The sequence below is a fragment of the Salvia hispanica genome, chromosome 5 (genome assembly GCF_029641045.1).
Source record: "Salvia hispanica isolate PSC_SH4W2 chromosome 5, Shi_PSC_v1, whole genome shotgun sequence".
Classification (NCBI taxonomy): domain Eukaryota; kingdom Viridiplantae; phylum Streptophyta; class Magnoliopsida; order Lamiales; family Lamiaceae; genus Salvia; species Salvia hispanica.
The window spans coordinates 17,488,748-17,590,379 of NC_142696.1; the positions used below are offsets into that span (position 1 = coordinate 17,488,748).

The 101,632-nt window shown below is 36.4% G+C and overlaps 9 protein-coding genes, 3 long non-coding RNA genes and 1 pseudogene across 17 annotated transcripts; 6 read left to right on the forward strand and 7 right to left on the reverse strand.

Moving 5' to 3' along the window:
• Positions 1–10,953: 10,953 nt before the first annotated feature.
• LOC125187732 (pentatricopeptide repeat-containing protein At5g04780, mitochondrial-like) lies at positions 10,954–13,363 on the reverse strand. The gene is made up of 2 exons (XM_048084361.2): positions 11,930–13,363; positions 10,954–11,848 (listed from the first exon to the last, which is right to left on the reverse strand). The coding sequence occupies exons 1-2, from the start codon at positions 13,205–13,207 to the stop codon at positions 11,117–11,119; spliced, it is 2,010 nt and encodes a 669-aa protein (XP_047940318.1). The 5' UTR covers positions 13,208–13,363; the 3' UTR covers positions 10,954–11,116.
• Positions 13,364–21,387: 8,024 nt separating this feature from the next.
• On the reverse strand, positions 21,388–26,437 carry LOC125188768 (RNA-binding (RRM/RBD/RNP motifs) family protein). 2 transcript variants are annotated; one of them, XM_048085817.2, is made up of 12 exons: positions 26,202–26,437; positions 25,073–25,134; positions 24,511–24,613; positions 24,346–24,422; positions 24,209–24,270; positions 24,018–24,105; positions 23,830–23,905; positions 23,664–23,694; positions 23,455–23,574; positions 23,079–23,164; positions 22,629–22,805; positions 21,388–21,916 (listed from the first exon to the last, which is right to left on the reverse strand). In XM_048085817.2, the coding sequence occupies exons 1-12, from the start codon at positions 26,304–26,306 to the stop codon at positions 21,635–21,637; spliced, it is 1,269 nt and encodes a 422-aa protein (XP_047941774.1). In that variant the 5' UTR covers positions 26,307–26,437; the 3' UTR covers positions 21,388–21,634. The 2 variants fall into 2 exon arrangements, with proteins under 2 accessions (XP_047941774.1, XP_047941775.1); XM_048085818.2 differs by having other exon boundaries at positions 24,511–24,639; positions 26,202–26,425.
• A 2,472-nt stretch (positions 26,438–28,909) lies between these two features.
• Positions 28,910–31,092, forward strand: LOC125189764 (pollen receptor-like kinase 3). Its single transcript, XM_048087001.2, has 2 exons — positions 28,910–30,197; positions 30,273–31,092. Exons 1-2 carry the CDS (start codon positions 28,910–28,912, stop codon positions 30,899–30,901), a joined length of 1,917 nt encoding a protein of 638 aa, XP_047942958.1. The 3' UTR covers positions 30,902–31,092.
• Positions 31,093–31,277: 185 nt separating this feature from the next.
• Positions 31,278–35,146, reverse strand: LOC125188664 (uncharacterized). Its single transcript, XM_048085656.2, has 5 exons — positions 34,837–35,146; positions 32,942–33,860; positions 32,361–32,456; positions 32,081–32,217; positions 31,278–31,743 (listed from the first exon to the last, which is right to left on the reverse strand). The coding sequence occupies exons 1-5, from the start codon at positions 35,055–35,057 to the stop codon at positions 31,572–31,574; spliced, it is 1,545 nt and encodes a 514-aa protein (XP_047941613.1). The 5' UTR covers positions 35,058–35,146; the 3' UTR covers positions 31,278–31,571.
• Positions 35,147–37,370: 2,224 nt separating this feature from the next.
• On the reverse strand, positions 37,371–40,063 carry LSM1B (Small nuclear ribonucleoprotein family protein). Its single transcript, XM_048083382.2, has 5 exons — positions 39,643–40,063; positions 38,916–38,984; positions 38,710–38,825; positions 38,560–38,622; positions 37,371–37,821 (listed from the first exon to the last, which is right to left on the reverse strand). Exons 1-5 carry the CDS (start codon positions 39,713–39,715, stop codon positions 37,744–37,746), a joined length of 399 nt encoding a protein of 132 aa, XP_047939339.1. The 5' UTR covers positions 39,716–40,063; the 3' UTR covers positions 37,371–37,743.
• A 16,420-nt stretch (positions 40,064–56,483) lies between these two features.
• Positions 56,484–58,366, forward strand: LOC125186523 (uncharacterized). Its single transcript, XR_007170460.1, has 3 exons — positions 56,484–56,725; positions 56,804–56,867; positions 58,137–58,366. It is a non-coding gene; the product is annotated as an uncharacterized LOC125186523 (long non-coding RNA).
• A 1,734-nt stretch (positions 58,367–60,100) lies between these two features.
• Positions 60,101–65,075, forward strand: LOC125190622 (Alpha/Beta hydrolase fold-containing protein). Of its 2 annotated transcripts, XM_048087969.2 has the most exons (9): positions 60,101–60,418; positions 60,850–60,950; positions 61,215–61,530; positions 62,405–62,602; positions 62,705–62,977; positions 63,341–63,443; positions 63,534–63,652; positions 63,732–63,908; positions 64,075–65,075. In XM_048087969.2, coding segments are annotated over exons 2-9 (1,989 nt in total). In that variant the 5' UTR covers positions 60,101–60,418; positions 60,850–60,948; the 3' UTR covers positions 64,876–65,075. The 2 variants fall into 2 exon arrangements, with proteins under 2 accessions (XP_047943926.1, XP_047943927.1); XM_048087970.2 differs by lacking the exon at positions 60,850–60,950.
• Positions 65,076–66,419: 1,344 nt separating this feature from the next.
• Positions 66,420–67,006, forward strand: LOC148926378 (uncharacterized; annotated as a pseudogene).
• Positions 67,007–67,896: 890 nt separating this feature from the next.
• LOC125187086 (transcription initiation factor TFIID subunit 9-like) lies at positions 67,897–69,985 on the reverse strand. Of its 2 annotated transcripts, none has more exons than XM_048083599.2 (3): positions 69,811–69,985; positions 68,980–69,249; positions 67,897–68,402 (listed from the first exon to the last, which is right to left on the reverse strand). In XM_048083599.2, the coding sequence occupies exons 2-3, from the start codon at positions 69,238–69,240 to the stop codon at positions 68,118–68,120; spliced, it is 546 nt and encodes a 181-aa protein (XP_047939556.1). In that variant the 5' UTR covers positions 69,241–69,249; positions 69,811–69,985; the 3' UTR covers positions 67,897–68,117. The 2 variants fall into 2 exon arrangements, with proteins under 2 accessions (XP_047939556.1, XP_047939555.1); XM_048083598.2 differs by having other exon boundaries at positions 68,980–69,260; positions 69,811–69,984.
• A 2,827-nt stretch (positions 69,986–72,812) lies between these two features.
• LOC125189762 (two-component response regulator ARR2-like) lies at positions 72,813–75,019 on the reverse strand. Its single transcript, XM_048087000.2, has 6 exons — positions 74,911–75,019; positions 74,091–74,240; positions 73,579–74,004; positions 73,422–73,498; positions 73,115–73,351; positions 72,813–73,035 (listed from the first exon to the last, which is right to left on the reverse strand). The coding sequence occupies exons 1-6, from the start codon at positions 75,017–75,019 to the stop codon at positions 72,940–72,942; spliced, it is 1,095 nt and encodes a 364-aa protein (XP_047942957.1). The 3' UTR covers positions 72,813–72,939.
• A 3,074-nt stretch (positions 75,020–78,093) lies between these two features.
• Positions 78,094–82,248, forward strand: LOC125190934 (uncharacterized). 3 transcript variants are annotated; one of them, XR_016130243.1, is made up of 7 exons: positions 78,094–78,519; positions 79,759–79,941; positions 80,041–80,086; positions 80,517–80,604; positions 80,716–80,808; positions 81,262–81,345; positions 82,072–82,248. It is a non-coding gene; the product is annotated as an uncharacterized LOC125190934 (long non-coding RNA). The 3 variants fall into 3 exon arrangements; XR_007171001.2 differs by having other exon boundaries at positions 78,095–78,519; positions 79,885–79,941; positions 82,072–82,148; XR_016130244.1 differs by lacking the exon at positions 81,262–81,345.
• A 5,643-nt stretch (positions 82,249–87,891) lies between these two features.
• LOC148926379 (uncharacterized) lies at positions 87,892–89,672 on the forward strand. Its single transcript, XR_016130550.1, has 3 exons — positions 87,892–89,133; positions 89,246–89,317; positions 89,425–89,672. It is a non-coding gene; the product is annotated as an uncharacterized LOC148926379 (long non-coding RNA).
• Positions 89,673–98,319: 8,647 nt separating this feature from the next.
• On the reverse strand, positions 98,320–99,382 carry LOC148926380 (uncharacterized). Its single transcript, XM_089059109.1, has 2 exons — positions 98,743–99,382; positions 98,320–98,372 (listed from the first exon to the last, which is right to left on the reverse strand). Exons 1-2 carry the CDS (start codon positions 99,380–99,382, stop codon positions 98,320–98,322), a joined length of 693 nt encoding a protein of 230 aa, XP_088915235.1.
• Between the last annotated feature and the right edge of the window lie 2,250 nt (positions 99,383–101,632).

Sequence of the window (101,632 nt, forward strand, 5' to 3'; positions counted from 1 at the left end):
TCGGTCAAATAAGAGGAAGTAGATGCTTTATTATTATTAGCCAATGGTTTCGCGACACTTCGGGTTGCCACACTAAGCTTGAAGAGTCCATCGGTTACATAACCTTTTCCGAGTGACTTTCCAAACTTATACAAAGCAAACCTATCAGACTTAAATACAAGTTTAAACCCCTTATTAACTAGTATTGATCCTGACACTAGGTTCTTGCGGATGTCCGGGACATGCAACACATCCTTCAAAGTGATTGTGACGCCAGGCGTCATCATGAGAATCACGTTGCCAATGCCGAGGACTTCGGACGATGTTTAATTCCCCATGTTGATCTTCCTCCCTTCAACAGTAGTGTAGGAGGCAAACTTGCTCCTATCTGACCAGACATGAGTAGTAGCGCCGATGTCAATGTACCAGCCCCCCTTGTTGTCAACAAGGTTCACTTCTTCGGTGACCGCGGTGACGAGGTCATCTTTATCCCAGTCCTTGAACTCCTTCTCAACAACGTGGGCTGCCGACTTCTTCTTCTTGCTTCGACAGTCTTTGGCAAAGTGGCCAATTTTGCCACACTTGTAGCATTCACCTTCAAATTTCTTTGTAGGCTGCTTCCATTTCCCCTTGTTCATCTGATTTGGGCGAGGGCGTTTGTTGGAGGGATCGTCCCGCTCCAACAAGTTAGCTTTGGCATCAAGGGGGTTGTAGCCCTTAGCCTTCTTGTTGATTTTTCGCACGTCGGCCTCGATGCGCAGTTTCACGATCAAGTCTTCGAGTGACATCCTCTTTCGCTTGTGCTTGAGGTAGTAATTGAAGTCCTTCCAATTAGGAGGAAGCTTCTCGATGAGTATGCACCGCACAAAGTTGTCGGCAAGTTCATCCCTTCAGTCGCGAATTCATGGATGATCATTTGGAACTCTTGCACTTGTTACTGGTCGAGAGTCGACCATCTTGTAGTCCATAAATTTGGATACTACAACATGTTCGGTACCTGCAGCATTGTCGATACCGTACTTTTTCTCTAGGTTTTCCCACATCTCTTTGGATGTGGTTACAAGGGAGTATATTGTTAGGTTTGGTATACTGAAAAGCATGTTTTGAGCAAGTTTCTCTTGAATAGAATCTTGCTTGTATACGTAAAACTCTATAATCAACTTTTATCCCGATTCAGTATTATTCGAGCAGTCTCGCACGAATAGAATCACTATTATTATTACATTGTGTTTGCTTGTGCATTTATAAGATGTCTTACAAACATTTAAATGCATAAGAAGTAAACAAAGTCTAAGTCTTTTGCTTAGTAGACCGGTTGTGGGCGGCGTCCACTTTAAGGTAACACGGTCAGATCTATGCAATGCTTTGCAAAAGAAAAAGAAGAATTTCACAACCTAGATAGGCTTAGACTACCTATCGTGAAAGGTTGTAATGTCAGTCCGCATATTTCTAAGCCTTACTGAAATAAGATGACATTGGTGTGGTATAGCACTGAACAGATCTAACAGCAAGACGTGTCTTTATACTATCTACTGAAAGACTAGGTTTTGATAAAATATTACTCCCTCCGTCCCAATAAATATGAAACATTTGGTTTCCGACACGAGATTTTATGCAGTGTTGTTTTGTGAGTTAATGAAGAGAGAGTAAAGTAAGAGAGAGAGAAAAGTAGAGAGAATGATGTTTCCATTTTAGGAAATGTTTCATTTTTAATGGGACAACCCAAAAAGGAAAACTTTGCATTTCTAATGGGACAGAGGGAGTATTTCTTAATCTACATATGTTAGTATTGAGTATACGGTATTGATTATGCACTACTTTGACTTATCAAATGGTGCGGGTTTTTTGCAACCCAATAATCCTGATATATTGGGTAGTGGTGATTAATATCTAGCGGTGCTAGGATTGCTATTATGTTGAAACGTGCGCGAGGTGAGTCTCGTTTGATAATGTCCTCAAGAGGAGTTCGAACAAGGTTTTATTATTCGGAAAACTGGCCGCTGGAGTTTTATTACTCTATAAATAATAAATAAATGTTTCTTGCTAAGTCCACTCTTGGAATTAATAAGATATTAATTAATCAAGTCCATAGCAGACATTAATTAATTAATGGATATTTATATCTTAAGCGCGGGAAATAAATAATAAACAAAGTGGAAACCCGGATTACTTGTAATTTCGGATTTGGATGAGGAGAGTTCAATATTACTTCTGTAGTGGCTGCTCGTAATATTCCAATTAAAGCTTGTATTAAATTGTGGGTTCAATTTAATTAGTAAAAAGCTAATTGGGGGAGCCAATATCCAAAACCTTCCATAGATCACTGTCTGGGCCTAAAAGGAACTTAATATAAATAGGAGAATAAAGGAGACATAATGATTCATTAATTTCTCTACACAATTTCGTTCCTTTCTCTCTACAGAAGGAAGCGAATTTTTTAATTTTCTCCTTCGTGAGAATATCAGCTCCTCCTCCGTGAGGAATTTTTCTGTCTTCTTTATTCGAGTCCTAGTATTTTGATAAGATTAACCCACCCTGATATCGAGATACAGTTCGGGAACCAGAGAGATCATCACGTGGAGAAGGTGCGAGCAATCAACGATTCTTTGGAGAATCAAATCGGTAACCCTAAACCGTAGAAATCATGTTTAGGATTTATATTTTCTAAGCATGAATTATTTGCGTTCTAGCATGCAGTTATCTGTTTAACATGTGAATTGATTAACCGCATAATCGGTCAAATAGATCTGTATCTGATTTATTTGTTTTGTACAAGTCTTCCGTTGTGCAAGGGGCACCAAACCCCAACATATACATTGTACAAGCTATCATCTAAAGCACTTAGAATGAAATTTTTACAAAGATAATCTCATTTGCGTCATGCTTTATAGTCCGCCAAGATCTCGAGCCTCGTCTCTTGATCACTTGGCGCGGGCAGCTCGTTCTCCGTGAGGAAGTTAGCGATGCCCAATGTTGTCAAGTAGAACAACATCTTTTGGTACCACCTCTTGAAGTCAGACCCTCTAAATTTAGGTGGCTTCTCGGCGGGTGGCACCATTCTAGGTGCCAAAGGTGCCGCACTTGGTCCTTGGAAGGAACCATTCATGTTGCCCCTGAAGGAGCCAACAACATGGTTGGGCATAAAGCCCCCACCATTCATGTTGGGCGTTGAGCCCGTCATGTTCATGTTGGGCATAGAGCCCGTCATGGTCATATTGGTCCCGGAGGAGCCAATACCTGTGTTGAACCCGAAGGTTCCAACACTCGCATGAGACCCGAAGGCCCCAGCAATCGCGTGAGACTCGAAGGTCCCAACAGTCGTGTGAGACCCGAAGGCCCCAGCACTCGATCCGGTAAAGGATCCGAAGGAACCACTAAAAGTAGAACCAACCGATCCACTCGAGGTGGATCCACCAGTGGGCCCATGGGTGTTAACATACACCCAAGGGGTTGTTGAAGAAGATGGGTAGAGCCATGGGGTTGGCATCATTGATGGAATTGACGATGTGTTGACCGTAGAACCGGTGTTCGCCATGGTCGAGAAAATGATGGCGGCGGTGGTTGCCGGAGTGGTGGCAGCGGCAGTGTTGGATTCGGTCGACATCTCCAGCAGAGGTGATTAAGTTTTGAAAGTAACTAGGTTCAGTTTAGAGGTCCAAATTCCTTCAAAAGCAAGTCGTATCTCGTCTTGCGATTATTGGTTTATGGATTACAAGAGATAACCGGGTGTAATACAACCCAAAGAAGGAATACAAAAAAGAACAAACTGAAACGAATTACAATATAGAAATCGAAACAGTAAACTGTGAACAAAATTAGCCGAGTCGAGGAGGCCTCTTTCCGCAAGACGAGATACGCCCCGGTAGTGCTCTTTGGATTGACGTTTCGTCCCCAAAGATAAAACGGCTACGTCTCTGATGAAGCAGCACCGCTATCAGCAGAGCTCTGACGAACTGGATGGAGGAGAGGGCAAAGCTTTCGACGGAAAAACAATGCAGAGAGGGAGAGAGAGTATGCAATGTATGCTTTGTGTATTCTAGCTTCTGGTGCGAAAATGCATGGAATGCCTAGCCTATTTATAGGCTTAGTCCACTGCAGGGGGTCAACATCCATGATGGTTGTCATCATTCCTAAACTCGTAATGCTCGTCGGTTACATGACGTTACAGAGCTGAAGCTGAGAGGATGAATCTAGACGCGTTTAGGTTCATTCAAACGACGTGGACTATCACGTGTCAGCCACGTTGGCTTTACCGCGTCATACTGACGAGGTGTCATCCCGCTTGGCTCGCTAACGTGGAAACGGTGGTGGTCTAAAAAGAACTAGACCCACTAGCCTTGGGTCGAGCCCAGGCACCAAGCCCACGACCAGACCCAAAGAACAGCCCAAAGACCACCCAAGGACAAGGACAAGGACACGAGCACGCGGCTAGCGGCGGGGCGCGCCTGTGCGCGCATATGTGCTTTTACAACCCATCTTAGTCCACTATAATTATTACATGTAATAATCCTTTTTATTAAATACTAGATTAATAAGGTTGTCACTTCTAATGTTGGATAACTAACTCTCTTAATTAATCACATAGCTTCTCTTATAGCTCATATAATTAGTTTGTCATTTTGTACAACTTTAATCCATTATTTCTCACTCACCGGGAATCGGATTTGAGAAAATGAATATACCCCGGTCATCTACTCCGAACGTAGATCGACGCTATATCATTTAATTTCACAAAATTAAATGTGTCGTTGAAATTATAATTGGTCAAAGTCCATTGACCGGTCATAGATTCCAACATTTTTTATGATAATTTATAAAATCTTCCAAGCACAAATGTAAAAATTTCTTTTTGATAATATCTTATTGTTAACGCTCACTGTGTAGAAAGGTTATTTAACTTAACCTTTTATTTTCCCTTCATTTACTTCTAAAATAGTACTCTATCTTATGGAAATTTCTTTATGTGGAAAGATTAAATTACAAATAATCATTAAATGCATATTGTTAAAAACATTCTTTCTTCATTTTTAAAGTGAAGAAAAACATTATAAAAAAATTTAAGCTTTTAATTGTAACCTTTATAGTGTAGAGAATATTAAAATAAAATAGTTTCATCACACAATGAAAATGTAATCCAGTAAACAAGTTTTAAATTTTTAACGAATCTTTCTTAAATATAGATAGTAGTGTTACAAATAAAGTAGTACTAGTGGTATAAATAAAATCTTCTGTATATGCGTGTGGAAGCTAGCTATTTTAAAGTATTTAGACCAAATTATTATGAAAAGATGGCCTTCCTATTTAAACAATAACTAAATTTAGAAGAAATTTTGTGAAAGTCACTCGGAAAATGAAAGAAAACGGAAAAATAAAGGCAAAAGAGTTAAGTTAGGAAATGATGTGAACCGTTTTGCTGCACACCACCATATGTTGTGATTACTCCTAAGGTTTTTAGTATTGTAACATAATAAACTCTTGACAAAAAAAATATAACACTTTTTTTTAGTATTATAACATAATAAACTCTTGACAAAAAAAATTTAGTCATACACCCCTACCATTCATATAATCACGAAAGACACTTTGTTAGTCTAAAATACCACTAGCCCCTTAAAGCATTTTTGGCTATCCCTAAATTTGTTGCCACATTTTGTAGACTTTCAAAGTTACATGAGTATCTTGTAGTAGTATGTGATTTCGTAATAAGTTCTCAACCTCCGGTATAATAAATTCTCCGGCGACGTCCCCGACGACCTATTCGATTTGAAACTCGACGCACTTTTGATAAACAACAACTGCTTCAAGCTCAATTTGCCTAAAAACCTCGGCAACTCGGCTGTTTCCGTCTTGGATATCGCGAATAATGACCTCCGGGGGTGCCTGCCTCAGGGGATCGGGAAGATGGCAGCCACGCTCAACGAGATAATCCTCGCGAACACAGGCCTCGGCGGCTGCTTGTTGGAGGAGATCGAGAAGCTGACGATTTTCGACGTCAGCAAAAACGACTTCGGTGGGAGCTTGCCGGAGTTGGTGGGGAATATGAAGAGCCTCGAGCAGCTCAACGTCGTCGGGAACAAGCTCTCCGTCCAGATTCCGGCGAGTATCTGCTCGCTGCCGCACTTACTCTGATAACTACTTCTACGCCGAGGATCACTCTTGCTTGAAGCTCAAGGATAAAGATGATACCAAAAATTGCATAGCTTATGGACCTATGCAATGTTTAAGAGCAATGTTAGATGGCGGACGTGTCAAATGCACAAATTTGACCTCCAAGACCTGGGGCGTTCTGGTCCTAAAAATGTCCAAAAAGGTGAAAAATTATCTCATTCGTGATTATGATAAATCCTATGGGTATATGAAACTTTTTTTTTTGTCAGTGGTATGTGGTGTTACAACCCCAAAAGCCTATGACTAAATATGTAGTTCACTCTGGCCTAATTTACAATATAGGCTCAAGAAACTTTTTTTTTCGGCTTCGGCAAAAACGTGTAGGCATTACATATGATTAAAAAAACGAAACCATTACACCCGACTGAAAACGCAAAATTAAATTGCGTCTTTAAACACGCGTAACTGTGAAGCGTGACTAAAAATGCAAAATCACGACAAGTTTTCACCTTTACTTACCTAATCAGATTACCCTCCTCCTCATTCCTTGCAGCAGGTGCAAGCAATCGACGATCATCGTGGAGAAGGCGCAAGCAATTGACTATTCTTTGGATAATCAAATCGGTAACACTAAACAGTAGAAATCATGTTTTAGGATTTACATTCTTTAAGCATGAATTATTTGCGTTCTAGCATGCAATTCTATGTTAAAATGTGAATTGATTGATCCTATAATCCGTTAAATAGATCATACGTCTAATTTATTTGTTTTGTACAAGTCTTCTGTTGTGCAAGGGGATTCAAACCCCAGCATATGTTTCAAGATTTGATGTATGACAAATAACGTTAACAAAATATATCAACATAATGTCACCATTGTCAACCGATCGACATTGTGTTGATATTTTCTGTTGACGTTATTTGTTATCTGTTGATATCAAATCTTGAAATCTAATGATCCAGATCATAGTTTGGAGTTTGTATAATATATAAAGCTTGCATTTGATTACATCTCATGGTGGCATTGTGTATAAATATTATTTTGTAGTGTGAGTAACATTTTCGGTACCTAAACTTTTCCACAATATCAAATGCGGTCCACATTTTTAAAAGAGGTACTCCCTCCGTCCCATAAAAGTTGAGACATAGGAGAGATGAAAAAAGTAGGAAAAATAAGAGAGAGTAAAGTAAATGATGGAATAAAAAAAAGAGTGATTAGATGTTTTGTCTTTTGTTAAAAAAGGAAATGACTCAACTTTGTTGGGACGGATTAAAAAGGAATACGACTCAACTTTTTTGAGACAGGGGGAGTAACATCTTTTTAGTACATCAATCATCACAAATGAGCAAATTTAGTACGTAACATTTCATAATATCTTTTGAGGTCCATCAACTAAGTTAATAACTTTTTGGGTATTTCCAATATTTTCATGACCAAAGTACCCTTAAGGCCATAAAGGGCAATTCAATCTATTTACCCTCTCATTTTCATTAAAGTATGTAATTTAATTTTCTTTCTTTATTCATCCACTTTCTTCTTTCTTCTAATTTATTTGGGATTAAGTTTAATAGTTTCTTATACTATTATTATTAATATATACCATACCTTATTTGAATATTATGATATTACTTTCTAGTGCTAGTTAATACTTTTATATGGTTACATTCTCATTTATTTAGATAAAATTAAGATAAATATTTTATTTTAATGAATGCTAGTGAATATTTGAGACAACAAGGTCTTACCATAATATGCAGCAACAACTCCAATTGGTTTGCTAATGCTCAAGATGAATTTTTTCTTGACTTGGAGTTAGAATAAATCTTAGTTGTTTTTTTTTTTCCTTCTTAGTTTGATGCTTCTTTACGAGATGGTAGCATTTGTTTGTGCTTCCATTTTGAGGGAGGGTGTTGAAGTTAAAAATAAATTGTAATTAGTTGATATTGTTTTTCTTTTATTAGATAGTGTTTAGTATTATATTAGTTGGTAGTTTATATTTTTCATTAGCCTTCTTATTGTAATTTGTTGATTAACAGTTCCAAAAATGTAGTTAATTAGTGAAATTTTTTCTTTTCCACTCTTCGCTCCTGCACTACAGTTTTTCCCTAATTTTATCAGTTTCTTCATCCTTCATTGATGGAGGTTTCAATTCAAATCAATTCTACATTTTCAACACATTCCACCACGTATAATTTCAAACTAATATATACAAATGATACTTATATTCCACAAACTTTTTTCCGCCTATACTTTTTTGAATATTTCTTTAAACTCATGCCAATGCCGGAAAAAATGAGACTCCTAATTGCGGATAGAGGAGTAGATGTTAGAGGTGAAAGATAAGCTTATTTGCAATCTAAAATGGGATTTTGAGCAAGGGCTGAGAAATTTTCGTGAATCACAGTTTATTTTAGAATTGTAATGACGATGATTATGCGTTGCTTATTGTCAATAATTGTATGAAGATATTCATGTGGAAAATAAATAAATCAAGTTTGCATATCTTATTCTCTCTCAATACCATTAAAAGAATTATTTTGTCATTTTAGGTTGTCAAATGTAAATAATTTAAAGAACCATCTATTTTTTTTCAATTTTCGTATACAAATCATATATTTCATTAACTTTTTGCACTAATAATTCATTATAAAATTAATATAAAATGAATCCTCATCCAACTTACTTTCTCCCTTTATTTTTCTCTACAAAGGAAGCAATTTCTTAAAACCTGTGCCGAACCAAAATGACTCTTTAAATGGTGACGGGAGGGAGTACTACGTAGTGTCGAGGAATGATATGTTACATACCTTATGTGAGCACCACTCTCGTTTGACGCATGTTTAACTTTGTTCATTTCGATTTATATATTTAGTTTGATTCTAATATATTAAAAAATATTATTAAAGTTTTTAATTTCACAAAATTTCATAAAAATCAAAGCTCGATTTGGTCATTTATTAACTTATTTAAAATTATAGAGAAAATGAGTAAATCAGCTTTGATTTTTATGAATTTTGTAAAATTAAAAAGCTTAATAACATTTTTAAATATATTAGAATCAAAGTAATTAAATAAATCAAAACGAACAAAGGTAAATGTCAGTCAAACGAGAGTGATGCTCACATAAGGTATGTAGCATATCATTGCTCATGTCTCTGTAGCTATAAAACTATTCTCAAATTTTAGTTTTTAAATGATTCTATATTTCTATTTTCCTAGTTAAAAAGTGCACACATACGAGAATAAACTTTTGGCAAAAAGAGATAAAGATAGCTTCTTGAAACAACTTTTAGAGCATCCGCAATGGTGCTTAGGCCAGTCATAGGCCAGCCATTCTCTCCTCTGCCACGTCAGCAATACTAAAAAAACCACCTGCCACATCAGATTTAGGCCAGCCATAGGCCAGCCATTCTATAAAAATAATTCAAAATATACTACATTTACGGAATTAAAATTACGATTAAATTACGGAATTAAATTTACGACACATATACGGGAAAATTCATTAATTTTATTTAAATAAAAAAAAGTACATTAACTAAAAATCATAAAAATAACATAATAAAAAAAATCCGGGCTTCCACAAACGAGCCACCTTGAATCTGTTATAGTTTGCCGCTAGCCGAACGGGGGTCTCGCTGTCTTAATTTTGTATTGGGCTAGTTGTTGTTGTCCATCGCTAGATGTTGCTCTTGTACAGAAATTTAGAGATAGAGAAAATCGCGTTTATATAGTTTTTCAAAAATTTAAAAAAAAAATTGATTTTTTTTTTAAAAAAAGAATTAAAAAAAAATTAAAAAAAAGAATTAGAAAAAAAAAACAAAATTCGGCGCTGGCCGATCGCTGGCCGATCGGGCCGCCACAATGGCGGCCAGCGCCGAGCAATCGGCCAGCCCACGCCGATCGGCTCGCCGATTTCGCTCTCGCCGACTGCAATGGTTCGGCTAGCCGATCGACCAACGCGACGAATCGGCTAGCCGATCGCTAGCCGACCATTGCGGATGCTCTTAGGTCATATCATTTCTTATCGCTCTTGGTGAGTACTATGATTTGAGTTATATTGGCCAACGGAAAATTTAATAATTTTGGATCAACCCAAAATTTGACAATTATCTGTTGGTCTTGTTGAATCAAGATCAACCCCGGAAAATCACAGATTCCATTTGTTCTTCACCACAAAAGAATCACACCTCCTTTACTAACATATTCCTACACTCAATAACTCTAGTGGCGGATCCAGGATTTTTCATATGGGGTGCGATATTAAATAATTACTCGCTTCGTCGCACTCTATGTTAGACATTTTTTTTATGTGTTACTCTAATTGACAAATTTTCAAAACATAATTCTCTTTATTTTGTGCTCTCTTCAACTTTATTTTCTCTCTACTCCACTCACAAATAAAATAACATAAAATCATGTGCCGAATGATAAATGTTTCACTTTAGAGTGAGACGAGGGAATATAACATAGCTTCAAAATCCGAACAATCATATATTCGTTTCTTTAATTTATTTTTCTCAATCAAAATCTATAACTTTATTTTTATTACTAAAAACAACACGAGGATGTGGAATATAAGATAATGGAAAAGATAAAAAGTATTATATACATTAGAATAGAATTAAAAATGAAGTACTAAAAAGAAAGTTTTATAATGTACTAGTATGCATTAAAATATTTGAAAAAATAGAATAAAAGAAATATACTCAACATGTTAATTTTTTAGCAGTATAAGTTTCAAATGCATTAGAATATTTAAAAAAGTTAACAAATACTTATAAAATGAAAAAGATTTGAAAAAAACTAAAATATAAGACCCATGCATTAGTTGGGTTTCGATTTTTTAATTCATTTTAGAATAATTAAAAAAAAGACAAAGATATAAAATTATAATGCATAAGAATATCTGTTAAACACAAAAAATAAGAATATGGCGAAAGATCAGTGAAATTGGGTGTGAATACCGCTGGAACAATCCTCTGAATCGTTGCAGAATACATCTACATATCATCTCAGTACACAGACTCACCAAAATTCTCCACACGAACACACACCCTCTCTGAAATGGTGAAACCGATTATTGTCCCTCACCACGATCTCGCGCCCCGTTACAGCCGAAGCAACCTTCATAAACTGATGGCAGTCCCCACAAATCCTCAGATTCTTCATGATCCTTATCGGAACAAACCAAGGCAAACACATCAACCCGAAAGTAAAAGCCAGCTTCTCACTATGATGCTTCAGCAGCTCCCTCTTGCATTCATCCTCCACATCGTGCAGATCGTGCTCAACTAGCCCTCTGAACCCCGACTTCTCCATCTCCTCGAGCAAATCATCCAGCCTCGCGTATATCTCCCCCATCCGCGGATGGCTCCTCTCCCCGACCATGAACGAGTGAACACTGTCTTTGATCTCAATCCAGCTCTTTCCCCTCTCCTTCTTAACTTCACTACTCTTGAGCAGTTTCCTTGCTGATGCAACGTCGTCCCATCTCCCGCTTGCAGCATATACGTTTGACAGCAAAACATGATTCCCAGCGTTGTTAGGCTCGATCTTGAACAATTTTCTTGCAGCAACCTCTGCCACCTCTACGTTTTTATGAACTCTGCATGAGGCCAAGAGCGATCCCCACATGGACGCAGTGGCCTCAAACGGCATTTTCTCAATCATATCCTTGGCCTCGTCAATCCTCCGCGTTCTACCTAGGATATCAACCATACACAAGTAATGCACAGCGCCCGGATTCAAGCCTTGCTCCTTCATCATGTCAAAATACCTCCGCCCCTTGTCAGCCAATCCCATGTGAGCGCAAGCAGATAAGATAGAGACATAAGTTACCTCATTCGGATACAGAAACGCCTGTTGCATCTTCTCGAACAGCATCATAGCCTCCAAGGGCCTAGCGTGCCTTGCAAAGCCCGAGATCATCGTGTTCCAAAGGATCACATTTCTCTTCTCTGCTTCGGAGAAAACAGAGTGAGACTGATTAATGCTACCACATCTTGCATAAACATCGACGAGAGAAGAAACAACGTACTCGTTTGCACCAAAACCGGCTTTACACACAACTGCGTGCACTTGCTTCCCTTGTACCAACGCCGCCAAGGCAGCCGAGGCACAGAGAACAGAGGAGATCATGAAAACATTCATCTTGACTCCATTTCTCTGCGCTGTGAGAAACAATCTGAATGCCTCCTCGTACAGATCGTTCTGCACGAATCCAGCCATCATCGAGCTCCATGTCACGTCACTCTTCTCCGGCATGGCCTCAAACACGTGCAAAGCGTCGTTGATGAATCGGCATTTTGCATAAACATCGAGCAAAGCTGTGCCAACGAAGACATTCGACTCCATCGACGACTTAACAACTAAGGCATGTAACTGTTTGCTCTCAAAGGGTAAAAAATTGGAGGCGCAAGCGCATAGCACGCTAGACAAGGCGAATTCACTGAACTCCGATCCTTGTCTGAGCATCCGGGCGAATAGAGACAGAGCTGCTTCGCCGTTGCCGTTTTGAGTGTAGGCGCCGATCATGGTGTTCCATGAAACCACGCTTCGCAGGCGCATTTCGTCGAACACCTTGCGGGCATGATCCACAGCGCCGCATTTGGAGTAGAAATTGATGAGCATGTTGGAAGTGGAAGTGTCTGATTGTAAGCCGAAAAGAATGATCTGTGCGTGGGAGGATTTTCTCGGCTGGATTGCTCTCTGTTTGGCGCATTTTTGAACGATGGTTTGCTGAATTTGAAGAAAAGTTTGTCTTGTGCATACCCAAATATGGGAATGGGATTCTTCTTCTTCTTCTTGATTTTGTTGGTCAGTTTTAGTTGAAATGCGTTTTTTATGAAAGGTGAATGTTATGCACCGACGGAACCAGCATCCAGCGGGAGCTTGCCTGGTGCCGGCCGCCCATTTATACATAGGAGAGTTGAAGAGGTGGGAGCGGAAGGGAGAGAGAGGGGACGCAGCGCAGAAAGAAAGGGGAGGCGGAATTGGGTGCGTAGAGGAGAGAGCTAGATTTCTTCCTGAAACATTATTTGCTTTTTCAAGGTAACGCTTAGCTAGTACACGGAAGTGCATACCGTGATTCTTCTGTGTATCAATAACTGCATGCATTGCACGGTAAATGTGAAGAAGTAAGCTATTATCTCGGCAATAATGAGCCAAAATGGTATTTGCAGTGAATCCTCATGTTAAGTAGAGGGATCTCCAATAAGGGACCCCCGGGAGAGTAGCCGACTCCAACTACCGTTCATGTATGTTCTTGACGGTCCATTTTTGTCTCAGTTTCTTAAGAAAAGTAATTCGTGAGATCATGCTTCGGCATCGCTAGTGACTGGAGTGAAGTCGTAACAAGATAGTCGTACTGGAAGGTGCGGCTGGATCACCTCCTTTTCAGGGAGAGCTAATGCTTGTTGGGTTATTAGTTTGCCACTGCTTCACACCCAAAACAAAAAGAAAGGTATCTCCATTTTCAGAGTAGGGTCTGCGGCTCAAATTAAAGCCACAAACATAAAATATGATGGTGGATCCCTCACTTATGTTTGTGAGGGATGGAGTAGGTGATGAAGTAGAGAGATATTAGGTGATCCAAACTAGAAGGCATAGGTAGAGAAGAGGCGGAGTGGATCTCCTAATTCATTTTTCCTACTCCATTCCTAATCCACACTCACAACTTAATAAAATAATTCCACTGTCACTTAATCATCTCTTACATGTATAAGATTATTTTATTAAGTTGTGAGAGGTGTATTAGGAATGGTGTAGGAAAAATGGATTAGGAGATCCACTGCGGAGAAGACGGGTGTGCATAGGAGAGAGAAAATTAGTTTTCTATTAGTATTTTTCAGTTTTTTAAAGTTTTGGAGTAAATCTCATATCACGATAGACTAGGGGAATTTTTACTTTTAAAATATTGTTCATTCTTAAAAACTTTTGAAATTTTTATAAAACTATATCAAATTTTTTCATTTTATGTGATAAAATATTAGTATATTATTTTCTATATATATAATTCATTTAATTATTTTATTTTTAAATTATTTTATAATATCATAATCTCTAATTTCTATATTTCTATGAATAATAAAAAAATTTACTCTCTTTGTCCACCTTATAAAGATGTATTTTTACTCGCCATGGGTTTTACAAAATTATTCCATTCGTTCCACAATAATTGTCACTCTTCGTGTTGGCACGAGTTTTAAGGAATATAAATTAAGAAAATATGGTTGGAAAAGTTAGTGGAACGTGAGAACCATTTTTTTATATTGGTTTTATAATAAAATGTGAGTGAAGTGAATTAGTGAAATGTGAGACCTATTTACCATTTAAAGGTAAAAATGAAGTGTGACAATTTGTTGACCAGCTTTGGCCTTTAATCTGTATAGATTTAAGAGTAAAGGTTAAAATTGGTCCTAAACATATAACCAGAATACGGATTTGGTCCAAAACATTCACTTTTTGAAAATCAGGTCCAAAACATTTGAAATCGTTATTGAAGTGGTCCTAAACATTTGAAATCGTTATCGAGGTGGTCCTTTTCCATAAAAAACTAACGGCCAATGCCTATTAATGATTTGTTAGCTTAATTAATATACTAATGCATAATTTCTGATGGTCAGCACCCAATTAACAATTTTTTAACTTAATTTGTATAATGATGCATAATAACTTAATAACATAAAATAAAATTAAAAAAAAATAAATCAAAATAGAGTCCTCTGCTGCAGAAATCTACACCGCCGCCAGCGCCTATCTCGGCCCCCAAATCAGCCCCAGCACCCGCCGCCTCAAGATCAGTAAACCCCGAAAAGGAGAAACACATGAATTTGATTATGAGAAAGATATGAATTTGAGTAAGATTGATTAAGAATGAGGGAGAGAAGAGATGACATTGATGGTTGAGCTGGAAGACGGAGAGAGGATAACAATGGGTTGGACCGAGACAAGAACAACGACGATGAGGTCAGGGAGCAGCAATACTGCTCGACTGACAACAGCAAGCAGAGGCGACGGAAGCGAAACCATCTTCCAGCAATAGCTACCGCGTCGACGGAGATAACAACGTCAGACCGTCGAGAAAGAAAATTGAGAGAACAATGGTGGACCGTGACGATTTTGATCTCGGATAGTAGCAATGCGGAGAAACACACGATAACGATGATTTGTGGAGGAGCGAGCAGAGAGAGAAAGACGCGACGACGCTGAGCGCCGGAGAGAAGAAGAGAGAGATTCCGATTTAATTTTGTTTAATTAATTATGCATTAGTATATTAATTAAGTTAAAAAAATCATTAATTAGGCATTGACCGTTAGTTTTTTACGGAAAAAAGGACCACTTCGACAACGGTTTCAAATAGGGTTGTCAATCTAGCCCGAAGCCCGCGGGTTGACCCGAATAATCCGGTAAAATCATAGGGTTAGGGCTGGAAAAGCGTAACCCAAATACATAATAGGGCTACACGGGCTGACCCGTTCGGGTCAGCGGGTTATGCGAGCAGGCCTGGGTGGGTTGCGGGTTAGCCCATGGATTGAGCATTTAAAATAAAAAAATATTTAAAATTTTGGGTTATATACTTATATGAAGTATATATAGTATTACAATATTAAATGCCGCGTTGATATGAAGTATATATGGTAATTACAATATAAAAAACAACATTGATATTAAGTATATATGGTAATTATGTATTCTCTCTCAAATTGAAATTTAAGGTTATATGGAATATAGATGTAATTAATATTTTCTCATATTAAATGTTGCATTACGTCTGACCTCTCGAAGACAATGATCCGGTTGAAGCTTCAAAAGTTATTGATGTAGAAGAATGTCATTCAACTCTATGGAATTTATTTTTGATATACTACTATCTATACTATCTTTTGTTAACTACTTAAAATTTATTTTTTGGGTATACAATTAAGAATGTCATTCAACTCCTTTTAAATGAATGATTTCCATTTATTTGTAGTCAAATTCATGTGTGCTACTAATTAGCGATATGTTTATGTATCTTGTTCTTTTGATCACTTTGATTATACTTTATTATTTGCGACAATCTGTTTTTTTTTATAAGTTAGAATATTGAATCTATCTATCAATATCAAAAGTGGCAGTTGTGATGATATTTACAGAAATGCCACTCTTGGCTGTTTTGGCGGGAAACATTAACATTTAATGTGGAATCTTATGTTTCATTTTTTGGAAGCTTAGGTTAATGTCTCTTTTTGCAGGTGTTTGGAATTACAAGTATTGTAGGGGGCCTGAGTATGGTTTAACTTCATTTGGGGTTTAAAAAATCATTTTTGGTTGCAGGCCTATTTTTGAGTTGCAGGACTACTTTTGAGTTGCAGGCCTATTTTAGTCTAATATCTGATCTATTTACATATCAGACATCACATTCGTATATATCTACTTACCTACATTTGCAAGAATCAACAAATTACAAATCTAAATCATAAATCATGTAGTAAATTCTTGAAATTTTTCCACTGCTATTTGCCTCTTTAATAGAACCAAAACCTGAAATTGAATTTGATTTGCACAATGGTTAAATTCAGAATTTGTAAACAACTTATATTTAAATTGACATATAAAACTGCACAAACAAAGAAAAATTTAAATCGAGATAAAATCTGCCAGAAAAAATGAAATAGGCTCGAACAAAATTTCTCATAAATATTAGAACTTTTTCATCAAAGATAAATAGCAACGATTTCTATTTTAAAAGAAATTTGAAATTCAGAACTCTCTATACCCTATTCATGCTTGGAAATAGGATTATTACCTGTTAAACACTTGCAGCAACCAAGGAATCTTCCATGTTTCCAAAGCTGGCATTTAAACTTTTTATTAATGCTTTTGTACCTGAAAATGAATATCCCATTGTAAATATACAATAAATCCATTAATTCAGCTGAGCATGTTTATGCATAATACATTTCTAATAGAAAGCTGGAAGGTCCCTTCATTATTATGTTCGTTTTGGGAACCTGCTGTTTTTTTTATTAAATAGCATGCTCGCCATTTATTATCCTATAAATACTCTTTCCTATCTCTTTCACAATCACTCAGCAATATCAATCCACAAGTTCATCAACAAGTTTAGCAAGTAGTAATTGGAACTCAGTTAGTCGAATTAGGTATTTCAGTTTCTTTTCAAATTTGTGCACAACATTTGTGGATGAATGTTCAGTTTTTCATTCCTCTTCTTTTTCTCATGTCATTTTCTCTATATTTAGTTCAGTTTAATTACTGAGTTAGTCTTCACCTCATTAGTATTTATATGTAGATGCTTCCTATTGCTTCCATGTGTATCTTTTTTTTGTACATCAGTGCTTGCACAAAAACAACATATTATCTCATAATATGTTTATTTTACTTTGAGTAATATCTCCTTCCACTCATATTAGTAGATCAGTTTATGCACTAAATAATCATATTATGTCCTTATTTGTGGATGATTGTTCAGTATGGTGGTTAGTATCTATCTATCATCACATTTTCCCTATTTTCAATTTAGTTTGATCAGATTAGTTTTTACCTCATTAGAGTTTATATGTATCTTCTTCCTTTTGCTTCCAACAGTATCCTTTTTTTTGTACATCAGAATCTGCACAAATGAAACATATTATCTATTATATGTTTATTGCACCATCAGTAATATCTATTGTTCAGTATGATGGTTACTATCTATCTATCATCTCATTTTCCCTACTTTCAATTTACTTTGATCAGATTAATTTTTACCTCATTAGAGTTTATATGTATCTTCTTCCTTTTGCTTACAAGAGTATCTTTTTTTTTTGTACATCAGAATCTGCACAAATAGAACATAATCTAATTATATGTTTATTTCACCATCAATAATATCTACTGCCTCTAATATTTCCCATTTTTACATTAGTTTTGAGACTATTTCTATCATCCTACTTTTTGGTCAACTATATTACCAGAAGACATTTTTGTCTAATTTAAAAATTTTCAATTCAGTTTAATGAGTTGGTCAATTACCTATTGAATATTTGTTATTAATCTGCTTTGTCTTTGCTGCCATTGTTATCTTCTTCCATGTAGATGAGTCCCTGCATAAAATAATGACATTATGTCCTTATTTCTTTACTGAAGGTGATTAGATGTTGTTTAGGCTTCTGACTTTTGGGTTTTTTAATTTCTTTGAATGTTGTCTTTTGTCTTGATCTGCGCTAATCTATGATGCTAGAATTCCTATTATATTCTGATTCATGCAGTTCAGTTCTTGGAGGGATATTCATATAGCTGATTTGGAGAAATGTAATGTTTTGTACTATCTTAAATCTCAATAATCGCAATGAAGTTTCATATGCATATTATCTTTAATATTCTAAATTATAAACAAGAAATAGCTTTTTTGTTGATTATTAATCCTTCAAAGACATTACTTAGATAATTTATTATGAGTCACAGTTCAACACATAAGAAGCAAACAACTCTTTGAAGTTATTTATCTACCATGTATAGCAAACATCTTATGCAGTCCTAAAGGATGTAAAGTAGACATTTGTAATCAACATTATATTATGTTATTTGTTATCAAACTTCATATGGTATAGCTTTAAAGTAGTTTATAATCATTTATAAATTTCTGGAAACACACATGCAGGTATATCTGACAAACTATTCCATACATTCTCAAAGCATGTCACAGAGTTAAATTATATTACTTACATACTAATTTAATACTTGGTAAATTACCTTCACTGAATTTGCTTCAAGTTGGTGGCAGGAGACTCAAAATCCACCATACTTATTCCTGCCATAAAAGAAGAACTATTTAAATAAAAGAAATTTATACCATATACAAATCAGTGTTAGTTATATAAATAATGATTAAGTCAAATTATTCTCAGCTTTTAAAACTGGAGCATGGAAATTAAAATATGTGGTTGCTGTCATCACAATTTATGTTTTATAGAATGCATTATTATATAAATTAAGGCACAACTTTTTTATGGCAGTAATATCTTTATATATAGTTAAGAATAGCTATTTTTAAACAGCATGCTTAGTACGGAGTATTTTTTTCCCCTAAAAATACCTTACCCACTTCACAAAGATTTTACCATCACTCACACTCATTCAGATTACACAAGTGAAAATTCAGTTATCACCCGTTTCTCTTAAAAATTACCTCTTTTTATTCTTTGTTTATGTTCTTTGCTATGTTCCAAGTTACATTTACATTTTTTGTTGCTGCGAATAGTCGTTTATTATGCCTTCACTTCTTAGCTGACTAGAGAACAGTTATTTTTACCACATTCTGTTTGCATTCTTTGATTCCTTAATCCTGCTGCCAGTTGTTGTGCCTCCGTTCTTGATCTTGATCTTGATCTGCATTTTCCTGTGTTGAAGTTATTTTGGTAGTTTTGTCAGCTCTTTTGATGAGTATGAATAGAATACATATTTTTGAGCAGTAATCGTGAATAATCAGTCATTGTTTACCTGATGTCACATAGAAGGTAAAGGAATTAGGGTTTTTGTCGCCGACTCGCGTGGAGGCTGAGGCTGAGGCGATTTGTGTAGACGTGGTCGCCTTTCCGCCGTCCACCGCCTGAGAACGGCCGATTTGGAGTCATCGTGACTTGGAGAAGGAAAGAACCAGGGTTTGTGTTGGCGGCGCAAATTGTGTGATAAAAGCTTTATATATTTTTGAGTCAATAATGTTTTAGAACTAAGTTTGATTAACTATTATGCTTAATAATTTAAATCAGTGTAATGTTAAGTGGAGCTTTTGTTTAAAAATTGTTTGGGCTTTTATTCTGGGCTGATTGTAATGTATCTAAGATTGGGCTTGACATTTTATTTTCTGTTGAATTTTCTTTATAATTGAATTGGGTTGTGAGTTAAAGTTAATAAAAAAAATCAGCCTATTTGTCAATTTATGTCTTAAATTTGAAAATTTCGGGTTTTGTAAATTGGGGTTCTCTAAATTGGACTTTTGTGCTTTTATACCTAATTGTTTTGTAAATGTGTTAATTTCTCTCTAATTTTAAAAAATTTGCAATTTTATTATAGTTAATTTACTTTTATTCTTCTTCTAATAATTTTTTTTGCAGTAGTTAATTTACACTTTCGTTTGTCTTTTCCATTTTAGTTTCCAACTTATTTAGTTTTATATTTTTAGATGTTTAATAAGATGTTACTACTGTTATATCTTTTTACTTTTAGCGTCCATATAATTGTATTACATTTCTAATTTTTAAAGTTGAAGAAGTTAGTGATAATTGGTTCATCAAATGATTTTACCTTTATCACGGTTGATTTGCCCTCATAGTATAATATGAAAGTCGAAATTCATGATTTAAATATTTATTCATTAGATTACCATTTTTTTGTTTTTTTTATATCTTATTCTAATTAATAAATATTTGTTTCTATATATTATTCTAAATAACAAATATATTTTTCTCCATTCATTTCACAAATTAACAATGTATTAAATTGTGTGTTGAATAGGTAATTTGATTAGTACTATATTTTTTTCATGTGTAGTACATAATTATATTAATTTATTTTTTTTCAATTATTTAAAATTTGCTTTTATTATTTGAAAATCGTATGACCCGTGCATAGCACGGGTGTTAATACTAGTTGGATATAAAGTAACACATAAGATCACTTTTGACCCGAATAGCCCGTTGGTTAGCTCGAAATCCGAAGATCTAGGGTTAGGGCCGAAAATTTATAACCCGAAAAATTCACAACCCGAATAACCCGCACCCAAATAGCCCGACAACCCGAGTGGGTTGGCCCGAACCCGAGCGGGTTAGCCCAATTGACATCCCTAGTTTCAAATGTTTAGGACCACTTCGATAACGATTTCAAATGTTTTGGACCCGATTTTCAAAAGTGAATCTTTTGGACCAAATTCGTCAACTAACTATATGTTTAGGACCAATTTTGACCTCTACTCTAAATTTAACTATGAAAATCGTACTATAAATTTTATTTTATCTTAGTAGTATGATGTTAAAAATATACAACAATTTTGTAATTTAACAATAATTTGTTTTATAAGAATGTTACTATGTAGGTTTAATTTATCATTTCCATATATTAAATAATATTTCTAATAAAAAAATACTGTACGAAATTACCAGCTAAAAAAATAAAGTGGACCAAGTAGCCATTCCCTAAAACCTCACTTGCGTTGAGTCGCTTAGCTTTAGCAAAATCAAAGCTGCATCAAGTTCTAACTATGACAAATCATCTTAAACAAACGCATAATAAAACTCATGATTGCGCAATGTTAAAAATAAGAAAAAGATTCTGAGTGTGATTCTATAGGAAGAGAAATGGTGACAAAATTTTCAAACATGCAACACAGTTCATTCGTAGAAGAATCCAAACATACATAGCACAAGATAGACAAGGCCACAGCACAAATGAAGTTGGGAAGACACCCAACCAGATTTTACAAAAATCCTAGACAATGTTAATAACTCGAATAAAGGGTGCCATAGGCTGGAACATCCTACATTAGGCGTATCAAAGCTCAATAGATTACTGGTAGTACATAAGCTGCTGGGCGCCAGCTACATTCTGATAACCACCATCATAGATGGCTTGACTAGCGCCTGCACCCATTCCCATAGTTGCTGGCTTCAGAGCGTGTTGACCCTGGTGAGGCATGAGGGCAGGGATGCCGCCCATCTTGCTGATTGCAATTTGCCGCTCATACGCTAAAAGGTCAGCAGCAGATAGGCCGTGCAGTGGTGCAGGTCCAGGTGGAAGGAGTGGGTTTGAGCTAGTTCCAGGTGGAGTTGGTTTGTTACCCCACGAACACTGGAAAATCAGAAAAAGCAAAAGGAGAAAAAATTAATAAAATTCTAAAATATGGCTTCCAACAACCATGACATTTTGGACATAGGTGTAACAGGAGGGAGAATGACTAGTATCCATACCCACATTTCACAGCTTATTGAATACTCCGCCCGTCCAATTAAAACTGACCACTTTTGCTATTTCGGAATGTCCCATAAATATAGCAAATTCTATTTTAGGATACTCTTTTTTTCTCTCTAATGAGGCGAGCCCCATTCTCCACTAACAATGCTCAAATCACTTTTTCTTTCTATATCTCTCATACTTTACTAATTGCGCATTAAACTCATGCCGTTACAAAAGCGGTTTATTTTTGTGGGACAGAGGGAGTATTAAACTTGTGATTATGCTGGATAAACAGCGTACCCATTGTTTTTCCATTTTAGAAGTGGACAAAACATGGTGATGAAGCACAACAGGAAAGATGGAAGGCAGTATGGCAAGTGGCAACAACATCTAAGGTAGTGGATAGATCCACTGAAATTAACAATTTTGCTTTCTTGAATCCACAATTGGCAGCATTATGTAGAACTCAGAATTGAATGCAATGATGTGGACAGTCAAAAACTACAAACTCAGACAGCAAGAGACAACAGGTGTTCATTCAAGTTTACTTGTTATTAATATTTAATAGGCTACCATCTCCATATAAACAAGCGGGAGTGAAACAAACCTTAATTTGTTTGCCATAGAGATATGACTGAGCATTTCCCAATTGAATGGCCATAGCAGCCTCTGCATGGGTGCTGTACCTCACAAAGCCAAATCCTTTATCACGCTGCACCCTAACTTCTTCAATTGATCCCGCACCAAGTGCATGGAAGTGGCGGTGGAGGTCAACCTGGCTTACCTGGCATAATAAAATCAAGGAAGTAAATTTTGTGAAAGCAAGATGCTTTAAATTGAAGAGTTATAGTCAAACTAGCCAACACATAAGATTTATTGAAAATTTTAACCTTCAATTCAATCAACTATCTGAATCAAAGTTTTCGTCACAGTCACACATCCATAAAGAAGCACATACTTCCAAATTTATTGTATACTCTTTTATATCAATCTATCCTGAACACCCAGGAGACATTATGTATCGGGGGAGTGGGGAAGCAAGCAAAAGAAGGCTTACTTCTGGAGCAAGATTACCAACATATACAGTGGTGTATTGAGGGTTATTCTCAGGAGCATCAGTGCTTGCTGCCTCCTTAACTTCTTCTGTAAAAGCACATCTGTTTTGGTCAAACAACTCAAACTAACACGTCTTCATCACCTAGTGAGCACAGCAAGTAGGTATGAAAGGAATGCAATTTAGATAGTGATTTCTATTTTTTCTCTAACAAAAAACAAACACAGAACTCTCAGAGATGTTACACTAAAAGGTGGTAATTAGATCAAAATATAAAATGCGATGCTTAAGAGCTTGTAACTAACAACTAAACAATTACAAGTAAAATCTTCTTAGTTTCAGGCAACAACCAAATGTTATGTCTCCCGAACATACTCACCAGACGAATCGTTTGTTAGTTCCACGACACTTTTAGCATCTGAGTTCTGCTTTTCATCAGTGGTACCAGCACCCTTTGTGGCCCAGTTACAACGTATCTGCCTGCTACCAAGCCATTTTCCTGGAATGTTTTCAAATAAAAGAAACCTTAAGGTTTCTGTTAATTGAAACACAAAATGTGTTTTAGGAATTAACCCAAACCATTCTCACCAGTTAAATCATTTATTGCACTTTGAGCTTCCTGAGAGAATATATAAATGTACAAATAAATAAATATAAAAAATAACAAAATAAAGGGCAAACTCAAGGATTCTGTTACTCTGTATCATGCAAACACTAGCTTGAACGAAAATTCAGATATCACAAGAGCAAGTACATGTTGGTTGCGGAAAGAGACGAATCCAAATCCCCTAGAACGGCCAGTCTTTTGGTCCCACATAACCCTTGCATCACTAGGACAAAAAGAGATTGTAAACATTTATTAGATCTGACAATCACATAACAACAAAAGCATTACTCTGACACACAAGCAAAAGAAATTAAGTTGAGTGGAGAGATGCTTACGAACAGCTAGGATAAACAGAAAAGCATGCATACAACATGGCGTCAGTAACCTCAGGGCTGAGATCACCAACAAAAATGTTATAATGACCTGCAAATGGATATAAACTTCAAGAGGCACTCAACAGACGCACAAAGTAAAAAGCTAATTTAGCTTGTGCCACATGTTTAAAAATATTAAAGACGATGCCCACTTGATGTGTCTTCCCTCTGACCACTAGCATATGCCCAGTTAACTTTTATAGGCTGCCCAAACCTGAAATTCACAATAGATAATATTAATGTGAAGCACACAGCACTTTCAGACTGAATCTTCAGTAGTACTTCTTACAAGTGCCTTCCGTTGAGAGTCAATATTGCAAGAGAAGCACATCTACGATCAAAGTAATGAATGAATCCGTAGGATGACTGCACCATCGAATCACAGAATGTCAACAAAATCCAAAATTTAGATGTATGGGAACAACCAGAAGGCTGTGTTTGAGAGCAGTTGTACCTTTTCCTTTCTAACAAGCTTACAGCTCTCAACCGGACCAGTACTTGCAAAAACTTCTTGAAGAAGTGGTTCTGTCACCTGCGTGTGAATGTTACCAACATACCTGCATTTTCTCAAAAAATAAAAAACCTACAAGTTTAAAAAGAAAAGAAAACAAAGAAAAACAAAGGAACTTATAAGAATCTTCAACAGAAAGACGAATGATATCACATGAGTAAGATAGAATAGATATTCCAGAATATTCCTCAAAAGGACTAGATGGTCTGCTAAAGGAGGTCATATATGGTTACCAGCATCAAATAGATCTATTATTATAAAATATATATACATACACATATGTGATTTTAATTTTGGATCAATAACTCATGCATGATTAGCTTGCAGCCTTGCACATACGTTGATGTTCTAGCCCAATATTTCAGTTACATTTAACGTAAAGTATACATTACCTGTAGCTGAAAATATTAGGTTAGAACATCAGAGTATGTGCAAGCTAATCACATAGCACAACCTAAAAAAGGCTAAACATAACCTAAAAAGAAATCCTTATACAAACACTTACACACTGCGGCATGTGCTTGGGTCAAACCCAGGAGGCAGATTTCCACTAGGAATTGGCTCAATCTGCAAATGGCAAGGTGCGAATTAATTAAGCTGAAAAATAAAAAATAATTTCCAAACCGTTGGCAAAATGCCAATTACCCAAAGGAAGAAAAAGATAAAAAAGACTAAAATACAGGATTAGGAAGAAAATTATATAGGCAGAAAAAAGATGCAAATCCATTCAATGTTCATCAGCTTTACACACCTAAAATGCACAGAAACTACTTAAATGCCACCATTTCTGCTTCACATACCAAATATCACCTACTTTCTGAAATAATGGGAGGCACAAAAAAACAGGCATCAATACTACATCTGTTTTGGCTTGAAGCCCAAAATTCACTCTCAACCCTTCTGCTGAAAAAGAATTCTTGTAAAGGTCGATGAACATTAAACAAACTAGTACTACATTTTATCTTTTGTAAGGGAACTCAACCGATTGTTGTGTAGCAAAATATGCCTACCCAGCAATACAGTCTGCTTCTCCTTTTTTTCTCTTTGCATACAGTGATGATATTGTTTCCTTAACTAAATCCATTTCAAAATTTGTAGAACTTTGACAAAAACATTCTCTTTATTGGCCAGTAACTTGGCCTGGTCTGTTAGATCAACTAGACACCTAGTAAAAAAGCATATTCTCCAATGGACGTAAACCTGTGCTCTATCTTTCTCTCGCTACAGTCACAACTCACTTAAGATTCTGTATTAACCATAATGCAGTTTCCTAAACGAGTCCAACTTAGTTTATCTTACGGAAGACAAAACAAGTCATTAGATGAACTACAGTTTCCTCCACGTCAATTTAATCGCATTTACGCACAATCCGCACTTCAATAAACAAGCAACGACAAAATGGGGAAAAAAAAAAAAAACCACCCATCCAAGTTTCAAAAACTGAAGCCTGCAACCGACAAAAGCTTAAAAACCTACCCAATTGAGCTACGTAAAATCTCAGTAAACCAACAAACAAAAATAACACCTAGATCAACACCCGAAGCATCCCGAAATTCACAAATAATCTACAAAATATCAATTAACTCCAAAACCAGAAGGAGCTAAACGACTAGAAAATATATAAAATTTGGAACCTGAGGAGCAGCTAAGAGGCCTGGATGATAGAGCGACTGCTGCTGAAGAAGCGCTTGTTGCATCAACGCCTGATGCTGTTGCTGCTTCAATCTCTGATTCTGCATTTTTTGCTTGAATTTTCAAGTGAAAAATCGATCAATCAAATGATCGACACGCGAATTTTATCGGTTTAGGGCTCGTCAAGCGAGGGAAATGAGGAAAAAGAAAAAAAAGAAAAGAAAAAAAAAAGAAAAGAAAAACAAAGAAAAAAAGAAAATGTCGATGAAATTGTGCTTCTCGGGAAATTTATACCTCAAGTTTTTTCGACTGGGCCCCACTCCACGCGGTGCTGAATACTGATACTCTCGGATATTGTTAAGTGAGATGAGTTTTTTATTTTCCTTCTATAAGCCCATTTTTGTCGAAATAATGTCCAAATGTAGATTTAAATATTTCTTGATAGAGGTTTCATTTTAAATATGCATATGATTTTGTTCTTATTTGTAAAAACATTATATTTTTAGTCATTTAAGGATAGAAATATTTAAACTATCAAGTTAAACAAAGTATTTTGTACAAATTTTCAAGGGTTTGTAGATATTTTTGTACGTATTGATTGCATATATAGGGGGGCTTGCAACTACGTGCACTCCACAAATGGATCTTAACCTAAGATCTTCCAACCAACTTCCTTATTCGAAGATTGAATATCTAAGAATGAGAAAATATGACATACTAGTTACTACTACAAATACAATGGAGAGATATGAGAAATCAAAATTACGTCACCCTCGAATTCCTAATTCTTTCTAATACTGAATTCAACTAAGTCTCCTTCTTCTTGCCGATGATTTAGCCACCTATTGTCACCCCTTCCAAATTTCGATTCCACACGACTCAATTTCGCTTCGGCTTTGTGCCTCGTCATCTCCTGTTGCGGGGAAAGCATATATTGAGCGCCGCCGCTCATTAAGTGTTGTCTCCAGTGATATCTCCAATTTTAATGAGACTTGATTTATGTTTATATAGTAATTTTTTATTGTCCTCCATGGTTGGATTTGTTTGATTTTTTTTCGCTGATTTTTGGGGTTAGTGTGGAGGCAACGATCAATCAATCCCTATGATTGAGCATGCTCTACTACCATGTCAAATTTGAATATGGACATAAATTGGAAGAGTGTAATAGAATTCTATATTCGTTAATATGTTGAAATCATAATAATATACGCAAAGTTTTCTAGTTTAAACTCTTTTTTTCCTTTTCATAATTTTCCATAAAACTCCTATTATTAATTACTCACAAAAATAATATTAGAGGGAATATCTTTTTTAGTCCACGAACTTTGCCAAAGTATCATTTTAGGTCCGTGAACTTTGAAAATATCATTTAAGGGTCCATTAACTATAGGTTAATATCATTTGAAATACTTTATTATTTTTTCAATTTTTTCTGGATGAAAATACCCTGCATGCCTTAAAGAGTATATATTTTTAATAAACTTATCATATACTCATATTTTTTATAAATATCTTTACAATATATTTTTGACAAATTTTCTAAATATAATTTGACCTTCAATATTATCACTTAATTTTGTGACATGCAAGAATAGATCCTTATTTAATTTTTTATTATTAAAGAAAAGTTCTTTATTCAATTTTAAAATTCTTTAATATAAAAAATTGAAGAAAAACAATTTTACTTGCATGTCACATAATTAAGTGATAATATTGAAGGTCAAATTATATTTAGAAAATTTGTCAAAAATATATTGTAAAGATATTTATAAAAAATATGAGTATATGCTTAGTTTATTAAAAATATATACCCTTTAAGTTATCGAGGGTATTTTCGTCCTATAAAACTTGGAAGTAGTAAAAAAGTACTTCAAATGATATTAACCCATAGTTGATGGACCTGAAATGATATTTTCAAAGTTCACGGACCTAAAATGAGAAACTTGGAAATAGTAAAAAAGTACTTCAATTGATATTAACCCATAGTTGACAGACCTCAAATGATATTTTCAAAGTTCACGGACCGGACCTATAATAATATTTTGGCAAAGTTCGTGTACCAAAAAAGATATTCCCTCGTAATATTATCATATTAAAACTTTATGATAATTATTTTTTAGTAGAGTGAAAATGAGAAATACTAAGAAAGAATGAAAAAAAAAGTAAACGAGAAATTAAAGGTGGAGAATCTTGTTCTCACATTTTTGGACGATAATAATTATAAAAGAAAAGAAAATATAATAACAGAAATCAATTAATTGGAGACTTGAGGTAGATAAATGAAATTATGAAAGTGTAGATAGATGGTAAACATAATTAAGACCATATGGCGGCCGGTCTTTGATTTATAATTATTTATATAATTACATAAATTTTTATAGTATCGGTTTATACTTTGTAGTGTACATATTTTTAGAATTAGAATTGCCGCACTCGTATTCTTTTCCGGACTATGTCAGTTACAAAAATGTAACAGTTTTATGTTTGTTCATTTCTCTCCATTTCGTAAAATCTTTCAAGATTTAAGATTAAAGATGGGGGTAGTTATTACAGTTGGAGGTGAATGCCTAAACATAGAGAATAACTGTTTTGTCGCGGTAAAACAAACGAAAATCCATGTCCCTCTGTGAAACAAATTCGCCGCGAAAATTACTGCTGAAAATCATGAACATATTTTGACAAATGAATTCTTGATCCCGTGACCACCCCGATGGCCATAGCCAGTTCATCCATATTCTTGTGCATTTTTCTGCTAATTTCTCCCCCAACACTATCCATTTCTGAACCCGAAGCTCTCCTCAAATTCAAAAAATCCTTCGTGGATTCATCCTCTCTGCATTCATGGAAGCCCGGGACGGAGCCGTGCGCAGCCAACGCGCATTGGATCGGCATAATCTGCGTGAACGGATTGGTTTCGAGCCTCCGGCTGAAGAACTTGGGGCTGTCCGGGAAGATTGATATTGAGTCGCTGTCCTCGCTCTCGACCCTGAGAAGCGTTGGCTTCGTCTCGAATTCTTTCTCTGGCCCTATCCCGAATTTCAATCGCATGGTGCTGTTAAAGGGATTGTACCTCTCGAAGAACAAGTTTTCAGGGGAGATTGCAGCTGACTATTTCAAACCCATGGCCGGCCTCAAGAAGGTTTGGTTGTCGGGAAACAGCTTCTCGGGCCGGATTCCAGCCTCGTTGTTCCAGCTTGCTCGTTTGGCAGAGCTACGCCTGGATAACAACCAGTTTTCAGGGACCATTCCCCCGCCCGAGCTGCCAGCTCTCGTGTTCTTGGACGTCTCCAATAATAAATTGGAAGGTGAGATCCCCGAGGGCCTGATGAAATTCGGGACGAATGCATTCAAGGGTAACGCGGGGCTTGTCGATCCTAAGGTGGGGCCTTTTGATACTAATGTGGGGCTTTATGGGCCATCCTCGCAGCCCAGGATGAGTCGCATGCACATGTCCTTTTTCATGTGGTTCTTGGTGGCGGCAGCACTGTTGTTCTTGGTGATGGTGGTTGGTATCTTCGCGATGAAGAGGAGGCAGGAGAGGGGTGGTGGTGTAGACGAATGCTCTAGTTTCCACATATCGAGTGCTAGGAGGACTGGTGGGGTGGCCCATACGGAGGGGTCAGCCTCGGGCTCCGCCACGCGCCACAAGGAGCCGAGGAATTATGGAAAGGGGATGGAGATAGTGATGATGAATGAGGAGAAGGGTGGGTTCTCGATGCAGGATCTCATGAAATCCTCGGCCCAAGTGCTGTCGACCGGGGCCACCAGCTCGTCCTACAAGGCCATGATGCCCACCGGGATGACCGTCGTGGTCAAGAGGATCAAAGAGAACGCCAAGATTGGGAAGGAACAATTTGATGACGAGATGAGAAGGCTTGCCTGTTTAAGCCATCCAAATGTGTGCACACTCTTGGCCTATCACTTTCGCACTAATGAGAAGCTTTTGGTGTGTGAGTATAGACCTAAAGCCAGTCTCCTCTATCAATTGCAATTACACGGTAACTTACTAACTAACGAACTAACACGTGCATATCTTAGCCCGTTCGTTCCAACCATCTTACCTTCATCTCCAGGTACAGACACCCACTCCGAGCTGGACTGGACAACAAGACTCAGGATACTTCAAGGCATTGCTAGGGGTCTGGCTTACCTTCATACCGAGCTCTCCTCCCTCGACCTCCCACACGGTAATCTCAAATCCAGCAATGTGCTTCTAACCGAACAATACGAGCCTCATCTCTCAGACTACGGGCTATGCCTAGTGATTAGCAGCAGCCTTGCTTCACAAACACTAGCAGCATACAAGGCTCCAGAAGCAATTCTGGATCACCACATTTCACCAAAATGCGACGTCTATTGCTTAGGAATCATCATTCTTGAACTTCTTACTGGGAAAGTCACTTCTCAGTTTGTCAACAACGGAGAGGGTGGGGTCGATGTAGTCCAACTGGCGGGATCAGCTGTTGCTGATGCGAATGAGGACGAACTATATGATCCGCACCTGGAACAGACCGAAAAGTCCAAACATGAGATGAAGCAGCTTCTCCATGTCGGTGTAGCATGCACCGAGAACAGACCCGAGCAGCGTTTGGACATGGCAGAGGCCCTTGGGCGGATAGAAGGGATAACAGGGGAGGGTCAATCCCATGAGCAGACGACCATCCACGTCGAAGATCGATCCTTGAAGGAGCTGGTGTTATGAACATGGCATCCGAATGAGGGGATGTGAGTCTTAGTTTTTGAGGTATCATGACCAAGTTTCTCGGGCATGGATGTGGACTGAAGAGAATGAAATCCACTCCACTTTCTTGCAAGAATTTTGTTTATGGTTGACAGGACTCAATATGGCAACATGCTCATATACTATAAATTCTTGATGTGGGGAAAGTATCATTACACACACACACACATTCTCTATCTCTCTATGTTATTTTCTGCATCTTCACTCATTAAACATCGGCGACACAAGCTTAAAATCATCCTTAGTCCTTACCATCCGACGAGCCCTAGATATGCAAAAATAATGGCATTTATACTTGCAAAGATAAAATTAAACTTATACCAAATATCAGAATAGCTTAAAAGGAATCCTAGAGCTGATACTTTCTAGTAAGGTCACAAAAATCAATCAACAAATATATGGAAGAGAAGATATAGATGGATGAAATACAATTGAGTAGAAAATAGAAAGAAAACAAGAAACAATCCAGCCTTGCAAATAGCTATTTCCAAACTTCTTTCTCATATTCCATCCTCGCAGTTTCCACAAGGCACTCACTGGCAACAACTTTTTAAGTATTCTACTGATCTGATTATTAGCCACGCCATATGTATATTGGTGAAGTGAGGTTACAGACTATATGTGGACTATTTCAGGCAGTCTTTTCTTGTTCAAGATCACTATGGGGAGAACCATTGCCGCTTGTGGGAGATTCAAACTCTGGGCTCCTTACATCCTTTGGGACCAGTTGTGATGGTTTAATGAGTTTCAGAGTGTCGTCTTTGTCAAACTCTTCCTCAGCATCCTCGGATGAATAAGCATATCTGGTTGGGGCCATAAATACCCAATCACATACAAAGCAGATGCAAAAGAGGAGGGAGAAATTTTTTGCATAGCATTTCATAGTTCTTGGCATAAAGTTCTACAGGCAGTTCTGCTAATGAATTCGCTTAGATTTAAATACAGGAAAATAACCAAAGATCTTAGTGTTTCTTTCTACTGTATGTACGCAGTATCAGGATGCCAATGGCGAGATGATGAAAACAGAAACACAGAAAGTGGCAGGGTAAAGGAATGAGAAAACAAAATCCTTATATTTTTAACGGTCAGAACCACCAAAACCAGAAATATATAAATAAGAGTTTTGAACAAGATGGTTACCGCATTGAGTTCTGTGACGGCGCCCAAAGAGCACATATGACGCATAATAGGGAGAAAGACAGTACTTGCCAGAACGCAGGGATGATCCAAGCATTCTGCCATAGCTCATTGTATACGTCATTTGATTTGAAATAAAGCTGAAAAAAGCAGGGGGTCATTAGTCAATACAACAAAATGCTATTTGCGGGCAAGTTTTATTTCGAACTCAATTGTTGTCTATGGACACTGTCATGAGACAAGATATTGGGTTTGGCTCGTTAGAATAAGCTGCCAACATTACCTCATAGCAAATCCAGCCAACAGACACAATAACTGCAACCGCTAATGCGTTGGTGAACTTCCTGTAAATATCTAACTTGGCAGTCAACCTCCTAGCCTGTTAGGTCGAGTAATCAAAGAATGGGAGCAAATAGATATGTCAGTAAACAGAAAGGAGTCAAAGGAAAAATGTTAGTACAACCAGACACCAATCACTTCCAAGTTCGTGATAGACTATGAGAGAAACATCAACTGCATACCCGATTACCAAGTCACTGGCTTGTTAAGAGCATGAAAGAATTAATTTAACTTGAAATCAGGACTATATATACGTGTCTGTTTGTGTGTGAGAGAGAGTGTGCATCTTCCTCTGGATTTTACTGGATAAACAGTGAAATGCAACCCAGGACATAATTATCCCAATCACAACCAACCCTCACTTATAGTAGCAGGCTACATGCAGAATCCAATGGCGATTGGCACAGCATTCACATGAGACCTTACTTTGAGAAAATACACTTGCAACCACATGATTTTACTTGATAGTCTATTTTACTGCCTAGCTAGGACACAAAGATAAGCTTAAGAATGAGAATCTTGTACCTGAAGCTTATTCAAGGTGGAAGAGAGGGAGGTAAATATCCAAAGAATGAAGAAAGCATCCAAAATTGCCACCGGCAGGACGAAAAATAGTCTAGCCTTCCCTGAGCGGTCACTCACAGTACCGACATTTTCAATAATTTCAAGTATTTCAGATGCAAGGAAGAAAGTTCCTCCAAGTAACATAACTTTTGATGTAAGCCCGCCTAAGGTAGGTCTGACAACACCATAACCCATGGAAACAATGAGAAGGACTAGTCGTGCCACCGTACGTTTCACCGTCCCAAAAGTGACTGCCCAGAGAGTGATCCCAGTAGGTCTGGTTCCAGTTTCATTAAACTCAGCATAATCAAAGTACCACAAGGCCATTTCAAACATTCCCAGTGTTATCACGAGTGTAATACAGTTTTGCAATGGAAGGACTTCTTTCCAAAATCTTGCATACTGTGAAAACCAGAATACCCCAAGCAGCACAAATGCAAGAGACATGAACCCATAGAATCTCATGAGTGGAGCCATTCTGCCAGGTAGGTAACCAGTAGGATTTTTCCATACCGATTTCCCCTCAACATAAACCTCTTTAAGCCGTGGATCACAATGAATAAAATACAGGTTGTACATCCCAGTTTTTGTAATTTGCAGGGATCTTGGCTGCAGAGTAGCGTCTGTTGTATCTATATCAAATGATACACCAAATACTTGTGGCCATCCTGGATTATTGGTAGAAGGGCGGTAAATGATTTGACCTTGCTTGCAGACTCCAAGCTTTGCTAGGTCTGCTGAGCAGCATAGAGCTCTCTGACCTCCATATGCAGAACCTCCAATTGTGTCCCTGTCGTCGACCTCAAATACAACGGCATGAATAGATTCTGAGCTGAAATTGGAGAGGCCCAACGGCCTATGGAATACTATCCTTTCAAATCTGTTTTTTAGATATTTAAAGAAAAGGATCAGCTATCTCTTAGTATATGGAGTATAATGATTTCAAATGCTCAGATCTAAAATCACAGCTTAAGAACCAAACATATCCATCAAAGACGTACTCAGTCCATCCAGAAGTGGGAGTCCTACTTTTTTCAGCACAGGTAATGTGAAGAATTGTGAGTTGACAAAGTTTGTAGAATGCGAGTCTCAGTTTTACATATTAACTAATAGCTAATGTGAGTCTCACTTATTATTTAGTATTAGCTTTATAATTAAATGTGAGTGGAATGTGGATCCTACTTATAAGTTATAGTAAAAGTGAAATCAGACTACTGTTGGCGGACGACCCAAGATGACAAAAAGAGACTCATATTACCGGAAGCAGGGAGTATCAGGAAAAGCAGAAAACTTAAAATTGAGGAAATGGTTAAAAAACATTCTTTAGTCCCAAAAACCGGGAGGTTCTGATTAGCTTTTTCAACCTTTAGCATAACAAACCATCATATTCTGTTTTGGTTCCGTTTTTCTATTGGATTATCATTCTAGATGCACATTCCAAGAATCTGAGATTAAAAATTAGCTCAGGTACTGCAAGTCAACAACGACAGTTGCATTAGCTTTCGCCTCAATGCTCAAATCTCATGTGTTAGAAATAAATAAATTAAGAAAGTAGGCAGAAGCTTTTTCTGAAGTAACCGCACTCATCACCGCATGCAGGATCTTTCCGGATCAATCAATTTCACTAGAGAGTAAAAATCCAGAGCATTTCACCGAACACTCTACACACTTACCAACCACCGACAACTACAAACATCAATTCCAAGTCAAATTTAGAGCGGATCTCTCAAATGATTAGAATTCAACACCTTCAAAACTATAACAACTCAATCAAACAATCATGTAACAACAATCCAACACAAAAAAGCACACCGAAATTCGCGAAAGAGAAAAAGGAAGTAAAATAGCAAATTCACCGGATAAAAGAGTTTCCGGGGGAGGACTCGTTGAGACTGGGGGCAGAAGAGTAAATCCCCTCGCTGCCTCCGTGAACAACGAACGCATTTCCTTTTGCGGCGAATCTCTCTCCGGCGTACTCGTGCACCGACGCCTCGATGCGAAGAGTGCATAGCAGCAGCAGCAGCAACGCCACCGCAGCGAGGCGCAGGGTGGGGATTCCGGAGCTCAAGCGCAGCATTGTGAAATCAACTTGAGCTCAGGCGTGTGGATCTGCTGAAAGAGAGTGAGATCTAGCGCTGAAATTGGTGAACTAGAGAGGAGTCAATCAGCTCACACACCGTTGTCAATTGTTTAAGGACATTGACTAAGGGGGTTATCTTCTACGGCGAGCTCAATTTAGGCTTAATTTCTAAGCCATTAATGGTGCTACACGTAGTGCTTCAATATTTGAAAATTTATATTCAATTTATTCAAACTTTACAGGTTAGTCTTTAGTAAGAAAGAGATGAAAAAAAATAAAATAAAGAGGGAAAAAGTAATAGAACGAATGTTAATGGACTATGGGATTACCTTATAAATGATATATAGGACTATTATTCTTTGAAAAAATTTTATATTTAGATTTTGTCTAATTTTTTTGGATGGTTCAAAATGATAAGTCTATTTTTTGAGACAAGACAGGAGTATATTTTTTAAAAATCTAATAAGTTAATCAATTCATTTACTTGTTAATAAAATTTAAACTTTTTTATTTTATTTTCATTTACTTTATTTGCATAATCATTTTCTTATTTTTTTCCCTAAACAATCATCTCAACTGTACTACTTACTTCCCCACAATTTAATAAACAAATCATTTTCTTAATTTTTTCCCTATAGAATCATCTCTATTTATATGAGACGTTCTTTATCGACACGTTTTAATTTATTTCTTGGAACACGTGTATGTACATACTATATAAATTATTTAGCAGTCACATAATATAATAGAGAACTCTACTATAATACTCCTATTAACATAGTTGTCAAGAAAGCACAAGATCGAAAACTCGAGAAGAAGAACAAGAACACAATGTTTAACGTGGTTCAGCTCACGCTTATATCCACGGACGAAATTATGTGACTCCTTACTGATCTGATCTTAAACGAAGAAGATTACAAGCACTCACACTCACTCTCGATTACAAGATGATTCACTCAACTCTCCAAGAACAATGACTATGAAAAACTTGATTCAAACCGGTCTTCATCTCTAATCACTACGTGTTTGCGTTTCCTCGAGCGCCTTATATGCATGTTGAACATAGCTAACTGATCCGTAACAAGATAACTCCCTTCTCCGAGTTAGTTACAAACCGCCAACGGCTACTTCACTCAATCTTGAAATATCTTCAGCTACTCCAACGGTCATATACTCAAGGCTTGGCTTTGAGCTGCGTTTGCTTAGCCAAAAAACCTAACAATAGTATTTGTTTAAGCTAGGCAAATATCTTTCGCTCTACAAGAATCCCACCAAATACAATCATGATGAAATAATGCAATTCTTACATATGATTGTATTCTAAAATCGTTAATTTCTTGTATTTTTTTTCATCAAGTGAATCCTCAAATTTTATATTAGCATGATTCATAATGAATTTGAGCATCCGATTAGAATTAAAAAAAATGTGAATTTGAACATTAAAAGAGTTGAAATTATGCACTTGAGGGCATTCACGATGTAGCCCCATCCAGGAGGGCTACTCGGCGGAGTTGCATTGCAGCTCCTCTCACCCATATGGCCGCCTAGCAAACAACCCCAATCCCTGCTGAAACATTGGTGACCGTGCAATTCAAAACTTTTTAATCATTGTTAATTTAATATTCCAGCCATCCACAAAAAATAGTTTTATTTATGGGCAACATAAGTTTTAATGAGAAATTATTTAAGTAATAAAGAAGAAAAAATAGGTTAAAAAAAAACTATTTTTATGTAATAGGAATGAAGTAAATTTCCTTTCTTTCAAAACATACATCCTAGTGAAATAGTGTTGAAGTTGAAAATGGAGCTGGATACATTGAAAATATTGGAATTTAAATGAAAAAAGTTATTGTAAAAGTTGAAAAATGGGACTGAAGCTTGTATTTTTTGGACGCATTGTGAATACACTGATAGGATGAAACAACGGTGCAACCTGTCGCAGTGGATTTAAGACAAGTTAATTATGAAGTCCTAATATGTGGAGCATATTATAAAATACACGTCTCTATCTGTCGGTTGGGGTACGAGGGGCATTTCACTAATTATCATTCTCTGATTTCATTAATCACCCATTAACAATATTTAAATACAAATTTAAGATTCCAATACAAATTTGCACGATTTTTAAATGCTCCAAGTTTCCATCAACACACGCAATCATGTGTAGATGTGTGAAGAATTAAAGTTCATTTAAGCTAAACCTATGCTCTTGTATTAGCATAAATTTGCCACAATTTATTTTCAATCTTTAAAGTTATTCAATAAAAAAAAAAACAAAGCCACCAAAATTGAAAGATTGCATACATGGAATAAACTTCAAACGCTACTTATAAAACAATAGATTGAACACCTTGATCATTACCAGTTTATACCAAAAAATACCAACAAGAACAAGACTCTGGAGCCCTTCCAGAACAAAATATACGGAAGGACCCCCGTCTACTTCAAATTTCGATTCTTTCCCGAATAACACAATGTGATCCCGGAGGGAGACACATCATGTATAGTTTGACAGGAAAGACGAAGGTGTGCGGAAATAATTCAAAAAGTCAATGAGAAATCTACTTATCTGTTTGCAGTACTAAATGTTGTCAGTGCAAAAGAGGAGTAAGATAATTTTGTGGGAGGCGGAGAAAGTACTGTTTCCAGCAAAGCTGCGCAAAGCCGAGAAAAATCTGTAACATCAATCCATATCAAGGAAATCCATCCTCTTTTTCATGGTACCCATGAGCTCCGACGCCTCCCTCTCCACTTTTTGTGCCTGACCAAATGGCAAAATGCACTACTCAGAATGCTAGAAATGTAACAACTACTAAAAGTAGCAAGCAGGCAGAGCAAACATCTCCGACTATAATGAAAAGAATGTGAAAGAGTAGTCAAACTAAAATCAGATAAATGTCGATCAACTTCCGTGGAATTAGAGAAGGCACTTAATATCCTATAATCATTACAAAAGAAAGTAGTGATTCAAGAAACGCGGGGAAACAACCACAACCCGGGAAAGTAAGAAAACAGAAATATTGAAAATCTTGTTTCACACAAGGGGAAAAAATTCAATGTTTGTTTGTAACTAATTCTAAAAGTTATATGCAGAGTAGCTTCAAATATTTCAACTCAGATAGCATATCATTATGGAGGCTGAGAGAACAAGTAAAGGATGCAGAGAACTCATAAATCAACTTTTTGTAAGGTCTGACCACAAAGACGTCAAAAGGTAGGACTCGTCCCCACCCGATTAGGAATACAGATTAGGCAGCATGACATCACTAGGGGACACTCATATATGCAGAATTCAAGGACTTTAAAAGTTTCATATTTTGGTTAGCTAGTAATGGTCTAAAATGATATTCACCAAGTTCAATACTAAACCATTGTTCAGATGTCTGCAAATTATGGTAATAAATTAACAATACATGTTTGCACCTAAGAAAAACACATAAAATTGACAATCAGTTCCATTAGTTTGGGTATTATCATTATGACAGGAAGTAGAGCTTACACTTCTTATCTCTGGTTCTGAAACACGGACCATATTTGGGGGTAGTTCCATCTTCAGCGGGTCCTGACCAATCATATTATGTTATATACAAGTGGAAAAACTAAAAAGGTAACAAATGTAAAAGGTTTCAAAAAGCTTAACATCACATACCAGCTCCCCGATCAAAACAACATTTTCTCCACGGATTACATATAGACCTAATGGAATGTCGCAATATAGATCACCAACGATAAGACGCTCACATGCACCTTCTAGGACAACATTAGCTACATACAACAGCAAAACTTTGTCAATCGAACATTACATTTACGATGCACGTGGCCTCTAATAAATGATGAGTAGTTCAAGATCAATACCAAACTGATCAAACGAACGAAGAATCCCTAAAAGTTTCCGTCCATCTCGAAGTAACACAAGAAGTTTCTCTGGGAGAATGACAAAAGTTTCAATTCAAATGTAAGATATTCACAACAAACAGAAGACAATTGGTTCCCCTTACAGGACTGGACATATAAGAAAATAATGAGAATACTAAGTGGAAAACTCAGATTGATGTTTTTTTTCTACAGCACTCTGAATCATGGGATCAGAACAAACAAAAATATATAGAAATCAATTTGCAAGAGTACAAAAATGAAAGGGCTGCACAAATCCAAAAATATACCCTCAAAACTTATATGAAAATGAACCGACTGTGCTTAAGAAAGAGGTTGCAACACAAAGAAACTACTTGTGACAATTTCTTCTTAAGTGTCAAATTGTTATTACAGGTTTCCAAAGAAGATAATGTGCCGGCAAAATTATGATAGAAAGGGTGTGAATTTGCTCTACAATCTTTCCAAATAACAAATCGAAGTTCCTACGATAAATGCAATAACTCCAGTCCTCAACGCACAAGATCTCTTTAAGATAAGCATTGAGACTCCTAGTTCCAATATAGAACGCAATATTATATAGTCCCACATAATGAATTACACCCAAATCTTCAATAACCAATGGAAATAACTCAAGAACTGTCAGACGATTCGAATAAATATCATATACAAAACTGAGGAGTAAGGACATAGAATTACAAAAACTTACTGTCAAGATAACTAGCAAGAGAAGTAGAGAGATAAACATCCGCTGGTTCCGCCCAAGACATTGATGAACTCATAACTAGACTTCAAATTCTTGGAAATTCTCCAGAAACGCAGTGAAAATCAAACCAATTCAATGAACGATATTGCATTGGCCGCTCAAGATTGCACCTTTTTAACAACCCCAATTCCGTCCTTCAACCCAAATTAGTACTACAAGATTGAAATTGGCTGGCTATATAGGAAACCCGCAAAGACTATGAGTTAATAGCTGTCGATTCAATGACAGTTGCAGTTGACTTATGGATGAAGCTTAGATCTGATAAGTAAAAAACCCTAGAATTCGGTGGCCGGAGAGAAATTGTGCCTGTAGCGATTAATGTCCTGGAATTTCTATCATGAATTTTTCTTTTTCTTTTTTTCAATTATGCTTTTTTAAAACAAATTCCTTTTTCCTCCTTTTTGTATTGATTGACAGTTTTCGTACGTGTATTAACTTACTTATTTTTTTATAGTAATTCTCTATTTTTAAATGTATGTTTAAATATTTTTATTGTGACATTTTTCTATTATTTTATAGTAGTACTCTATATGTAAAGGGGACATGTATATAGACCGGCTCCTCTTATATTATTTATAGCATTATAATTCAAAATTAAAATTAAATCTACATTCTTAGATTTTAAAACACACCTCATTTATAGGTGCACGCCTATTACAATGGGAGAATCAAAAATAAAATCAAAATTATAGACAGTACATATCACAGAGTACATATCACAATAAAATTGACATATGCTCTCTGTTTTCTTCTCCAGATTTATTCAAAATCCGATCTTTAGCTGCTCAAGAAAAAGGAAAGGAAAGGAAAGAGAAAGAGAAAGAGAGAAGTTGACGCCGGTGATGCTCGACAGGTGAGATGGCGAGGCGGCGAGAGAGGACAAGTGAGGGAAAAGAGAAAAGCGCTGGCGTCGGGAAATGAGGGAGCTAGCGGGAAGCTAGTGTTCAGCACGATGGTAAGGGGGAGAGAAGATGATTTGGTGAGCGCAGCAGCGCGGCGTCGCCGTGATGTGAATCAAATTGTAGTCATTATTGTATTGTTATAACACACATTTTTAGGTGAAAAATGGACTCATTTTGATATATTGTAGGACAAAAGACCAATCCATAAGAGAGAGGAGGAAGAAAACAAAGGTCCAAATCTGATCAGTAATCAGCCCTGCAATATTAACTTAAAATGCTTCTACAAGTCCACCATTCCATTCACCTTCGAAAGAGCTTCGCGTGGATACCTCGCACGCCTCAATCGGAGTCCGGATGAAGAAGATACGGCTGTTTTACGAAGACTGCGCAATGCAGTGCAAAACGTGCGACCGGGCGTCAAAACGCGCGACCTGATCGAGAGTATGACAAAACGCCCAATCGGGCGTTTTTTCAAGATGCAAATCGCCCGACCGGGCAAATGCTACTGGGCTTGTTTTTCGGGCCCTAACTATTTAAATAGCTAGGGCACGACTTCCAATGCATCTTTTGGCGGCTGGAGGCGATTCTTAGAGAGAGAAAGAGGCTTGGAGTCCATTTTTTGGAGGAAGAAGAAGAAGCTTGAGGCTAACTCTTCCCTAATCTTGCCCATATGGTAGCATTTACTTGTTTTCTTGTATTGTTGCCCACCATGAGTGGCTAGATTTTAGGGATTACTCCTAGTTTGTTAGGGAAGCTTGTAAATATGAATCTATGATTGTGTTTTGATAGATTTCCTTGTTTTGGTTCTTGTCTATGTGTTTATTTCAATCCGTGTTGGGTTTTGCTAGCAAACTTAATCCGGTAAAGGCCTTAACTTCAATGTCTCTTTAACTTGGAGTAGGGAGCTAACATAGATAAGGAACCCTAGGCTAAAACTGATCAAGGGATAGTCCGGGGTGGATCTTATGTGTTGAACGTTTGTAGAAGCCAATCTCGAGCTTACTATGCGACTGTAGGAGTGAGGGGTTGGTGAGTAGAGCCTAGGAGACGTGATCAGCTTATCCTAGGTGTAAAATTCCACGATCAGTGATCAGCTGCGTGAGAGCGTAAAATCAACACGATCCCGATAAATATTGGAAAGTAATTAGACTTTAGGATTCATGTGAACAAGCAACCCGAAACAAGCTAGGAGTAGTCTTCCCTCTTTATCGTGATTCCCTTATTCTTTTTCCTTCTCGTTTCGTTCTTCACTCGCCTCTAGATCAAAAAAACCCAAAATTAAATTATTTTACTGCTTTTTAGTTAGATTTACTAGTTTTAGCAATTAATCTCCTCCCTGTGGGTTCGACACCTTTTATACTGCATTGCACGTCTGTATACTTGCAGAGGTAGTATTTTTAGGGATTTATTACTTGTTTTGTGTACTTAAATTGCACCCTAAAAATCACAACAAGTTTTTGGCGCCGTTGCCGGGGAGGCGTTAGTTGTTAGAACTTTGTGTGTTTTCTTTTTTTTAATTTTCTTAGTTTTATAGGTAGTTTAGTTTAGTTAAATTTTTAGTTTTTTTTTACTTTGTTTTCCACAGGGTGCCCGTAATCCGTGTGTTTCTTGTGCAGAAATCTTATTTAGCAACGAGAACGGGGCTTGTGTGGAAAGCACGTGACGAGTGGTCACCAAGTTCGGATGAGGTAGACCGTTTCTCAACGGTTTGGTAATGGATGGCTTGACTCCCACTCTTAGTATTTTATGCTAGAACACTTTCCTTACCACACACACGATTATTAGGACTAATCCCGGAGTTGTCGAGGTTCTCGCTTCCGGTAGAAGGGTGACATCGTGCTAACTTAACCCCTTACTTGCTTTGATTTATATTGTTGTGTTGTGCTTGGTATTTTCTGTTTGGAATGTGTTCTAGGTTGCAGAGATGTTCTATTTTTGTAGGCATCTAGAGATATGAAAGTGTGAGATGTGGGAGACATCTGAGTGTGATGTCTGTGGAGTGCAACAAGGCCATTCGAGCTCACACTTCGGTTTCGGCCATGAAGAAGAAGAGGAGTTCTCATTTGATCCAATTGATCTGCTCAAGAGGAGGATATCTGATCTCGAGAAAAGGCGAAATGATCCTGATTTCACATTTGGAGAAGAACTTGCCTTAGAAAAAGCCTTGAGCGATCTTCAAAATGCAAGAAGTGAGAGATTTAAGATTCTTAAAGATAAGGCATTTGAAGATGATCAGGATCTCACTTGGGCCGAATTATGTGTTAAAATGGAGGAGTTGATAGAACTAGCAACCTCTCTCGCGACTGAAGATGAAGTCTGCCCTCCTATGTGCATCGAAACGCTAGATGATCCACATATTCAACATGTTTGTGAAGAAAAAGAAGAGGAGTGGGTCACATCGACTGTGGAAGCAGTAAAGGAGGATGAGAAGAGAGCTGCAGAGAGTACAAAGCCTCCATTTGTTGAGCATGAGTCTTGCCAAGCACTTGGCTTGTTGCTATTCCATAGCATCCATGATCACCGGCCATCCACACCACCCCCAACTCGCAAGAAGAAGAAAGCAAAGAAAAAATCTCAACATTGGGGGTTGGTGGTCTCGAATCCCTTCTTTGAGTCTGTGATGGGGATTCAACTGTTAAGAAGGAGGGATCCGGGAAGTTTGGTAATCCCACGGGTGAAAACTCATAAAGTTGGGAAGAATGTCTAGCCAAAGACGTTAAAGAAAGGCGCTTGTTGGGAGGCAACCCAACGGTTTGTAGTAAGATTGTTTTATGTTTTTTTTGTTTAGTTTTTATTTTGATCGCGAGGGTTTTTTTAACTCGGTTCTTTCCCTCGTTTTTGATCTTGAACCGGGTATTGTAAATAGTTTGTTGTCTAGTTTTGTTTTGTAGGAATAAGGACAAGCTACTTATGAGGAGCCCAGCCGAAGGAAAGAAATACCCGACCCGCCCACCCCAACTTAACATGATTTGAGGGAGTCTTCGTACCCCTTTCTTTATTATTTTTGTCCTTTGCTTTTCATGAGTATGCACATTGAGGACAATGCATGATTTATGTTTGGGGGGGTGTTTGCATGCTTGCTTGATTAGTGTTGATTTTGGCTTAAATTCTTCCTATATTTGTGTATAAGCATGCTTGATTTTCTTCCTTCGAATGTCACTAGGCACATCGTTTCCTTTAGGATTTGTTGGTGTGGACTTAGTTTTACTTAAGAGTTGGGCCGCAGAACCTTTCTTTCACTTATTAACTGCTTGAGAGCTATAACTTCCATATTTCAATCAAGTGAATGTAGTGTCCTTAGGAGTCCGATTTCTTGAGCTAAGGAGAGAGGATAATTCCGGTTTTGAAAAATTGATGAAAAAAGGGCTTAAGGTTGATCTTCTAAACTTAAGCTTGATGAATTGTGAACTTGTTATTGTTGATGCATGAAAATGATTAGGCAATAGGACGTTAAGCCTCAAATCCATATTATCACATGCCTTACCCTTCATAAACCCCTAGTGAGCCAATTTTGAGCTTTGAAGTCTTATTTTTTGTTGAAATTTTTGAGTCACTAAATGAGCCTATGTTATTTTATCATTTGCTAAGCCTTAATTGATGGTCCCTTTCACCAAGGTTAAAGAGCTAGCACATCTTGGGAGGGTTTGTTGTGTGACAAGAAAGGGCTTGTGTTTGAGCCATTAGGTGGTAAATGATGTTGATAAACCTAAAAAAAGAAAAAAAAAAAAGAAGAAAAAAAAAATGAATAGTATAAAAGGCAGCCTTTTATGTTTGAAAAAGCCAAGGCTAAAAAAAAAAAAAAAGCCTTTTATGTTTGAAAAAGCCAAGGCTAAAAAAAACAAAAAAGAAAAAATAGAAGAAAGAAAAGTGAAGTGAAAAATAAAAATAGAATAAAAGTGTTGTTTGTTAGTTTTGAGAAAATGAAAAATATCAAGTTTGGGGGCGTGTATTGTATTGTATTTGAGATGTGAGATGTGTAATGGATGTGCTAGAACTTTAAACTTGGTGGTGAGTAACTTAGCCAAATATGATCCCACCTTGACCAAAAGCCCCATTACAACCAAATGATCAAAGTCCTTTGATTTGTGCATCACAATGACTTGTTAGTGGTAAGTTTTGTTTAAGTTTGGGGGAAACACCTTAAGTACCTTAAGAAAATAGAATAGCCGGAAGAACTCCTTTTGATGATCTAGTTATGACGGTTTGAGACTCTCTAGGCACTACCCGAGCATAAATTGGTGTAGTGGAGTGACAAGCTCTTAGGTGGTTGGTCGGTTGATTGGTGCACATTGCATGTTCTAAAGTCCTACTTGCGAGTGAATGCGGGGTCCATCCAATAATTTTCGAGGACTTGTGTGGGTTGGTGTGATATGAGAAGAAAGATTTCTAGGTCTACAAAGTGCTAAATTGTTAACTTGCTCGGGACGAGCAAGATTTAAGTTTGGGGGTATTTGATGTAAATCAAATTGTAGTCCTTATTGTATTGTTTTAACACACATTTTTAGGTGAAAAATGGACTCATTTTGATATATTGTAGGACAAAAGACCAATCCATAAGAGAGAGGAGGAAGAAAACAAAGGTCCAAATCTGATCAGTAATCAGCCCTGCAATATTAACTTAAAATGCTTCTACAAGTCCACTATTCCATTCACCTTCGAAAGAGCTTCGCGTGGATACCTCGCACGCCTCAATCGGAGTCCGGATGAAGAAGATACGGCTGTTTTACGAAGACTGCGCAATGCAGTGCAAAACGTGCGACCGGGCGTCAAAACGCGCGACCTGATCGAGAGTATGACAAAACGCCCGATCGGGCGTTTTTTCAAGATGCAAATCGCCCGACCGGGCAAATGCTACTGGGCCTGTTTTTCGGGCCCTAACTATTTAAATAGCTAGGGCACGACTTCCAATGCATCTTTTGGCGGCTGGAGGCGATTCTTAGAGAGAGAAAGAGGCTTGGAGTCCATTTTTCGGAGGAAGAAGAAGAAGCTTGAGGCTAACTCTTCCCTAATCTTGCCCATATGGTAGCATTTACTTGTTTTCTTGTATTGTTGCCCACCATGAGTGGCTAGATTTTAGGGATTACTCCTAGTTTGTTAGGGAAGCTTGTAAATATGAATCTATGATTGTGTTTTGATAGATTTCCTTGTTTTGGTTCTTGTCTATGTGTTTATTTCAATCCGTGTTGGGTTTTGCTAGCAAACTTAATCCGGTAAAGGCCTTAACTTCAATGTCTCTTTAACTTGGAGTAGGGAGCTAACATAGATAAGGAACCCTAGGCTAAAACTGATCAGGGGATAGTCCGGGGTGGATCTTATGTGTTGAACGTTTGTAGAAGCCAATCTCGAGCTTACTATGCGACTGTAGGAGTGAGGGGTTGGTGAGTAGAGCCTAGGAGACGTGATCAGCTTATCCTAGGTGTAAAATTCCACGATCAGTGATCAGCTGCGTGAGAGCGTAAAATCAACACGATCCCGATAAATATTGGAAAGTAATTAGACTTTAGGATTCATGTGAACAAGCAACCCGAAACAAGCTAGGAGTAGTCTTCCCTCTTTATCGTGATTCCCTTATTCTTTTTCCTTCTCGTTTCGTTCTTCACTCGCCTCTAGATCAAAAAAACCCAAAATTAAATTATTTTACTGCTTTTTAGTTAGATTTACTAGTTTTAGCAATTAATCTCCTCCCTGTGGGTTCGACACCTTTTATACTGCATTGCACGTCTGTATACTTGCAGAGGTAGTATTTTTAGGGATTTATTACTTGTTTTGTGTACTTAAATTGCACCCTAAAAATCACAACACGCCGGCAAGGTGGTGGGTGTAGTGGCGGTGAGCGCGGCGACGGCAAGTGGGAGAGGAGATGTGGAGGCGTGGTTTAGTGTATTAGGTTAATTTGTTTTATATGAGCTTTTATTTTGATACATAATTTTAATTTTGTACTTTTATTTTGGGCTTTTAGTTATACTAATATATGGTTTTAATAAACAAAGTTTTCCATATTGATGGTCTTAAATTTATGCCTAAGTTACGTGAGTAATTTTTGTTTCTTCTCACAAATTACAAATGTATTAAATTTTGTTTTGAATATGATATTTTTTTGGATTAGGACTAGAGGATCATTCTTCCCTTTTTTAAAAAAGTATATATAATGATAAAAAAAATTTCGGGCTTATGTACAATTTGTATTCATTAGCCAAAAATTCTTTAGTCTGTGCGTAACGCGGGTGCTAACACTAGTTTAATTAAATCCTTTCCTTGAAGAATACTTATTGGACTGAAATCCGAGTTGGATCTGATAAATTAAATAAATAGAACAAATCAAATATTGCGAAGAATAAATTGTGGGCTAAACAATTTAAATAAAATACAAAGGATTATGAACCAAATTTATCTAATTAATCCTTGATCCATTTTCTTGAGCCCAAAGCCTTCTCTTAAAAAGATCCCAGCGCGGATCTTCTTTCCAGTCTACCGTGTTCTTTTTCCAAATCTGCAAATAATTTTCCCAATTTAAAATTTACTCAAGGCAACTCTTATTCTCAATTTAATTGTGAAATCAATTACCAAAAATACTCTCCTCCCATGATTTCACGCCCCTCACCCTAATTTGCAAATAATACCCAAATTTAGACTTCCATTAGCCATTAAGATGATTTATTTGGTAAAATCAAATTTCATATTCTACTCCCTCAAATCACACGCTATATTTTTTCAAATCTCCCAACCCTAATCTGCTTTTTTTCTACCGCCACTCCTCCATAGTATTTCATTCACGAATCAAGTTCCACTCCTGCAAGAATTTACAAGAACAAGGCTGTCCTTCTTCCTATCCCTTCGAAACAGATTCAAGGTAATTACATATGCAGATTTTCCCTCTCACGTTATTCTACAATGTCTTAGAAATCAACTCTTTCATTATGGCTGTCAAAAACTGAGAACTAAAGAGGGGGAGTTCCTGTTTGTTCGTTCAGTTGCAAATCTGCCAATCTAAGGTATACACCCCACACCTATACTCCAACATCCAATTCTATTTCTTTTCATTCATACATCCTACACCACCGTAACTGTAAATTTGGAATCAATATACTAATTAAAGAAATCAAAGCAACCTGAATTAAAAATCGAAAATAATCAAGTCAAAATATTAACTTTAATGGGGAAAACGGGGTTGCTTCGGATGAGGTCAAGGCCGCTGGAGTGGCGACGCAGCGGCTGCTACGGCGCCGAGCGATGGCGGCGGGAGCGGGCAACGAAACGGAGTCCGCAGCGGCGTCGACTCTGGTGCAGCAGCGAATCGGAGAATCGGCGGGTTCTGCTTTAGGGATCTCATTTGATTAGATCTGTTCTTTTGTTTTTTTTTTTGAGAAAAATTGAGAAAGAGAGAATGCGTGTGATTAAAATGGAAGAACTTATTTCTCTTGGTTTTAATTCTTTTAATGATTTAGTTTCTGTTCTTTTAAAAAAAAAGGGGGAATGGTTTTTGCAGTACATGTAAACAAATGGGAGTATTATTTCTTTCTTTGGGCCACTTAATTTATTTGGTTTGGGCATGTTTTATTATAATTTGTTGGGGCGTGAGCGGCCAGAATTAATTGAAAATACCTAAGATTTTAATTGGAAAAAATTGTAATCATGATTGAGAAAATAATTGGAGACATAGGATGCATGCATCTTATTTATTGATTGATTCCTTGTGTTGATCTATGGGTGATTTTAATTTCTAAAGGTGATATCTTGCAAGTGAATCGTGATCGCAAGGGAAAGAATATATTTTGGAATAAGCACTCAAGGTGAGCTCTCTTTTAAATAAGGACAATGTCTTAACTATTTTTATCAATGGGAATGAAATGCAAATACATTTATCATGCCGTATTTTGTTTTAACGTGCCTATCTGAAATGGTTTTGCCATTTATTATATAAATCGAATTCGGATCCTTGTAGGGCCGCAAACCCTACTTGGATTAGTGTACACCTATGGTAGACCGTGTGTCAGCGTACGGGTTGGCCGGTCTAGTGACTTGGTTTGTGGCCACATTCCAAGTCATGTATGAGCAGATATGGTAAACGTCTATGGGAAAATGACTGCGCAGTCGTGATTTTGAACAATGGAATATTTTGGTGCCTCAGGCCTTTCAAAAGCTAAAACCTCGATTGCTACCTAACAATGGCATGATAAATATAAATATTTTTGATAAATTGTTTTCGGCACGAGCCTACTGAGTATTTATTAGTACTCAGCCCTTCATATGTTTTCCTTATGTGCAGGTTGAGCGGCAACGAGCTTTGGGTGGTGTTGAGTTGAACCTTAAACATTGTTGGATTCATTTTGAACTTCGAGGGGCGTCGTGTCTTCATACGCCGCATCACTCTTACTCTTGGTTGCTTCCGCTTAATTATGACACCTTTTCAACTCTTCTACCCTCTTGGATTACAAATTATGATTATTGTTGACTTTGGATTCAAAACCTAAGCATTTACTCTGATTTTCCCTCGTTATTTGAACATTAATTATCTTTGTCAAACTCTTTATTGAAACCCTAGAAAATTATCCTTTCTTAAAGTCCCATTAGTCGCGACCACCCGCATTTATCAACCCTAAAAAGGGCGGTCGTGACAGTTTGGTATCAGAGCCTCCGTTCTTTCCGCTCTGGACCCAAGTATCTTTTTGAGTTATAGTCTACCCTTGTATCGATAGACTAAAATATTAAACGTCGAAGGCTCAACACCACAACTCGTCACGCCCAACCACGAAAGAAGAGGTAAAAATATTTTTGGTGACTTTTGGAATGAATTAGTGAATTTTTGGGATTTCGATGGAAAATGATCTCCTTGTGAAAAAGGTGATTTTGATTTTGGAAAATGTGAAGTAAATGTTATGGCTTTTGGAAAATGTTGTGAAGATATGAAACGAGAGATACTATGTGATTATGAAATTGCTTTTGCTTAACATGATGGTGCTGAATGTGATGGATATTGAAGTGTGAATGTGATCGTATTGCTTGAGGCGGGGATTTGTTATTACATCTTTGGACTTCGAATTTAACTTGAAGAAACATACATGTTGATTACTTGAACAACGAAAATTCTTATGCATACATTGTTGAAATTACATGATTTTGGAATTTGTGAAACGCAAACTATGACGAATGTTGATTGTGATTATTTGGTTATGATGGATAGTAAATGCATATATATATATATATATATATATATATATATATATATATATATTTAAATAAAACTCGTATGGGCGATGGACTTTTGCTTAGACTATACATATTTACAAAATGCGCGATAAATAATTGCGCGACTATAATAAACGTGGAGGCGTGAAAAGCCTAATACGAGGCAAGGAGGCTACCGGGACCAAGAAGTATCTATATCGCGACAACTATGAGCAAGAAGCTTACGTATTGCGATTCGACGAAATGCAAAACAAAATCCGCAAACTATAGTTATCGCTAATTGTGATCTCACCACGACCTACATCAATCAAAGCTTTGCAAGTGGCAATAAAATCTCTCCCTAAGATTAGAGGGACGTTCTTGTCTACTTTCATGTCAAGCACAATAAAGTCGGCGGGGAAAATAAAATCATCGACTTTAACTAAGACATCCTCAATCATACCTACAGTTTTGATGGACGAGTTATCGGCCAACCTTAGTATCACGTCTGAAGTTTTGAGCAGCCCAATGTTGAGCTTTTCCTAATACTTCAGTGGCATGAGATTGATGGAAGATCCTAAATCGCATAGGGCCTTGTCAACCTTTTCCTCTCCAATCCGGCATCTGATAATGAATTGGCCCGGATCTCTCTGCTTCACTGCCCTTTCCTTTTGGATGATCTCGCTGCAATGATACGGTAGCTTAAGGTCGTCTTTTGTTGGCTTTTTCTTCCTCATCACCGCTTCCCTCAGTAGCTTTGCATACTTAGGTATCTCCTGCAACGATTCAACTAGAGGAATGTTAGTATGAACTTTACAAAACATGTTCAGAAAATGTTTGAACTGCTCTTCGAGCTTAAACTTCCTCTTTGGTTGGAAAGGTAGCACAATCCCATTGTGCCGCACGAGTCCCTGTTGAGTAGGTAGTTCTGCCGTCTCAGTGGCTGCCCGCCGCGGGGTGTGCGGCGGTCCGCCGCCGGCTGGGCAGACTCCATTCAGTGCTTCAGCGGCGGCCCGCTGCGGTGGTGGCGGCAGTCCGCCGGAGACTGGGCAGTCCCCAGATTTCTGCTTTGCCACCCACTTCTTGTTGATGTCATCCACTCGTGCGGCTGCCTTTGCCCTGTCCTCATCTAACTTATTCTGGATTTGCTCCATTTGAGTGTTGATGTTTGCTATGGCAGTTGAGATCGTGTTCATTCCTTGCTCAAGGTTGTTTATCCTAGCTTCAACCACTCCGATCTTGGTATCATTAACTTTTCTATCTTGTGTAATTACTTCCAAGATCCTTGTGATTCCTTGGTCATACTTCTCCTCTTTTTTGGTTCTTTCAACTACTCATCCTTTGCCAACACTAAATCCTGCAGGGGGTTGCAAGAAATTATTGTTAGAATATGAGAGATAAGGACGAGGTCGGTTTCCATTATAATTATTGAAATTACCGCCCCCCTGATTAGGGCGATAATTATTGTTGTAGTTTCTGTTGGAACCGCCTCCTTGCATGTAGTTGATTTCCTCCACTATTGGGGCAAGAGTTTCGGGTTTAGAGACCGCTATAATGGAGGTTGGTGGAATCAGATCCTCCTTTCTCGATGTGTCTATTTAGTCCACCCTAACTCTGAGTTCGGCCAATTCCTTCGCAAAAGAACTTTTCTCAACCTCTTTATTTGCAACTATCCTCTTCATGTTGTGGCTTTCTTTCGACCACCCCCTGCTATTGGTGGCTAATTCCTCGATCACTGCCATGGCATCTTCACCCGACCTTCTCAAAAAGCCTCCGTTTGCCTCTGAATCCAACATAACACAAATGTTTTCATTAAATCCATTATAGAGGATTCCTAACTGATGATCCATGGTGAAACCGTGGTTAGGGCACTTTCGAAGGAGAGCTTTGAAACGAGCAAACGCCTCATAGAGGGGCTCGTCATGGCCTTGGATGAACTGAAAGATTTCGCTTTTCAGCTTCAATATTGTGCCTAGCGGATAGTACTTGTCGAAGAAGGCAGCTACGATGTCCTTCCATGTGGAAACCTTCTCTAGGGGCATACACTCAAACCACTCTTTAGCAGAACCAGTTAATGAAAATGGAAAGAGTCTTACCCTTATGGCATCGTCGTCGACACCATTTAACTTAAGCGTGTTTGCGATTTCCACAAATTTGGAGAGATGGCGGTTGGCGTCCTCGGTGGCCCTACCTGCAAAAAGAGTTTGCTCGACCCTTTGTATAAGGGTCATGCGTAACTCAAAGTTATTAGCATCAATACGAGGGCCTTCGGGAAAAGTAACAGTATTCCCATGATTGAACTGTTGGGGTTTGTATACTAAAAGATGCTTCGAGCGTATATGCCTTTGTACAGTCAGCTTTTGCATGTATACGAGAAACGTCACGTCCACTTGTTTACCTAATTATGAGAATAAATAATATAATATAATGGTTTATTATTGAAATATGATAAACAAGTCTAAGGCTTTTTACTAAGAAGGTCAAGTAGGGAAATTCGATGAATCTCCTCATGAGTTTTCCAGTAGGGGACTTGGTCAGATCTAGTAAGAAGAAAAACGTATTCACAACCTAGATAGGCTTTGGCTACCTATTGGTATGGTTGCGGTGTTTGTCATAATTCTCTCTTACCTAAGACGAGATTAGTAACACCGGTGTGGTAAAGCACTGAAAGGATCTAATATGAAATGTATTCTTTATTGCTATCTACTATAAGAATATAATTAAGAAATTTTAGTATTTTCTAGTCTATGGAATTAATATCAATATTGTTTATCCAGTCATACGCCACTTTGACTTATCAATATGTGAGAGTTTGTATTTAACTCAAGTTCATGATATCTTGGGTGGTAGTAATTGAATAACATGAAGGTATTGGAATATTATTTCATAGAATTCGCGTGCCCTGTGTGGTATGATTAAATCCATAAGGGGTGATCCCCAAGAGGTGTTTGAAAAATGAATTTATTATTCAGAAAACTGCGCAGTTGAAATTTATTCCACGAATAATAAATAAAGTTTCAAACTAGAAAAACTCTTTGGAGAATTAATTTAATTCTACTCACATATCAGACAAAAGAATTAAATTGACAGATCAAGATAATCTTAAACGCGGAAAATATTGTAAAATAAAATGGACCCAAGTTATTTGTAATTTGGTGATTTAAGTGGGAGTGCAATATTATTCTTTAGTGGAACAAAATAATATTCCATTGATAATATATTAAATCATGGGTCATTTAATTTAATTAGTAATTTATCTAATTGGTGAGCCCAACACTTAAATCATTCCATGGATCCCCTTACTAGCCCATTAAGTCTATTATAAATAGTGAGGAGTATGGAAAACCCTATCACACCACACAATACACAACACACACTAAACCCTAACCCTAGCCGCCATTCTTGGCGTCTCTCTCTCTCTCTCTCCCTCTTGGCTCAATTTCGTGCCTAGCACGTGGGAGATTTAGGGTTCTTGTTTTGTTCTTGATCTATCCTAATTCATAGGATTAGATCGAGGCAATCTCGTGTTTTGTGTTTGGTTTTCCTAAATCTCTTCAAAGCTATTTGTTGAGATCCGCCCACACGGATGGATGATCAAGGACAAGGGAATAGTACGGAAAATTCGTGGTCGATAAACCAAGGATCTCCGGGTGGTGCAGCTAGCAACGTCAATCCAATGATGGATCAAGAGGTAACAATCGAATCTACATCAAATATGCATGATTATGTGTTTATTTGATGTTATATCTATAGATCTATGTTTATTGCATGAAATTGGAATCGAATGCATAATCACCTAAATAGATCCGTTAAGGACCTGTTTGTTTTCCGTGTCTTCCGCTGCGGTAGTCCCAACATGAACATGTTCATCACGGGTAGTATTTCCTTGTTCTTTTTCTCCAGCGCCTCTCGGGCTGCCCTTTCCGCATCTCTCTCGTCCATCAACATCTTGACCATCTCCTGCAATTTTTCGAGTTCCGTTTTGTCACCCATCGATCCTGATCATTTTTCACTCCTTATTTTCCTACGAGTTCTTTCAAGTTCTAAATCGAGCGGTTCTAGGTTGTCCTTTCCAGAGTGCGTTCGCATACAAAACCTGCAAGAATAAAAAACAAAAACAAATTAAAAAGTAAAAATAAAAACTGAAAGCAATTAAATTCCAAAGTAGTAAAATTATCCGTTTGAAGATATCACTCCAAAGTGAATTGTCTTCTCCGGCAACGGCGCCAAAAACTTGATGCACTTTTTATTAGCACTAAATAAACCTGCAAGTATACAGAGTATATATAGTATAGCTAAAGGTCAGTATTGGGATATCGAACACGGGGAAGGCAAACACAAAGTGTCTATCCTCTACTAGCTCAATTACTATCTAAAAGAACAAGAGAATTTGAAAACTTTTGAAAACTGAAAATAATAAAAAGCAATTAACAACTAGATGTAAATAAATCATGAGATAAAATATAGAGATAAGGGAATTCCAGGGATGTGCGTTCACAGTTATGGTTATACAAATTCCAAACTACAATACCCTAGCACAACTATTACTTTGATAGGATGAGTCACCTAGCTTATGCTCATGCGATACAAACGTTGATTACAAAATTAGGGTTGTCAATCCTAACACGTAACTCCATAAAGCTCCTAAGACCCTTGAAAAGTCCTCACTCTCAATTAACAGTGTCGTTTTAAGGGAAGCTAACTGTAGCGTCTACTAAGTGAATCTAACTCGCTAGAACTCTCTCACAGTAATGAAACAAGTTATATTAAATCATACAAGATTGTGTCACTCAATCATGCAACACCAAAACTACTTAGGGAAGAAACAAAGTAAAAACAAAACGGATATTAAATAGAAAATTGGAATTGTATAACCAAAGTTGTTACTAACACATCCCTAGAATCCTATGAGTTTAGTTACTCATATTGAAATAAGCTAAACACATAGATTGAAGGGAAGACAATTGGAACATAAAACTAAAGCAAATAAAACCCGTAGGTTGAATCCTTGTCGTTCTTGATGTTCTTGAAATCCTTCTCCAACTCCTTGCACAAGTGAAGTACTCTACCTTTTGATCTCTATGAATTATTTTGCAAGTAGAAGCTCTCTCTTTTGATGAAGCTTGAGGTCTTATTTATAGGGGAAAGCCATTCCTTGTTGTAGAAGGAAAAGATCTTCAAAATATGGTAAATCTTGGAGCAAATCTAGGGCATCTCGGATTCGCCGCCTTTCTCCGGCGGGTCGCCGCGTTGGAGTCCTGAGAGTCTGTTTCTCCGGCGGCGGACCGCCGCATGACTTCCGGCGGTCGCCGGGCTAGACTTCTCTTCCAAGTGTATTTTTCCGAAGCGGAACGCTGCACTGCACTGCCTGCCGGGCGCCGGCGGTCGTCGTACAACTCCACGGCGGTCGCCGGTCGCCGTCTAACTCCAGATTTCCAGACTTTGCGTTTTGGCTCCCTTTTTCGGCTCAATTATGCACATTTCTCACAAAACACGTCAAAATACCAAAATAGACCAAATATGCAAATAATGAACGTGTAGAGTGGCTTTGACATCGAAAACGAACCAAATAATGGCCTTAAAATAGTGCAAAATCTGAGCGTATCAATATGCACCTGAACAAGATGATACCGACGAGAAGCTGGCCGATAAGTTCCGTTAGGGTCTAAGACATGAGATAAAGATGGCTTTGGATGTTCGTGGGAGACTTACATATGCAGAAGCGTTGACCCTCGCACTAGATGTTGAGGCAGCTATGCCCAAGGAGAGGGTGACGTGAAACACTATATTGGCTTTACCACTGCCACAGCATTCCCGAGAGAAGAGGAAGTGGGATGAGAATAGAACCCACTATGAAAACAAGAGATACCACCCCACCCAAAACCGACTACTGTATGGGGGAAGACAAAATTCATCGAGCCAGAGGGGTGATCTCCGATCCAAACCACCACAATACAATGTGTGCGACAAGTACCATTTCGGAGAGTGTAGAATCAGAACACTAACAAATACTTTAACCGTGGCGGATAAGATGAAGGAATCGCAAATTTCGGGACGAAATTTTTATTAAGGTGGGTAGGATGTAATGCCCCACTTTTTAAACCCTAATTTTTGAACCCTAAAATTTTTGCATTTAATGCTTTCGATGTCGTGAAGTCGGTGGATTTATTAGCGAGTGAATTTTGGTTTTGAAATGCTCGAGACCTATTTTGATTTGGTGTTTTGACTATGCGTTGTTTGAGTCAATTTCATTTATTACATGACGAGGCTTTGGAATAATGGGTGCTTGATGAATCTATTTGTTTTATAAGCTCGAAATTTGTGATGGTAAAATCAAAATGTGAATTTAATTAAATCCTTTCCTTGAGGAATACTTATCGGACTCAATTCCGAGTTGGATCTGATAAATTAAATAAATAGAACAAATCAAATATTGCGAAGAATAAGTTGTGGGCTACACAATTTAAATAAAATACAAAGGATTATGAACCAAATTTATCTAATTAATCCTTGATCCCTTTTCTTGAGCCCAAAGACTTCTCTTAAAAAGATCCCAGCGCGGATCATCTTTCCAGTCTACCGTTTTCTTTTTCCAAATCTGGAAATAATTTTGCCAATTTAAAATTTAGTCAGGGCAACTCTTATTCTCAATTTAATTGTGAAATCAATTACCAAAAATACTCTCCTCCCATGATTTCACTCCCCCTCACCCTAATTTGCAAATAATACCCAAATTTAGACTTGCATTAGCCATTAAGATGATTTATTTGGTAAAATCAAATTCCATATTCTACTCCCTCAAATCACACGCTATATTTTTTCAAATCTCCCAACCCTAATCTGCTCTTTTTCTACCGCCACTCCTCCATAGTATTTCATTCACGAATCAAGTTCTACTCCTGCAAGAATTTATAAGAACAAGGCTGTCCTTCTTCCTATCTCATCGAAACAGATTCAAGGTAATTCCATATGCTGATTTTCCCTCTCCCGTTATTCTACAATGTCTTAGAAATCAACTCTTTCATTATTCCTGTCAGAAACTGAGAACTAAAGAGGGGAAGTTCCTGTTTGTTCCTTCAGTTGCAAATCTGCTAATCTAAGGTATACACCCCACACCTATACGCCAACATCCAATTCTATTTCTTTTCATTCATACATCCTACACCACCGTATATTATAAATTTGGAATCAATATACTAATTAAAGAAATCAAAGCAACCTGAATTAAAAATCTAAAATAATCAAGTCAAAATATTAACTTTATTGGGGAAAACGGGGTTGCTTCGGATGAGGTCAAGGCCGCCGGAGTGGCGACGCAGCGGCTGCTGCGGCGCCGAGCGATGGCGGCGGGAGCGGGCGACGAAACGAAGTCAGCAGCGGCGTCGACTCTGGTGCAGCAGCGAATCGGAGAATCGGCGGGTTCTGCTTTAGGGATCTGATTTGATTAGATCTGTTCTTTTATTTTTTTTTTGAGAAAAATTGAGAGAGAGAATGCGTGTGATTAAAATGGAAGAACTTATTTCTCTTGGTTTTAATTCTTTTAATGATTTAGTTTCTGTTCTTTTAAAAAAAAAGGGGAATGGTTTTTGCAGTACATGTAAACAAATGGGAGTATTATTTCTTTCTTTAGGCCACTTAATTTATTTGGTTTGGGCATGTTTTATTATAATTTGTTGGGGCGTGAGTGGCCAGAATTAATTGAAAATACCTAAACTTTTAATTGGAAAAAATTGTAATCATGATCGAGAAAATAATTGGAGACATAGGATGCATGCATCTTATTTATTGATTGATTCCTTGTGTTGATCTATGGGTGATTTTAATTTCTAAAGGTGATATCTTGCAAGTGAATCGTGATCGCAAGGGAAAGAATATATTTTGGAATAAGCACTCAGATGAGCTCTCTTTTAAATAAGGACAATGTCCTAACTATTTTTATCAATGGGAATGAAATGCAAATACATTTATCATGCCGTATTTTGTTTTAACGTGCCTATCTGAAATGGCTTTGCCATTTATTATATAAATCGAATTCGGATCCTTGTAGGGCCGCAAACCCTACTTGGATTAGTGTACACCTATGGTAGACCGTGTGTCAGCGTACGGGTTGGCCGGTCTAGTGACTTGGTTTGTGGCCACATTCCAAGTCATGTATGAGCAGATATGGTAAACGTCTATGGGAAAATGACTGCGCAGTCGTGATTTTGAACAATGTAATATTTTGGTGCCTCGGGCCTTTCAAAAGCTAAAACCTCGATGGCTACCTAACAATGGCATGATAAATATAAATATTTTTGATAAATTGTTTTCGGCACGAGCCTACTGAGTATTTATTAGTACTCAGCCCGCATATGTTTTCCTTATGTGCAGGTTGAGCGGCAACGAGCTTTTGGTGGTGTTGAGTTGAACCTTAAACATTGTTGGATTCATTTTGAACTTCGAGGGGCGTCGTGTCTTCATACATGGCGTCACTCTTACTCTTTGTTGCTTGCGCTTAATTATGACACTTTTTCAACCCATTTTCCCTCTTGGATTACAAATTATGATAATTGTTGACTTTGGATTCAAAACCTAAGCATTTACTCTGATTTCCCTCGTTATTTGAATATTAATTATCTTTGTCAAACTCTTTATTGAAACCCTAGAAAATTATCCTTTCTTAAAGTCCCATTAGTCGCGACCACCCGCATTTATCAACCCTAAAAAGGGCGGTCGTGACAAACATAGTGTATTACAAACATCAACACAATGATATGAGTATTTCAACACAAGTACACGAAAATATCAATACAGTGTCATGCATTATATTGAAAAAATTTTATGCATTTTTATCAACATGTACGAAAACTGAAAGTAAAAATGATCAAATTTCATTATCTAAATATCGTCGGAACATATGCAGTTGAGATCTCGTTAGAATTCTTATAAAATTATCTTTAATTTGATATTTTTTACAAAAAAAAAATTAAATTAAGAGAGTTATGTAAATTTAAAGTTTTGAGATGATTTTGATGATATGGAAAGAAGTTAGTTTTAACTACTACTACTATATATGAATGACATTAATACCCTTCAAATTTATTTAATTATTATTTGAATTTATAATAGAATTTACTTGATATTATTTCAACTACTAGATTTACTTATCTAATGGTTAGGATTTTTAATTTTGGATTACTAATTAGTTAGCAAATCATCATCACCCTACTCTAGATGTATCTATTTACATTTTCAAAAACCAACAAACTTTAAGATAATATAGAAAGATAATTTATTTTCTAAAATAAAACAATAGTATAATATACATTCCAAAACATAAATGCATAATAATTTTCAAATACTTTTTCCTATGAGAATGATTTTTCATGAAAAAAGGTAAATATGATAATTATAAGATTTTACGATTTTACCTCTACATCAATATAGAGATAAAAATATCTCTTTAAAATGGGAAAATGTATAATACATTCTTAATACCATTCTTCTTAGAGAATGGAGTACTATGTTAGTTATAACACTTTATCTCTCCCCTCTAAGATGCTTTTAAGTCTTTGACAATAAATATTAGTACTATTATGTGAAATCTAATACTACTCCTTATGTATTACTCCATATTAATTTGAATATATCTTTTGAACTTGAAATTTTAAAAAATAATACTAAAAATTAAATATAGAGAAAATAAAAATGCTAAGAAACAGATAGTCCTAGAAAGTAAAATAAGAAAGATAAAGTATTTATTATAAAAATAAATGACATGTAACCTTTTTTTTAGAACACAGAGAATAATAAATTTTTGTTTGAAAGGACTGAAGATAGAGTGCTCCACTTCAAAACAGCTATTTATCCAATGATATTTTGTACATAAATTGTACTCCTAGTACTTACATACATAAGTGAACTATTTTTATATTTTAGATTGAAAATAAATTTTGAAATTAATTAATTTAATATAAATTTCATACTAATCATTTTACAACAATGTAATAAAACATTAAATTTTTTTATTAAATATCTATACATTTTAAGAAAAAAATATATTTTATTGACTTTTCTATATTTATTTTAAATCAAGCTTAAAAAATCATGTGAAAAAATATCATAAAATTTTAATAATAATTTATTTTTATTTGTACAAAATCAAACTTAATTTAAAATTTAAAGGGTGCATGTACTATTTATTGATATTTATCACCATATTTTTGTTGGAAAAATTGTCTTCATAGTTAGGCCCAGCACTGATTATTCAATTTGGGCTTTATATCATTATTCCCTATATCCATCGTTTAATTAAAGAGAAAAGAAATAAATAGATTGGGCGGTTTCCGTAGACATGAAACGATCGTCTTTGAAATTCGAGCACCTTCACAAATATTAATTGTATATGAAGAAAAGTAGAAGCTTAACATTGTTAGCTAACCAGAAAATAGGATTGAATTTCCAATTTTGCGCTCAAATCATCATAATCCAAATACTTTCCTGATTTAGCAAAACACGCAAGGAATTTTATTCATACCCTCAATTTTCGTGTTGACTGCACCCCAAATTCATATGCTAATTTTACTTAATTCTCGCAATTCTTTTACGCAAAGCTAAAATTTTCCGCCATCAGTTATCTAACTTCTCTCGATACTCGGCCATCATCAATTCAGGTCCGTTGATAATTTAGTATTTTTGAGTTGATTATATTTTTTCTTTGTTTTCTTTTTCTGTTGAGTATTCTTTGTGCAAGCACTCATTTTTATATGCCTCAGAATCGGGTTGTTAAGGGTTTTTCTTTTCGAGGTTTTAATCATGTTCAGGTTAATTTCCATTAGCATATTTTGGGTTTTTGCAGTTTTGGGGGGATAATCTTGTGGTGTTAGTATTTGTTGTTTTTCTGTGATTGCAATGGGTTAAATAATTTTGAGAAAGGGTCTCGATCGTTTTCTTTTAGAAGTTTTTCAATTTCGAAAGATTGATTAGGTTTGGATTTTTCTTTGTGCTGTTCTATTAACAGATTAGATACATATTTTTTAAAAAAAATTAAATTGTGGCTATTCAGGGATGGGAAGTTGTGTATAATTATTTCATTTTTGGGCAGTTGTGATTTTTGTTTTGTTGGTGGATTGTTGTTATTGAAATCGAACTGAGACTTGATGAAGAGTGAAGATTTCTGCTTTCCTCACATTACATTTTATCTATGTAAGTTCTGTAGTTAAAGATTTTGGTTCCCTTTCTTCTCATTCGTTCGTACATTAATCATACGAAGTTGATAGATTCTCAGGGATTTGCATTAGGTTGACTGTTGTATAGTTCTTATTTGCATCACAGTTTTTAGCTGTAGTTATAATGCTTGCCTTCAACTTTATAGACTTCCTTACAAGTAATGTTCGAGAGGTTGAATAAACTTTTTTAAAAATGTAATTTCAAATTGAGATTTTGCATTTCTGTTTTATTTTACCTTAGGGACTCGAGAATTATGGCGACAGCCACAATGGCAACAGCAGCTGGTGCTGCTGCACTTTTGTATTATACATTAAATAAGAAACTACAATCAAGTCCAACAACTGGTGATGAGGATGAAGAAAATGGAACAGGGATACAAGTTCATGCCCCGCTAGGTATTGAAAGAGTTTCTCATAGACTTATACAAGCTCCTGCGACCTGGCTAGAGACCATTTCAACTCTTTCGGAGACCCTTAGATTCACTTATTCAGAAACTTTGGGGAAGTGGCCGATTGGTGATTTGGCTTTTGGCATAAGCTTTCTCTTGAAAAGGCAGGTATGTTTGTGCTGATATGTGATGACTATTAGCTTCTGTTTCATCTTGGAGTTCGTTCTCTCTCTATATATGTGTGTATATGTGTGTGTGTGTGTGTATGTGTATGTGTATGTGTATGTGTATGACACCTTCCATTGTTTTGACTTTTTACTACACCCATAGCAAATGAATCTCCTATGTAACTTGAAATTAGACCTGTAAAGTTCAAATACAGATCACTGTTTAAACTCTGAAGAGTTTGGTATTGGTTTTGATATGTCGTCCTGCCTGATTTTAACCTAGACTGATAAAATTACTCTTTAAGGGTAAGGTGTAACTTTTTTATCACCCATGTAATAAGATGCAAATCATGCAACGTAAGACACTCAACATGATAGGATACAGCCCAGATGTTATACTAGAACTTTGATTAATATTTAATATACATTATACATATATAATAGTGGATAAGACACATGCTAGACAACACATGCGTTTGAAGGTACTTCGTATCAGAAAGTGTCTGTTGGATTTTATGCATTGTTACTAGCTAATCATTAATTAAATATCTATCTCCAGTTGGCATTCCCTACTTTGAGATCTATTGCTTTGCTATGTTGTAAGTTTCGAGTTTGACAGAACGGAAGTTTGTAGTACTAATTTTTTGGCTCACAGCTAGTGCGCAGTTTAAGTACTCTTCTGCCAACTTAGGGTTGCGTGATCTTCAGTTGAAGTATCAGATAGTATTTGGTTACGTAGCATAGTACTTATTCACCCATCAAAAAGTTTAAACAACATGTGCTCTCTTTTTTGTGTGAAGTCTTTCACACTGAACTGCATATCCTTCAATTGAATTGTATGATACTGAGGATTAGGCTATGGGCAAACTTTACAGGGATATTTACAAGTTGGCCGTGAATTTGGAGGTAGTGATAGTATACGGCTTAAAGGACCTGAAATTGCTGCAGAACTCAGATATCTTCTATATTTACTCACTCACTGTTGGCATTTCTCAAAGAAACCATTTCCCAAGTTTCTGGAAGAGACTGGCCATTCTCAAGAAGACGTTATCCTTCAAGAACCTAAAGCTGGAGTAAGTTTCATTTATAATTTATAGTGCTCTCTTTAAAATTCTTAGGCTGGAGATCAGTTTCAATACTTTTTTATTTTTCTGACAGCAAAGTTTTCTATGCAGATTTTGAAGCCAGCCTTCACTGTCTTGATTGACCATAAATCAAAAACTGTCCTATTGCTGATTCGTGGAACTCACAGTATAAAGGACACTTTGACAGCTGTTACCGGAGCTGTTGTACCATTCCATCATTCAGTGGTCGGTGAGGGAGGAGTCATCAACCTAGTTCTAGGTTATGCACATGGTGGAATGGTTGCAGCTGCTAGATGGATTGCAAAGCTTTCAACTCCTTGTCTTCTCACTTCACTTGATAAGCACCCTGATTACAAACTTAAGGTCCAAGTTTGCTCACCATTTTTCCAAGATTTTAAATTTTCGGAATATCCTTTTTTTTCTGAATGTGCAAAGAAGAACTATTTTATTGCTGAATGGGTGCTTTGAGAAAAACAGAGGTGGTGAACTTGTTCTCTTTCACTCTCTCTCTTTCTCTCCTACATGGAAGGTTAAGAGAGAGAGAGAGAGAGAGAGAGGGTGTAATTTTGAAAAATTTTCACTGAGAACATTCTCTTAGCTTCTTGGTAACCAAATATGCCCCTAGAAAAATCAGTAGTAGATAACTTCCTCACATGCCACACTAAGTTCTTGCTTTGTGTCTCTAATGATACTCTCTTTACATGAATTATTTACATTTTCCTACAGATCATAGGACATTCCCTTGGTGGCGGTACTGCTGCCCTTTTAACATATATTCTGCGAGAAAAACATGAACTATCAACTGCTACCTGTGTTGCGTTTGCTCCAGGTTCCTTTTCTGTTACTGTTATCCTCTTTGGCAATTGAGTCTGTGATTAATGTGCGAAACTATTAACTGCCTCTCGATGATCACATACAGCTGCTTGTATGACATGGGAACTGGCCGAGTCTGGTAATGACTGCATTACCTCTGTAATAAATGGAGCTGATTTAGTACCCACATTCTCGGCTGCATCAGTAGATGATTTGCGTGCTGAGGTGTTGTTACGAGTCTTGTTCACATTCTGACTTCATTTTTGACATGTGTACATTACCTAATGACTTGTAAGTTTTACAGGTAACAGCATCTGCTTGGGTGAATGATCTGCGGAATCAAATCGAACGTACCAGAATACTTAGTACAGTTTATCGCTCTGCTTCAGCGTTGGGTTCTCGTCTTCCTTCCATGGCAAGTGCTAAAGCCAAAGTAGCTGGTGCTGGTGCAATCCTAAGGCCAGTCTCCAATCGTACGCAGGTGCCAATTCTCATCTTAAAATTGCTTTCAATTGTACAATGTGGGAAATTTGAGTTTTTTTTTTTTGAATTTGTCAAGTGGTGTTTGTTCTCCTTAGTCTCCAAATCACGTTGGAGCGTCAATTGCTATATCTCTCGAACTGAGCTTTTTTTTCTCGCCAAAATAGGTCGTCATGAAGAGAGCTCAGAGTATGGCTCAAGCCGCTTGGTCCCGCCCAACCCTCCGGTCATGGTCTTGCATAGGCCCTCGTCGCAGAGTCACAGCAGCTGAGATGAGTTGCAATGTAACTGAAGACCCTTCAGAGTCTTCCGTTTCTCAAAGAGACGCGTCAGAGGAGCCGCTTCTCGAAACAATTGAAGAAACAACCTCACTAGTTGAAAACTTGACACTTCCCGCATCTTCACCAGAAGGAAGAGACAAGCATAAGATCGACTTCACAATTAATACCGAAGTTGAGGAATATGACGATATCATGGACCCTGCAAAGTTTCAAGATCGGATGACAGAGGTAGAGCTGTGGCAGCAAATAGAGCGCGAGCTTTATAAACACTCAGAATCAGATGAGGAAAGTGGTACAATCAAAGAAATCCGGGAAGAAGAGGAAGCAGCCATCGCTGAGGTAAGTGACCCTCAATCTCAAGCCTCAGTTCCTAACACAAAGGAGGTGCATAGATTTTTTCCCGCCGGCAAGATAATGCACATAGTGACGCTAGTTTCTGATGAGTTGGAACGAGAAAGAGACAGTGACGCTTCCTCCAGCGACTCGGACAGTAGCCCGGAGGAAAACACAGAAGTCGCAATCTTTCTCACTCCTAGGTCACTATATAGTAAACTAAGGCTCTCACAGACCATGATCGCTGAGCACTTCATGCCCGTATATAGACGAGAGATTGAAAAGCTGATAAGAGTACTTGAAAACGAAGGTGGGGTGTCGGATACCCATAGTCGAGTCGAAGAAGCTCATTAGGGCATGCGTTGTCGAAAACTCTTCTTAACACCACTAGGTAGGAAAAATGTGCACAATGTGTAGGGATGATTCTTGGTTCCTTTACTGCAAAATAGCCAAATATAGTTCTTTGTGGCTGAATGCATTTCATCTCTTTAGACTGCATTTTCTGCCCTTTTTTTAGTAGGCAAATAAATAGAAATTTTCTGCCTCTTTTATTATATGGCGGTTCAGGTTTATAGTTACATTTCTGCTCATAAGTTTGGTAGGTATCCCAAATTCCAAAATTTAATTTGCATGCAATTATATGCATCTATATCTGTAAGATTAATTAAGTACTACTACATAATATAATGAATTTGTTTTCCGTGAATTATTATTATTAGATCTCTGGGGGTTAGAAAGACTTTTATTGAGCTATTCCTCGGCAGATTGAATAACAAAATTTAGATCATGCCAACTTTTTATAAAAGTTATACTTCTAGTACTATATTTTAAACAAAAAAAAAAATAAAAATGAAGTACATTAAAAAATAAAAAACCCAAACTTTGTTAGTATAATTTATGATGATGAATGCTATGCTACAAACTTTACGTGAGCTTCTTATATGAGTACCACTCTTGTTCGATGCACGTTTAGTGCTTGTTTCGATATAAGTATTTAGTTTGATTTTAATACATTAAAAAATGTTATTGAAATTTATAATTTTATAGAATTTATAAAAATTAAAGATCGATTTGCTCATTTTCTCTATAATTTTAAATAAATTAATAAAATAATAAATCAAGCTTTGATTTTTATAAATTTTGTGAGATTAAAATTTTCAATAACATTTTTAAATATTAAAATCAAACTAAATATATAAATCAAAACAAACAATATTAAACGTTCGTCAAACAAGAGTGGGGTTCACATAAGTATACTCCATCTCATTCCTCATAATATATCATTATCAACTCATGACTCAGTTTCTAAAGTGGCTGACGAGTATACTTATTTCTGATAGTACTTTATTTCCTTTCACAATGTATAGAATGTTCACAACACAATTTAAAAATGATAGATTAAAAAATCAAGAAACGTGCGTTGATAAGGAACAAATAGCCAACAAATTTGATTGATGAATCATCATAATTTAGTGTGAATGATATAATTCATTATTCATATAATACTGACCATTTACTTGACTAATAAAATATTCTCCAATCTCCACAATGCTAAAGTAGCATACGTATATATTTATTCCAAATCTCGAATCACAAATCTTTGGTTTTTCATTGATATAATCTAGTTTTATAATTCGTTTACCAACTTACGCGTGACATGTGTGTGAACTTCATCGTTTATTTCAAAATGATTTTACAAATGAATGAATGAGTGCAGACGACATGAAGTACTATTATTCATACACTAATAAAAGTGGAGTAACATTTTCTCACACGCATTAGATTGTAAAAATATAGTACTAATAATAGTACAAATTTATCACATCTACATCTAATTTCCAATAAGATTATGTTTTAATTCTTTTTATAGATGAGTGCTTTTGCATAGAGGTGTGAAGGTTTTGATCTCAGTTTTTAGTTATAATGAGTGATTCCAACGATGTGGATTTTGTGAAATGCGATTGCTGCGGCCTTTCTGAAGAATGCACCCCTTCTTACATCGCCACAATTAGAGAAATGTAATTACTTTATTTCTTTGCTTTCGATCATTGATATATAGTTGATGTTGATAAGAAGTTGAGGAGTTTAGTGAAAAATAACAGGTACGGAGGGAAATGGATTTGCGGGCTTTGTGCGGAGGCCGTGAAAGATGAAGTGCTGCGTTGCCGGAAGCTCATAAGCCCGGAGGAGGCCATGGCCCGACATCTCACCTTCTGCACCAATTTTCGGGCTTCCGCCCCCCGCAGGTGAGCTTGATCCGGGCCATGACGCAGTTTATTAGGAAGACATCCAAATCAATGCCGAGTAGCCCCCGCGATGCCACTGCGTTGACTCGCTCCGAGAGTTGTATGCCGAGTTTAATCCTCGACGACGCCTCGGGGTATTGTGGGATCAATGAAGCGCGTGACTGACGATCAAGGGTAAAGTCATAAATTATTTATGTAGAAAATGTGTGAATGATGATTTTTCTAGTGAAATTTGGTAATTGTAGAGGAAAATTGTTTTGGATTGAAAAATGAGACACCTTTTGAAACTAGTTTTAACTATTTCTTGCGTATTCGATTTAAAATCTGAAATGTGGCTAACATGATCACACCCCTCTATTGGGAGCGAGAGCCTCGACAACTCCAGGTAAGTCCCTAGAAAAAGTGTGTGCAACATCCGAGTATTAATCAATACTAGTTGTGTTTAACGAGTTTAAGATGCCTTTTACATGTTTGGAAGAAGATCCTTTTCTGGGGGTGATACGTTAATCCAAGAACAACCCAGGATTAATACCGTCTTGTGGATAGAAGGTTCCCTCAATTTCAATTAGTTTGTTATTGGTTATTTCCCGTGTAATTTACTCCCTCCGTCCCCTAAAAATGAAAACTTTTGAAATGGCACGGTTTTAATGCAAAATTGGTAAATTAAAAGTGATAGAAAGAAAAGTGTGTTAGTAGAAAATGGTACCATCTCATTAGAGAAAAAGAAACTTCCCAAAATAGAAAGTTGCTATTTTTAGGGGATGGACAAAAAAGGAAGGAGTTTATATTTTTAAGGGATGAGAGAAAGTATGTTACTTTATTGACTCATTTCTAGTTGTAATATACTCCCTCCGTCCACGAAAAATAGTCTCATTTTGCCATTTTGGGATGTCCAACAAAAATTGTTCCATTTCTAAAAATAGAAAGCTTCTATCTCATACTTTACCCATTTTTTTCTCATCTTCCACATACTTTACCTATTTTTTCTCCTCATCCTTACTCTACTAATTTCTCATTAGAAACTGTGCCGTCCACAAATAAGACTATATTTTGTGTGGACAGAGAGGTAGTGCAGTGTTGTGTTCTCTATCTGTCACCCTGGATAGTATGAATTGATGAGTTTTATAACTTTCATTCTTTAAATACTCAATCTTATATAGTGAATATAAAGAAAATATCGCATGGATTGGTATGGGATTGAGTTATCACCCCTACCAAACATGCACTGAGTTCTAAGTCTATTGTTCAGATTTCTGCCGTTGACAATAACCAAGTGCATTATACAAGCTAAACCAACTACTTGGTACATAAATCATTTTTAATATTACAAGCATTACTACAATATTAGACTTATCTCGACTGTTTGGCCCCAAGGGGAAACGAGACGCGCTGAGCTCCTTGAGACAAATTTCTCCGGTCTTGAGGATTATTAGGATTAGGGTTCGAATTGACATCAGCAGTCTCTTCATCCTCTTCCGTTTCTTCAGGCAGTTGCATGTTATGTCTCTTTGGAATAGCAAGCTGATAATTCGGGTTGATCAACGTGTCCTGCTCCGGAGGCAGAGGAATCCCCGGCCCAGCTATTGATTTTGGCAAGGGGACCTTGTTTCTGCTCCTAGCCAACTCTAGCAGCACCTATTAAGGGACATGGTAGCACACAATAGTATCACATGACCATGTAAATAACACAAACCAAGTTTATTAAAAATTTGCACACTTTCTTCGCAAGATGAATTGACCAAAAGTTATCAGAAACTAGAATGCAAGAAGAGTATCCAGAACATACGAATTTAGATTTAAAGGGAGACCAGTTAACTAGTACGCTCATGTGACCATGATCACGCCATTACACTATATAGACACATTTGTGTCACAGTCATATCATTTATCAACATAGGCAAGCAACAGCTATTGAAAACATTAACGAGAAAGTATCCTAAATATTTGTGTTTGCAGAAAAATGGGGAGCAGTTAATTAGAGAAGCTCACGAGGATCCTTGTGACAACACTACAATATATAGATTCATTTGCATCACCGTATATTCAACAAGCTTATAATATGCATCAACTGTTGATACTACAAATAATGAGTTAAACAAACAACCCGGCCCACATCAATGGCTACTTAGTAATAATGCAGCACCAACTAGCATCATAGGCAAACCCATTAAAGAAAGCACTTCATATTAGCTCAAAAGAATCCAAAAACTACCTCTCGAGGTGGAGGCTGCGAGAAACTAAAATTGACTTTGGACTGAATTGCAAGCTTAACATCATCAGAGTCGATGACAGACTTCCCAGCATGCTCTGCATACACCTGTGAATCGGACAGCACATCAACAACATAGCGATACCAGAGCTCTAAAAACTGGTTTACGACACGAGGCTCGTAGTCATCGACACCCATTGACTTCAATAATTCCTTCACAATCTTGGCATCCTTCGGCATAACGTCTTCACCAACCTCCGTCATTCTTTCAAACTAAAAAAATCCTATGCGACAATTCACGATATTACCAATCTACTAATTAGGGAAAAAAAAAAAGCTTTGACGAAAAAAATACTCCCTCCGTCCCGGAGTATTAGACTCGCTTCTTTTGGGCACATGATTTAAGGAATTGATATTTAAATAGTTAAAGTGGAGAGAGTAAAGTATGAGAGGGGGAAAAAGTAGGGGAGAGAAGAGAGAAAAAAGTAGGTGGAGAATAAAATAAGATAGATGTTTTTTGCTAAAAAATGAAATGAGTCTAATATGTTGGGACATCCTAAAAGGGAAAGTTGGTCTAATATCTTGGGACGGAGGGAGTAATCTAAATGAACAAATAACAGTGAACAGTCCCAAGTAGGTCGCAATGCAGCTGACTAAGCATTTGAATACAACTTGTGGTGAAATTTAACTATTTAAGCAAGAGGATTTCACACACTATCACTTAATTCAAGAAAACCCTGCTAAATTAACTTCGGTTCACTACTTCAATCACGACATGAAAACAAAAATGTTTCCTTTCCACATACATAGATATGTACATCAAGAGAGATATACCTCAGCTGCAAAAATGATGGGAGTAGCGAGTGTTTCTGAGAATTTAGATTGAGGAGACTTTCGGATGCAGAGAACGACTTGGGGGATTTTTCGAAGGAGAATCGATCGTGTTCAAAATTTGGGGGTGAAATTAGGGCTTAGTAAGGGGCTGTTCGGTAGGAATAATATGTCACTCATTTCAGAGTCTCAGACTAATGGGCTCGAAATTTAAATTTATGGAAATTTTAAATGGGCTTATCAAGTACACAAGACCCAAAAATGAATAATTTTATTTCTTTTAGACAAATATTGCTCCATTTATCCTTTAAAAATATAATGTTTGAAAAGACACAAATTTTAATAGATAATTAATAAAGTAAAAAGAATAATAATTAAATATAATGTTTGAAAAGACACAAATTCTAATAGAGAATTAATAAAGTAAAAATAATAATAATTAAATATTATTAATAAAGAATGAATCCTACTAAATGAGATAAATTTTTTTTTCTAAATTAGAAAATCAATGATTTTAAGGAATGGGCTAAAAAAAGGAAATGATTCATAATTTCAAGGAATGAATGAAGTAATATAAAAGGGTCCCTAGAGCAAGATTTGCTCCAATTTTAAGTAAAATATGATAAAATAATTATGAATTTAATTATTTTACCCTATAATCTACTCCTCCGTTCCATAGTAATAGAGTTATTTTGTCATTTTGGTACGTTTCATAGTAATATAGTCATTTTCCTTTTTAGTAAAAGTCAACACATTTTTCCGCACCTACTTTACTCTCTCTTACTTTTTTTTCTCTCCATCTCTCTACCTTTTTCATTTTCCACTTTATTCTCTCTTTACTTAACTCACCTAACACAACTTTTCTTAATCTCCGTGCCGAAAGTTTCGCCTCCATTACTATGGAACGGAGGTAGTACAATATAGTAGTATTGCCTTTTACCGTCTCACTATAAATGATTGATTTCTTTTGGGTATAAGATATAAGAAAATGATATTTATTGAGTAAGTGGGGAGAATAGAACATGAGACAGAGTAAAATAGAAAATAGGAAAATAAAAAGAATAAATGTATTGCTTTTCGTTAAATTTAAAAAAGCAGTTGCGTATGGTGGACAACAAAAAAAAGAAATCCATCACTTGTACCACTTGTATTAGGACGAAAAAAAAAAAACCGAATCAATGGCCATATTAAATGACTAATTAATAATTTAGGGATGATTCTATTCATAAACCCATTTTATTCATCACATCTTTTTATTTTACAGTAAAATAAAAGTATAATCCACATATATAGCCTTAGAGCATGCATAATCGTACTTTCCACGGAGAGCATGTTCTTCACTATTTATGGGCCCGGCCCAATGGCACGGACGTTGCTCTTCTGCAAGGCGGCAAAAATAAAGTGTTGATTAGTTTGCTCACATCACCATCTCCAAAACAATTTATCATATATTCCACCAATTGTCCTCTCAAATATTCCTACAAACTAAATTACTCTGGTGTATTTATTAGAAATGAGCCACTCACCCCTTAAAAGACCTCATAAGGGGGAGGGTCATCCACACGTATATAGAGAAGCTAGGATCATCACCAAGTCGATGTGGGATAATGATTTGGAGAATTTAACACGCCCTTCACGTGTGGGCCGGAATGACACATCGGACTTCCATCACGTGGGTAGACAAAAAAAGAGATAAAGAGATAAACCATCATCGATTGGGCCCTGCTCTGATACCATATTAGAAATGAGCCACTCACCCCTTAAAATGCCTCATAAGGCGGAGGGTTATCCATCCTTATATATAAGAGATAGGATCATCACCAAGCCGATGTGGGACAAGATGTTAGAATTTTAACACGCCCCCTCACGTGTGGGCCGGAATGACACATCGGACTTCCATCACGTGGGTAGGCAAGAGAAGAGATAAAGAGATAAACCATCATCGACTTGGGCCCTGCTCTGATACCATATTAGAAATGAGCCACTCACCCCTTAAAAGGCCTCATAAGGCGGAGGGTTATCCATCCTTATATATAAGAGATAGGATCATCACCAAGCCGATGTGGGACAAGATATTAGAATTTTAACACGCTCCCTCACGTGTGGGCCGGAATGACACATCGGACTTCCATCACGTGGGTAGGCAAGAGAAGAAATAAAGAGATAAATCCATCATCGGCTTGGGCCCTGCTCTGATACCATATTAGAAATGGGTCACTCACCCCTTAAAAGGCCTCATAAGGCGGAGGATTATCCATCCTTATATGTAAGAGATAGGATCATCACTAAGCCGATGTGGGACAAGATATTAGAATTTTAACACGCCCCCTCACGTGTGGGCCGGAATGACACATCGGACTTCCATCATGTGAGTAGGCAAGAGAAGAAATAAAGAGATAAATCCATCATCGGCTTGGGCCCTGCTCTGATACCATATTAGAAATGAGTCACTCACCCCTTAAAAGGCCTCATAAGGGGGAGGGTTATCCACACTTATATAGAGAAGCTAGGATCATCATCAAGCCGATGTGGGACAATGATTTGGAGAATTTAACATTCTCTATATAAGTGTATGAGGCCTTTTAAGGGGTGAGTGACCCATTTCTAATATGGTATCAGAGCAGGGTCCAAGTCGATGATGGTTTATCTCTTTATCTCTTCTCTTGCCTACCCACGTGATGGAAGTCCGATGTGTCATTCCGGCCCACACGTGAGGGGGCGTGTTAAATTCTCCAAGTCATTGTCCCACATCGGCTTGGTGATGATCCTAGCTTCTCTATATAAGTGTGGACAACCCTCCCTCTTATGAGGCCTTTTAAGGGGTGAGTGATCCATTTCTAATAGTATTATTTCGCTAATGCTAAGATTTTTTTCTCATTCATTCAGTCAATTGATGCTTTTATTTGAACAAATAAAAGAATTAAAGGAAAGTAGGCTGCGCATTGGAAGGAGAAGATTGATATCAAACGAGAATTAATATTGATGCCTCATTCAAAATGAGAAAGGTCACATTAAAATTCTGAAAAAAAGGCAAGAAACCAAAGTAACAAAACCATAGTCAACATTTGAGACAGTATAGGTAACTGTAGTTACAAAGAAAAGACAAAAAAGGTAAATGAATATATGATAAAGTTAAGGTTTGGCTTTAGTTTCAGAGTGATCGCTGTCCAGATTTGATGTGTCGGAACTCCACGCGCTCTTGCTCTGGGAAGTTGCTTCGCCACAATTCTGTATAAATAAGGTAATTAGTAACTGAAATTGAAGGAAAATGCATATAGAAAAGTGTATTGAAAGGTATCTTAATTACCTGTTGGTTGGTGGTAGGGGTGAGGCTATCCATATCCAGAAAATGTAAGTAGTCATCAGATGCAGGGATTGATCCATTTCCCATTTTGCTTGGTGTTTGGGTCTCCGATAAGGGTAGGGGTTTTGAACCGAATCTTCGTGGCTTTGATTGGGGTCCACTCCCACTCGAACTTGCCTGTTGAGGATGTGGGGTCGATTTTCGCTCTTCTGGAGCTCGCCAGTTATCATTTCGACATTTCTATAAAATTTCATCCAATTCAATGCCTTGACATAACAACACATGGAAAATTAACAAAACAGAGCCTAACCTGAAGATGGCTTGCCACTTGCATTCTTGTTAAGCCCGGCTCATTCATCATCTCTAGGATTTCTTTGGGGAAACATCCTAGAAAGTAACATGACATAATTAATTATATGTAATGTGGAAATAGTATAATTTGAATGAACAAGTCATGGAACACATACTTCCTTCACCAAGTTGTTCGATCGCATTCATAAACTTGGCATGCAGTTCTTGAGTCCACTCGGTACACATTTTTCTCCTCACATTACCCTTGTGACCCATCCTTCCCGAATCGTATTCCTCGCCATAATCGTCGCTTCTACCCCTAGCTTTACTCTTGTATTTGCCCTTGTTCTTCATGCTAGGGTTAGGGTTAGGGTTTTCGTCCCTTAATTGAACCGCTTCCCTAAACTCAACCCCTTGTATCGGTCCAAGGTTGTTCGATGCCATAAACATGTTCCTATCCCTTGCCATTCTCGTCTTCTCCCTCACAACATGTTGCCACAAGCATCGAGAAAACTCCATTGACATAGGCTTCTTGATGTGAAGGAAAGCTCCATGTTCGAGAGCCCTCATGGCTATGAACGCATCGTCGTCTTCAGACATCACTATATAAATATCAAAGGATGTCAATAAAATCATAAATTTTCACAATTATGCAAATATAGAAAATTAATGTATATATTGAACTTACAAACAACTGGGATGCACATGTAGACTGCATGTTGAAGAAGTTTGAATCCATGGAGATCAGGAGAGTCGATGTTCGCCATCACAACATCAAATTTAGCCTTTCCGGTCGCAAGCATCGCTATAGCAGCAGATGCGTGCTCAACGAATGTAACTGATGAATAAACAAAATAAAAAAATATAGTAAATATTTTTCTATACATCACTAAATTGTGTCGTGCACAAGATATATAGAGAATGGAAATAAATGATTGGAAATATTTGACAACTATTGATCGACTTCTTGTAATAGATATAATATAGTGTACTTACAGATCTGATTTTTAATCCTAATTAACTGCGTAATATTTAAAAAATTTATACATGAAACTTGAAGTGTTTGGGTATAACAAGCAAGAGAAATTTTTCTTCTAGTAATTGGAAGTCGTAGTAATTTAACGAATCAAATTTTGCAAAACAATAATATTAATAAGAATTAAATAGTAATAGCAACAAGAGTTCACCTTGGTTTAATTAAAAAAACGAATTAAAGTAATACACAACAGCATACACTCAAACATCATTAATAGCATAATTACATTCCAAATAAGTAAATAAAACAAAATCAGAAGTAAATTTGTATAAGTCCACTCATCCCCGAATTTACAAGATCGGTGAATGAAAAGATTCTTCTAAAAAATAATCAAAATCGACCAATTAAAAAGACTAATACAAATGAACTACTCTTCGCCAACATTATATCTCTCAATTCATGAAAAAACAAAGATTTGAGAGGATCTAATTTGAAAGTAAATTCAGTAAGAAAATTGGGAATTTTTACATACCTTTGTACTGGCACAATTCGAGTTGCTTGGCTGTATTGATTAAAGCTTCTGCATCATGATCCACTAATAAAATGTGAATTCCATGCATCATAGCATGGAAAGAAGCCATTGGAACATTGTTTCTATCAAATTCCCACATGATGAAGGTTTTCTACAACATGAATTAAATAAGTTAGTCGAGATTGCTTATAAAAAATGATAAGGAAAATAGAGATGAAGAAGAGAAGAATGTTTACCAAAGTGCAGAGCCAGTAAGGAGATATGTGGATTCAAAATACAATGAAAATGATGAATGATAAAGAGGATATTTATACTAGTTCTTGACTGTATTAAATAGAAAATTCAATTAATTTTTATATGTAAATTTGTTAGTCCGTACTTCAATTTTGAACCTGGACCTACCTAGTAACAAATTGTTAGAACTAAAATACAAATAATTCTGATAACATAAGAAAGTTATTTTAGTCTAAGAAATGTTTTGTAAAAGATTTGGAACATATAAATTTTTAGAATTGAGAACAAATAATTTTGACTTTGAATACTAACAAAATACAGAAATGCAAGGTGCTGGAAATCCAACGGCAATTATGTGCAGAACAGGTAAAATTTGTCTTGTCTGGAATGTAATTTAAAGTTAGTCAAATGGATCTTGTGGACTTGAAAGGCAGATTTTTTGAATTTCAAAAATCTGTAAACTAATTTTTAGTTATTACACAGAATCTAGAACACTCGATTCGAAATCTACCTCGTTCAATTTAACATATATGATGTGCCTAAGTTATCCGAAGAAAAATAGCCAGATTAAGGTAGGTTTGTGAATAATAGTAAGTCACCTTTCGTAAATTCTACTGTCCACCACAGATAAGTTTGAACGGTGAAATTGTCATTAATTTCGCAATTTTTTTATTGATAATTTGTGTTAAATCTCTCATAACTTACAAGTTATACTTATTAAATCATAACCTTATTATAATTTGCAATTGTCTCATATTAAGGCCAAATCGTGAATGCCAGAATTGGGTTTGTGAGTTGCGAACCCCAAGCTAACTTCCGCGCAACGCTAAGTTGCGATTTGCAATCGTGAAATCGAAGTTACAAACCAATAGTAAAGCCCTAAAATTCAGACATCAATGATACAAACTAAGAATAATTCCCTAAAATTTGTTTAAAATAAATAAACGATAATGTTTTAAAGAACCAGCATTTTGTTGACGTCTAAAGATTCGGCTTTCAAACTACCACCAACTAGTTTTTACCACCCGTGCTATGCACGGGTCATAAAATTTCCAAATAATTCAAATAATGAAAATAAATTCTAAGATAAGTAGATTAAAATATAAAAAAGGGATAACGATAATATAATTATGTTTATAGTGCTAATTAAAATAAATATTTTAATAAGTATTCATAAAATTATAAACAATAATAAAAAGAGAAATGTACTTCTCTCAACCCACTCTTTTGAAACATTTCATATAAACCAAAACGATTATATACCGTTTAAATTTTTTATATGAGTGAAATAAAATAAAATACATTAAATGACAAAGAGGAGGTGTGCGACTAAGGATTAAAGAATTTAGAATCGTATTATAAAGTAATTAAATTCACGTGTTAAAAGTAAAATCCTTTGATGAACCAATTAAAATCATTCTTCAACTTTAAAAATTAGAAATGAAGTGCAATTATGTGGATGTTAAATGAAACAAATGTACTCTATGTGTCTCACTATAAGTGAGGCGTCTTTTTCGGCCGTTGTTTTGCGAAAATAATGAAAAATAGTTAGAGTGAAGAGAAAGTAATGTAAGTAAGAGAATAATGTAAATATGACTCTCTCATGTATTATTCTCTCCCTTACTCTACTTCCGATCCACTTTCACTTTAAATATTTATTATTATCTTCGCAAAACAACAGCCGAAGCCCGAAAAGAAACGTCTAGCTTATAGAAGGACAGAGAGAGTAGTAAAGAATAGTAACATCTTATTAATCATATAAAAGTATATAACTAAATAATTTGGAAATTAATATAGAAAACACAAACGAATGTGTAAATTAATTATATATACAATGAGAATATCAACGGATCCACCGATATCAACTACCCCCAAAAAATTTATTATTAGATGAATAAAAGTAAATTAACTATAATAAAATCACAAATCAATAATTATTTACAAATTTTAGAAAATTAGAGAGAATTAACACATTTACAAAACAATTACACCATAAAAGCACAATTTCATTACAAAAATCCAAAATTTTCTAAATTAAGACATAAATTGACAAAGGGGCCGATTTTTTTTTATTAAATTTAACTCACAATCCAATTCAATTATAAAGAAAAGTCCAAAAAAAATAAAATGTCAAGCCCAACCTCAGATACATTACAATAGCCGAAAATAAAGGCCCAAACGATTTTTAAACAAAAGCAACACTTAGTTACTCATACTTAGTTCTAAAACGTTATTAACTCAAAAATATATAATGCTTCTGTCAAACAATTTGTGCCGCCACAAGTGTGACATCTTTTCTTGGGATGGAGTGAGTATTAATAAAAATTTAGTTAAGAAACTTATATTCCAACATATGAATATCAGTTAAAGATAAACGTCTTTCATGAAAAGGTGGCATTTCTAAATGCATTTATAAAATATTGATATTTAAAAGAAAGAGTGATTAAAAATCCTCATGTCAATTTAAAATTGACGAAACAAATTTATTCTGATTCAAATACATGAATTATGTTCGCCATAAATAATAGGACTTCCAATTGATCCACCCACATCGACTACAAAAAAATAAATAATTATTAGTACGACCGAAATAAATAAAATATAATTCAAATTTAAATTTATGTAAAATAAAACAAAAATAGAAATATATTTTACAATAATAAAATAATTAATCTTTGAATTTAATTCTAATTATATTAGAATTAGAATATCCAAACAATCCAAAAAAGTAAAATACTACAGTATATAAGAGCAATAGCCCAAAGAAACAATACTCATGGCCCAAACGTCATATACACAAAATGGCCCACAACTCTAATCCAATTACTGAATAATTAAAACAATTACACTTTGCAGCAGATTAAATTAATGAGAGATTACAGCTAATTAAATTAATCGTACTTAGGAATTTCTAAGCTTGATTATTACAACATATAAATACAGTTTTTCACCATTTCTTCTCTCCTCAGCATCGCCGACACACACAAACCCTAGAAATTCGAAGACTCCGCGATCTTCAGCTCCGGCGACTGAATCGCCGCCATCAACAGACGTAAACTGCGACATCAGACCACAACGGACTGAATCGCGATGTCTCCTTGCCAAAACTGCGTCGTCTCACCACAAACTCTAAAGCTTCTACCCTACTCCGCCGATTTTTAGCGGCGACAACCAAAGCGCCGACATCGCCGGCACAAAACCTAGCCAGCATAGTCTTATCCACGCTGCCTGCGCAAACTCTTGCCGACACAGGCTTATCCACGTCCAACAGAAGCTATTCAATTTAACCGACGACAGTATAGAATCGCAAACCCCAGCCCCAATTCAAGGCGTTCAGAAGTTATTCGGTTAGATCGAAGACGGTTTTGATTTAAGGTAAAATCAAAACAAATTTCTTTTTTCTCCAATCCTCGAAATTTACTTATACTCCAACATCTTTCATGTACTATTATTTTATACAAACTGAATGTCACTGAACGTGTTGTTCTAAGTTTTTAGTACCATTAGGTTTTTAAATACTACTTACATTTCAGTCTTAAAGGTAATAACCTATAAAATATTTTAATTTGTATCTGCAACATGTTTATTTTAATTAACTCATAAAGTTTACTCTCTTATTCTGCATAGGAAGAGAAAGACATTTAAGTAGTACAAAAAGACTAAATATGGTGTTTTGTGTTCAAGGTAATTTAGTAATTACTCAACATTAGAATAGTAATTTAATATATATGCAATACTTCAATACTAATAAACAACAATCTGATTTTTCTGAGCACAAAAACACTAAAACTGAAGCTATGCATTAAAGGTAATTCAAAAATTTCTTGAATTGCATACTTTGCTAATATTTGTGATAATGTGATCATTTTGGTGCTAAAATCAGTTGCACGAATTTGCAACTGATTTTTAGAATCAAATATAAAAATACAAAAAATACTGAAACAACTTAGAATCAAAAAATACTGAAACAATTTTGGTGCTAAAAAATACAAAAATTTACAACTTAGAATCAAATATAAAATGTCTTAAGATATATACCTAATTTACTGAAACAACATCAGAAACACTTTCCTAATAGATTGGTAGCCTCTCGGTCCCAAAGAATGATTCTTCCGTAGCTTTGAAAAGTTTTCCTAAAGGGTCTTACATGAAACATGCAAAATAGGAATTTACAGTCAGTCACTTTAAAACTTCCTGTTTTAGCAACCATGGTAAGCCTCTATTGGTAACTGGTAGTCTTATTTCTGAGATTGTTTGCCCTCACAAAAATCCTAATGAAGAAAATCACTCCTTCCCTAAGTAGAAAACCAACTTTCTAGCATGAATTCTTTGGAGATGATGCTTGGAACCTGGTGCCCTGTAAACAAAAATAAAAAAAAAAACTTCCAAGAATGAATACGTCTTTTTTATATTAAACTGATCTTTTAAAGGCCCCTGTTTCATTTAGATAGTTTACTATAATACTGATTTTCTGAAATTAGTAAACTTACCATACGATCATGGTAATGAAAGGTGCCATTACTTCAGTTGGTGCTTTCTGCCAAAAAAAATATTCAAAATCACTCAATTGTTTAATGCATATGCAGTATTTGAAGCAATTAATGTTTTGTGCAGGTGATGATATGAATCAGCAAGTAACATTGCTGCCAAAAAAAGGAAAAAACAACTTTCATAGAACTATTGACTAAGTTATTGCTTTCAATGTTAAGATACTGAATGCTACTTGAATTTTTATTGCAGGGAATCATCTTAATGAACATAAAAAGAACAAAGATTGCATACAAACTAAAATATGAGGTCAGTGAATATTTACAGGAACTGAAAATTCAAATTCATATTGAATCGACATGCAGCTAAATACTGAAAGTAACAAATAATTTCACATTTTAACTGCAGGGACAAACTGTGCAAAAATGACATGTGATATGCATTCATGCAAAACGTGAGTTCTAATAAATTCTTACTCCTCCAATGGCAAGGATATGAAAAGTACTGAAGTGTTGCACAATATCTTGTTTCATGCAAGCCTGATACATAGAGAAAACAAAAAAAAAGATAGATATGTTAACTTTGCAGTTAACTATTATTGTATCTTGCATGTTTGAGGACCAAAATTTATGTTTTTATATGGGATGAAGAACATCCATTAAAGTGGGATAAAGAGTCTCAGTAATAATAAGGTAAAGAAGCTAAGCCAAGATCAATATTCAGTTGTAAATGATTTTAGAAGAATAATAAATGAGTATTCGAAACTGAAATTTAACATCAAAAAGCAAGAACAGAACAGGAAAGAATCACTTAGCTGAAACATGGAGAAAACAAAAACAAAAGATTGATATGTTAAGGCTGCTAACTTTTCTTGTATCTTGCAGGTTTGAGAAGAAAATTTAACAAACATAGAACGGAAAACATCCACTACAGAGGATCAAGAGTGTGTTTCAAAACGCATAATACAATAAGGTGTAAAGAGTCTGAAGCTAAGATCAATAAACAGTTGCACGATTCAGTTCATATGAATGTTGGCAATGTAATAAATAAATATTCAACAATGCTACTTTTTGAATATTGCAGCTTTGAAAGGAAGCCACTAAAAATCATGAAATGAAGAAGATTTATTCGAAGCAGATGAAAAGAGAACAAATTTGGGAAGAAAGAAATGTGGAGGTAAAAAGGCTGAACTACCTAATATTTCATTTGCTTGTTTCAGTTGATAGTAATTTTGGAAGGATAATCAGTAGGTTTTATAGAGGAAAAAACGTGGGAGGTGGGCCTGTTGTGTACTCCAAAAGTATGCATGTTCCCCATAAAAACATAATCATAGAAAGGACCTTCCAAATACCACAATAAAAAAGAATCTGAAATTAATTATCATTCATGAAATATATTATTATGATTAGTAAAATATTAAATATGTATTATATAAAAGGTTTAGTAAATCTTAGAATAAATAGAGTTTAGTATAGTCTGTCAGTTGGAAACCGATTACATTTAATATATAGAATTTATTACAACCACCTGGAAACATAATATTACGGTTAGTAAAGTATAAATGAAATAGTTTATTAGCTGAAGTAAATCTTAGTATACATCTTAATAAACAGAGTATTATTATTACAGAGAAAAAAGAAAAAGATGAGATGGCAAGTATGAGAGGCAACAAAGCCTACTCCTACTGATTCTGAACTCAGTTTTTAAAAAGAGGTATGTAATTCTTGCTTTTTAATTGTTTTTACTTTAATACTATGATTGCTACACATTCTATCATCTATGATTAATACAAAAATATTAATCATATGCTTACTACAATTCTACACATTCTTTCTATTTAATCTATGAATATAAAGTATGTTCACAAATAGGTTAGGAACTTAGCCCTAATGGGTGCACATTAATTTCTATAACTGCTTATCATTTCATGATCTAGAATACTATTCATAGAATACTAAAGTTTATTATTACTGACTTTTAAACTTATAATCTAGATTTTAAATATAGAACCTAACACATTTTTTAACTTTGTTCAATGAGACCTTGCATTGGAATCTGATAAAGTAATTGCTATTGATTTGCATGAATGACTTTTGTAGTCTTTTGTTCTCCATTTAATAACCTGTCCCCCCCCCCCCCATTTTTTATGTTATAAATATGTGATTTTATTATCTAACTATTCATATCACAGGTATTAATTGCATTGGTAGAAAATGTGAATCTCTCTCAGTATTTTTTTAAATTTTAAATTGAATCAAAATTCTGTCAATTATTAAAGTATATACGAATTCTTCATATTTCTCTGGGTCGACATCCATCAAAATAAATTCTTCTTTAGAGTTTTGCAAAGATGCTTGGTTCAAAAAATGAGATTTCTTCGTCCTATTGTTCAGGTTCTAAATGTATGCAGACTAATATTTTGTTTTTATGTTTGTTCAGGTATTTATTGCATTGGAATCTGGAGTAAATATGTATCTCAATCCCTTTTCAAAAATGAATATATAGTTTATCTGATATCTCTATATTTGTAATAGAATAGGTTTAAGTGCACATACCAATAAAAGTATAGATAAAAAACGGAAAAAAAAACAAAATAACAAACCTTGGAACCATAAATTGCTTTCAGATTTCGTGTAAAAACAGTAACAAACGTACGTGAAAGAAGCCAAGTAATAAAAACAAAAATACACAGAACCTCATTTCCCCGCCAAAAACAGTGACAGGTGGCAGTTCAAAAAACTGTCACTTTATATATTGATAGATTTCTGAAATTTCACGGACGTTTTGCAAATTGTACTAAAGTTAAACTCCTTCCATCCATCATTAGAGTTTCATTTCTCTTCAACACGAGTTTTAAGAAAAGCTAATTAAAAAAAGTAGGTGAAAAAAATTTAGTGGAATATGAGTTTCACTTGTATATATTAGTTTTAAATATGATAAATATGATGTGAGTTGAATGAATTAGTGGAGTGTGAGGCCTTATTACTATTTTTAATAAAAATGAACGTGGACTCTTGTTCGTAGATGGATTTAAATAGGAAAATGAGAGTACGAGACTCCTATTTACGGACGGAGGGAGTAATTTATTTTGCAGGAAAAGTTGTGATATTAACAAGAAGTTAACCAAAAACTATAATTTAAATAACAATTTTTACTTTTATGAAAATATTATTTTATTTGCGACAATATATTTGATATACATATGCTCAAATGGAAATCGTTCTTGAGAATTTGAATTTCAACATCAAATAAATATCTTTATTGTACCGATACATTCGAATTCAAAGTAACACGGAAAATCTATTGTGACACGTATATTAAACGTACCGATAAAATAATATACAAATTATATAATGGTAAATTGGTAATAAAATAGAGGAGCTATAAGCTGAGAATTAAGATTATCTAGACGTAAAATGATGAACAGAGAAAATTGAAAACTGGACTTTACGACAAACAGTAAGATGATGATGGGTAATAAGTGATGACTCATAAATGTAAATGAGATAAGCAGATAATATCAAAAAAGCGACTGTGGAAATGTTACGCAATAGCATCCACAATGGTACATAGGCTAGCAATAGGCTAGCCATTCTCTCTCCTGCCACGTCAGCAACACTAGAAAATCCACCTGCCACATCAGATTTAGGCCAGCCATATGCCAGCCGCAATAAAAATAATTCAAAATATACTACATTTACGGAATTAAAATTACGATTAAATTACGGAATTAAATTTACGAGAAATATACGGGAAAATTCATTAATTGCATTTAAAAAAGGTACATAGATAAAAAAAAATTACATTTAAAAAGGTACATAATAAAGAAAAAAAACTATCGCCGTGCAATCCTCCGTGCCCACAACTCTTCAATTATATCCTTTTGGAGTTGAATATGAGCATCCACTTGGCGCATGTTGGCAAATTCCTTGAGGCGGCCGGCTTCATCGAGAGGTACCCCCTGTCGTACACTAGGGGTGGCCGTTCCGTGGCTTGGACCGGCTTCATCGTCATTGACCCAACTAGTCAGTTGTACGCCTTCGTCTTCGACAATCATGTTGTGCAGGATAATGCAGGCGTACATTATCTGGGAAACGCATCCGACATCCCACAAACGCGTTGGACCCTTAATTGCCGCCCATCGAGACTATAGCACACCAAATGCGCGCTCCACGTCCTTGCATGCCGACTCATGTCGTTCCGCAAAGTAGGCCTTCTTGTCATCACTTGTTTGTCTGATCGTCTTCACAAAGACCGGCCACCGAGGGTATATCCCATCCGCCAAGTAGTAGCCCATATCATGCCAGTTGCCGTTGGCCACAAATGAGACGGTTGGACCGACGCCCTGACACTTCTCGTTGAAGAGGGGAGACGAGTTCAGGACGTTGAGGTCGTTGTTCGACCCGGCTACCCCAAAATACGCATGCCAGATCCACTGCCGGTAATCAGCTACGACCTCGAGGTTTATCGTGGGATTCTTTGACTTGTAGCCGGTCGTGTAGGCCCCCTTCCAGGCAGTCGGACAATTCTTCCACTCCCAATGCATACAATCTATGCTGCCTAACATCCCGGGGAACCCATGCTTCTCCCCGTGCATCTGCATCAAATTCTGACAATCTTCGGGAGTAGGGCTTCGAAGGTACTGCTCACCGAAAACGCTTATCACGCCCCCACAGAAATCCTTCAGACATTTCAGGGCTGTCGACTCACCGATGTGGAGGTACTCATCCCACATGTCTGCCGCGCCTCCGTAGGCCAACTGCCTGATTGCCGCCGTGCACTTTTGAATAGGGGTGTGGCCGGGTCTGCCAGCCGCATCGTGCCTGAAGCGGAAACACAGATATTGACGCTCTAATGCCCCAACGATGCGCATAAACAACTCCCTGCGCATTCTAAAACGCCGCCAGAACATGTTGGCGGGAGATGTGCAGCTACGTGATCCCGATCAATCATTGCTCGGCGGTGGACAACTCGTGGAGGGCGAGGTATCGCCTGCTGTTCCACCCTACGCATGTACCGCTCCATCTCACGGTTCATGTAGGCATTCATAGCCTCGTTCATCCTCCGTTCGTACTCCTCAGCATCCCCACCACTACCACCACTACCACCACCGCTACCACCCGCGTTACTCATCGCGCGATGATGCTCTTGTACAGAAAGTTAGAGAGAGAGAAAACTCGTTAGAACAAGTGGTGCAAATGAAAATGAAACGAAAATCGCGTTTATATAGATTTGTAAAAAAAAAAAACAAAAAAAAACAAAAATCGGCGCTGGCCGATCGGCTAGCGCATCGGCCAGTGCCCACCAATCGGCCAGCCCACGCCGATCGGCTCGCCGGTTAGCCGCTTGCCGCCTCAAATGGTTCGGCTAGCCGATCGGCCAGTGCGAAGAATCGACTAGCCGGTCGCTAGCCGACCATTGCGGATGCTGTAATGATAATTAATAGGTTCAATGAAATGACCTGGCTTTTCTTAACATACAATTTCTTTACCTTTATCCGCTAAATAATAGAACGGTACACTGCTTAGAAAAATGAGCTATTCTAACACTTACAATATGATACTTCATAAAAGATGTCAATATATATATCCTATCCAATTATCGCATCAAGGTTTCCTGACATTTATAATATCTATTATTGCATATTGCTGCATTTTATGTCAAAAGAGGATTCACTTAATGACAATTTTATTACGTGTTATATGATTATTGTTAAAATTCTAATATCTTGTTACACATCGGCTTGGTGATGATCCTATCTCTTCTATATAAGTATGGATAATCCTCCCCCTTATGAGGCCTTTTAAGGGGTGAGTGACCCATTTCTAATATGGTATCAGAGCAGGGCCCAAGTCGATGATGGATTTATTCTCTTTATCTCTTCTGTTGCCTACCCACGTGATGGAAGTCCGATGTGTCATTCCGGCCCACACGTGAGGGGGCGTGTTAAAATTCTAATATCTTGTCCCACATCGGCTTGGTGATGATCCTAGCTTTTCTATATAAGTGTGGATAACCCTCCCCCTTATGAGGCCTTTTAAGGGGTGAGTGGCCCATTTCTAATATGGTATCAGAGCAGGCCCAAGTCGATGATGGTTTATCTCTTTATCTCTTCTCTTGCCTACCCACGTGATGGAAGTCCGATGCGTCATTCTGGCCCACACGTGAGGGGGCGTGTTAAAACTCTAATATCTTATCCCACATCGGCTTGGTGATGATCCTAGCTTCTCTATATAAGTGTGGATAACCCTCCCCCTTATGAGGCCTTTTAAGGGGTGATTGGCCCATTTCTAATAATTATAATGACAGGGGAGTGATCAATTGCTAACTAATTAGCAATTCTAAACTAAGACTAAATCTTAACCATTAGATTAGAAGATCTAGTGGTTGAAATAATGCCACATGAATTATATTTTTAATTAAGAAAATTAATAAATAAAATTAGAGGGTATTAATGTCAATTCACTCTCATTAAAATCATCTTAAAAACTTTAAATTTATGTAACTCTCTCAATTTAAATTATTTTTTCGCAAAAAATATATTAAATTAAAGATAATTTTATAAGGATTCCAACGAGATCTCAATTGCATATGTTCCGACAACGTTCGGATGATGAAATTTGATATTTTTTGTTTTAGTTTTCGTAAATGTTGATAACCTGATTTTTATCAACAAATACATAAAAAAATCTCAATAAAACCATGTAAAAATCTCAATAAATATGTGTTGATATTTTCTTGTACTAGTGTTGATATTCTTATGTGATATTGTTGATATTTGTAATACACTATGTTGATATAAAAAAATATTCACGAAAATTATCATATGATAACATAATGAAGATATTACCCTGTCACGACCACAACTCCCTAGTGCTAGTGAGCGTAGCTATTTCGCGACTAAACAATTCTCAGTAATCAAGGGACAACAATAAAAATGATGGAATCACTTAAATCAATAGTATCAAAGGCATATGGGTACATAGTCAAAACGTGTTCAGAGTATCAAGACTAAGTTCATAGCTTTCTAGCACATAACTCTAGATTTCAGCGGAAGAGTCCAAGACAAAATAGCACGTATGAAGACATGCTACTTTGGGCTACCTAACTACTTATTTAAAAAGCTTGTCCCAACACCTTCGCCTGCTCGTCCACGTTCAACCTGCACATTTGAAAATAACATGCAAGGCTGAGTATTTGATATACTCAGTGGGCACATTGCCAAAAATAGTTCTATCTTTAATTGTCAATGCCACAGTTAAGTGATCACGGGGTTTTACTTAAAAGTCCCGAGTCACTAAATACTTTTCCTTTAGTAAAGATTTTGATTGCGCAATCACATAACATGGATATACCATATCTGAAACTGATGTGAACCGGGAATGTGGCCACATTCCACGACGGTCACTGGACCGGCCAACTCCTTTGTTAGCTCACGATCCCCTTATGTGTACACTAGTCCGAGTAGGGTTTGCGGCCCTACTGGGACCCGAATTCGATTTAACTTAAATTGGCATAGCCAAGCAGATAGGTAATCATAAAACAAAACATGGCATGACAATATACTTGAGCAAAGATTCACATTTTCATACTGAAATCACGTTTTGAAAGAATGCCCACCTCAAAAGCTAAAGCTCCTTCCGAAATTTCCTTAACTTGGTCTTAGATGACGTTCGAAGACGTCCCTTTAGGAAATAAAATGATACTTAATTAGATTTTTGAGATATCCATTAAGCTTAAACATGAATGCATCCTAAGTGCGTGATCATTTTATTCTTAAAAAAAAATTTCTAGAAGAGTTCTAGAATTCTTGAATATTAATTAAATCAGTAGATTTAATTAAATTGGAAAATTATTCGCTTAACTAGAGGGTGCTACCTCCTATGCCATTTATTTAAGTACTAAGAAAAATTTAGGCTCGAGGTCTATTCATCGTTAGTGTATCATAATTAATCATTTGAGCACCCATACTAAAATCCGGGACAATTAGACTTATCCTCGTGGAAAATAATTGGCGGACTATAAATTACTAAATTCATAACCTAGGAGAGTTCATGATTTAATTAGATTCCTCATACCTACTTTAATTTAATTAGTGGCCCAAATTAATACTTACACCACTAGCCCATCTCATTGATTAAAAATATTAGGAGGCCCAACTAATAAAATAGAAAGAAGAAGCCCAACCACTAAAACTAATGAGGCCCAAATACTACTCCCCCCTTATCCATCGGCCTCTCTCTCTCTCATCCTTCATCTTCCCCAAAACAACACAAGCCCTAATCCAACCTCCCTCATCTCTCTCGGTGGTATCGCCGCCTCACCCGGTCGCCGCCATCTCGTCGTCAACGCCGCCACCCGCCGCCGCCGCCTTGCGGCCGCCGCTCGTCGCTGGTGTCGCACCGTCGGAGAAGGAGAGGGAGCATCGCCTCTCTCTCTCTCTGTGCACCCACAGCTCTGCTCCGCCAGCGCCGCCGGCCCTCCGTCGAGCTGCGTTTCCCCTCATCGCTATCGCAACCATCATCGTCTGGATGCGCCGCCGAGGCAGCCACAGCCACGGCGATTCGACGCTGGGATCGGGCTCTGCAAATGGCCATCCTGCCGTTGCTTGGTGTACGCGATACCGTCTTCACCTCAGGAGCTGGAGCTTGCCGTGGAGTCCCCGCGGCTGCCCTCATGGCCTCGCCGTCACCGGCGGTCTCCGAGGATCCCCTCGGCCCTAAAGCTACGTTCTTATACTCCCTTCTATGTATTTTGTTGAGATTTGGACAGTAGTTATGTTGGTGGCCTTTTTTTTTTATTATTGTGACTTGAGTTTGTGAGTTTTGAGCTAATGTTTAGCTCACTGCAATGAGCTTGATCTTTAGGCTAGAGTATTGATCTTGAAATGGTTATAATGTGCCACTGTGGTGGGGCTTTTAACATTTGAAGGCAGTTGCAACAACATGTGAGTTTCTATGCTGTGAAAACTACTTAAGCTGTTGATTTTTGATGTAAAGGCAGTAGCTTATTGCTTCTGGTTCTAGTGTTTCTACATGATGACATGAAAGATTGATTAAGAAAAAGGATGGGGTGTATTACCTCTTGAAACCCCAGCTGCTTGAATTTTCAGCTCTTAGAACTCAAGCTCTCCTACTCTCAATCTTGTTATGTTGCTGGAAGTTTGAATTATGCGGAAGGGAGTTCATAAGTGTGGTGGAGGGGCTTTTTATAGGCTGATTTTGTGTACCTTAGGGAAATTAAATGGGCTGTCAAAGCTCTTTGTTCTCATGCTGCAGATGGCACCTTTAATTCATTTCATTTGTCTCTTTCTTGAAGCCTAAGTACTACCTTCATTAGGTTATTTGTTTGATGTGCAGGGGAGCAGGTGGCTGCTCGGGTTGGACTGATTTGGTGCAGCTGGAGGGCGACGGTTTGGGTCAGTTGAATGGCAAGGAGTCGGTCAAGGATAAGTTGCCACTCCAAAAGAGGCAAGCCTCCAATTTTTGGCAGCATTGAGAGGTAAACTCTACTTGTTTTATCTCAGTTTGTCCCTCCTTAATTTATTGTTTAGTACACAGATTTTGCAGCCTTGTACTCCTTAGTTTTAAGAACTTTTGTTTTCTCATTGCAGCTCTCGGTTGAGGTGGGGAGGTGCAGGAGTATGCTTGCTATTTTTAGTACAACTTGTGTTCACTTTTGCAAGGTATTGTCGTCTCATTTCCTAGAATTTCCTCTTACTTGGCAGATTTTCACATTTGTTATATGAGGTTTTGTTAACTTTTGTCATTGTCTCAATTTCTTTTCGGGTAGAGCAAGACTTGGCTGCTGTATTGCTCCCGGCCCAGCCCGCTATCCTCGGGCTGACGGGCTTCTCGGGAACGGGCCGCGGTTCGGGCCTAAAGGAAGAAAACCGAAGGGCTTGTTTGAAAGCTCACATCCCGATCTTTTACTCCATGTAACTCATTGGAAAGCTAGTTTGATAGCTTGTGTATGTAGAAGGATATTCGAACTTCTTTAGTCCGAAGTGTATCTTTAGTCTGTTCTAATTTGCTCGCTCATCCTTATTTTTATTTCTATCTACTTGTAACGAAAATAATAAAAGAAAGAATTAGTTTCAATAAAGGCTCGCGTTCCATTTATTTAAATGAAAGGAGAGGACGTTACTTCTCTAGTTCCACATTATTATATTGAACACAAATAATTATAAACTGGCGCGGGTATTACAACTTTTGTTGATATTTTGTCTACTATTTATTGAGATTCGTAAGATTTAATCTCATCCACTCATTTTAAAATCTAAGGATGGAGATTTGGTCTTGATTTTGGATTAGGGTGCTATAAGCATTAGAATATGACCCTATAATGCTAAATATTAAACTTTTAGATATAAATTTAAATAGATAATAGAAATCAAAATATGATCTGGTTTTTAAATTAAATATTGGTTCGTATATATATTCTTAATATACTAGTAGTAAACTATTGAATAATACAGGTAGTGATAAAATGCAAACTTATATATTGTACAAACTTAAAACTCCTCTACACAGTTTCAACACAGTTTCAATACAATATCAACGCAGTGTAAAATTTCAAAATTTTAATATCAACACAGTATCAGCACAATATCAACACAACATCAATCATTGACTACCGTTGAAATTCTGTTGACATTTTCCTGTTGATGCTTTTCTATGATCTATTGACATTTTTCAATGGTTCAGATCATAGATTTGAGTTTGTACAATATTTAGAGTTTTTATTTGATCACATCCCTGAATAATACTCCATTGAGTAAAGCTAAAAGATTTATTATACTATTAATTCCCAGTCAAAATTCCAATTCTCGCTCCTTTCTTCCTCTAAGTCCTATCACTCTGTTCACTCTGCCCCAATTAATTCCACTCTCCAACCGCCCCATTCTTCCACAGTCACGACTACTCACTCCCCTGTGTAAAATGGCGGACGGCACTGGTCCTTAGCTGGTTCCGTCAGTGACAATCGTCTCTTCCCCTGTATCACCTCACCAAATTGTCAAAGTTACAGTACAAAATAATCTTGATCACTTGTCTTTCTCATCCCTGCGGTTCTATCATTCTTGACATCGGCCAATCTATTAGAGTCCAAAAGAATCCAATCTCTCTCTTCTTGTGTGCTTTATCTCGGCCGAAGGGTTTTCGTGCCGCCACGACAGTGTTGTGCTTTGTCTTCTCTTTCAGGTATCATCTTCCCTTGATCCTAAATCCCTCCAAAAAAATCCTAGCTTGCCAATTAAATTTTGTTTCAGTAGCTTTATTTTATAAGAATTTCTATGATAATTATTTTTGTCCTACAACCTTTTATCGGATGCGTGTTTCTCAATCACAATCAACCGATTATTGTATAATCATAAATATAGTGTAGTTGAATGGTTGATCTAGGTACAATAAAGCTTGATTTTAATTATGACATTTTGTTTAGTTTGATATTGATCAAGAAGAATGAATATCTACTATCATCTTTTAAATTTGATTTATTTCAATATCATTGTTAGTACGAGTTCTTGCTATTATGTTTAAGTTGTAATAGTAGTAATCTTTTAGATTTTGTTTATCCTTTTGTTATTCAATATTCTTTTTAGCCAAAGATTTTAATTTGCAGAGTCTATCAGTTAGGACTAACTCTTTGTAATTTTGTATAAATACCTCCATTAGATTTTGTGAACAATGTAAAATAAAATAGAATAATGTAAAATAGACTCTTCTCTACATTATAATTCTCAGTATTACTTTACCATCTGCATTTATAGTATAATTTTTTTTTCAAAATAAATGCAGAAAATGAAATGACTTTACTACCGTGGAATGAAGAGAATATATATACTCTATTCCATTCGCCCAAAAATAAGTCTTATTTTTTCATTACTAAATTCACATTTCATTTTTAGTAATTTATTTCATTAATATTCACACATTTTCTTAATTCAGAATACATTTTTTTTTTATCATTACTAATACTACTATGTCAACAGAACTTATCCTCCACACACAATATTTTCGAAAATAGATGAAATTATAGATACTTAAAATTAAATCAGAAACAGAATTAGATTAAATTCTAAATATTTAAAATTAAATCTAACTTATAAAATTTGTATGACTTCTTATAATATAAAGAGTAGTATAAATTTTATGTGATAAAATGTTATTACTTATTTTAGTGACAATTTGCTTTTTATACGTATATATGGCGGGAAATAATAAAATTTATCTTTTTCCTATACTAACAATACATTTTTTCTTTGCTCATGCATATCAAATTATGCTATAGTCCGAAATTAAACATAAAAAAATAATTAGTCAACTAAGATGTGATTATTGGATGATCAAAATTTGCTAAGTGCACACTTTTTGTTATTTTTAGTATATATTTTGATATTTTTTAGTATATAATTTCATGTTTTTTAATTTTTTATAATAGTTTGTCATTTATTTTGTGTTTTTTATAAATTTTATTTTATAATAGTAATATTTCACGCAATAGTATTATTATAAAAAATAATAAAATCTATACTACTAAAAGGGAGAGTTGGATGGAAAGTCAATATTGCCCTTTTTGGAAGGAAAATATAAAGCTATATTGTTTACCCTTTTGGTCATTTAGAGAAATGATAACCATTGGATAGAAAATTGGTCCAATTAAATGATAGCTTCCCAATCAAGATTTGGAACAATTATAATAGTATGTATTTTTAAAATTAAATTTACTTTAATTCAATAACTGATTTATTAAATATTTTTTATAATCCTTTATATATTAAAATTATCGTATGCAATATTAAAACTAAATTTATTATTTATATTTAATATTAAAGATATATAGTATGTAAATATATTTATATTTAAATTTAGTGTACATAATTACAGAATAAGATGAAATTATATATATTTAAAATTAAATCTAACTTATAAAGTTTGTATAACTTCTTAATATAAATAGTAGTGTAAATTGTCACATTATTCAAAACAACCAAGATGCATAAAATATTATCGTTATTTTAAGTAACAATTTACTTTTTATACGCATATGTAGCATGAAGTAAGAAATTTATTCTTACTAATTTTAAAAATTCATTTAGTCCTAGGTCATGTATATCAAGTTATGCTATGGTATGAAGTTAAATAGAAGAAATAAATAATCAACTAAAGTGTGATTATTGGATAATACAACATTTTTAACTTGACTTCTCAAAGAAGTTTTAAATTTTTATGATTTAATTTATTCATATATTTAATGTGGATATGTTTAATATTCCAGAAAATTTTCAATTAATTTTTTTTAACTAAACTATTAAATTTTGATTTACTTTTTATTAGGATTAATGACTACCATATCCCTATCAATAAATATTTTTACTCACACATATTTTCTTTATTTGTATATCTTATTCTAATTAAGTCATATTCTTTGAACATAGTTACACATCTTCTTTTTGTCATTAATTTTTATTGTTTTTACTCCATTTAAATTATAAATTAAAATTGTATAGATATTTCATTCATTAGAGAGTAGTAAATTCTTCATTTAGAGTTAAAAAAAATAAATACATTTTTGTTTTTTTAAATCTTTATATTGAATAGAATTTATATTTTTTATATATTTATTATATTTTGTATTCATTATTTGAAAATCTATGCACAGGTGTTAATACTAGTTTTCTTAAAATGTGTCACCACAAATAAAGAACCTTGCTCGTAGTCTCTCAAAAGTGTTAGCGAGCCTTATTGGAGAAATTTAATAAGCTTGTGTGAAGAATAGATAGATTCTTAATAACGCTTAAATTATTTAAGCTATGCAACTTTCCTTGAATAGGGAACATCTTTTTAAGTCCACAAACTTTGCCAAAGTATTATTTTAGATCCGTAAACTTTGAAAATATCATTTTAGGTCCATCAACTATGGGTTAATATCATTTGAGGTATTTTAAATTTTTTTAGATGAAAATGCCCTTAAGACCTTCAAAGGTCAATTTGGACAATTATTTTGCCAATCATCTTGCGTTAGAGAAATAGAATCCAACAATTTTTAACGGCAAATTTTTATATTTAAAATCAATTTAGATGTTAATTGAACTCCATTTTGAAATTCATCTCCGAATGACAATCCAACTTAATAGCTATCTAATTTCAAAACAAATAAACTAAATATAATTCACTCATCACCTATAGCAAGTTATTAAAATGCAGTTTAGATTGAAAAAATAAAATAAAGTATCAAGTCTCAATTCATTGTCATTAAATAATTACTCATCTAATAATTGAAAAACTAACACATATTTTTTACGGTAAATTTTAATTATATTTAAATTCAATTTGGATGGTAAGTGAATTAAATACTAGTAAAAAAATTGTTGGACTCTATATCTTTGACGCAAGATGAGTAGCGAAAGAATTGTCCAAATTGCCTTTTGAAGGCCTTAAGGGCATTTTCGTCCGGAAAAAGTTCAAAATACCTCAAATGATATTAACTTGTAGTTCATGGACCTAAAATGATATTTTCAAAGTTCACGGACCTAAAATGATACTGTAACACCCCACTTTTTCGAACCCTAATTTTCGAGACATAAATTTTTTTGCATTAAATGCTTTTAATGCTATGAAGAATGTGGATTTAATGATGAGTGGTTTATTGCATGATTCTTTGTGACCTAATTGCAATTTGGAGTTGAGTTTGAGTTGAATAGTCAAACTTATTGATTATGTGACATGGCTTTGAATAGTCAATATTGTGGAAAATATGACGTGACCGTTGAAAGGTCAATCTGTTGTGAATATGAGGTGGAATTAAAAATGGTGGATTTTGTGACGTAATTATATGAATAGTTTGATGCGGGGTGAAATAATATTGTGGTGAATTATTCCTAAGGGATGAGTGAGATTAAATAGGAGCACCATTATTTAATTGGAATTTTCGACTACTTCTATTTATTGGAGAGGAATTCTATTTTTCGTGGATTTAATTATTCGCTTGGGATATTTATCCAAATTAAATCCAAAGTCCGATCATTCCTTATTTTCTCCATAGAATTTTCGACCCCTATGCTTATTCCAAGGAGATTTTCAAAAATCTCCTATTTATGGGAGAAGAGATTATTTTATTATATTATTTGATCCCTTATTTATTCTCTTCCATTAATAAATATAAATATTCTAGCATATGTTACCATATCTAAGGAGATCTTGCCATATTCTATTTAAATTAGGATTTGAATTTAAGTCCTGGCATAAAATCGCCTACTCCATATATATTTGGGAGGATTATTATTTTTATTCTGCTTCGTGATATTTTATTCTACTCCGTGAAATATCCAAATAAAATCATATGCTAATAAATAGCATAAAAATTTGAAACCCCCTTATTTCTCACCAATATTATAGTCAATCTCCTCCCATATCTCCTCAAATATTTTTATTTATTTAAGTATGAGATTATATCTTGCACTGTATAAATAAGAGACAAAACCCTAACCCTAGATCACAAAATACACGCCTCCCACTCCCCCAACTCATGCCTCCCCTCTCTTCCACTCTATCTCAATTTTCTTCTACTTTTCTCCAAGATTTCTTCATCTTTTGAGAAGAATTGAAGTTGAAACTCAAGAATTTTTGAAGAATCAAGGCTATTACTTTGTTCTACCGTTCGTTCTATCAAGAAAATGTATTTTTACATCAATCTTTTCTCATCTAACCAATTAATCAGTGTTCTTGAACCTTCATGCATATAGATCGAGTGAAAAGGGGAAACCAATGGATGAATGAGATTGATACACTTTTTATTAGCACTAAATAAAACTGCAAGTATACAGAGCATATATAGTATAGCTAAAGGTTAGTACCGGATATCGAACACGGGGAAGACGAACACAAAGTGTCTATCCTCTACTAAGACTCAAATACTATCTGGAAAAACGATTGGGTTTTGAAAACTTTTGAAAAACTAAAAACAATAGAAAGCATAGACCAACTAAAAAGCGAATAAAACACAGAGAAAGACGATAGAGATAAGGGAATCCCAGGGATGTGTGTTCACAGTTATGGTTATACAAAATTCCAACTACAATACCCTAGCATAGTTTATACTTTGAAAGGACGAGTCACCTAGCTTATGCTCATGCGATACAAACGTTGATTACAAGATTAGGGTTGTCAATCCTAACACGTAACTCCAAAAAGCTCCTAAGACCCTTGAAAAGTCCTCACTCTCAATTAACAGTGCCGTTTTAAGGGAAGCTAACTGTAGTGTCTACTAAGTGAATCTAGCTCGCTAGAACTCTGTCACAGTTATGAAGCAAGTTATATTAAATCATACACGATTGTCACTCAATCATGCAGCATCAAAACTACTTAGGGAAGAAACAAAGTTAAAACAAAACGGATATTAGATAGAAAAAGGAATTTGTATAACCAAAGTCGTTACTAACACATCCCTAGAATCCTATGAGTTTAGTTACACATAATTGAATAAGCTAAAAACATAAATTGAAGGGAAGACAATTTGAACATAAAACTAAAGCAAATAAAACCCGTGGGTTGAATCCTTGTCGTTCTTGATGTTCTTGAAATCCTTCTCCAACTCCTTGCACCAATGAAGTACTCTAGGTCTTGATCTCTATGAAGTATTTTGCAAGTAGAAGTTCTCTAATTTTGATGAAGCTTGAGGTCTTATTTATAGGGGAAAGCCATGCCTTGTTGTAGAAGGAAAAAAATCTCCAAAATATGGTAAAACTGGGTGCATTTCTAGGGCTTCTCGGATTCGCCGCCTTTCTCCGGCGGGCCGCCGCACCTTGGCCGGCGGTCGCCGCGTTGGAGTCCAGAGAGTCTGTTCCCTCGGCGGCGGACCGCCACACATCTTCCGGCGGTCGCCGGATGAGACTTCTCTTCCAAGCATATTTTTCCGAGGCGGACCGCTGCATTGATCTGCCCGCCGGGCGCCGGCGGTCGCCGCACACATCCGCGGCGGATGCCGGTCGCCGTCTGACTCCAGATTCCCAAACTTGGCGTTTTGGCTCCCTTTTTCGGCTCAATTATGCAAATTTCTCACAAAACACGTCAAAATACCAAAATAGACAAAATATGCATATAATGGATGCGTAAAGTGACTTTGACAAAAAAAACGGACCAAATAATGGCCTTAAAACAGTGCAAAATCCGAGCGTATCAACTCCCCCAAACTTACATTTTTGTTTGTCCACGAACAAAATAATAAAGACACAAAATAGACGCACGGAATGCACAAGGACTAGACGTCATAATTGCCTCAAAAGATGAAAGAATAGATTAACGCAATTAAATCAAGCAAGGCTTATTAGTGCACTTTCATTACTAACTCGTGGAACACCTTGAATTCAAGCCCTCACATGTGGCAAACTTCCAAAGATGGGAAGTGTTCTCTCACTCTCGAAGTGTATGAAGGTAATGTGTATATAAGCACTCAAATTATGCATCATGCAAAGTTTACCATAGGCTTGCTCAAAGTCTAATCCCTCCTCTACTAAATGTGATTAAGCTTCAAAAGTCCGAAAGGTCTTTATCTTTGGTTGTAATGTAGGCTCTTTGGTAGCTGAGGAATATTTGGCTAAAAAGTAACTTAAAAATAAAAATATCCCAAGTAGAGTAAAGATAACTCCATTTTTCTAAACCCAAGACACTTTTAACACTTTATTTATTTCTCCTTCAACTCATTTTCCAATCCTTTGATTTTCTTTCTATATTTTTTTTCAACCTTTCACAATTTTTTTTTTCTTTTTTTTTTTCTTACACATCCTTTCTTTTTTTTTTTCTAAGACCAAGCACATGTTTGCATTCTTTCTCATTTTCACAACTTGTACTTTCTTTACATTAAGCACACTACTTTTATACTTTCCCCTTATCTCTCCAATTCCTTTACAAATAAGATAGCAAAAACTAACCCAAGGAATTGTCCCCATTATTCTGGCTTCCAAAGAAAAGGCTTAAAGGCTCAAACTTGGCTCCAAAGGGAAAAATTTTGAAATTTTGAGAGGGTCAAAATTTTGGATAAAAGTAGGCTAAGAAAAGATGGCCAAACATCTTCCTAAATCAACTTAAACACTATGTAAACTTAGGCAAGACTAGGAGCAAGTTCTAGAAACATATACATGCATGCAAATAAATCACACAAGAATAAATTTAAGGCTCAAATCCAAACAAGGTATAAAGCATGATTCAAGGCGAACAAGCAATTCACTAATTATGCACCTTTTCACCAAACCATCTAATCAAAACGTTAAGTCACCCTTAAACATTAGATGGAATGTAATATCATCGGCAACTCGATCTAAAGTGTGTCCCTAAGCATGCGTGTTTCTAAGTTCTTCATGTTAAGTTCACGACATGGATTCAAGAAAACATTTTTTAGAACACAAAATTCACCTACGGGGTTATTGAAAACAAAAACAAAAACTTAAAGCAAAAAGAAAAATCCTAAACTCACGGTCAACCACTTCATCCCCCCAAACTTATTTACAACAAAGTGTAAAATAAGTTTGCAGAGTTGGTAGGGACGTGAGTGAACTACTGAAAAAAAAACGTACCTTGAAAATTCTCGCGTTGAGGCTTGACCGGGCGAAAGTTGAACTTTGGAAAAATCGCGCTGGAGAAATACACCCAGGCGGCGTCCCGCCGCAGCATGTCCGGCGGTCGCCGCGTGTCAACAGAATGTTCCAGCGAGCAGGTGGCGGACCGCCGCGGAGAAATCAGAGCCTGCGAAAAAATTTTCAATGCACAAAATTAAACTAAAACAAAAAAATACTTAACTTAAAGCAAAAATTGTCAAAAACAAGGTTTAGTTGCCTCCCAACAAGCGCTTATTTTTCGTCTTTAGCTTAACGTTCTTTGAAGCTCATGAGTTATCCCCCATCATGAGGATTCCTTTGGAGTGCCTTCGTACCAACAATCTTAGTCTCTGCCAGCGCAAATGGAACCAACTTGTTGAAAACTTTCTTCCACCATTTGAATTTTCCATTCGAGGATTTGATTACGTAGATTTCGGGGTCATCTTGAGGTGGAGTCTTCTTCCTCTTCTTTCTCTTGGGCTTTTCCTGCAAGGTAGGCTTAGTAGGATTAGGCTCGCCCTTTTTAGGAGCTTGAGGTAAAGTGTTAACAATGAAAATAGTAGGGTTAGAAAGATCTTCCCCTCCAAATGGATCATAAGGCTTAGACAAATCGGTCACCATGACCTCCCTGCAATCATGCTCCATCTTAGCTTGTTTCGCCTCTTCATACTTAAACATCGCGCTTTCGATGTTGTAGGTCGACTTTCCTCCATGGTCACTTATTGTGATTTCTCCTCTACCTACATCTATAAGAGCTTTGCATGTGGCTAGAAAATTTCTGCCTAAAATCAGAGGAACTTGTTTATCAACTTTCATGTCTAAAACAAAGAAATCGGCAGGGAATATGGAGTCATCAACCTTTACTAACACATCCTCAATTACCCCCACCGCATTTATCGCAGTGTTATCGGCCATCCTTAAGCAGGTATCTGTGGATTTGAGCGGCCCAATGTTGAGCTTCTCGTAGTACTCCAATGGCATTATGTTGACGCTAGCTCCAAGATCACAAAGAGCCTTGTCTACCTTGCCATTTCCAATGGAACAACGAATGATGAATTGGCCAGGGTCCCTCTGCTTGACAGTCCTTTGCTTTTGGATGATATCACTACAGTGAAGAGGTAGCTTTAGATCAGATTTCTGGAGCTTTTGCTTTTTCATCACCGCTTCTCTCAAGAGCTTGGCATACCTAGGTATTTCGTGCAATGCATCAACAAGAGGGAGGTTAGTATGACACTTACAAAACATATTTAAGAATTGTCGGAATTGCTCTTCAAGCTTGAACGGCTTCCTCGGCTGGAAGGGGAGTACAATCCCATTGTGTCGCACGAGTTCCTTCTTGGCAGACGCCTCTGCCTCTTCTTCAGTGGCGGGCCGCTGCGGGGTTTGCGGCGGTCCGCCAGGCGTCGGGCAGGATCCAAACTCCCCAGTGGCGGCCCGCTGCAACGTATGCGGTGGTCCACTGGGTGTCGGACAGTCCCTAAAACTCGTTCCGGAGGTACTGGCTTCATCCTTGTTGGTACCGACAACCTTGGCAACAACCTTGCCTTTATCCTCCACTACCTTCTTTTGGAATTGATCCATTTGTAACTTAATGATGGACACAGTGGAGACAACAGTATTTAACCCAGATTCAAGTTTGGTAAGTCTTTCCTCTACAACTCCCATCTTGGTCTCGTTGTTCTTTCTATCCTCTAACATTATCTCCAAGATCTTTTGGATGCCAGCCTCATATTTGTCTTCCTTGGTAGGTGGCTCCACTCCTTTCTCTTTGCCTAGATTGAACCCTGCATGAGATTGGACAAAGTTATGATTATTAGCATGAGATACATGTGGATGTGGGTGATTTCCATTATAATTATTAAAATTACCGCCCCCCTGATTAGGGTGATAATTATTATTATAAAGCCTGTTGGGATCACCCCCATTTTGGACATATTTGACATCTTTGATGGCATTCCCTTCTTTGCCTAGAGCTTCCAATTTTTCTAGTCTTGCTCTGATGAATGCCAAATCTTGGGATGTCTCATTCCCACATGGTTTCTTCACTGCATCTAGCCTTTCAGCTTTGTGTTTTTCCTTGGATCAACCTCGACTGTTTGTAGCTAATTCCTCTATCACCTCCATAGCAGCAACTCCTCCTTTCCTCAAGAATCCCCCATTCGCCCCTGAATCCAACAAACTAGAGATTTTTTCGTTAAACCCATTATAAAGGATTCCTACCTGATGGTCTATTCCAAAACCATGGTTCGGGCATTTGCGGAGAAGGGCTTGTGCGAGAGCTTCATATAGAGGCTCATCGGATCCTTGTATGAATTGAAAGATCTCACACTTAAGCTTTAGGATGGTGCCAGGCGGGTAATACTTGTCGAGGAAGAGTACCACTAGATCCTTCCAATTTTTGGTTTTATCTGCAGGTAGACAATCATACCATTATTTAGCAGCATCAGTTAAGGAAAAGGGAAAAAGCCTTACCCTCACAATATCATCATCAACACCATTGATCTTGATTGTATTAGCTATTTCCACGAACTTGGTGAGATGTCGATTTGCGTCCTCGGTGTCTCTTCCTGCGAAGGCATTTTGTTCAACCCTATTGATTAAGGGTATCCCTAACTTGAAGTTGTTGGCCTCTATCTGCGGACCTGCAGGAATATCCACAATGTTACCATGACTAAACATATTCAAGACTGGAACTACCTCCCTTGCTCGTTTTTCTTTTTCAGCTTTTGTCCGAGCTCTCTCTTCTCGCATCTCTTCCACCTCCTTTCGGAGGGCGATGATAAGATCGTGGTTGGTAGGCTCCGCCATCTTATTATCTCCACAAGATACGCGAATCTGCACAACCTGCAAAAACTAAAAAAAAAGAAGAAAGATAAAAATAAAAATAAAAATAAAAATAAGAACGAAAATAAAAATGAAATAAAAAATGAAAGCAGTAAAATCCAAAGTAGTAAAATTATCCGTTTGAATATATCACTCCAAAGTGAATTGTCTTCCCCGGCAATGGCGCCAAAAACTTGATGCACTTTTATTTAGTACCGGATATCGAACACGGGGAAGACGAACACAAAGTGTCTATCCTCTACTAAGACTCAAATACTATCTGGAAAAACGATTCGGTTTTGAAAACTTTTGAAAAACTAAAAACAATAGAAAGCATAGACCAACTAAAAAGCGAATAAAACACAGAGAAAGACGATAGAGATAAGGGAATCCCAGGGATGTGTGTTCACAGTTATGGTTATACAAAATTCCAACTACAATACCCTAGCATAGTTTATACTTTGAAAGGACGAGTCACCTAGCTTATGCTCATGCGATACAAACGTTGATTACAAGATTAGGGTTGTCAATTCTAACACGTAACTCCAAAAAGCTCCTAAGACCCTTGAAAATTCCTCACTCTCA

Coding starts and splice junctions, on each gene's coding strand:
- LOC125189764 (XM_048087001.2), top strand. CDS start 28,910: ATGGCCATAGCCAGTTCATCCATATTCTTGTGCATTTTTCTGCTAATT. Junction 30,198..30,272: donor CTATCAATTGCAATTACACG/GTAACTTACTAA, acceptor CTTCATCTCCAG/GTACAGACACCCACTCCGAG.
- LOC125188664 (XM_048085656.2), bottom strand. CDS start 35,057: ATGCTGCGCTTGAGCTCCGGAATCCCCACCCTGCGCCTCGCTGCGGTG. Junction 32,218..32,360: donor TTGGCTGGATTTGCTATGAG/GTAATGTTGGCA, acceptor TGCTTTTTTCAG/CTTTATTTCAAATCAAATGA. Junction 31,744..32,080: donor CCGTCACAGAACTCAATGCG/GTAACCATCTTG, acceptor GGCCCCAACCAG/ATATGCTTATTCATCCGAGG.
- LOC125189762 (XM_048087000.2), bottom strand. CDS start 75,019: ATGGCTTCTTTCCATGCTATGATGCATGGAATTCACATTTTATTAGTG. Junction 74,241..74,910: donor CGAATTGTGCCAGTACAAAG/GTATGTAAAAAT, acceptor TTTATTCATCAG/TTACATTCGTTGAGCACGCA. Junction 73,499..73,578: donor CGAACAACTTGGTGAAGGAA/GTATGTGTTCCA, acceptor GTTACTTTCTAG/GATGTTTCCCCAAAGAAATC.
- LOC125187086 (XM_048083599.2), bottom strand. CDS start 69,240: ATGACGGAGGTTGGTGAAGACGTTATGCCGAAGGATGCCAAGATTGTG. Junction 68,403..68,979: donor CGCAGCCTCCACCTCGAGAG/GTAGTTTTTGGA, acceptor GTCCCTTAATAG/GTGCTGCTAGAGTTGGCTAG.
- LSM1B (XM_048083382.2), bottom strand. CDS start 39,715: ATGAGTTCATCAATGTCTTGGGCGGAACCAGCGGATGTTTATCTCTCT. Junction 38,985..39,642: donor TCTTGCTAGTTATCTTGACA/GTAAGTTTTTGT, acceptor TCATTCTCCCAG/AGAAACTTCTTGTGTTACTT. Junction 37,822..38,559: donor CAGAACCAGAGATAAGAAGT/GTAAGCTCTACT, acceptor CCATTTGGTCAG/GCACAAAAAGTGGAGAGGGA.
- LOC125190622 (XM_048087969.2), top strand. Junction 61,531..62,404: donor GCTTTCTCTTGAAAAGGCAG/GTATGTTTGTGC, acceptor CAAACTTTACAG/GGATATTTACAAGTTGGCCG. Junction 63,653..63,731: donor TAGATGATTTGCGTGCTGAG/GTGTTGTTACGA, acceptor TAAGTTTTACAG/GTAACAGCATCTGCTTGGGT.
- LOC148926380 (XM_089059109.1), bottom strand. CDS start 99,382: ATGAAAAAGCAAAAGCTCCAGAAATCTGATCTAAAGCTACCTCTTCAC. Junction 98,373..98,742: donor ACCTCAAGCTCCTAAAAAGG/GCGAGCCTAATC, acceptor ATTTTTTCGCAG/GCTCTGATTTCTCCGCGGCG.
- LOC125188768 (XM_048085817.2), bottom strand. CDS start 26,306: ATGCAGAATCAGAGATTGAAGCAGCAACAGCATCAGGCGTTGATGCAA. Junction 25,135..26,201: donor GCCTCTTAGCTGCTCCTCAG/GTTCCAAATTTT, acceptor TGCCATTTGCAG/ATTGAGCCAATTCCTAGTGG. Junction 23,165..23,454: donor ACTAACAAACGATTCGTCTG/GTGAGTATGTTC, acceptor GTGCTTTTACAG/AAGAAGTTAAGGAGGCAGCA.
- LOC125187732 (XM_048084361.2), bottom strand. CDS start 13,207: ATGCATGCAGTTATTGATACACAGAAGAATCACGGTATGCACTTCCGT. Junction 11,849..11,929: donor CGTTTCTGTATCCGAATGAG/GTAACTTATGTC, acceptor GACATGATGAAG/GAGCAAGGCTTGAATCCGGG.